This window comes from Agelaius tricolor, unplaced genomic scaffold, assembly GCF_023055355.1.
Source record: "Agelaius tricolor isolate 1412-34295 unplaced genomic scaffold, bAgeTri1.0.p SCAF_35, whole genome shotgun sequence".
In the NCBI taxonomy this organism is placed as follows: Eukaryota; Metazoa; Chordata; class Aves; order Passeriformes; family Icteridae; genus Agelaius; species Agelaius tricolor.
The window spans coordinates 4399009-4515944 of record NW_027269295.1 but is presented as its reverse complement, the minus strand read 5'-3'; the positions used below and the strand labels follow the sequence as shown (position 1 = coordinate 4515944).

General features: G+C 51.8%; 3 protein-coding genes, 1 long non-coding RNA gene and 1 other non-coding gene across 6 annotated transcripts; 2 read left to right on the top strand and 3 right to left on the bottom strand.

Annotated features, from left to right (window-relative positions):
- Positions 1 to 11659: 11659 nt before the first annotated feature.
- CYGB (cytoglobin) lies at positions 11660 to 28467 on the bottom strand. Its single transcript, XM_071452575.1, has 3 exons — positions 27912 to 28467; positions 17287 to 17518; positions 11660 to 16232 (listed from the first exon to the last, which is right to left on the bottom strand). The coding sequence occupies exons 1-3, from the start codon at positions 28052 to 28054 to the stop codon at positions 16068 to 16070; spliced, it is 540 nt and encodes a 179-aa protein (XP_071308676.1). The 5' UTR covers positions 28055 to 28467; the 3' UTR covers positions 11660 to 16067.
- A 31487-nt stretch (positions 28468 to 59954) lies between these two features.
- Positions 59955 to 63296, top strand: LOC139602642 (uncharacterized). The gene is made up of 5 exons (XR_011683335.1): positions 59955 to 60033; positions 60653 to 60732; positions 61778 to 61864; positions 62915 to 63048; positions 63214 to 63296. It is a non-coding gene; the product is annotated as an uncharacterized lncRNA (long non-coding RNA).
- Positions 60506 to 60582, top strand: LOC139602797 (small nucleolar RNA R38). Its single transcript, XR_011683434.1, has one exon. It is a non-coding gene; the product is annotated as a small nucleolar RNA R38 (small nucleolar RNA).
- Positions 63297 to 64372: 1076 nt separating the features above from the next.
- On the bottom strand, positions 64373 to 76147 carry ST6GALNAC2 (ST6 N-acetylgalactosaminide alpha-2,6-sialyltransferase 2). The gene is made up of 10 exons (XM_071452648.1): positions 75595 to 76147; positions 70240 to 70332; positions 70064 to 70121; positions 69290 to 69464; positions 68413 to 68578; positions 67555 to 67693; positions 66612 to 66715; positions 66378 to 66461; positions 65734 to 65833; positions 64373 to 65563 (listed from the first exon to the last, which is right to left on the bottom strand). Exons 1-10 carry the CDS (start codon positions 75717 to 75719, stop codon positions 65396 to 65398), a joined length of 1212 nt encoding a protein of 403 aa, XP_071308749.1. The 5' UTR covers positions 75720 to 76147; the 3' UTR covers positions 64373 to 65395.
- Positions 76148 to 84012: 7865 nt separating this feature from the next.
- Positions 84013 to 99215, bottom strand: ST6GALNAC1 (ST6 N-acetylgalactosaminide alpha-2,6-sialyltransferase 1). 2 transcript variants are annotated; one of them, XM_071452537.1, is made up of 9 exons: positions 98444 to 99215; positions 92386 to 93019; positions 90204 to 90372; positions 89839 to 90010; positions 89334 to 89472; positions 88553 to 88656; positions 87270 to 87359; positions 85540 to 85639; positions 84013 to 85166 (listed from the first exon to the last, which is right to left on the bottom strand). In XM_071452537.1, the coding sequence occupies exons 2-9, from the start codon at positions 92824 to 92826 to the stop codon at positions 84996 to 84998; spliced, it is 1386 nt and encodes a 461-aa protein (XP_071308638.1). In that variant the 5' UTR covers positions 92827 to 93019; positions 98444 to 99215; the 3' UTR covers positions 84013 to 84995. The 2 variants fall into 2 exon arrangements, with proteins under 2 accessions (XP_071308638.1, XP_071308637.1); XM_071452536.1 differs by lacking the exon at positions 98444 to 99215 and adding an exon at positions 96652 to 96911.
- Positions 99216 to 116936: the final 17721 nt, after the last annotated feature.

The window sequence follows — 116936 nt, the reverse complement described above, 5'->3', positions numbered from 1 at the left end:
GGACCCGTTACTGTTAGGACTGGTAACCATTAGGAATGGTCACTATTAGGACTGGTCAGTATTAGAACTGGTCAGCATTAGGACTGGGCACTATTGGGACCAGCCACTATAAGAACTGGTCACTGTTAGGACCGGGCACTATTAGGACTGGTCACTAATAGAACCCATTACTATTAGGACTGGTAACCATTAGGAATGGTCATTACTAGGAACAGTTGCTATTAGGACTCCTCAGTATTAGAACTGGTCACTGTTAGGACTGGATGCTATTAGGACCAGGCATTATTAGGAGTGGTCACTATTAGAACTGGCTGCCATTAGGACTGGTAACCATTAGGAATGGTCACTATTAGGACTGCTCAGTATTAGAACTGGTCAACATTAGGACTGGGCATAATTTGGACCAGCCACCATAAGAACAGGGCACTATTAGAACTGGTCATTATTAGGACCTGTTACTATTAGGAACGGTCACTGTTAGGATGGGTCACCATTAGGACTGGTCACTATTAGGACTGGTCATTATTAGGACTGGTCACTGTTAGGATCAGCCACTTTTAGGACTGATCACTCTTACAAGCAGCCACCATCAGGACTGGTCACTATCAGAACTCTCAGTATTAGGACTGGTCATTATTAGGACAATCACTAGTAGAACTGGCCACCATTAGGGCTCTAAGGGATGCCCCCCTGACCCCACACCCCAGCGCTGGGCACTCTGGGGTGCAGGCAGGGGCGGCTGGCACAGCCCCGCGGGCTCGGCGGGCCCAGGCACGTCCCGCCCAGCCCGGCTGGGGCAGCGGGCAGCGGGGCCGGTCCTGTCGGCTTTCACAGCCTGACTCATCCGGGGCTGGGGTGCTCAGCCCCTCGGGAGCTGCACCTGCTCCATCACCATCAGCGCTGGGCTGTTCTTCTTCCACAACAGCCTCACTTCAGCTCCCTCCATCCCTGAGGGGGAGACTCGGTGCTGGCAGGATATGGGGGCTGAGGAGAGACCTTTGCAGATCGGGTTTGGCACGGTTTTGTTGCTGAGGGGTCTATACAGGACAATATGCTCTGGATTTTGCCACAAAATAAATTCTTGATTCACAACTAGCTACAGGTTCCAGGCTGAATTTACAGCTGGGACCAGGCAGGACGAGGAATTTTATGCCTTGCTGTCCAAAACTACAATTTCCTCTTATATTTCTTTTCCCTGCACACCCAGCCTGCATTCACTGGTGCCTGTTTGGGCACTGAGCTCGTGCTCTCATCAGCCCTCTCTGCCTTCCACGGCTTCACGCTCAGCAAATCTGCTCCTGGTTCCTGGTGGAAGGGAGGGGGGGGGAAGCTTTTGGTTCCTGCCGGCTCCTTTGAAGGCGTGGCTGGAAGCGGGTGGAGGAGGGAGGGCCGGGCAGGTGCCAGGGTGGGTGTCTGGGCACAGACAGCCCGACGCGGGCAGGGCCAGGGTGGGGGTGTTCCCTGCCCGTGACTCAGGGGTGAGCAAAGGGTGAGGTGCAGGTGGCAAGCAGGGACCTGTGCCAAGGTGCCAGGTCTTCTCCTGGCATTTGGGAAAGGACAGAGCAACCTTTGGGTGGGATAAACAACGGCTGTCACTGCCGTGCCCCTGCCTGCGTCCTGCTCCAAACTTGTGTCCTATGGGATGTGTCTTTCCACGGAGGAGCCAGGCAGGATGGCAAAGCCCACAGAGGGGAGGAGAGGAGGGTGACTGCCACCTGTGCCAGCCCTGCTGAGCATTGGGCAATAAGGAAGCAAAAGAAATGACTGAAAAACCCCAAGGCAGCAAGGACAGGGTGTTGCGTCAGGAGACGCTGTGCAGAGCACTTCCCTTCGTGGAGCAAACGGCTCCACAGCCTGGCCAGGAGGGCTCTGGCTGGTCTGTGCTCCAAGGAAAGCAGGGACAGGACACAGCACTCTGCATCCCAGGGCTGGGAGACCATCCTATGCAGGGTGGTGTGCTGGGCCCAGAGCTGGGATATCTCTGGGCAAGAGATTTTCCTCCCTCCTGTTCCATGAAACCCTCCAGCATGGGATCTGTCCCCACAGCCCGGAGCCACCAAGGTCCTGCTGCTCGCTGCCCACCCAAGGCTGGCAGGGGCTGCTGCTGGGGCAGGTTCTGTCCCTGGGTGTGGAGGAGCACTGCAGGAGATCTGAGCAGCATCAGGTTTCTCCAGAAACCACAGCAGGGAAGGTTTCAGGGGGTTTAAAAGAGGATTTTCAGGGGCAAACTGAGCCCAGCTTTCCTTGGCCGTGTACCCTGTAGCAGCAGATAAGATCTGTGGTCCGTTTCTACCCAAACAATCTTATGATTCTATTGCTGTTCAGGTATCTTGTAAGAAGGCATGGCAGCTAGTTTTTCTTCCCAAGGATGCTGCTGAACAAACCCAGGGGCCAGTGAGGCTGTGACATGTGGCATCAACCCCATGGTTGTGTTTTGGGAGAGCTGCTAGAGCCAAGAGGCTCCTGCTCCCTGTGGAAAAGGAGCTCTGCATCCTGTGGGTTTGATCTTCCCCCTCACCAGAAACCTCCAGCCCTGGCTGGGGGACACAGGTGGAAAGGGCCAGTATTATGGGATGAGCTGGAACTGGATGGAACTGGGGAATGGTGTTTTGGGTGGGCCTCCACCTGCAGAGGAGCTCCACGAGCTTGGCATCAGCTCCAGTGACTTTTCAAGAGGAAGTGTCACAGGGATGCTTGGAACAAAAGATCTCAGTTTCCACAGCCTCAGAGTTTTTGTGTTGTAAAAACTCCACACTCCCATCCCAAGGCTGCAGTCCAAGGTTTTCTAGTCTTTCCAACTTCTTCCTTAATCCTCCAGGTTCTCCAGGATTCTTTCCTCCATTATTGGCTCTTTATGTACCTCCATATGGATGTGAGACCCCTCTGCTTGTCTTGAGCTGCTCCCACACAAAGGCAGATGGGTTTGGTTTGGGTCCCCACAGCCCCTCCAGACACCTGGTGCCCCCCATCCCTTCATCCCCTGATCTCTGGGGACACAACCTGGGGGTGCAAACCTGCACACAGGGGACACACCTTGCTCCATCCCTCCCCCTGGTTCAGACCCTCTGTGTCCCACCCCCACCATGTCCCACGGTAGCCACATTCACAGAGAAAAGCAAGGCACAACTTCCCAAGGATGTTTCTAGCATTCACATTCTCTGAACCTCAGAGAAAGAAAAAACAATTCTTATCTCATTTACTGGTCCTGTGTTTTAGAACAAGTAGAATGCATTGAGGAAGATTATTTACCTGAAGGAATTTGCTTAATTAGATTCTAATGTGAGTGTTTTAATTCGTTAACCAATTGAATCCACGTGTGTGTGTGTGGGGGGGGACTGTCAGCAAACAGTCACAAAATTCTGTCCAATTGAGTCGAGTGCTTGTACAAATTCAGTTTAGATGTAACGTGATATAGTTTAGAATATAATTTAGAATATAATTTGGAATATATATAATTTAGAATAATATAATAATTTTTATATATATTATTATATATAATTTAGAATAATATTGTATAGCATATTCTATAGTATAGAATAATATAGTATAGCATATATTTAGAATAATATTGTATAGCATAATATAATATACTATAGTATATAGTATATTATATTATACTATAATATAGTGTAATAAAGATATAATATAATATAATATAATATAATATAATATAATATAATATAATATAATATAGATTGTATATATAATATAATATATTATATTGTTTATTATTTATTATATATAATATATCATAAATAATATAATATAGTATAATAAAGTAATTAATTACCCTTCTGATATCAATAGAGTCAGACACATCATTTCTCCCCGTGGTCGGGGTTGCCCTGCTTTACTCCCTCAGGGTCACAAAACGCGTGTCCCTGCTGCCACCGCCCCCGGGCTGCTGTGGCAGTGCCAGCCGCTGGATGAGCCGCGCTGCTGTTCCCGCTGCGGACGGCAGAGGCCAGCCCGTGGCCGCGCTCCGAGCGGGATGGAAGGGATGGAATGGATGGGAGCTGCTCCAGCAGCAGCAGGGGATGCTCAGCCTCTGCCATCGCTCCCTGCCCTCTCGCCTCCTTCCCTCCAGTGCCACGCCGCGTGTCGCAGCTGTCACCCCTGCCCGGCTCCTGATGGCACCAGGAGCCCTGGGGATAGCGTGGCTCTCGGTGCTTCAGGCAGGGACAGGAGAAGTTTTTCCTGTCGGGCAAACTGGGAGCTCAGGTCAGGTTCTGGGAGGGCAGAGCACAAGAAAAGCCCCTCCAAGGTCTCCCCACGGGCACCACAGGGGTGGTGGCAGTGGTGCCACCCGGCTGTGTGGCAGATGGAGCTGGTGGTGTCATTCTCACCTGCCTCAGCCATCGAGGGGCTGGGGCATGGGGACCAGCACCCACTGCCCACCCCGAGCCGTGCTCTGCAGCTGTGCCCATGCCCTGGCACCCAGCAGGGATGGGGATGCTCCTGCTCACCCCAAGTTCACAGCCTGGGCAACTGGGGGACCCTGACACCCATCCTGAGAGCCACTGTTACCCTCAGATCCTCACTGAGCCACCCTAAGCCACAGATATCAGTGGGAAAATCTGTATATTTACTCCTTTCAAGCACTGCCTCCTCCTGCCCTCTGGGCCACCCTCCCTCCCTCCTCGGCCAGCCTGCAGTGGGAAAGCATTAAGAAATAAAACAATATCAAATGTAATCAAAGGCAGGCTGGTGGGAGTTTGTCTTCTGGGGTTTCCTCCTCTCTTATTGCTTTCTCAAAGAATAAACTCTTGGGAGGACTCTGGAGTGATTTAGTGGAGCAGGAAAGGTCAGGAGGCTGGGAGCTGCCTGCTCCCTCAACTCAGCAAATTCTGTGACTCTGTGAAATAACCTAGCATAGTCCAGCCTTGGGAATTTTCCTTCTAGTGACTGTTCAGTCAGAGTCAAAGCTGGGAACAGCTTGGCTGGTGGGGAGCTGTTTGTGCCCCCGGCTGTGGGGCTGGGCCAGCGGGAGCTGCTGGGAGCGGGGCTGGGGCAGAGGATGCTCCAAGGATGGCCTGGAGAGGAGGAGGAGGAGGAGGAGGAGGAGGAGGAGGAGGGATGCAAGTGGGCGAGTTCACAGCGGCGCGGAGGAAGCGCTGACCTTTGAGAAGCGATCCTCCTCGCCCACTGCTATTTATCCAGCATTCCCAGGGCTCTCCTGCCGGCGTGCGGGGCTAGGCGGGTCCGGGCTGGCTGGGCAGAGGCTGCAGCGCCGTGTTCGCCTGCATTCACCTCCCGAGAGCCTCCCCGCTTCGAGCCCAGCAGCTGGGCCGGGCAGGAGGCAGAGATCCAGCAGCCCCAGCCCCTCCTGCCTGGGGACCAGGGGGGTTTGGCATCCCAGGGGAGATGGGGCTTGGTAGAGAGCAAGGCTGGGCTGCCGAGACCTGCACTTGCCCTGTGCATTGTTAGCAGCCCCGTGTGTCTGCTGGAACCCCCTCTCTCCACAGGAACCTGTAGGCACAACACCTCTGCAGACACCCCAAGGTGTTGGGGAAGATGAAACAGGAAAGCCTCATAAATGTGATTGCCTGGCAAAAGATTTTGAGAATATGGAAACTATAATTGAGATTGAAATGAAAGCAAGCTTTGAGACACCTTAGTTACTGAACAACAGGAAAACAATGGTGTGGCCAGCTGAAGGTAATCCCCTTTTGATGGAACAACACCCTCTGCTTGCAGGCAGGCCCAAGGGTCAGAGCAGACCCTGCCAGCTTGGCAGAAGGGCCCAAAGAGGAGTTTTTAGGGTTTAAAATGTAACACAGTATGGTAATGTGGTGATTCTTATAGGGTGTATGTAAATGCTGTAGGATTTGTATCCTGTACTAGATTGGTTAGTGAGAATTAGAATATTCAGCACAGAAGAAGATTTATGGTATTGTAACGGGAACTTGGCCCTCTTGCCTTTTACTCTCTTGCCCCTCTTAGCTCTTACCCCTTTTACTCTCTTCTGCTTTTACTCTCTCACCCTCTCATCCTCTCTCCCCCTCTCTTCTCTCAGTCCTGCTCTGAGCTGTGGCTGGCAGCTCCCAGCAGGGCCCTGCACCCAGGCCCTTTGCAATGAACCCTGAGTTCCAGTCCTGGCTGCAGAGATCTCTCATCTCCATCCGTCCCGACCGTGCTACCCCCAACGCTCCTACACCAAACCCTCTGCCAGCCCCTGATCCAAAAGGGAACCATGGCACAGGGAGGTTTGCATGGAGCAGGGAACAACCACTGTCTCACTGATCTCCTCCTCAGCCACCACCATGAGGGTTATTTTTAAATCAGGTTCCCCAAACTGACAGTATCTTTTCCAGGATCTGCTTCCTGCATTTTGCAACCTCTCTTCACCTCTCCACCTGGTGTGGATGTCAGCCAGTGCCCTGACAGATGCAGGCCAGGGACTACATTTTATGTAGGTACATATGAAATTAAAAAAAAAAAAAAATTATTAAACCCTGCGTATAATCATAATTTGCTGGCTGCAGAGCCCTGAGTGGTGTGCAGCTCTTGGCAGACAGATGGGGCATGGGTTTCCTAAGTTCAAAATAAATCAATTTATCTTCCTGTGCACTGCCTGGCTTTTAGTCCAGCCAATCCTCTACCAAAAAAACAATGAAAGTAAGTGAAAGTATTTGTGATTATTTACTTAAATATCCAAAGAAAGTAAATGAAAACCACACTATTCCTTAGAAAAGTATCCTCAAACCAAATCCCTCTGCTGTATAAATATAAACTACAGCAATGTGGCAGAGCCCGATGGTTATTTTAATTCAGGACCTGTTTGGAACATCAACAGGGCAGTTTTCCAAAGCTTCCCCTTAAAGAAAAAACATTTGTCAATTAATAAAAAGGATTTGTAATAAACAGCAGTGACAGTCCCACCTATTTTGGGCTGGGAATCTCCCCAGCAGCAAAGTCCTTGGGTGATCTCTTGGTGAGGGATGGGGAGATGTTGGGAAGGATGAAAGTTTGACAAGAAAGTCTCACAGATATGGATGCTTAGCAGAAAGATTTTTAAATGCAGAATCTGATGAAGGAATAGAGATGGAAGCAAGTTTTGATATAGAAGAAAAGAATTGCTGAGCCAGTCTGACTGGATAACCAAGGAGGCAAAGGTTGATTGGAAGGGGTTTTTATAACTTAGAGCAAAGGATAAACCCACCCCAAACAAGAAGATGTTTTCACCAAGCAGAAAGAGAGCACAGGCAAACAAGGCAGCAAATGTGGCAAGTAGAAAAAAGGTCTCAGAATTTTCCACTGCAAGAAAACTGAGAAACAACTTCTAGCTTAAACTGTAATGTACTAACTTTTACTGATTGGACAACAGTAACATGAATGTGGTAATTATAGTAGTTATGATAGGCTATAGATAAAAGTTAAGGGATAGATGTATATATACTAATACATAGCATCTTATGTATTAAGATGCTCAGCAAAGAAAAGTCTATAATGCACTGTAACCAAAACCAAAGGGTGTTCAGGCCTGCCTGCAGCTGGAGCTGACAGCTGTGGGCACAGCGCTGTCACCCACAGCCCTGGACTGCTGTGACACCTTGGATACAATAAACTGCATTTTGGATGGAATAAACTGCATTTTGGAGAGCAGCCTGGAGCCCCACATCTCTCATCTCAGCTCTTGCAGTGGCGCCCAACGTGGGGCACCATTAGTAAGAGCCTGAGTGAGGGATGCAGGACTCCAGGCCTGCCTGCAGCTGGAGCTGACAGCTGTAGGCACAGCTCTGTCACCCATGACCCTGGACTGCTGTAACATCTTGGGTACAATAAACTGCATTTTGGAGTCCCACATCTCTCATTTAGGCTCTTACAGGGATATTCAGCCAGAATGTGTTTTTTGGTGGTTTTTTCCCCAAGGAGAGGGCAGTGAGTGCTCGTCAGAGCAGGGCTGGCAGTGGCCCCTGGGCCAGGGGGAGCAGAGGGGGCTCCTGTCTGGGCATGGTGCCACCTCTCGAGGTTCAGGCATCCGGAGCATCCTGGTGTCCGGAGCATCCCGGTGCCCTCGGCGCTGCTTCCTCCAGCAGCACCCAGCGGTCCTGGGGGTGACTGGGCTGGGCAGGGGGCTGTGGGCCATGGCCTCACCCCACCGTGTCCCTGGCACTGTGGGGACAGCTCCTGAGCGTGGGGAAAGCGTGGTTTCCCAGTCCTCCCCCTCCCTGCAACACTCTTGCTGCTGCTGCTGGTCTTGCTTTCTCTCACGAGTGCCTGGGAGAAGAGAAACCCGGCTGTAAATTAACCAGGAGGATTTTTCAGTCTGAGATGTGCACTTCCCCCCTTTCTCCCCCCCTTGCAGCGCTGTTGTTTCATCTCGGCTGCCAAACTGCCGGGAATTAATCCCGGCCGGCGCTGACAGCGTTTACATCCAGCGCCGCTCAGATAAACCATATCAGCCGGCGCAGCTGAAGAGGAGCCGGCCGCGGAAGGAAGGGCTGGCTCCTGCTCAGTGTCAGCCTCTCTGGCCTGCCAGGGTGTTTTCCTGCCTTTTTTCTTCTCCCCAAGGGCTTTGCTCAGAGCGAGGAGCCACCAAAACGTGAGGGTGGCTGTGGTGGGGTTCATACAGGGAAACCTGGAGCTCCTGGCTCTTATCCTGGTGCAGATAACACTGAGGAAGAAGGGACATGTCCTTCAAGCTGGTGGGAATCTGCAAGCTCTGTCTCCCAAGGCTTCTCACCCTGTGCCACCCCCACACCCACTTCTCCTTGCTGCCAGCTTCCATGGGATGGGGTTTCCTAGGAATTTCAATTTTAACATGTAAAAACTGCAGTGCAGTTATTGCAGGTTCTCTTTCCTAATCTCCCCCCTGCAGCTGCATTCCTGCCTGTCCCTCACAGTGACCTCCCAGCCCTCCCCTCAGCTGTCCCCAGGTGCCAGCAGGACACAGACACACGGTACAGATGTGTCACCTCTGATCCCAGCCAGCACCAGCATGGTGGAGCCACCATTCCCAGCTTGTGACAGGCCTTGGGCAGGAGCACTGGGCCCTGTGGCCACTGGTGTGGATGGAGAGGCTTCCCTGGAGCTGGAGCAGGGCACATGGATCAGGAGCACACCCTGGGCCATGCCTTAGCTATCAAATTCCTCCTTCCCTCCATCTCCCAGCCCACAGAACATCACTGGGGCCACCAAGGTGCTTTCTCAGAGCTGGATCTCCACCAGCTCCCTTGGGTGAAGGGCAGCTCCTGGAGAGCAGCATCCCCAGGCTGGGACACTTGGGAACGAGGTGGGTTTGGCACTCCATGAGCACAGGGCAGTGAGGGTGTGAGCCCATTGTCCCAGCCCCTGGGCCAATTTTCTGGTGTGGTGTGAGCCTCAGCCTCCTTTTCCAGCAGCACTTGCAGAGCTCTGGTGAGGCCACAGGCTCTGGGTCAGGGTGTGATCGTCACAGGCACCCTGACGTGACAGGATCTGGGGGTAAATATTAGTATGAAGTGAAGGGCTGTGTACATATTTTCTCCCTGCAAGGTAATGCTGAAATTCCCTGCTCCTTTTCAACAAACTGTTTGAAAAAACAGCCCCATTGTAGCACCCTCTGGCCACTGCTGGTCCTGGCTACTCTCAGCTCGGTGTGCAGAGGTCTGGGAGCTCTGGGTGCCCACTGCAGCCTCCCCACTGCAGAGCTGAGTCCTTTTGCTCGTGCTTTCCCAGCTGATGGTTCCCATCTGGAGCAGAGCAGTGTGCAGGCTTTGCTGACTGCTCACTTCTGTCTGGAAGCGTGTACAGGATGTGGCAGAGACTCCAAGGATGGCTTATTAATCACATTAACAGCACCAAGTGGTTTTTGCCCCACAAGAAAAGACACAGCAGGAGAAGACAGACTGAACCAGGCACTTATTCCCCCCACATGAGTAGGCCTCTGGATCCCTTCTCTGTGGCCACGGCTGGGCTCAGTTTTTGTGAAGCTGTGGGGAAAGAAAAAGGTTCCTCTTGCAAAGCCACACTTCTAATTGTGGCCTGGGGACTCCAGAGTAGCTCAAGTGCCTGCCCACGCAAAACTACACCACTCAAGTGCTGTTTTTTCCAACATGTGGGGCTGGAGAACAGCACTGTTGCCCTCAGCCCAGCAGGAGAAGTTGGCACCAGGCTCCCCAAGACTCTGAGCAGCCTCCAAGGCATCAATCTCTGCTCTCTTCCCTCTCAGAACAGTGTCCCCCCAGCCTCAGTCCAAAACTGGGATTGCTCCCCTTGAAATTGTTTGTGGTAAGGTGCTGCTATTTTCTACCACCCTGGGGGGATGAGTTTTCCCACCCCTGGAAGATGCTTCTGGATTCGGGGTAAAGAGGAGCACATTAAACAGGATTGCTGGAATTTGTTTTCCAAGCCTTGGATCCCACGGCAACGGAGCTTATGGGACCACAGCATGAGTCTGTCTGTCTGTCTGTCTGTCTGTCTATCCTCTGCCAACAACTTTGGAAAGGCTGGCCAGTGTCAGCTGAACTTGAGAGGGGCTGTTTTGTGAACGAGGGAGCTGGAGAGACCCACAGGGGCAAACCACAAAGTGACCCAGCCCCTCTGGGACCCATCCCCTGAACGTGATCCAGCCTCAGAGAGGGGCAGGGGGAGCCACCAGGGACTGAGACGTGGAAAACTGGGCTGCTGCTGCTGCTCAGGGAGCTGTTTGTTATTTTTACAGGCTGGGAACAGGCTCACAGCCCTCGGTGGTCGTGGCTGCTGCACGTTGTGGCCATCAGTGAGAACTTTGGACTGGCTGGGCTGCCAAAGGCACAGGAACAGCTCCTGATCCAGGGGTGACCCTGCTGGTTTGTACCTGGAAACCCAGTGAAGAGCCTGGAGGGGGGCAAACCCTTCCCTGCCTGCTGGGGAAGATGAAACAGGAAAGCCTCATAAATATGATTGCCTGGCAAAAGATTTTGAGAATATAGAAACGATGAGTGAGATTGAAATGAAAGCAAGCTTTGAGATACCTCAGTTACTGAACAAGTAGAAAACAATGGTGTGGCCAGCTGAAGGTGATCCCCTTTTGATGGAACAACACCCTCTGCTTGCAGACAGGCCCAAGGGTCAGAGCAGACCCCACTAGCTTGGCAGAAGGGGCCCAAAGAGGAGTTTTTAGGGTTTAAAATGTAACACAGTATGGTAATGTAATGATTCTTATAGGCTGTATGTAAATGCTGTAGGATTTGTATCTTGTACTAGATTGGTTAGTGAGAATCAGAATATTCAACACAGAAGAAGATTTATGGTATTGTAACAGGAACTTTGCTCTATTACCCCATTTATTCTCTTACCCCTTTTACTCTCTTATGCTTTTACTCTCTCACCCTCTCATCCTCTCTCCCCCTCTCTCCTCTCAGGCCTGCTCTGAGCTGTGGCTGGCAGCTCCCAGCAGGGCCCTGCACCCAGGCCCTTTGCAATGAACCCCAAGTTCCAGTCCTGGCTGCAGAGATCTCTCATCTCCGTCCGTCCCGACCGTGCTACCCCTGATGCTCCTACACCTCCCCACAGGAGTGCACTGCTGAGATGCCTCCAGCCTCCTCTACCACCCTTGCTGGGCACATCCACTCCCTTTGCTGCTTTTTTCCTGCCAAAAACTCCCTCAGAGCGAGCAGGAACCCTCAGACCCACACAGCCATGGGACAGCCCCCAACACCCCTCACCTTCCCATCAGAAAGAAACCAAGCAGAGCTGGAGAGGGGTTTGATTGATTTATCCACTGAAGATACAAGTTTCAGTTTAATAACACCATTTTGTCTGGTTACAAACATACTAAAAACCTACAAAAAGAAAAAAACCAAGTTACACCCATAAACACGGAAGGCAGGTATAAAACCAGCACGGAAGCGCCGAGGAACACGAACATGAACAGGATCTGCAGCAGGAACAGGAGAGACACAGGGTTACATCAGACCACACTCATGGCTGTGGGGCACGCTGGGGCTGGGTCAGACACACCAACACTTAGAGACAACTTCAGCTATGAAAAATAACTGGCAGCCTGGCACAGAGGTCAGACCAGGCGGGTGGTTTTGGCCCTTCCTTTCCCTCAGCTGGTCCAAGGTCAGTGTGGGTTTCCCTTTGATCCCTCTGCCTGGCATTGGTGGTGCTGGCCCCCACATCCCCACAGCAGGGCAGCTTCCCTATGGCCAGGGGCAGGGAAGGCTGAGTGCTGGCACCAGAGTCCAGCCAGGTGAAATCTGGTCCCCCCTGAAGTCTCTGAGCATCCCCTCAGGCACTGGGGGGACACTGTGACCTCTCTCCTGGGACAAAGGGCAGAGATGTGAGAATCGGCTGCCCTGGGGATTTGTCACCCCCCAAGAGAAGATGAGGTTGGTGGCACAAGGCCCATAAGGGTTCTGGTGGTTTTGGGGGGTGTTTCTGGGTGTCCAGAGCTAAACCTGCCAGGAATGTTGGCCATGGAGGGGGAGACACGGTGGGTGGGATCTGTGCCCCATCCCAGCTCAGTGCCCCCATTGCCCCAGGGCTCTGACCAAACACTGAGCTGCAGGGGGGAACGAGAGCTGGCTGATGTGAGCAGGTGCTGCCAAAGAGAGCCAGGACGAGGGGCTCAAGGGGGACACCAAATCCCCCCTCACTCAGCATTTCCCCACCTCTGCCAGGGGGCACAAAGGCCTTCCCACCTGGATCACAGCTCCAAGCCCAGCCCTGATGATAATGCCAAGGTGCTGGCAGAGCCAGGGGCTGGCTGGGTGTGGGGGGCACAGGGTCCTCCACAGGCAGGGGAGAGACCAGCTGGGCCCAGCATGTGCTGGCAGTGATGCCCTGAGCCTCAGCCCTCACCTGTGAGCCCTGGGGAAAGGACTCTGAGAGCTGGTCCCCAAGTGCCACCCCCAAGGAGAGCAAAGCTCAGCCTAAGTGTGCCCTTAGCTCAGCCTAAATGTGCCAGGAAGTGAAAGGCCAAGCCCCAGAGAGCCAGACCTGAACAAAACGGGGATAAAGGGGCCCCCAGTCAGCTGTGGTGGGACTGGGGGGAGCAGTGGGCTGGCAGTGACAGGGAATGGCTGTGCATGGGGGGTGTGTGTGCCAGAGAGCCACGCACAGAGCCAGGACATGCCCCCCTTTCTGCTCTCCCGCACGGCATTATCAGCCCTGTCACTCTGGAATGGTGCTTTTCCCTCGCTCTGTTGATCTTCATCTCTCCCCAGATGAGGACGGTGCTGGGTTTCAGCAGTGCAGAGAGGGGGCGTTCGTTTCATCTCCATCTCCTCCCCTCCCGGGCCCTGCCCCGCCGCCCTCCTGCTTCGTGTCACTTCCTAGCAAGCTGATAAAAATAAAAATAAACGTGGTTTTGTTTGCATCTATTGGAGTGGGCTGCGATTTGGCTGATGGGGGAGCGCTCCTCGAGGGACAGCAGCTGCACACATCTGGATCTGCTTTAGGAAAAAGTGCCTGGAAAAAACCCCAAGCCCAGCACGCACACACGTGGTGCAGGAGGCTGTGGGTCAGCTTTTCTGGGGATGTAAAAAAAGAAAGGAGAAACCAAAGCACTGTTTAATGGGGAGGTGGGGGGACCTCCCTGCTGCTGCCCCCCAAAAGCCAAGGCACAAGGGTAGGTTGGGTATGAACATGGAGAATTTCCAGACATTCCAAAGTGGCTTCTCTGCAGACTGGGAGCCCAGTTTTGGTTGTGGGAAGGGAGGGGAAGGGTTTGAGCTGCAAAAATAAAATTCCCACCTGGAGATTATTAACCTCAGAGGTCAATGTGCAAATTTTGTCTAAAGATGAAACATCCCTGTACAGAAACACCCCTGGCCCAGCATGTGCAGAGCACAGGGAGTGCATGAACTGCTCAGAAATGTGTGCTGCTGGCCCCAAGGCCTTGGCAGGAGTCAGCAAAGCTCGTGAGTCCCGTGGTGTGCACACACACAGACATCACCTAACAGTCTTGATCCAAGGGATCCCTCCCAGCCCTGCACTGGAGGGAAGTCAATGGCTGAACAGGCTTTTCCCATTCACCCCCACCCAGGCAGCAGCAGCTGTTTGAGGGATGAGCAGCCTCTGTGACACCCCAGTGTGAGCTGGGGCTGCAGCCATTGGCACCTTCACCAGTGCAGGCTGCTGGGCTGGATTTTGGGGATGCTGACTCTGGCTGACAGCCCCCCCATGAGCAAAGCAGCATCACTTGTCACCCTGTGCCTGTCCCTTCCTTTTACAGCCCCCTGGACCCTGCAGGCTGCCATGCCCAGGACAGCTGTGCCCAGCTGTTGTTGCCACCCAGCTCTCCGTGGGTGCCCAGGAGGTGCCATTGCCCCAGGCCCCATTGCTCCTCTCCATCAGTGGAACTGTGGGATGCAGGAAGGAAAGGACTGCAAGGCCAGAGAGGCTGCAGTGACATTATTGGTGTCCTGGGGCTGTTATGAGACATAATGAACCTGTTCTGTTCCTGGGGATGGTGAAAAGCACAGGTGAGCAAAGCAGGGGTTTCTGTCTGTCTGTCTGCTCTGGAGGAGGGAGGGCAGCCTGGGGGAGTCACCACGGCCCCCACAGTGGAGGGATGTCCCCAGGGTGGCTGTGGGGATCCCAGCTGGAGCTCTGGGCTTGCTGCCTGTCCAGCTGGCACCCAGGAGAGGAGCTGGTCTCTCTCAGGAAGCTGCCAGCTCTCCAGGACAGCGGTGGAGCGAGGCCAGAGGAAATCTCAGAGGGGAACCCTCCTCCCACTTCCACAGATAACATTGCCCTTAATGCCTGAGCTCTAAAAATAGCAGAGGCCTTCAGGGAAATATTGGGTGCCAAGGATTCCAAAGCTTCCCAGCACATCTGACATTTCATCCTCAATCCTTTGCCATTCAGTTCCCAGAAATGTTATGAATCCAACCACATGTGGGCAGGAGGCAACGAGGCTGCTCCTCCTCCTCCTCCCTTTTTCATATCTGCAGGGGAAACTGAGGCACAAACCAGGCAGACTGACCCAGAGGTTCAGGAGGAGTTGGTGTTGGAGGAGGGATGAGTGCTCCAAGCCCTGCAGCCACGTTTGGGGGTGTGGGAGAAGCCTTTGTCAGGCACAGGCAGGAGCACTGCTGTCCCCAGGAGGGACACAGCTCCTGCATGGGCTGATTTCTACCAGGCACTTGATTTGGAGGAGCCCAGTCTCACCACGAGGGCAGGAATATGCTCTGTACAAGGTATTTATTAATGTTAACAGAAAAGGGACCTTTCCTCATGACCAGAAATCCCTCCTGATATGTCTGTGCCATCTTTCCTCCTCCTAGTCACAGCCTGACCCCCCCTGTCACCGAGAGGACAGACAGACCTGCACACAGCAGCTCCCAGGACACACCGTGCTCCATCCAAGCCCCTCCTCAGGGAGCTGCAGGGCAGTGGGTGGACTCACCAGCTCCCCACCTATGGCACAGGGATCCCACCCACACACCATGCTCTGAGCCATGAGGGATCCCCCCAGGGGCATCCCCCTCCTTCCCCTCTCTGGTGCTGTGGGGGAGCTTCTCTCCCACCCCAGGAGGGGCTGCAGCAGCCAGCCAAGGACAGGGACCGTGGGTGACAGGGCAGGTGAGCTCTGCTGCCCACCTGGAGCACGGGGTAATGGGCACCCAGGGAGGCTCTGCCTGTCAGCCCTGCCAGGTGACACACAAAGTGCAAAGCAAAGCAAAGTTCTCGGTGCAGTCAGGGGCTCCAGGTGTGTCCCCACAGCCAAGTTTAGCCAGGGGCCTCACATGGAAAATGAGGGTTGTGTTGTTCATCAGTGAACGGGGCAGCAGCACTTGTGCAAGGGACTTTGAGATGGTGCAAGTGAGGTGCAGGATTTGGGAGGTGGTGATGGACAGGCCAGGACAGGAAGATGGACCAACAACCAAAGCTCTCCCCTCACCCTCTGCATCCCCTTCCAGCGTCCCCTGCAACTGCTTCACCCCGACCCACCCACGCCCTTCATGGTTCTGTGGTTTTTTTGGCTTATTTAGTTTGTTTTTAAACCCCATGGAGATCAAATTGTGACTTGGCAGCTGACAGAACTGGCCCTACCGGGCTCCCCAAACCGAGCAAAGATCTTGAGAAGAGACCAGAGCGAAGTCCTGGGGTGAGCAAAGCCCTCCCTGCCCCTCTGGTGGCCCCCTGGGCGCTCACAGGGTGGCAGTGGGGTACTGAGCCCAGCCCACCTCCTTGTAGGCTGCTGTCACATGGGTGTAGATGAGGGTCTTCATCTTGGTCCAGGCTCCGTGTGCCTCCGGGGTGAAGTCGTTGGGGTATTCCTCAGCAATCACCTCCAGCATCACACCAGTGAGTTTCTGAGGGAGGCAGACAGCAAGGAAGGGGTTAATAACTCTCCAGACAGCTGCTCACAGCAAATTTAGCTTTTTCCTACAAAACCACTTGAATCCTGCTGCTGTCTGTAGGACACAGATGCCCTGGAGGTCTGTTGACACCCCTGGGAGCAGACAGGACAGGCAGCAGAGGAGGGAGGTGCTGGCAGGCTGAGGCATCTCCCCAGTCTGGGCACTCCAAATTATTTCCAGAATCACAGAATATTCCAAGTTGGAAGGGACCCATGAGCATCATCAAATCCAACTCTTGAGTGAATGGCCACGTGGGGATCAAACCTGTGATCTTGGGGTTATTGTTCCCGTCAGAAAGAAACCAAGCAGAGCTGGAGGGGGGGCTAATTAGCCAACTAATTGAGTCCCTGCTGTCATGCTTAATTTCCAGAAGAAGAGGGACACAGCCACAAACATGGGCACAGCCATGTGGGCTTCCTTGGGCAGGGGGAGGCACTGGGTACTCTGGCAGTGGCTGTGTGTGGGCAGGGTGGGACAGTGCCACAGTGGGACACTGCAGCTGTGTGGGGAGCAGCCCCCACACCCAGCCAAGGCCAGGCAGCACCAGCTCACACAGCTCCTGCTCACCACAGCTCCTGCTCCCCTGCCCTGTTCCTGCAGCAGCCCCAAGGTTATTTTGCTCCTATCTGTCACAGACATCTTGTATGAAAAATCCTTTCCTTAGGATTTTTTCGCCTGAGAAGCTGAGAGGCCCCAGGAAAAAAATGTAACCAATGGTTATCTGCTGCTGTGGAATGCAACAGGTGCATCTGGGATTGGCCCATGTTGGATGTTTCTAATTAATGGCCAATCACAGTCAGCTGGCTCAGAGTCCAAGCCACAAACCTTTGTTATCATTCCTTCTTATTCTATTCTTAGCCAACCTTCTGAGGAAATCCTTTCTTCTATTCTCTTAGTATAGTTTTAATGTAATATATATCATAAAATAATAAATCAAGCCTTCTGAAACATGGAGTCAGATCCTCAGCCTGAGACGTGTGTGAACACGGTCACACCTATTCTTTACCTTAAAGTAGATGGGCTCCACTTTGTGCTTGAGGGCATGGGCCTTGCCCACCAGGGCCAGGACAGAGGAGACCTTTTCAGAGTCGTTGAGGTTCTCCACCACGGTGTTGATGGCCCCCATGACCCTCCGGGCGTGCTTGCGCAGCTGCAGGCTCCTCTCCATCTCCAGAGGGTCCTCCATGTGCTTGAACTGGCTGAAATACTGCTTGGCCGAGGGGAAGTTCACAAAAAACCTTCCAGAAAGAGCAGACATGAAGTGCCATCAGCAGGGGGAGAGCAGGCTGAGGGGTTAAAGCAAAGTACAGGGGATGGAGATGGTGGAATCCATCCCCTGTGTCTCACACAGCCAGGGCTGATTTTCCTATCAAATTCCCCAGGAGCTGCAGCATTCAGCTGTCTGAAAACCAGCAGGTGGATGCCTTTTTCCCAAACCCCATCTGCTACAAGGTCATCACAGCTGGATATTCATTCTCAAAGCAGAAGCAAGACTGAGTTCTTGATGCCCAGAGCTGCCACCCAGGCGTGCCAGATGCTGGATATGTGCCCACATATATCAAAACATCACATCCTGCCTCAGAGAGCTGGAGATGAGCAGGAAAACCTCTCTTTATCCCATCCAGCCTCTCCTTGCCCCTCTTCCTTGCTCCCATGGGCTTCATTTCTGCATTGCCACCCAGAACTTGTCCAAGCTGCCCCACCTTTCATGGATCAGCCCCACCAGAGTCTCCAGCAGGACCTAAGGCCTGAGCTGATGTCACTGCTCATTTGGGACATTTTTCCCAGCACAAAAATTCTCCAAAAACTCACTAGCCCCTCTGTAGGGAGGCCTGGGTACTCTCTTTTCTGCAGGATTAAATCAACCCCAATGAAATGCAGCTGAAAGAAATGAAGTTGGGGTCACAGCTGATATGCTGAGCTCCCCAGGGAGGTGGAGGGCTGGAGAGGACAGGGAATTGAAGGGCTCAAGGTAACAGGGACCAGGGCTGGAGCCACCAATGTCAACACCACCCATGCCAGGATTGCAGCTGGGGCTGACACCTGAGTCACATTAACCACCCCCTTCCACCGAATTTCTGCAGGGAGAACCACACCAGTGCTGGTTCCCCGCTGCCACCCAGCTCCCTCCCTCCTACGGGGCTCTCCCTGCCTCACGGGCTGCTGAAGGATGCTCAGGAGGCAGCAGAGTCCTCCCATCACTCTGATGGGCTGTCCCCCATCACTCCTGGCTCCAGGCAGACTCCCTGCTCCCCTCCCTAACCCCCTTCCCAAGCACCATCCCAAACCACAGGAGCCTGAACCCATCCCACCTCTCTCTCCAACCATCACTCCTTCTCTCCAGAACCAGGTGGGATCCCACTCACCACTCAGTGAATAATCACAATATTGAGTACCAGGCTCCTTTACCAGTTTGTTATCCTCCTTTTCCCCCTCCCTCCCTTCCTTCCCCCGCTCCCTTGGCTTGTGAAAGCTTGGGGGCATTGCCAAGGAAGCTGTGCCTGGAGTGCACCACGGCTCCTGCTGCTTCCCCAGGCAGCTGGGATTCATCAGATGGCCCAAAATAGGTTTTGGAGGTGTGAAGAATGTGTGGCAGAAAGGGTGGGGGAGGAAGGAAGGTGGAAGGGGGAGCTGAGGTGTTGCTTTTGAAACCCAGAGGGGACCCATGACAAAAGTCCTCTTGTTGTTGTGCAGCCTCCTCCCCCCAGCACAGCTCCTCCTGACACATCTGGTCCCTGTCGGGAGAAATCACTCCCAGGCCTGGCTGTCTCCAGCTCCTGCTGCCACAGAGATGCTCAGTCCTTCAGCCCAGAGCTGTCAGAGAGGTGCTGGGGGATGGAGCTGGTCAGGGCTTCACAGAGAACATCATTCCCAGCATCTCAGACTTCTGCCCTGGGCATTTCCCCACAGAAGGGCAAGTGTTCCACTCTGGTTTAATGGAACCATTTTTTCCAGCTGGACTCAGCATCCCTCAGCCCCCATCCCATCCCTCCCCACCTCTATTCAAGCTGTTGCAGCTCCAGCTCCAGTAGGGATCATCCTGCTGGGGTCAGAGCTGTGGGTTTGACCATCCCACAGTGGATCTTTCCCTTTAACAGGCTCCCCCCAGGCACTGGGAGCCAGGGATGGCCCTGGAAATGGGACCTGCTGCCCCAGCCAGGGAATGGAGGCTGCCAGCTGCTCCCTCATGCCTCAGCCTCTGAGCCCCAAACCATGGGAAGCTCCCTGAAAAGCTGTATTTGGTCTCAGCTGAAGGGCAGCATGTTCTCAAGGCATGGGAAACGAGTTGAGAAAAATTCCTGGTTTGAACCACGAAGGGAATAGCAAGGGGGGACTGACCTCTGCATCCTGAGGATTCACAGTGTGTCCCCAACAAGAGAAGGGCCAAAAAGAGACCCTGGGACCATCACCTCCACCTCTCCCCACTTTGGCCAGATATGCCAGGAGCAAAGCCTGGTTAAACCCTCCAAATACCCCAACCTGCATGAGACCAGACCAATGAAGGATCCAATACTTGGTTTTCAACCTTTCCCTGCTTTGCAGACCCTCAGGCTGATGCCCCTACGGGAGCTGAGCCCAGCAGCTTTCCCAGGGGACGCAAAACCAGCAAACCCTCAGCTCATGTGTTCAATCCTGTGTCTGCTGGATTTCTTTGGTGGAGAACTGAAACAGAGGAGCCCAAAACATCTTCAGGAGCAAACCTATGGATGGCCAGAGACCTGCAGCCACCTCTCCTTGGAGAGCAGCAGGCGCCTGCAGCAAGAACTTCAGCCTGGAGCAAATATTTGAGCTGTCCAAGCACAAAGAAGAGGGAAGGAGGCTCACTCAGTGGTAGTTGTTAATAAACAGAGAAGATTCATTTAACACAAAGGTTAAATATAACCAGAGGAAAGGAGAAAAAAAAAAAAAGAAATAAAATAATCCAACAATAGTGAGTTAGAAGAGGTGTCTGTTGGGGTTTTTCCATCTACAGAAAATTTGGAGAGTTCAAACCTCTTGGGCTCTGGAAGGTTTTTGGATCATTATGTGTGTGTGTGTGGTTTGGGCTTTTTTTCTCCATCAGAGTCATTAAAAGATGATATTTGCCATTGCATATCACACAAAATGATGATTGATAGGAACCAGATGCCTGCATACCGATCTCATTAAATTTCTTTTTAAGCGATTCCATTCTCCACCCGCTAATTTGTACTCTGCCAGCTACATCTGGACCCAGAGGACAGGATGTCAGGATTGCTTTTCCTCTCCCTTTTGCCCTTGTAACAACTTTAAGGACACAACCATTCCCAGTAGCAGAGCCAAAGGAAATAATTAAGGTGCAAACCCACTGCAGTTACTGGAAACCTGTTTTCTGTTAGGAGAGGCATCTCCTCCATCTCCCCCAGCTTCCTCCCTCTCCCCAGAGCATACAGAACAAATCCTGCATGGAGGAAACCTCCAAGCCCAGCTGGAAAGAGGACACCTGGGTGCTGCCTGGTTCCCCCAAGCACCTAAATCCTTGCTGCTTCACTTTCCCTGTTTGCAAACTGTGGGGTGAAAATGCTCACAAACCCTCAGATCTGCTGGGAGGCTTCAGCTGAACCCCCAGCCAGCACTTGGAGACGGCTTTTTTTCCTAGATTTCCACAGAATCATTTAGGTTGGTCGAGGCCTTCAGGATCACCAAGTCCAACTCTTAACCCAGCACTGCCAAGCCCACCAATAAAACACATCCCCAAGTGCCACATCTACACATCTCTTGAATCCCTCCAGGGTTGGTGACTCAACCTACCAATGCTTTCATGTTTTCTCTCGCCTCATCCCTCTACGTGGGAGAAACTCTAAGGCAGCCTGGAGCCTCTGTGTCCCTTTCAAACCTCTCCTTCCAACTCCTCTCTGGGGTGCCTACAAAGCAGCTGATAATGGGTAGGCAGGTGCTGTGTGCTGCTGCTATTTATTATTATGCTGAGGGCTGGCTCACTGCTTTGCCTGCATGTTCCCCCTGCTCCTCCCAGCCACCTGTAGCCCATCATCCCCCTTTCAGGCTAGGGAAAGGCTGCTGGGTGCTGCCTGGGGGTTTACCCAGCCCAGGGTGAGGGAGGTCTCAGCCATGTTGATGCTAGAGCTCAGCAAGACAGAAAAAGGCAAATCCAGTGAGTAGGAAGAGGATGGTGCTTGCCTGCTCCTGTGTCCTCTCTCTGAAAGCTCCTGGACAGGTGGAGATGGTGGTGGGAAACATCTCCAGCTCTGCTATGGGAGGGCTGGAGGAAAAGGGCCAAGCCCCCCATCCACACACTAATGCTAAATTCAACTTCTTCTCCAGCTGACAGAAAGGTGTAGCTGGCCTTCCTCCAGGTGAAGCCCACATCCCCCTGCAGAGCCTTGGGAGCAGAATCCAGCACAACACTGAACCTTGCTCAGAGGCTGTGATGCCCCTGGGCCCAAGGCAGAGGGACCAGGACACCCCAGGGAGGCTGGGAGCAGATTCCTCAGCAAAGATTCCACCAAATACATTTGGACATGAGCTAGAAACCCCTGGGGCAGGTCCTGCTCACTTCTGTGTGCACCACTCGCACCTCCAAGTCCTCATTGCTGTTGTTTTTCCCTACCACACGTGGATTCAGCCCAAGCACGGATGAACCTTTAGGGCAGGAGTAAGGACAACTTTCACAGGAGAAGAGAATGAACAGCACCAAAGTGGCTTCCCCACGTGTCTCTGGAGACCTACCTCCCTTGGAGCTGGAACAACACCCCTGGCTGGGTACAGAGGTGGGTAAGACCCCTCCACAAGGACGTGTCCATGTTCCACTCACACTGTGAACCTGTGTGTGGCTGGTGCCCATCACCACCTCTCCCCTCCAACACCCCCTTGGTGATTTCCAGCCGGCTCAGCTCGGGCAGGATCACCAGCCAGCCGGCACTCAGCGTTCCCCAGGCGCCCTGCCAGCCTGGCCGGGGCTGTCCTGGCATTTCCATTGCCCCTCATGAGCCCCAAAGCTCCTCCGAGCCGCTCCGGGCGCGGCCCCGCTCCGCCGCAGCCTCATTAGCGGGGCCGCCGGCACCGCCGGGCTTGGCCCTCCCCGCCTGCCCTGCAGGGGAATTGGCACGGCTGGGACCGACCCATCCTTAGCCACAGCCAGGGAAACTGCCCGGGCACGCTGCTCACCCTCTGTGCCTTTGCTTGCCTTGGTCATGGATGTCCTTGTGGGATGCTGAGTGGGGGTTTTTACCCCCACGTGGCTTGGAAGTGATGCAGGGGCAGCACGGGGACAGGGGACATGGGGAAAGCTCTGGATATCCCAAGAGCTGCTGGCAGCCCCCAGGTTGTGCCACATTTCTCTTTAATTATCCAACCCAAACTTCTGTCATTTGTATCAATAAATCCCCCCTCTAGCAAACCACCCATCGCTCCAAGCACTACCCCCTGAACCTGACCATGAACTTAAGCTTCTTTGACCAATTTTCAAGCCCATCCCTCCTAGGAATCTCACTAATCCTCATCTCAATAACATTCTCAGCTCACCTACTACCATCCTTGGCCATGGGGAAGGCTCTGGATATCCCAAGAGCTGCTGGCAGCCCCCAGGTTGTGCCACAGGGATCCCCACACAGCTGCCTTGGCCATGGGGAAGCCAGCAGGGCTGGTCCTAGGAGCTGTGATCAGAGACAATGCAGCCATAGGAGAAGGGGCTGTTTTGAGACTGAGCTTGTTAAACCCTCACTTGCCCCCTCAGTGCTCATGGAGTGGTTGTTAGGTTGGGAAATGTCCCTTATGCGTGCCTGTGTCCCTCTCTGGCTCTCCTTGTCCCCACAAAAACATCTCCCAAAACATCTCTCACAGCCATTCACGAGGGTGGGACAGGGACACTGCTGCTGGTCTTCCCTGGGCCCTTTTCAAGGAGAGATATTGCATCTCTCTGAGCCACTTTGCCCTGAAATGTGTCCTTCATCAGCCAGGAACAGAGCCTTTCCCTATGGACTCCTCCACAAAACACATGTTGGCTTTGGGGGTAGCTGCAAAATCACTTCTTTAAATGCCATTTTTGGGTAGATTCAACCCATACTTTTTTGATTCAGCTGGAAAAAAAAAAAAAAAAAGGTTTTTCTGCATTGCCAGACTCATTAGTCAGATTTTTTGCTATTTTAACCTAGAACTCACAATAACGTCTGGCATCCAAGGAGTGCTTTCATATTTTAAAGCTCTTTGCAAAGTGTCTGAATCCAGGTGTGTTTGCTCAGACTAAGCAGCAACCAAAATCCAGGGGCCTGATCCTGCGTTGGCAAACCTTTTGCTTCCCCTCCTACACCTCTTGAGGGGGAAAGAGCACATCAGGAGTGATGGAGAAGGTGGAAATTTGGAAAGCTGATGGCTCTGAAGTGCAGACAGAGGGAACAGCGATGGAGAAGCCCTGTGGAGGTGGCACAGCCTGTGGTGGCTGAGCAAGGTCGCATTGCCTGCACTTGGCATGGCATCACCATTTGGTCCAGATTCTCCTGGGGTCTATAGAAACTATCCCTGGGTTTTGTCCCCTCTGGAATCCATGAAGTTCTGTGCTCTCACATCTGTGCCTGTGGTACGTGTGTGTGGGTGTGGGAGCGAGCGCGTGAGCCGGGACAGGCTGAGCTTTCAGCCCTGGGGTGCTGGGCCTGGCTGGGGTCTGCAAGGACAGAGGGTCCCAAACCCCCTCTGACGTTCACCCCAGGGTGCTCTCAGCTCCTTTGTGCTGCAGAAGGCTGAGCCACCCCTGGGTGTTTGCATTTCCCAGCCCTGTGTCACAGTATTGGCAATAAACTATTGGAAGGAGAAACAGGGGGACCCTGGGGAGGGACAGCCACAGTCTGGAGGGCTCCTGCATTGCACAGCAGGCTCTGAAGGCTGCCCTGGGAGCTCTGTGCTGAGGGAGGGGTCAAAAAGGAATGATTCCTGAGTAACAGATAGGGAAACTGAGGCACAGCAACGAGCCCGGGGCTGTGGGGAGGCTGTGGAGGAGCTTCAGCCCAGGGCTCCCAGCCAGCCCACTTGGGAACCTCTCAGAAAGAGGGACAGCCCCAGGTGAGCAGCTCCAGTTCCAGCCCCAGCCCCAGTTCCAGCCCCAGCAAGGGTTAAGGCAGCTGTGAGATGGAGCCTGCAGAGGCCCCAGAGCTCCCGGGGAGGAGGAAGATGAGCGTGGCGAGGAGACTCTGCTTCCTCCGGGGCGAGGCTCCCCACCGAGGAAATTGTCAATTAGCGACAGCGTTTGAACCGCAGAGCACAGATTCCCAGGATCCGGTGGCTGCTCAGCCACAGTCCCCATTATTCTTGTTTGTGTCCCCCGGGGTCCCAGAGCTCTGGGAGATCAGGGACTCATCGTGCTAGGGCAGGACCCCGGGGGTTTGCTGTGGGTTCAAGCACCAGCAGCAGCCACGAGGGATGGGAACATGATGCCCAGCTCTGTGCCTCAGTTTCCCCACCAGCAAAGCATGGAAAGGCTGGGGATGGAGGGGTGGGATGCTGGTTAGGGACAAAGGGAGCTGGGCTGGGTTCCTGCAGGATGGCAGCACTGCAGACCCCCCATCACTGCCTTTTGGTGGGTATTGCCCCCCTGCCTCCAGCCTTGGAGCACAGATTCATTTCAGAAGTGCTGCAACCCCCTGCCCTTCCCAACGGGAAAATGCAATTCCCTGCCCTCAGCAGCTCTGAAGGGATGGAGAGGGGATGGAGCAGGTAAGCAGGGCCAGACCCTCTGCCACCAGGCACAGCCAAGTCCCTGGTCACAACCCCAACCAGAAGTGCTGACAGATTTGCCTGCTCTCACCACTCTGCCCGTGGGGGCTGCACCAAAGGGGGGTCCACAGGCACACACAGCCCTTCCTTCTCCCTGGCCACACCTTTGCCAACCCCTTCTGCCTCAGTTTCCCTCGCAAGGTGAGCAGGAGCACCAGGCTGGTTCTGGTGAAGCAGAGGCTGACTGGGGCAGCTCCCAGCCCCCGGGGCGTTGTGTGAGCACCCACCCAAAATGTTCTGGGCGGGTCACCTCGCACCGACCCCTCCAGCGGCCGCCCGCTGCCCCCTCCCCAGCCCCGACCTCTGGAGCTGCTGAATCACGGCCCGGGCTCCCGGCGGCCCCCACGCGTGACCCACTTCCACCGCGGCTCTGCCAGCTGCGAGCACAGCTGGGGCAGCGGCAGCGCGGGGCTCCCGGCCCCGGCCAGGGCTGCCCTGCTTCCCCATCCCTGCTCTCCCACCCCCGGCCAGGGCTGTCCTGCTCTCCCAGCCCTGCTCTCCCATCTCCGGCCAGGGCTGCCCTGCTTCCCCATCCCTGCTTTCCCAGCCCCGGCCAGGGCTGCCCTGCTCTCCCATCCCCGGCCAGGGCTGCCCTGTTTTCCCATCCCCGGCCAGGGCTGCCCTGCTCTCCCAGCCCTGCTCTCCCATCTCCGGCCAGGGCTGCCCTGCTCTCCCAGCCCTGCTCTCCCAGCCCCAGCCAGGGCTGCCCTGCTTTCGGCCTCCACGTGCTTCTTTCCCAGGGAGCTCAGGTGCGGCTCAGAGCTCACGTCGGGCTCAGAGCAGCAGTGCAAAGAGCTCTCTGGGGACAGGGTTTGTGACCGTGGGGACACAAACTGGCTGTGCCATGCGGATCTGCTGCTCCAGCCGGCGCTGCTGGAGGGGATGGCTCCTCTCCCAAATGGCATCACTATCCCCAGGGATATGCACAAGGCCAGACCTCACTTTAAGCATCCCAGGGAAGCTCTGGCTGAGGGAGCAGGTGGTGGGTTTAGCTGGGGTGTGTCAGGGCACGTGCCATGACTAAGGATGTAAAGGCTCCCAAAGAGCCAGGGTTCACCCTAGCAGGCAGTTCTGTCCTGCCTTGTTGTCACAGCAGGAGAAAACCTTCACCACAGTGCACAACTCTGCCTGCATTAAAAAAACCCCCAAGCTGCACCAAAAACTTCTGCTGGGAAAGTTTGACTTGGGACCAGAGCTCAGCCAGCCACACTTCGATTCTCCTCATGCCCAACCCTGCTCCAAGCACCATGGAGACTCCAAAAGCCATGAGCTGCCCTGGGTGAATCCCCCATGGCAATTCCACGAGTCCCTCGGTGCCAGCCATGGGCACAGAGCCACCCTCCCTGTGTCTGTGGGCAGTGGGCACCTGGAAGGGCTGGCAGATGGGGCCATGGCATGACCCAGCTGCTGGGCAAGGGCCATGCGTGGCTGGTGGCCAAGCCATGAGCTGAACCTTGAGAGATGGGGCTGAGGGGAATCTTATAACCCCCAGGTCTCTGCCATTTCTGCTTCAGACCCAGCCTAGGTAGGTTTGGTGTCCCAGCCATGGAGCTGTCACACCTCCTGACTGCCCTGGCTGCCTACACAGACTGGGGGCCATGGGAGAATGGGCTCAGCCATCAGCTGGCTCTGAGAGAAGGAAATGTTTGTGGAGGAGGTGGAGAGGGGGCTCCAATGTAATTTTGGAATCTGCAGAGGGGTCTTGGTAAGAAAATCCCATTGCAGTGCTGGCATGAGCCTGGAGGGGACTGGCTCTGCTCATTGTGATGTCCAGGGAGGCTCTGCTCCCTGCAGTCCCTGTGGGCTCAGAGCTTTAGCTCAGTCAATTGGAAAACTTTCAGATGATTATTAGTGAACAGCACATCCTTCCAAGGGGTTCCCTGCACACCCACAGTCCCCTGGTGCAGGAGGAAATGGGAAGGACACAACCCATACCTGGGGTGCCTGGTTTTGGTCCAGGTGGGGTCTGACCAGGGACATCCCAGCATTCCTGACCCCAGGGATGAGCGGTGTGGCTCTGGACAGGATCTTTGCTGTTTGCCATTTGGCCATTGCAGGCATCTCACCTGCCCCTCTCCTTGCCCTCCTCAATAAGGGAAACAGCCTGTTGGTGCCATTCCCCACTGATACCCCAAACTCCCAGTGCCAGTGGGACACTGTGGGATTCCCACTTGGCTCTTTCCCGGTGTACCTGGATATGGCTTTACTCCCAGACAACACAAAACCCCCACCTCCAGAGCATCTCCCCTGCTCTGGCTGCAGGTGCAGAGCTTTGAGCTGCTCTCTGTGCCCCACTGCCATCGGGAGATGCTCCACACCCCCCTCGGGGGCTGCTGTCCCCCCCTGCCCCCTCTCCTGCCCGTGCCCCCCTCAGCCCCTTCCAACTTCACTGCTCTCCTTCCCACCGACGCTGCCGCCGGAGGGACAGATGGTGCCCTGGGAGACACACCTGCTTGGCTTTTATCTTGGCTCCCAACTCGCATTATTTCACCCGCCAGCCTGCTCCGGACCCGTGCCATCCGCACGCCCTCCCTGGGGGGGCCAACAACCGCGGAGCCCCGACCCGCCCGCACCGGGGCTGAGCTCCCCCCGCCTCCGCCGCCCCCCGGCCCCGGGTTAAGGTGACCTTAGCATGGAGCAGCTCCCCCCAAAGTCCCCGGCAAGGCTCCCCTCGCTGCCCCCGCCGCTGCCACCCGGCTCAAAGGTGTGGGAATCCGAGGAGCGCTGTGAATCCCTCCCTGCTCCCAGGCAGCAAATACACCCAGCCAGCTCCCCACTCGCTGTCATTCATCTCCACTCAGTTCTATATATTGTACTGCCTCTTTCTGAGCTATATAGAGATTCAGTTGGATTTGCTGCTTCCTTTTTTTCGGTTTGTTTTTTAAATACCTGATGAGTATGGAGACCCCAACGTCCTCGCAGTTTGCATATACTCTGCTCCATATCTCTTGAATAACCTTTTTTTCTGCGTCTGAAATTTCTTCACTTCTTTCCCATCTCTCAATCTCCATTTCTCCCTGGACTTTCTCCATGAAAAACAGCCGGCAGGATCCTCCGGGAAGCCAGGAGGAGATAAAGAGAGATGTGTGTGAGCGGGTATATCCTGTGAGAGGAGAGACAAGGTGTTTGCTCGGCGGCTCTGCGACGTGTGGATGTGTGTGTGTGCGTGTGAGTGTGTGTGTGAGTGTGTGTGTGAGTGCAGCTGCCTGTCAGCGTGTTTGGGTATGGAATTTAAAGAATATCCCGGAGGAATGATGCGTGCGATTAGATGTGAGATCTCCTAGTGCTGTCCATGGCTGTAGTTAGCTTCAGCTCGCCTCGGATGTGTGTGGCTGACTGATGAGGAACTGCCTAAAAGTAAAATATTCAAAGGCATTGCAAGACCAGCCTCTTCACCAATGTGTGAACGTGAGCTCACTTTCTCCCTCTCTCCTCCTCTCTCCCACTCCTCCCTCCTTTCCTTTTTTTTTTTTCCTCCCTGAAAGGGAGGGATGAGAGAGATGTTCTGGGCAACATCAGGACGGGGCTGGCGGGGGGGGGGGGGGGGGAGGTAGTGCTTGAAGTTTTTTTTCCAGCCCTTTGTAAACAGCTCAGAGGAAATTCAGAATCCAGAGTGCTGAGTTAAAGTTAGCCCAACCGCTGGCTGCGCTGAGTTCTGCCCCGGCTCTGCTCTTTGCACTCCCTGATTTTGCAGGAGGTGATGTTTGGAAGGACAGACCCCTCACCTCCAGTTCCTGGGCTGAGAAGAGATTTGGGTCGAGTGGGGATCTCTCTGCCCCCCAAAAGAGATCACGGTCTGTCCCATGGGGACTTTTTTCATACTGAGAATTTGCTCTCCCTTCTCGTGGCACGACTCAGCTGAAAGGGATCCAGAGTTCAGGCACTGGTGAAATGAAGGTATTATTGTGGATTGCATCGCTCCTGGCAGCGCCTTGGCAGGGAACACCTCCACTCCAGGCTTCCCGCCGCCTCCGTGGGTGTGCTTTTGGGGCCGGTTTTTACCCAAATGCCATTCCCAGCTCGCTGACAATCCGGTATGTTAAACCCACAGCACAGTCCATTAGCACAGAGAGCAGGAGAATCCTACGGAGCCTTGTAATAACCGCGAGTGCCCCCGGGGGATCCGAGACGAGCGGAGCTGCGGGTGTGCGCTGCCAGGGCAGACGGGCAGACAGACGGACAGACGGGCTGCGGGTGCTGCTCTGCCAGCCTGGGGGGTGGCTGAGCCCCTTGAGGAGCTGGAGCTTTGTTATTGCAGAGCTGTCGAGGCTTTTTGCTGTATTTCTCCTCCAAACCAGCCTTGGCCACCTCCCCATTAGCAGCCGCCAGAGCGGTGGTGTCAGCAGATTTGCTCTTGCAGAGCTGATGAGAGCTGCTGGAGAACATGCTGCCCACAGATCCCCCACTGTGGGTCCCCCAGGGAACACGTGCTGGGACAGACTGGGAGCTCCACGCAGCCTTGAACCCCTTGGCTGGAGAGCAAAGCTCAGCTGGGAGCTGCTGATAGGGTGACAACAGAGCACTGTGACCAACCCAACCCTGCCAGAGGTCAGGAATTGTTCGATAACTCTACCAGCAGCTGCTGAATCATCAGATTTTCAGCACGTTTGCATTTGCCTTTTGCCCATTAGCCACTGGGATGAACAGCCATGAGCCCCAGCTCAAATAATGTCCCCAGGTGGTCACCAGGCAGCAGAGAAATCCCTCTGGACAGGGGATGCCACAGCTGAGCTTGTCACCTTCCCTTGAGGTGCAGGGGAAGAGGTGCTTTAGACTTGGCTTAAACCCCGAGAGACCCAGCTTAAACCCTGAGCAAAACTGCAGGGCAGTGAAAGGGGAAAAATCCCCTTTCAAAAAGGGGAAAAATCAAATACTGACCAATGTGAACACTGGGGGGATGATCTGAGTCAAGCTGTGGTTATCATTTGCTGTGTGTTTAAAGAAAAGAAATCTTCAAGCTTTTGTACCTGGTGTCCACCTTGGGCTCAGAGCCTGGCACGTGGTGCCTGGGTGCAGCAGGAGCTTTTCCTCACTCCCTGGCACCAGGAGTCATGGTGCTCAGAAGTCTGGGCTCAGAAGTCTCAATTTAGAAATATTAGAAAACATTAGAAAAGTAAGTGAGAAATCCCCCAGCCTTTTCCAGGTTCCTGCCTCCTTCCCTGGGCTCATCATGTCTGGCCCTGGCAGGAGCCCAGCCCTGCCATCCTGCTCCACAAAGGAGGTGGGGAGTGAAGCAGTGATGATTCTCCACTGCCTCAAAATCCCAAACATCCCAAGAGCCCTGCATTCGTGCCTCTGGTCCCAGAGATGGGACATAAATCAAGGGCAGGAGTGCAGCACACGCTGTCACGTGCCTGCCATGGTTTCCATGGTTTCCCATGACTGTTGCTCTCCAGGGCTTGGGGTTAGGAGGCGACTCGTTCCAGATGGAGGGAGATGCTGCCTTGACACCATTGCTGCCTGCTGGCCCCAGGGGGAGCTCAGCACGGTGCCTGCTGCTCAGACAGGGCACTCCAGGCCCGTGGGGCTCAGGGAGGGGGACAGAGAACTCTGTCCCCATGGCCAGTGCAGACACTGAGATGGGGTCAGCCTGCATGATCCATGCTGAAGAAATCAAGGTGATTCAACACCCTGATCTCTCTCCCCTCACCAGCTGAGCATCACAGCCCTCCTACTTTCCATCTCCTTCCTGTGGTCCTGTTCCCTTGATGGGGTGACACTGAGGTGCCCTGTCCCTGCTGAGCCTGAACCTGCTTCTCCCAGAGCTTCTGCACAGCAGGAAGAGATCAATTGCTTGTCCAAGCCATCCTCCATGCTAGCTGCAGAGGGTGAGGATGGGTTTCCAGGCCCTCCAAGCCTCTGCTTGTAGCATGCCATATTCCTGAGGGGTCTGTACCCACCTGCCAATGGCTTCTCCCACTCCTCCCCTGCCCTCCCACGTTGCCTCTCCTCCTCTCATGTGCTGGGTGCAATGAGAAATGTACTTGGCTCCTAATCCTTGAGTGGGAGGTAAAGGCAAAAAAACCCAAGACTTCAGCTCCACAGCGTGTGGGATGTGGATGATGGCAGATCCCCACCTTTGACTTCTCCACTGTCTCAGGGGTAAAGGCAGACACCTCAAATCCAGACCTTTGGGTCTGAGTCCACCCTTCCTGGTGCTTGGGGACAGCCTTGTCATTTGTTTCCTGGAGAATAACAGGCCATTTCTTGTGTCCCTTGCAGTGTCAGCTCCCTGGGGCCTTCTGACAGATGCCATTTCTTGGGCTGGTCCCAGGAGACACCACATGAGATCCACCAGGGAGTGCTTTGGGAAGGAGCTGCAGGAGCTGCCCCAAGGCCTTGGTGCTGGTGGGATTCCAGGGCTGCAGTGGGAATCCCTTCTCCAGACCCTCAAGACACCAACCTGGCCAGAACAGGAGCAGTCCTGGGATTCTGAGTGGAATAAGGCTGAAGGCACCAGTTCCTCCTTCATTCTCCTCCCAGAGCCATTCTGGGCTACTGACCTGGAGATATTGGATTGTCACCCTGACCTTTGCTGAAGCAAAGCCTCTGGTTGCCAGCATAGCTCACCCAGCTCAGCAGGCCAGGCTTCTCTCTCCCCTTTCCTAATCCAGCTCTGCTGCCAGCTGCAGTGTCCCAGCCTGAAAAGGAATAACAAGACTTCAGGAAACAGCTTTGCAGTGCTGCTACCCAGGGAGGGAAGGATTTAGCCTAAAGCCTGTACAAATGCTCTGTGCTTATTGCAGGTTTCCTTCCCCCAGCTTCTCTGATCCCAGGAGATCCATGTGCAATACTGATGCTCCAGCTCTGTGCTGGCAGTACCTGTGGCCTGAGCATCTCTGCAGGGCTGGGATGGAGGGCAAAAGGGGCTGCAGGCAGCAGGACCCCCCCCCCCCCCAGATCCAGCTGGGGTTGGATTGCTGCCTGAATCTCCATCCCAAGGTGGGGGTGATCCCAGTTTGATCACGCAGTCATTGTCCCCATTGCTGGAAGGCTTGGTCACCAATTTACTCAGAAAGACCTGAAATACTGAGAAACTGGGATTTGCCCAGTTTCCTGTCTTCAGCTTGGCTGGGAGATGTGCCAGGAAAGTGACAATGAGGGAGCTGCTGTCCCCTCCCAGCTCTGTGACACCTGGGCTGTGGTGAGGGGCAAAGCCCAGAGCAGACATTCCTAACTGATGGAATCCAGACTGCAGGAGGTGCTGCTGGAGCTGTGGGGAATGTGCTTAAACCAAACCAGCCCAGATGCTCCTTCTTACCTGGGAACAGAGCTCCTCTGCTCTGGGCTCCCAGTGCAGCAAATGTGGCTTTGTGCAGACTGAGGTGCCACCAGAGCAAACCTTCCTTGGGACCCTGCCCCAAGCCCCCAGCTCCCAGAGGGACCCTGTGGCCACTCCAGCCTCAGTTCACACCCCATGTGTGGGAGCAGGAAGGTGTGGGATGCTGGGGACGGGGACAGCAGCGGCACTGAGGTGATGCCTGGGAAGGGAGAATGGGCTGGAGACCCTTGGCAGCAGCAGGCGGGGGGGGGCACTGGGTGTGATGGGGACAGCGCAGCCTCCCCACGACCTTAAACCTTGTGACAGTTTTCTGGTTTCCTCCCCCAAAAATCCCTACCAACCCACACAACCTAAAACCCCCACGGATTAGGAAATCCAGGGCAATAGGAAGAAATGAGCCCTGGGAGAGGGGCTGGTGCTGCCCAGGGCTCTGTCAGGGCAGGGCAGGGCAGGGCAGGGCAGGGCAGGGTGAGACAACCCTGGACAACACTTCCAACCCAGATTAACCTGTTCCTGGACTGGGAATGTTGCAAAAACTCCCAGTTCCATACTGGGATTTGGAAGAAACTGAAACCTTGTGATGCAACTGGGAGAGATGAAGCAAGAGACACTCAGGAAGCAGATGATAGAGCCAGCACCACAGGGCTTCATGAGCAAGGCTTTAGCCAACTGGTAAATTTCCCCAGATCCTGAACAGCCCCCAGTGTCACCCCCTGTGCCCAGCTCTTCCCCCTTGGAGCACAGCCCCTGTCACAGCCAGAGCCTTCAGGGGTAAGCAAAAGTGACAGGGTTATTGGCAAACAAGTTGACATTTCCAAACTGATTCTCTTTGCTGCTCTTTTCCTTCCTGAAGCTGGTCTGAGCATGGCAGGGGTTGCTCAGGAAAGCCAATAAGCTAATATATTCATATCATCTCACATTTGGTGCCAGGACATGAAGTAAACACCATCAGGGACTTCGCTCTGGTTCAAAGACAAGCCGTGATTCTTATTCCGATCACATCATCCCTGCTCCTCGTACAGCTCCATTGATTCATATCTTAACAAGAAAAGCCTTCAAAACCCATTGTCTGCCCCGTCATTCCAGCCCTGCTCTCAAGGGCCAGGCCAAGAAGCATTAACTAATCTGCTCACATTACCTTGCCTTTGAACCAAGCACCTCTCAGCATCAATCAAGAGTGTTTGGAGGTGATACAATCCCGCTCAGGGGGCGAGTGTTGGCTGCCAAGGTCACCCAATGACCTCAGTGCCAGAGTTAATTGATTCTAGAAGATGTGTTTGGCATTGCAGAGGTCACCCAAGTGAGTGCAGGGGCCAGCACTCAGGCATTGCCCCCTGCACCAGGCTGCCTTTCACACTTGGGGGGCACCCAGGGCTCGAGCAGCCCAGTGAAGATGCCCTGTTTGGTTAGGGAGGGCTGTGGGCTTATAAACAAGTCCCTGAAGGAGAAAGCTCAGGGCCTCAGGCAGCATCTGTGGTGCCAGAATAGGGACTTTGCTGGTGTCAGCCTGGCTGGGTCTCGGCGAGGAGAGAAGAGTTTACAAGCAGCAATGGATTCTTCCATGGAGTCCTCCCAGGGATTACAAAAGCCCGGCTGCCGATTGCCAGGGAAAAGCAGGTCCTTCAGCCTCTTGGGCCTCAGCTCAGCCAGAAGCCGCTGTTTGTTTGGCTCCAGTGAGTTCCCAGCATAGCAGAACGTGCTCCTGGGGGCTCAGTGTGCTCAGGGGTGGCTGGCAGGGACTCGGGGCTCGGCCACCCCCCGCGCTCCCCGGTGCCTTGCGCAAGGCAGCTCCGCTCCTCCGGCCTGACTTACACTCAGGAAGGAATTAGTCACTCCTGTCTCCATCTGGCTGCAGGACACACTTGGGATGTTTCTTCCACCGCTCTCATAAAGGTTTCCCATCCTGCTGGTGCCAGTAACGAGGCCAGATCCGTCCCCTTTGCTCCCGCCGATCCCAGGTTCAGGAATGGGGGCTGTTTACTGGATTGCCTTAGAGGAATTTGGTTTTCCTGACATTTCAAGAACTGCTTGAGACTGTTGTTTTCAGGGCTTGGAGTACTTTGAGAGGACATGTCCACCAGGAGAGAATTAACCACAGCTGTCCCAGGCCCCTACCATGGGGCAGGGACAGGGCTCAGGGGGCATCTCTGGCCCTGGCTGGATGGGGAAGGAAAGCCAGGCTCCTTGGAAAGCTCAGTTTTGCTTTCTTTCAGACTCAAGCACTCAATGAACCCAGGCTGAACTTCTAGGTTGCTTGGATTTGGTTCTGGTTTCAAAACCCTTTTGGAGAAGGAAGCTGTTTTCTGTCTGAGTTATGGGAATGCCCAGACTGGGGCGTTTCTCAGCTGCCCTGCTGAGGCCAATGTCCATCCCATGTCAGCCCCTGTCATTGGGATGGATGGACATGCCCCAAATCATTGAGATGGATGGACATGTCCCAGAATGTCCCTGGATGGACATTTGGCCCTGGGGCCAAAATGGAACTGGGCATGGGGAGAACCTTCAGGGTTGTGTGCACAGCCCCAAAGGGAGACACATCTCAACTTTGATGAGCACCAGTGTTGGACTCCATGGATCAGAGCCCATGCCACGGTGTCCCTGTGGGACAGGCAGTGCTGGGGGTGGGGGCAGAGAGTGTTCACTGCAGGACCCTCATGGCAAAACCCCACTGGGGGCAAAACCCCACAGCCAGTGTCTGCAGCTCCCTGCCTGCTCTGGGGCTGTTCTCCAGGTCAGCACCATCACCTCCATCAAACCCCATCCACAGATCTGCATGGCACACCACACATCTGTCTTCCCCCTGCCCCTCCTGCAGAGGGGCTTGCCAGTTGTGCTCTTTAACCTAAACCCACAAAGTCACTCCAGAACATGTTTTGCAAAGGGCTGAGCTGGGACAAGATGTTAGAAGGAAATTCACTGCCCGTGGAGCTTAGAGTGTAGGGAAAGGCTTCCCTGGCAGGAGAATGGGATGGGCAAGGAGATCTGGGGGAGAGCACAGGGCCAGAGCAGCTCTGTGAAGAAAGGTGAATGTGCTGCTGAGCTATGGGAGAGCAGGGAGGAGGAGGCAAACCCAGTCTGGGTGAGGAAAGGATGCAGACAAGGTCTTGGGATCAGCTGGCTGAGATGAGTCCACAGGGAATTACAGCAGGTCTGAGCCTGTCAGATTACTGGAGCCGGGAAGGGGGGGAGCGGGTTGAGGCAGGTCTGGCAGGAGGAGGGATGGAGGAGCTGGAGGGAAAGAGAGGAGCAGGGCAAGGTGGGCGCAGATGGGAAGATGAAACAGGAAAGCCTCATAAATATGATTGCCTGGCAAAAGATTTTGAGAATATGGAAACTATAAGCGAGATTGAAATGAAAGCAAGCTTTGAGATCCCTCAGTTACTGAACAACTGGAAAACAATGATATGGCTGGCTGAAGGTAATCCCCTTTTGATGAAACAACACCCTCTGCTTGCAGGCAGGCCCAAGGGTCAGAGCAGACCCTGCCAGCTTGGCAGAAGGGCCCAAAGAGGAGTTTTTAGGGTTTAAAATGTAACACAGTATGGTAATGTGGTGATTCTTATAGGGTGTATGTAAATGCTGTAGGATTTGTATCCTGTACTAGATTGGTTAGTGAGAATCAGAATATTCAGCACAGAAGAAGATTTATGGTATTGTAATGGGAACTTTGCTCTCTTTCCCTCTTGCTTTTATTCTTTGCTCTCTCACTCTCTCTCTTTGGGGCTCCTCTTTGGGGGTCCTGTTTGGGGCCTGCTCTGAGCTGTGGCTGGCAGCTCCCAGCAGGCCCTGCACCCAGGCCCTTTGCAATGAACCCCAAGTTCCAGTCCTGGCTGCAGAGATCTCTCGTCTCCATCTGTCCTGACCGTGCTACCCCCTGACACTCCTACAGGGCACAGAGGGGAGGGAGGCACACGGGAAAGGGGGGAGAAGAGGGGAATACCCAGCCCTGGTGCTGTGGGGCTGCTGGGGGCAGGAAGACAGACTGGGGGTGCCATGGGGTGGATGAGGTGGGAACTGGCCTGGTCCATGACACGTCACCCCCAGCACCCACCTGGGCAAGGTGCAGGGCTGGGACCAACCAGGACAGGAGCACTACACACCAAAACCAATTAAATGCTCAAGGGGTCACAGACCAGCTCGAGGGCTCCCTCCCATCCAGAGGTCAGAGGAGAGCGTCCTCATTTGCTGCCTCTTAAATACATCTGATCCTGCCTTAATTCCTCCTAAAACCCTCCCTGAGAGCTTTCAGGTGGCTGCTGGGGAGAGGTGCCCATGAGCTGGGGTGGCAGGCCAGCCAGGCACGGTGACAGCCCTGGGCTGAGCAGTGCCTCCAGAGGGATTGAAGGGCTGTGGTGGTGATGGAGGAAGCACCATGTGCACCACCATCCTGATCCTGGGTCCACTGGTCCTCATGCTGCGGCGCCGCTTCTGCAACAAAGTCGAACCGTACGTGCTCTCCTGTCCCCCTCCTGTCCCCTCAGGGCTCTGGGGCTGGGGGTGGAAGGGTGAGGGGGGCCCTGGGGGGGAGGATCTCACTCCTCAACCTATGGAGATATTTGGGTTCCTGCTGGTTTTGGTTCTCTGGATGACACCAGGAGACATTCGCTCGAGCTGGGTAGAGAGGAGCCTTCTGTGATATGCTATCACCTCCTCTCTGATGCACCAGTGCCAGTAAGGAGGAAATGCAGGACTGGTCCTCCTGTTTGGTGTGAAGGGTCAGGGATAAACCACTGGGATGCTTTTACATGCACTGATCAAGGTGTTTCCCAAAAGGAGCAGTCCTGCAGCCTGGCTGCCTCACTGTCTTCATGCCTCAGCTTGGGAGGAGATTGAGCAGTGACTTCAGCTGTAGGGACATCACCAGGCTGACATTGACACTCAACCGGTGTTACACAGCCCTGGGGAGGTCCCACTCCACCCTTGATGTTCTGGGAGCTTGGATGAGTGTCTGGCTGTGTGGAATGCTTGAGAGCACCAGCTGAATGTGGGCTCTGAGGACAGCCAGCAGCCACCACCCCACACCCTGTTGCGCTGTGTTCACACACGCTCACACTCCTTCTGGCTTCGAGGCGAAGGCAGGGAGCAGATGGGAAGGGACTTGCTGCAGTCCCACACCAAGGCAGTGACAAAGCTGCGACAGGAGGGCAGGGTCACCTCCTGCTCGGTGCATCCCCGCTGCGCCACGGGCACGGTGCCGGCGGCTGCGGCTCCCGCTACCTGCAGCTCCCGAGCCTTTTGGGAGGAGCTCCTGCTCCGTCCTGCTCCTCTCAGCACTCGCTTGGCTTCAGCTCGGTGGCAGCAGGGCCGTGCTCAGGGAGAGCCCGAGCATCGCTCCCTGTGCCTGCTCCAACGCCGGGTTCAGCTCGGGAGGTTTCTGCTGGAGACACACAAATCTATTTACCGGTGGAGACTGGAGACATCTGAAAGTAGGGAGGTCAAATTGACACTTAATGAGCCGATTAAGTCAGGGGAGGGAGAAACAAGCCTCAAAACAGGGAAGGCATCTCCTGGCCTCTCTACCCCCGGGTTTCCCTGTGCTACCTGCAGCCCTGGCTGAATGAAACGCTCATTAAATGTCTGAGCAAATGAGCTGCGGAGGTGGGGGCTGTCTCTGGGCAGAGGGGGCAGGGATGACTGGCAAGGCTGGCAGACTGCAGGTCCATCCCTTGGGAAGCTGCAGGAGGAATGGGCAGGTACATGGCTGGGGACAAGCCACCTGGAATGATGGCACAGAGCTGGCAGTATGCAGACAGACCAGTGCCCCAGCCCTGGACAGACAGATCCAGCTGCAGCACAAGCCCTGCCCTGGGAGCTGTGTGCAGGGTCAGCTTCTTAGGAGCAAGCAGTGAATAAAACACAAATCCGTGCACAAGGAGATAGGAAGGAGCCTGGAGCTGAAAAGGCTGGGGCTGGGACAGATATGGTCCTGCCCTGGTTACTTCCACTCAAGGCAGGATCAGCACTCCTTCCACCACATTTAAACTGCAGGCCTGTAACCTGGTGAGTCCTTTCACCCAACTGACCTCATCACCACCACCACCATCATTATCATCGTCATCAGCAGCAGCAGAGCACAGAGAGAGAATGTGCCTGGTGCCAGCACCAGCAGCAAAAAGCTGGAATGAGTTCAAGGGATCCATCATGGCATGAACCTGGGAGCACGAGGGAGACTCAGAGCTGGATGGCCAGGAAAAACTTCCTCCAAGCCCTGCTGCAGTCTTCAGACAGGCACCTGGTCTGGATGCAGCCCATAGAAAAGCTGTAAACTCCTAGATTAGTTCTTTTGGTGATTAATTGCTCTCACCATTAAAGACCAGTGGCTATTAACAGCTTTTCTACTTGATCTATTTTGGACATTCATCTACTCGCCTTGCTTGGTGTTGGCATAAATCAGAGCTGTTCCACTGACAGCTTTACACCAAGAGAGATTCTGTTTCCAGACTCTCATGTCCTGGAAAAGAAAAGCAGCAGAAGCAAGAGAAAAATGTGCTGCTGGGTAGGGCCTGTGGAGAAGTGGTGCAGGAGACCAAGGCACAGTGAACCTCATGAAAGGCAGGCAGCATCCTCAAGACCAGGAACAGACCTGAGGCACCAGAGCCCCACTATTGTGTTGATCCAACTGGAGTTTGGCCAGCTAGATGACCAAGCTTAGGCTGCTTGGACACCAGGACCCCATAGAGCAACAAAGACCAGGATTTTCCATGTTTGCACTGTTCTGGATGACTGCTGGATTAAAGACATCCCTGAGAAACAGCACATGTGAAGAAGAAGTCAGGAGCCCACATGTTCCCTGGGATAAACCTGGCTCGGTGAAGGATCAACCCTCTGCCTCTGACGTCCCCGTGTGCGAAGCAGGGCGGGCACCCTGAGCAAAGGACACAAATGAACAGCACAGGCAAGATCAGATTATGTGAAATCCCCTGCTCACTTGACCTCCTTCACGTCCCTGTCTTCTATTTATATACCTTGGGGCTGCCAGGAATGGCACAGGTTGTCCTTGGCCCACCCTCACAGAGCTGGGGGGCTCAGCCATGGATTAGTGTTGGCCACTGGAGCTGGCTGCCAGCATCTCAAAGGAGAGGCTTGAAGGGATTCCTCCCAGCATCCCAGCTCTGGGGCCTGCTATCCCCACCCCTTGCTGCAGCTGAAAAACAAACTGGAACACTATCCTGGACTAACCTGCTGTCAAGAGACAGGAAGGTCAAGAGGGACTCCTTGTGCTTGGATTTCCTCACAAGCAGTGATTTATTCTTTGTTTTGTGTGATATTTAAGGAGAAGATCCTGGCTGGGGGCCAGAGCTGGCTATGGATGTCTGCTCTGTTTGCCTTTCTCATGTTCTTCCCCTCCAAGCCTCTTCCTGGCAGGAGCTGCTCATGGCCTTCTCCTGTGTTTGAGGAGGTAGAGATGCTGCTGATGTGGAACATGGGGTTTGGTCTTGGTGCTGGTCTAGCTGGGGTGATGCAGGGGACTGAGCACCCAAAGGGGCACAGGTCACACAAAGGAGCCAGCTGGAAAGAGCCAGGTCTGTGAGATGTCCTCCATGGAGAGCTCTTGGAGAGGTCTCAGGTTTGGAGGGGTAGTGCTGGACTATGGCAAAGCAAAGGAGGTGCTTTGGGAAGTGAAATGTGGTTTGCCTTACTGCTGTTTTTTAAGACCCCTCCCAAAAGGCTGGACATGAATCCTCTGGGTCCCAGAGGGGTTGTTTTCCTGGGACTAGGAGCCAGGGCCATGGAGAGAGGGACTGTTTAGCCCCTGTGCTGATCTGCTCCCAGAACACCCTTGTTGTATCCCACACATTGTGCTGCAAGACAAGAACTGACCCTGTGCACTCCAGGCTGGGGAAAGCAGAGCTGGTAGCCTGGCATCACCTAGATCAACCTTCAGCTTATTTCCCTCTGGGAAGCAGGACATGACCTCCTCATTTCCACTGGCCAGGCACAGCTGGCAGCTGGCAGTGGTGGCACACAGCTCTGCTTCTCCAGGCTGGAGCAATCAGAGCATAGCAGGCAGGCACAGCCAAGTGCCAGCCAAATTTCTGTACACTTTAAATACATTAGCAAGGCCACAGACACAGCCCCAAAGTGCTGCAGGAGCAGGAGAGCCAATAAATAACCCCCAAACCCACCAGCAAGGGAACACCCCTCTTCTTTCCACAGGAGATAGGGCTCAGCATTGCTTTCCCTCCATATCTGCACAGCAGCTGAGCAGATCCACTCTCTCCCTGGCTGTTTTCAATCCAGTACCAGAAGGGTCAATTCTGTGCCACTTCTGCGGAGTCATTATCCTGTCGGTTATATAAATGTCTGGGCATGCACAAAAGGCAGTGCTGATACAGTGGCTCTGACACCAACTCTCTCCAACACCTGCTTTTCAGCTGGGGAGAGAGCTGAGCACAAGAACATCTCGAGAGCTGTCACACAGAAGGCTGCTGTCTTTCAAGCTGAATGGAGGTCTAAATAGCTCTCACTTCTGCTTTAGAATCTCATTTCTAAATGCAATTAATACTGGCACATGCATAATGAGAGACTGACGAGTGAATACAGACTCCAGCAATAAAGAAGCCAGCCCCAAGTGCTATGTAAATATTACAAATCCTCACAGGGAGCTGACCTGGGGAAGACAGCTCTCTGATGATTAAACCCCAGTGACAATACGACTGCATTCCTACATCTGTCACAATACTACCTGCTGATACATAATGAGCCACGCTAAAAGAACTTGCTCTTGCTGCTCTTCAGTGCAGATAAAATGTCTATTTGTAGAATGTAATTAATCTCTTCTTCAAAATCAGGAACCTTAGTGTCCTTGGTAACAACATGCCAGTGACTCAGAGAGCGTCTCTGGCTTTTCCTTCTGATTTTGGAGCGAGTTACTGAAAGTGACCCCAAATTCTAGCACTGCAAAGGAGCACAAGTGGAGAAGCCAACAGTATCTGGAGGTAGGGATAGGTTTTACCCACCTTTCTGGTCTCTGCAGGGCTGCTTTGGGAGCTTAAGGAGATCCCTGGACTTGTTTCAGCCACGTTCCCTGTGATGAGACAAGCTCTGTCCCAAGATCTGCTCCCCAACCACTGAGAACAGATTCCCTTTTACCATGGGGTATAACAGGGCAGAGAATAAATTATCAGGAGAGCAGGGGCACAATCACAGGATGAAGCTGCTCCCTCTTTTGCCTGGTTTCCCCAGCAGTAAGTGCCTCTGCTCTGTGTGTGTGTGTGTGTCCATGCCTGCTCCCCTGATGGCTTTCAAGCCTGCTGGCTTATTTCAGCCAAGTTTGGTGGGGATGGAAGTTCAAAGACATCCATTCCCCACCAGGTAGCAAACATGCAAAGCCATGAGCACCAGCGTGGCAGAGGGATGCAGGGAAGTGCTGCTGGCAGATCCCCTGGTCCCTCTGAGGGTTGTGCTTGGGCATTTCCTGCTCCTCCAGCCCACCCCAGGCTGGATGAAATTGTGCTAAAAAGGCAAAGTTGCTCCAAAGCAGCCAGGGGCTATATCTGCTTTCTATGAATTTCAGTGGGAAGAAGCAGTGCTGGATGTTGCTCACTGACCCAGTTCCAAAGCCCAGGGGAAGCATGGGCCGTGGTACGGGGACAGCTGCGTGGAGAGGGGGGTGATGGAAGACTTGCATGATTTATTTATTTCCTGGGAAATAAAAAGGAAGAAGAAAAGAATTGTTGGATAAAATCAGCATATTTCAGGCTAAACTGTGCTGCAGCAATTCCATGTGGGACTGGAGTTGAGCTGCTTGGTCCCCTGTAAGGGAGATTCATCCCTGCTGCTGCAGGATGCTCTGCAGAGCCAGGGGGACATGGGGAAAAGGAGGGTTTGATGTTACTCTGCTCTTCAGTGCAAAAATGTCCTTTACTGGAGCGAGTTCTCACTTCCCTTTAGAGAGGGGCTTCAATCAGCACCACTGCCCACAGCTCACCCCATCTCCTCTGTCCCCAGGCACTCGGAGGGAGAGGAGGAGATCAGGAGAGAGGCTGGCTCTGACCCTCACGCCACTTAACAGCGCCCCGGAGCAAAGGCAGGTGGGATGCAGCATTTATCTGGGATGATGCAGCTCTGAGGAAATTGTGGGAAGGACATACTAAAAGCCTGGATCTAACCTTCAAGTATTTTAATGGTGATTTTTTTTGTGTTTTACCAGGATTTATTGCTTTTCCTGCCTATTGGTGAGGCTGTGAAGTCTCAAGAAAAGTGTCTTGCTCTGGAGAAAGGAAATTAAACCTGGAATGGCTGGATTGGAAGGGAAAACCCCATTTTCCCATTACTTTCAATAGCATTTCAGTTCCCAGGTGAGGGCTCACACAGACATTTCTCTCTGGCTGCCTGGATGCCAGGAGCATCTCGTAGGGACAGAAAATGCTGCAGAGTCAGGGTGATCCAGCTGGGATGGGATGCAAGGGGTGGGTGCAGGTTGCCCAGAGAGGATGTGGATGCCACACCCCTGCAAGTGTTGATGGATGGTTTGGATGGGGCTTTGAGGAACCTGAAGAAGAGGGTTGGAACAAGATGGTCTTTAAGGTGCCTCAGCCATACTGTGATTCTGTGTGGGATTTGGGACTGATGTGGCTTTGTGTCCTGCTCAGTGACCCCAGGGCTTGAGGGCTGGCTCAGGGGTGTCCATGTGCAGCTCCCAGCAAAGGTTGGGTCACTCACACACCACTGCCTTGGCTCTGGGAGGGAATCTTCACATCAAGGGTGAGGGGACACTGGGCTATGGGGAGAAACTGGGGCCAGAGCTGTCTTTCCTAATTCCTGCCCTGGGCACTGCTGAATGCCCAGAGCAGCTCAGGGACTCACTGTCCCCTGCAGGCAGCTCCCCCAAGGCTTCTAACCTCAGCTCTCAACAAACAATTAACCACAATTCACCAATTAACCACGACTCCTTGTCCTGCAGCTCCCCTGCGCTCTGCAGCCGGCACCGAGCACATCCCAGCCTTGGCACCTGCTGAAAGCCTCACAAAACAACCCGTGACAGCAACAAACCCACACCACCCAGCTGTCCTCCCACAGCTCAGGGAGGGCCAGGCTCTGGGCTAAATGCTGGGCCAGGAAGGAGATTTGTCTGTCTGAGCCCTGGGTGGGGTCAGCAGCCCCAGCTGTGGGCACAGAGCGATCGGGGATCCTGCTCTCAGCCATGGGGTTCTCACGTGCCCTGCAGCTTTCCCATGGATGTAAATCCATTAATAAAAGATCAGTGTGCACACAGCTCACTGTAGATGACAGCATTAGAGGCACATCAGCTTCTCCTAAGCACCAGTCTCGTGCTGGGTTTATTTGGTCCATTTGTGGCAGGGGAAGAGTTGCTTTCGGCATTCAGAGATGACTTGTGCCTGGGAGAAGTAGCAGGGTGAGTTATATTTTTGGCTCTATTTAGCCACAAAAATTTGGGTTTAGAATAAAGAGAAATATTCCTGTTTGCTGCCAAACTGAGGCAGACGATTTCTTGTGCAAGCCTTCGTTTGTTTGAGGACTCAGTGTCCTGCTGTAAAAATAAATGCTCTGATGGGAAAAGTCTATCAGGGTGTGCTGCTCAGTCATTGGGAGTGTGGGCTCGCAAACATCAGCTTCAACCTAACTGGAAAGCAGCTCCCAAAGTTTCTGCAAATAAATATTAGACAGAAGGTCTTTGTTTTTTTGGTGAGTGAAGTAGTCGCAAGCTGAATCTTTTCCATGGGCACCGTTGTGCTGGCCTCACCACAGCTGGCATGAATTTTCAGTGCCAAATACACCCAGTTTGCCCCCAAACTAGGTTGTTGGCTCCTTCTGAGAGCCAGCCACAGGAATGGGGGAAGGAGAGAGGCTGATGGTGGGGAAGAAACCTGGGATGTGTCTCCTGCCCAGGATGTTCTGGTTGATGTCAGCACCCTCTCCCCATCCTGAGGCTGTAGGGTCACCTCCCTGCCTCAGAGGTAAGGCCAGACACACAGACAAGAGCTCCCAGCAGCTTGGTTCTCCATACTGAGAATTTCACAAATGTCTATAGAATTTTCCTAATATATTTTTTCTCTGTAAGATTTTAAATTAAGCTTCTTCATCCTCAACTCATGTTAAACATTTTTCTTCCTTCTTTTTGGCAAAAGAAGTATTATGATCAGGAGGAATGAAACTGGTTTTACCTGGCATTACCTTCATTTTATAGCAGATTAAAAGCAAGATACACAGTCAACAATGCCAGGAAGGGGGGGCAGGGGATGAATACAATGATGTGCTGAAGGCAGCACAGAAAAGATTGGAATCTGAAAAGACAAAGGCTTGCCAGGATTGAGCCTCAAAAGCAGAATCAGCTCTTCGGTGATATGAATCACCTGGGTTCCCCTGACATGCTGGTATTGCTGTAGAATGGCTTTTATGTATTGATTTAAGGGAGAATAAAGGTCAAGGGCTTAACTCAGAGGTGCTGTTCAGCCTGGGTGGGCAGAAATGAACAACAAAGAAAATCTGCAAGATCAGAACAGGATGGAGAGGAGCCCCAAGAGCGATGGGTGCATGCTGGGGCTATGAGACCCCCAAACAATGGAGCACAGCCTCATTGAGGGGAGCCCACTGGATCCCTGATCTGCAGGGTTAGCCCAGGCACAGTTATTCTGGGCTTAGTGAAAATCCAGATTTCAGTCTGGACCTTTCCATCAATAACTCTGACCTCTCTCCCCATCTGGAGTAGCACTCAAAAACTTCCAGAAAGGACAACATGGGGCCAGATGGAAATGGTGCCTACAAATGTCACAGTGCTGCTGGGACAGGGTCACTGCCCTGCAAACCTGGGTGTGCAACCAGCGCTTGCTAAATCAGCTGCAGGCAGTGTGGTAGATTTGGGGGATAAAGGTCTCCTGAGCCATGGAAAGGCCAACCCTCTGCCTGGGGACCTCTGAGAGGGTGGATTTTGTGAGAAATGTTCTTTATTTACTCAGGCAGCCAGAGCCAGCAGCTGAGCTCAGAGCTGGTGAGTGCCTGTAGCCAGCGGCTGCACAAGGCTCGCTGGCCATGGCGAGCTGTTTGCTGTTTGCGCCGAGATTTGGGATGTCCCACAAGGCCTTTGGTGGGTGGGAGTGGGAATTTGATTAATTTGTTCATTGTGTCCTCTCTGCTGGCCAAAATCACCCTCCACTTCATGAGAAACACAGAAGAGGTGGTGGCAGCCCTCACAGGTCAGGAATGGTGTCACCAGTGTTTTGCTGAGGGATGCTGATGGACATGATCCCCCCATCGTGGTCCCACGGAGGAAAAGCTGTTTGTTTGAGGAGGAAGGAAGGAAGGATTGTGACATCTCTGCTCTTCTTCTTTCCATCTCTGTCCCCACTAAAACACAGTTTGGGAAAAACTAAAAGGGGAAATGAAATGTTGAGTGGACTACCCCCAGCTGTGGGACCAGCAGTCCCACACAGCCTGGAGGAAGGGGTGACGCTGTGGGGCCTTGCTGGGCCCCATTCCCCAGGGTTTATCAGACTGTCTGTTTTCATCATTTCTCTCTGAGAAGGGAAGTGGACCACACAGCAGCAGAAAGTCCTGGAAATCTGCTAGGGAGGCTGTTCCCAGCACTCTTTTCTCTGCTGTTGCCCCTGTATACAGCTGAGGATGTATGGCTCTGTATTGCTCCAACTCAGTGAGATAATGCCTCAGAATTCAATTCCTTCCCAATTAAATTCCTAATCACAGCCAGCATGTGCACTTTCCCAGCTCTGGCCCTCTTGTCTCAGTTGCACACGTGGTCTCTCTGATAAACCAAGTGGACCAGGACTGGGGTCACCTCATCTCAACTGTCCTGTCTGCTCCATCCCCTCCACATCAGACCCTGCTGTGTCTCCTCTGCTCCCACTCCTGAGGCATCCTAAAGGCTGTGTGTGGCCTGTAACTTTTCATTTTCTCAAAAGAAAAAAAAATCAACCAAAAAACGACAGTGGAAGCAAGTAGAGGAAATTGGTTCAAGTTTCTTAACTATCTCATGGAACAAAAATGCTTCATGAGGCTGTTCAGGGAAAGAGAGGGTCAAATGTCCCTCATTAACGCTGATTTACTAAGAGGGCTGGGAAGTGGAAGGGGGAGACAGTCCAGCTGCCTGTCTCAGTGCACAGGGGTCCTGCTCTGGGATCCAGGCTGGGATGGGTGGGCTGGACCCCCAGCATAAGATTGGAGTGGTGGGTTTACCAGCAGAAGGTACAGTGGGGTGCAGGCTGCTGTGCACCCACACCCAGAGAGGACCCAGCCTGCACTTGCATGGCAGAGAAGCAGCACAGCTCCCTTAGCTCATGAGCAGTTCAGAAATTTCATGGCTTTCTGAGGAAAAGAGCAGAAGTTGAGTCCATTCAACCCAATTAAAACTCCAGAGGAAGTGCAGAGAGGCAGGATGTAATTACCCGTGCTGGAATCCCAGTTTGGAACAGGAGGCAGAGCTCTCCGGATCAAATTAATCCCTGGTGTAACTCTGCCGAAGTTACACCAGGGCTATAATTGGCCTGAAACATTTTAACTATCTCATTTAATGTTATTCATGCTCTGCTGGAGATGAGAATGTTTATCCTAAATGAGGGATTCTAATGCTCTAAAGCAATAATAGAGTGTGAGGCTTATGTGGCTTCTCATTTACAAGGATGCTGGGGAGGCCAGATTGCCACAGAAGATGCAGTAAATCTGGATTCCCCAAATCTTTAGCAATTTCTACAGCTCCTGTGGTGGCTGGCTGTGCCATTGTCCTTCCTGCAGTGTGTTCACCCTCTCTACACCCAAGATACTTTTCCATCTCTTGGAGACACTGGGGGCTTGTACCCCACACCCAGCCAGAGGCAGGAATAGCAGGAGATGTAAAGTGATATGAGAGGGAATGGAAAGCGCTGAGAGAGGCCTTCCAAGATGAAAGCTTCTATAAATCAGCAGCAGTGAGATTTCCCAGGGACAGACTGATTCCTGTGATGCTAAAAGAGGGGATTTCCATCAATGAGGGCTGGCTCCCTGAGTCACTCCAGGGAAGCAGCCTCCAGGCTCCTGCAGGAGGAGCAGGGTCAGAGCTGCAGGTAGAGCTGGACACCCCATGGACACTGTTTCCAGCTGCCAGCCCTGGCTTATCCACCAGGATGGTCCCAGGATTGTTTGAGCTCCATGCCAGAACAGATCTGAGCATGTCCCCTGCAGTGAGAGACAGCAAACACAGCCCTGCCACCCTCCATGAAGGACATCCCCCAGGAACCACAACCTGTGGTGGTGATGCCATCAGTCAGCCAAGCACACATCCTGCCACTGGCAAAGCAAAGCCTGCAGGTTGCATTCCTCCTTTTGCCAGCTGTACTCTGGCTGGTGCACCCCTGCCAGGGATGCCTCTGGGCCCCAAATCTCTGCTGTGTGCCCTGAGTCCCCCCTGACCCAGCCCTGGCACTTGCTGTGGGCTCTGCACCAGCATTACCAGGCTTTTGGAGATTGCATTTATCTGTCTTTAAATCACACTTACAATCCCCAAGCTGCTTTTAAGCCTGACCATTGGTCTTTCCCTCTGCTCTCATGGCAGTGGAAACCACAGGAAAGGCAGATCTGTTTGTTCTGAAGCAATTTTTTAATGCCCTGTAGCTTAGAAGCTCAAGCATTACAATTCATTCCGGCTCCTTTCTGCTCCACAGAGAATATTAGATCCTTCTTTTGATACTTCCTCACTCTTTGTAGATGTTACCCTAGTTTTAATTTTCAGGGCTTCCAGATTGTTTTTAACAGTGCTGAGCTTTCAAGTTGCTTCCTTCAAACTTTCTCCAGCCATGCCTTCTCAGAGCCTAAATAGCTTTGATTATTCCCAGATGTTTTTGGTTTGTTAACCCCAGAATAGTATTGTGTAACAGCTTGGAAAGAAGACTGGCAGCAGGGGTCCTGGGCTCTCTTTCCTTGTTCACCAAATCACTTCCCAAGCAGGACATCTATGAGATTTCACCTACAGAAGAAATGTCATTAACAGGACTGAAGGTGGCTGAAATCTTCCTGTTGATAAAGATAACCCTCTGAAGCCATGGCTCATTTTCTTCACCCAGTTTCTCCTTACCCTCTGTGCTGAGATTTCCAAGCAGGATGACATGTTGGGCAGCAAATCTGCAGGGAACAGGCATTCCTGAGGCTGCCAGGCTGCACTAAATGGGAATTGCTCATCTCCAGGCCAGGCTGGGCCCAGGCTGTGGCCACCCCTCCTCGCCAGCCACCGGCTCTGCTCTGCTGGGGCCAAGTTTTCCTTGGCCCGGGAGGGTGCGTGCGTATGTCCTGACAAGCCAGAGAGTGGGGAGTGAGGAGTTTTACACAACTGGCTGTGCTCCTAACAAACCTCTGCAGCCCTCCTGACCCCAGCAACTCTACCACTCCCATGTTTGAGCCATTGCATTGCTAAACACTCATAAAAAACATCCCCATTCCCACTAGAAGGGAGCCAGGGTGTATCCGATCTGGCAGGAGATTCTTCTCAACCATCCATAAATCTTCCCAAGGTCACCCCAAATTTCCCACATTTCTGGTGCCTCCACCCACTCTGCTGGATCCTTGCACTTCCCTTTCTCGGCCCTGTGGTCATCTTGGTGAAGCCCAAGGTTCCTGGGATGGATGTGAATACATCTCATGGCATCTGCATCACATATGCTGAGGACCACACCTAGGCAGGGCAAGGAGCAACAAAAGAAAGAGGAAGACCAGGGCTGCACCCAGAGCTGCTCAGGAGATCAGGGAGGAGGCAGAGGGAGGAGGATCAGCAAGACAAGCTGTGAGTGAAGAGTGTCAGTGCTTGGAAAGCGCAACCAATTTGCTTTTAGTACAGTTCATGCCTCTCCAACAGTGCCTAGAATAACAAATTCCTTCCACCCTCCAAGCCTGAATGCTGGAGGAAGCTGCTGAGAAACTTAATTGATTAGCTGGATGCGTGCACAGAAAAAAATTGCTCAGCATCAAGGAAATCACTGTCTTGACAGTTAATGCAGATGCTGGTGGAAGATTAGAAAGACCAGCTGCAGCTTTTTATCACAAAACCCCTTCTTTTAGTCTGGGAACAAGGCAAGATGTGTTTTGATGGGACGACCATTTTGCAGTGGTGCTGAGGGGCTGGAGCATCAGGGCTGTGCCCCACACTGCACCCACTCAGGGCTCACTGGCCCCATTACCAGTCCTGGCATCATCAGCTGCTGGAGGGCAAGGATACAAGTTTTGGGCTCCTCTCACCCCCCCCTCTCCAGCCCCAGAGGTTCCTATGAACCCTGGCAGCCTCTGAGCAGCAGGAAGAGATGCCCTGAGAGCAATTTCAGCATCCAGGGTGCAGAGGGATATAGAGCTGAGCACACTGGAGGAGCTGAGTTTCCAGATGCCTCAGGGCATCCTCTGTAGCCCTTGCAGAACATCTCCCCATCCCAGTCCCTGCCCAGGCTTGCTGCTTTGCTCTCAGCATCTCCAGCTCTGCCCTGCCTGCCACAAGGTCACCACACAGGATTGCTTTCTCCATTTGGCAAAAGAAAACAGGAAGCCAAAGGCCTGCAGGGGCTGTGAACTTGCCTGTCATGTTCTCTGACAGTACCAAAACCTTTTGCTGCTTGTGTTTTTCCCAAACTGTCGCTGCTTGTCACACCCCTCGTTTAAACCTCTGATCTTGAAAGCTTTCCTGAGCCCTCAGCAAAACAAATGGAGAGAGCATGGTCTGTTCTCCACAGGGATCAGACACCACCTCAAAAGCAATGAGACTGACAGTGTCAAAGCTTCCCAGAGCAGCAACAGGCAGAGCCAAGCGTGCATGCCTGTGCTCCAGGGCTGCCAGAGGTGGGAGGAAGCAGCCTGCTAACCCCAGCTTCCTCCTCTCCCTCAAGCTACTCAGCTCCTGAGGTATTTGGCTGAGGGAAGAAAGAAAGGGGAATGAAAGGGCTCAGCCCTCCTGTTTGCTCTCTGCTGAGCAGAACTGCTCTCCTGTCCCCCGTTTCCCCCGTTGCTGCTATTTGACCTGAGCAGCCCAGAGGCATCTTAGTCATGGTGCATTCCTAGCACAGCATTGGTTTTCTGGAGCAAAACGGGAACAGCTGCCAAGAAACAAATCTTCCCCTGACGCCTGGCACTTTTCATGGGTGGAACAAAACTTCTTGAAACCCCAGGGGAAAAAAACACCAGATCTCAGCCACAGCAAACCTCATCCCACTCCAGCCCATCCCCTTCAGGGATTTTGCAGCATGAGGGGGCTCAGACAGAGACTAATGAACATTGTGATCACATCCATACGGCACCACTTTGAGAGCTTTGAGTCAAAGAGGAGGTGAAGAGAGATCTGATCTTTAGCTGAAAGCAGTGCTGTGGGGAACAGTGCACTCTGGCTGACCCCCCCAGCATTCCAATCCAGCTGTGTCCCGTGTCCTCCTACCTGCCCAAGCCTGTTGTCACTATTGTAACTAGGCAGGCTAGAGGCAGGTAGGTGGTGCTGATATGGAGCGCATGAAGTTCACACCTGGCTTGCTGTGAAAGGGTTTTTGAGGCTTGTCAGGGCTAAAAGAAATCTGTCCCCAAGTGCTGTGAGGAAATCTGGTGCAATCAGAGTCAGACTGGCAAGGAGGGAAGCACACAAGGGGTAGCATGGGCTGAGTTTGGATTGCATGGGGAGGTATCTGTGTCCATGGGATTTCTGTGTGCTCAAATAGCAGAGCTCCCAGATGAACATAACCCTTTCCCCATGAAGGTTAGCATCTCTCCCAGGTATTAACCACATGTGAGATAGAGCCTGCAATAATCTCCCTGTCATGCTCACCAATTTCTTCATAGATTGCTGTGGTTTAGCAGGGTTGGGAGCAGGGAGATAGTCAGAAGAAAATTGAGAAGTGTTTCTGGAGGCCTGGAACCTGCTGAGACACACAAGCAGCCTCAAAGTACATGGCTTCTTGCCCCTTTCAGCTGAAGGAACAACACTTGCTCTGTGTTCACTCACATGTTGAATGTGATAGATGGAATAAGGACAGAAATACTGGCAAGCCAGTTTCTTGGAGGGCTTATGCCAGCTGACACCTGCTCCTTGCTGATAACAGAGTTCCACCCTCAGTCATGGTGCAGAAGGCAGCCTTCAGACAATATGAAGGCAATATGTTTTTCTTATTCACCCTGATTGAGACTCAGGCTTATCTTGAAATCATCCACTGCAGTTAGTGCTCAGCAGTCTCAGTCTGACAGAAATGGGTCTGATGGAGGTTCAGCTTCACCTTCACAGTGATAATTTTAGCAGGATATGCAGGAACAGGCTCTGTCAGCAACACCTCTGGTTCACTCAAGTCAGGGCAGTTTCTCTGACCATGAGGATTTTTAGGCATGAAGCATGTAGAGTTCACAGCTAGGACAGGTGCAGTGCTGATCTGCTAAAGCCTAAGGCAGCAACACCAGGTTAGGCCCACTTAAGATGCATTAAGTGTTTCTGTGAAGGTAACATGAAGTTCACATTGCAGCACGCATCACCTCCCTGCTCACTGAGATTCCCAGGAGATTGCCAGGAGTGCTTCAGAGAGACTGGAGCTGCTGGCTGCAGGTAAGTCAAGACAGTGCTTTAGCTTGTAAGCTGGAGATGGCAGAGAAACCCAATCCTTGAAAAATCAAGAATTCCTTTGTGATCCAGGCTTTCAGGCCAGGTTTACACAACAAGCCAGTTCCAGCAAGCCTAGACTGCAGCTTCTCTTTCTGTTTCTTGGCTAGCCCAGGCCGTTCTGCTACAACACAAGCAAAGTCCACTGTCACAAACACCATCTGCTGAAGAGGAGGAAGGTTTCACACTGTGTCAGTCTCTTTTATCTCAGTGTAGGCTCTGCACAGGAGCTGGCTGAAGTTAGAAAAGCAAAGGAGACCCCAGCAACAGCTTTTCCTGGTGCTGTCTGTGGGCAGTTACTGATTTGAGTAGAAGAGGACTCCAGGGAGGCAGGACAGCACACAAGCAGCTGGTCCATCACATCACTCTTCAGGCTTTGGTTGAAAATAGCATCAGAGTTTTCCCCCCCAAACTATATGAAGTCCCAGGCAACAGGAGCAGCCCTGCTCAAGAGCTAAGCCAGCACAGCTGAGCTCAGTCTTTCTGTTTTGGATCAGGTCACTCCAGAAACAGAAGCAGCAAGAGCCAGGCTGGGACTGGCTGTATGAGGAACCATCACTTACATCCTCCTCCCATATCTACAGAGGAACAGCCACCCACACCTCAGCAGCAGCAAGGCTTTTTTAGCCACCCAACAGGTACTTGAGCTTCTCTGGAAACAGCATCTTCAGATCACAGCCCAGCACCATTGTCAGAATGAACAGCTGAGGCAGGAGTGTCATTCTAGAGGCTTTAGAGCAAATACAGGAGAGCAGAGCACATCTCTGTAGCACTGCAGGTTGCACACACTGGAAAAAGCAACTCAGAGCAGAGAGCAGCCACCCAGCCCTGGGTGCTGAGGGGATCTACACCCACAGCTGGGCATGGGCTGAGCAGGATTGGGCCAGAAGGACACCAGGGCAACACAAGAGTGACCAGGAGCACAAAGTCCTTCCCTGGTTGGACAGGAGCAGAGCAGGTAGGACTGGGCAGAAGCAAGCCCTGACTGGGTGCTGGGGACAAGCTGAGACCTCAGGCAAGTTGGTGGGGAGTGCACTCCTCCTCTGCTCCCCAGAGACCTCTTTCTCATGTGTCTTCCTCATGGATGAACCTTTTTTTCCCCAGTCCAAAGTGTCCCTCATGCTGAGCCCTCCTTTCCCTGAGAGCCCACACAGATGATGGTCCTGCTCCAGGACTGATGCTCCAGGGTTTGGGATCTGGGACCCAGGGCATCAGATCTGCAGGGAGGCTGCAGAGCAGCCATGGATCTCCAGCAGCCCACAATGCCCAGTGCTTCAGATCAATTCCCTTTCAGCCTGGAGCCAAACCAGGATGCAGCTCCAGCTCTTCAACAGCAAAAAGCTGAATTAGTTGAAGTCATGGTGCCAGCTGTGTATTTAAACAGGAATTACATAGGGATTCTGCTGTGGTAATGCAGCAGGTGCTGGCAGTGCTGCTGAGACAGATGAGGAAGGAAGGGCAGTGGGCTGGACCTAGGAGAGGTCAGGGAACAGGGGGGCTCCTGATTCCTGTCCTGCTCAGATGTGGGAAAGGTACCCCAGCAGTCAGCCAGCCCATAGCACCTTGCTACTTTGAGCTCCCTGGCTTCTGCTGAGCTTTGGCCACCATAAATCTTCGGTCTGGGAAAGCAAAACATCACAGGGAGTGAGTACTCACAGCCACTGACTCCTGCCTGACATGCCCTGGCCATGAGCTGGGATCCTTTGGCATAAGGCCCTGACCAAACACAGGCATCAAAGGTGGTGCCCATGCCAAACTGCAGCCTCTGGAAAGAAGATATTTGAGAAGTGATTGTGAATTTGCAGTCTCCCAAAGCAGGCTAGCAGCTGGATCTTCTGGATGAATAAAATCCTGCCAAAAATTAAGATCTGCCTCTGCAAAGCTGAAACAGCAAACTTGTTTGTCTTTCCTCCTTCCCCTCACAACCACGTTGTTTTAAACATTTACAGAGACCTTTAGACTGTTTAAATAATGATTGGGGTGGAAGGGGGTTGTTTCCAGTTTTTTTGCCAGCTGCTCCAAGTCAGCAGCACTTCACATGCAACTTCTGGAAAACCAGGTGCTGTGGTTTGTGACAGTGCCACCCATGCTATCCTGGCTCCCCCTGCCTCACCTTGCCTGCCCCACAGCTGCTCCAGCAGAAGGGACCCCCATGACCCCCCTAAACCAGAAGAAGAGGTTACCCTGAGACCTGCTGCAGCAGTTCCCTCCTCTGCAGCGTGCTGGGTTTGTGGGATAAAGGGGGTGCGTGTCCAGCTCCCCACACACCCCCCGAGCCCCCAGCAGCGCTTCCCAGGCAGCCGCGGTGGGGCTGACCTTGGGAGGAGAGGTGGAGGAGGATGCCGGAGCAGCTGAGCGCTCCCATCGCCGAGCACAGGCGCTACGGAAGATTAGCGTCTCCCGCGGAGCGTGTTCGCCCGCCCACCTCCTTCAGCAGCGAGGAGATGACAGCTGAGCAAGGAGAGGAGAGCACTCGAGAGGTGCAGGGGGAGACGGCTAAAGACGCACCGACCTTGCAGCAACAGCACCGCAGCGGTGTGGTGGTGGTGGCTCGATCAGAGGGAAAGGCGTGTGAGCCGCTCTCCCCTGCAGGCAGGTCTCCAGGAATCCGGGGGCTGTGCTGGGCTGACTGAGCTTTATTTGCAACCTGTGGGGAAAGGGAGTGAGGGAGGCTGTCCAGGAGAGCTGGAGGCTTTCTGCAGGATGTTTGGATTGAGTGAAAGGACAGAGAAGTGAATATGAGACATGCTGTGGAAGCAGGATGTGGGATAGAGAAAATGTTTATACAGTCAAACTCAGGCTAATCCATGGGAGGCTTTAGAGACCATAAAAGCCATCTGCAAGTGGATGGATCACATTCTGGAGGAAAACAATGGTTTAAAACAACACTAGCCTCTTTGATCTACTCTGAAGAAATCACACTTGTGAGCCTGAAGACAGGGCTAGGATAAGTAGATCCATGAGTTCTGCCCTTGCAGTGAGGGTTGACAGCAAAGGCCATTTATGGTCTCTGCCTGTACAGGAACTTGGGGCCACCAAACAAAACCACCAGGAGCCAGACGTGGAGCAAACAAAAGGAAGCTGGTCCCTGTCCTCCCCACAGGAGGGAATGGTTGTTACAGATTCACTGAGCAAGTTCATGGAAAACAAAGTTACTGAAATCTCTGTTCCAGGGCAGACTCTTCAGCAGGTGCTGACCTCCAGCTCTCAGAACCTGCACCCCTCAAGTGGCTGGTGGCTGCAAAGGTGCTGGGAGATGTACTGTGAGTAATCACTGCTCCTGCATTCCCTAGGCATTCATTTTGGACATGAATTGGAAAAATGACATGAGTCTGGGTGGCCCTTGGTCTGATGCCCTGCAGCAGGGCTCCTTCAAGCAGATGTCACTGGGAAACTTCTCAAGAAACCTTTTTACAGGCAGCAGGAGGAATAACCATTGTCCTTTAACCAGCTGTCCTCTGTCATCTTGAAAATCCTCAGCTTACCTTCAGACTTGGTCAAATTAGGCATTTGGCCTGCTTTCCCTGCACAAGGGCAAGAAAAATTAACCAAAAGGTCTGAAATAATGTGACCTTTCATCATTTAAACATGTTTTTTCCCATTAAGCAATGAAAGCAGCAGAGATGCTGTTCTCAAAAGTACCTCAAAACAATTATCTCCTTCCTCTGGAATAAATGGTGGGAAGCAAGAGGTGAGCTGGAGATATGTCATTTGCAATTCTCCATTTTCCATCTGCAGCAGGAAGAAATGTTGATTTGCATTGTGCTCTGACACAACTACTTGACCTCAGTGCAGCTTATGCTAATTACTTGCAAGAAAATGTTGTTTGCTCTGTGTGTGCCCAGCATATTTCTGGTATCTGAGCCTGATAGATGAAATATTGCTTAGAGCACAGTGCAGATGGGGAGGGCTGAACCAATGGCCAAGTAATCCAAGCAAACAGAAATACTGATAAAGAAGGCCTGAGAAGTTTCTCATTAATATTACCTGGGTATTTTTGTACCAACTCACTCCCTTTCTGCTTACTAAGCAGTAATTGCTCATGCTGACACAGAAAATAGAGAGAGGATCCATCTCTTTGCCCAAAGCAAGGACAACTCTCCTTTCCTTGCTCCTCTAACTTGGCCTAAAAGGAAATCTCTCTCCTGGTCTCAGCAGCTTTACAATGTTAAAGTTTTCCTGCTGCCTTTGGGAGCATTTGTGTAGCTGTACACATCTCCTATCTCTGGGTATGCTCAGAGGGTGTATATTTCAATTAAACATGCTCATCCATGAAGAAGCTGGATTCCTCCTGCTACTGTTCAACAAACGCATCAGTCTGGCCCCAGGATTTATCTGTGCATGCACTGCTATTGGAACATTTTGTGTGTGTTCTCTGCTCTGGTTGCTCCTCCAAGGAGCTGGGAACAGAATCTGGCTGGCTCTGACAAGATGGTCACTTTGCCTGGCTAGGACACAGACCTGAAGGATCAAAAGTGTTGATTGGCTTGACTCCACCCCGCTGACACAATCTCTTCAAGATCCATTCTGTGTTGCACTCAAAAAACAGTACCTTGAGACTGGCTTTATTGCACTGTGCCCAAAAGTCAGGTGAGAAACAGGGGGAGAAGCAGGAGGAACAGCTGAGTGGCCAGAGCTGCAGTTTCTTCTGCATCATCAGGAGAAAGGGCAACATTTTCTCTTCTCAACCTGCAGAATCCATCCCAGAGAAGCCATCCCTTGTTTGCACAGATATTCTGTAGGCATAAAGCTCTTGTTATTCAGTGCACAGGCCTCCAGTTACAGCAGAGCCTTCCTGAGCCTGCTGAAGTTCTACATAAGCACACGAGACATGCTGAGAAATGGGCTTAGGTTTAAACGTGTATTTAATATTAAATGAAGGCTTAAGAGCTTTGCTGCCAGGAGCAGGGAAGGATGTTTTGTTTGCAGTGTGCCTTGTCCTGTGTGGGTAGACATTGCTTGTCTGCTGCTGAGCTCCAAAGAGCCTTTCTGCCATTTCAGGGGGCTGATTTGAAGCAACTGACACCAGGATTTAGGACCTTGTGGCAGGCTTTTTTTTTTTTTTTTTTAATAGTGTAGATCTTTTCTATTGGAAATCTGGCACCTGAAATACCAGCAAGCAATCTCCAGCCTTACCCAAAGGGACTGCATTTTGTTGGGCACCCAGCATTTCTGACAGAAACAAGCATCCATCCCTGCACTCAGCATCTCCTTGTGCTCTGTGCACTGCAGCCTGGTGGGGGGCTGGGGTCTGCCAGGGGGGAACTGCCTTCAATGGGTTCAAACACCCTGGCCAGATGTCAAAGATAACCACAGCAAAGCATCTCTGAAGCCCCAGATGTTTTGTTTCTCCAGGCTTTGTGGAGCCCTGTCTGCAGGGTGGGACCAGGGCAGGCAGAGGGGAAATCAGGAGGAAATCAAATTACTGTCAATAAGCATGGAGAGTTTCTCCCTCGAGGGATTTACAGGCAGCTAAGAGAAGAAATGGGTGGAAAACTGAGTGATGACCTTGTCCTTCAATCTGAGCACGGGATCAAAGCCCAGCCAAAGATGGAGTGGCTCTGTCATTGATTTCCATTTGTTTTTCCATCCTTCCCTCCTCTGTCAGATACTGATCTCCCATATGATTTATGGGAGGAAACAATCCCCTCCAAATCCTCTGCAGGGAAATAGAGAGCAGCCCCCAAAAGTTCATGTGTAGAAGATCCACGTGCCCTTTTCATAGCTTTCCTTACTTGTTCAACATTTCAGAGACTGAAGCAAGAAAATACCATAACTGATGGGGATTGGCCAGGGAAAATCTATCAAATTATGTCCAAACTGCCCTTGGGAGCAGCACTGCAGCTGCCTGAGGAAGGACAGTGTGTTCAAACAAACCCTCAGACCAGGCTGTAACTTCCTCCACATCTCAGAAGGTTCTCAGAGCCTCAGAGAAGCCACCACATCCTGGTGACCTCGGGGAGGCTCTGCCTTATCCTGCAGCTCCCGGTGAAGGTTCCATGCCGGAGATCTGTGGGTCATGGTCGCCCTCTAAAGGGAAGAGCTGAGAAAATTCCATTAATTCCCACCCAGGCAAAGCTGCAGAGAATTAGGAAAGCGTGGGCATGGGCAAGGCAAGGGCTATCCCTCTTCACTCAGAGTCTTTGTTCTGACTCCAAGATATCCTTGGAAACATTATCTGTGCACTGCAAACATGAATTATTGCATCCAATCGATGGCTCACTTAGCTCATGCTGTTCTCCTGAGTTTTAATTGTTGAGTCCATTCATTATTTGGTACCTGGCAGAGCTTATCCTTTTATAGGCACACACGGGCTCTGTGGGCTGAGCAGCTTCCACCCAAAAATCAAGATAGTGGCAAATCCCTCAGCACATCCAAGTTACATCTTCTCTCCTTCTGAGATCTGAACTCTGCTTAAGGGGGATTTTAGTTGTTTTATTTTTTAAAACTTGCCTCCCTTGGGGCCTTGAAGGGCTAATTCTAATTGAATTAGATGGGTTATATTTGCTTATTTAGGAAGCTGAAAGCAGACAGGCAGATTGCCAGCCAAATCTTCATGGAGCAAAGGCTGCTTCATCAAAGGCTGTGTTAATTACTGCTGTTCTCTACCATCATCTGCCTTCCTGCCAGGCCAAACACTCAATCCACAGGCTCCTGTGGGGCAGGGAGACTCCTGTGTGCTCATGTCAGAGCCCAGGACTCTCTGCAGGCTGCTCTTCCCAGCCAGGACAGCCTTTGGGGTTTCATTTTTTGGGGGCACAGAGGGCTGGGGAACACCACAGCCAGCTGCTGGTGTTGGGAGCAGCTTATTTATTTACAACAGCACATTGGTATCTCCCTACAGCCTTGCAATTTTTTTAAAGCCTCCTGCAACCTGTTGACTGTTGCCACATTTCTCCTCACGGAGAAAAGCAAAGCACAATTGTTCTCAAGGATTTCTGAGATTCACATTCTCTGAACCCAACAGAAAGGGAAAACACAATTCTTATCACGTGCTGTGCCTGTGTTGTGCCAAAGTAGAATGCAATATGGAGATTGTTTATCCAAAGTGAGGATGTTTTGTTTCCTTGGCCTATCAGGGCCAGGAGTGTGTTTGTGTGTGTGTGTGTGTGTGTGTGGATTGTCGGGTGAGAATCACAAGATTCAGTGCAGTGTGAGCAGGTGTGTGCAGAGTGAGTGCTTGGCAGATTCAGTTTAGATGAAATACACATAGTATAGTATAATAAAGTAATTCATTATCTTTCTGATATCAATAGAATCAGATGTATCATTCTCTCCCCTTCATTGGAGTTGCCTTTGATTTACAATAGTAGACTTTTAAATGAAACTTTAAGGAACAGCATGGGCCATTTTGGAGAGCAAAGGCAATGTGGGAATTTAGCAACTGTCCGTGAGCCCACCTCTGATCCAAACACCCCAGGGGACCAGGAATCCTGCGATTCCCAGACATTTCAGGGGTGGCACTGGGGTTGGATTCTGTACTCACACTTGGCTGCTTTCAGATTCTGGTTTGTTGTCTCTCCATTCCCATTCAATCGAGCTCTGTATCACAAGGATGGATAAGCCTTTGGGGCAAGAATGTAGATATTATTTTTATGTTTCTTCTCCTCGGTTCTGTTTGCACTTTGTTAATGTTCACACAGACTTCATATACAAGCTAAATAGAGTCATCCATAGTTTCATGTATAATTTCATGTATAGTTTCATGTATAAGCTAAATAGGATCCTGTCAGGTTTTAACAGCAAAGGACAATCAAAGCACATCCTGGAATCATTGCACATTCAAAGCGTGGCACACACATTTACTAACTAATCTCTGACTAATCCCTGATGTCCAGCTAATTAGCCCTTCCTCCATGAGCTAATGCATGTTCAGCCTTTTGAAGCATTTGGCCGACTAAGAACAATTATACGTGTCTCCCTAATGAACAGGAGACATGAAGAATTAATAAATAATTAGTAAATACCATTAAGGAGTGGGATAAGGGGGGGCAGGAGCGCTCTTTACTCCTGAGGGACGGGACTACACTTCCCGTCAGCCCCCGCGCTCCTCAGGGGGCCGGGCTACAGTTCCCATGCGCCCTCACGGCCCAGGACTACAGTTCCCATGAGCCCCCGCGGCCGCTCCTCTTCCCCGCGGGTTCTGAGCCAGCATGGCGGCGGAGCTGCGTGTGGTGAGTGGGCCCGGCCACCATCGGCCGTCATCCGCGGGCACGGCGGCCTCGAGGGGCGCGGGGACGGCCGGACGGTGTGCGGGGAACTCCCGTACGCTGCCGGAACCGCCCGTAGCGCTGCGGCGAGGGCTTGAGGGCTGCATGGGGGGGGCGGGATAGTGGCCCCTCTCCCCGCCATGGTGGACGGAGAGAGCAAGGCCAGGGGGCTCTGGGCCCGGCGGGCTCCGGCCCTGCCGTGACGGGGCTGCACCAGGAACCGCGGGCTGGCCCGAGCCATGCTCAGCGTTTTATGGGCAGCGGGTTCGGCTCAGCCGGGGCTGTCTCCCAGCGCCCGAGGCGGGGGTTCAGCGGGCCGGGGAGCCGCGTGTACCCGCAGACATCGGTGCTACCCGGGTGAGGAGCGTGACAGCCACGAGGGCAAGAACAGATCTGCGATTTGGATGGTCCTCTACTCTTTAGCTGTTCTGGAAGCTGAGCTAGTGATGATGATAAAAGTTATCCCTGTCTGAATTTGATATTTCTTCTGTGGAAGTGTAACTCTGAGGCTCAGTGTTAGAGACACAAAGGTAAAGGAGTGATTTGGTACCTGAACTAATTCTGTCCCCATTCTCGGTTTCAGAGCATGACACCGTGTCAAGAAGGGGTGAAATCACTCCGCTGGCTGGGGAACTGATTTACCCACAGTGCACCTTCACAATGGTGAGAAACAGTAGCATCTGTCTTGGCATAGTCTGGTTTTCTTTTTCTCCTCGAGGGGGGTTATGGAAGAAAGACTGGCACTGCTGTCTCAAATTATACCCTCCTGAATTCCTGGGGCTCCTGGGAGGGGATATAAAAGCCCAACGGCTTGATGAATGTAATTAAGCCATTAAAGGCTGTAGCTTTGTCACAGCTGCCACCTGAGTGTGCTGCCCTTTGCTGGCACAGAGCACAAGCTGAAAAGCAGCATAGATTGAATGGGAATTCTACTGGTGTTGGTGCCCAGCAGAGCACCTGCTTGTCAGCGTGGTCAGAGATGAGCCAGAGTAGAAGGGTGGGAGGTAGGAGGGATTGGATGACAGCCCATTATGGAGACACTTGACACAGCTCATCTCATAACTGTATCTGTCACAAAAATAGACCTAGTGACAGAATAATTGCTCTGTTTGGCTGCCTGGAGGTGCTCTGGGACAGTTTCAAACTTGCATCAGGTTGCTGGGGGTGGGGAGGTGCAGCTCACCTGCCCCAAAGGGTCACCCTGTGAAGGACACACCCTGAGGAATCTTTCACCTGAGGGGATGTGGCTGTCCTAGGTCTGATGAATGCATTTCTTAAGATAAACCCATAGGCAAATTACACCTTGGATGGATGGAATATTCTTGTGTGCAGGGAAGAAATTAGACTGGGAAGTTTCTGGAAGATGAGGAGAATGTCAGATTGAAACAGCTTAAAAGGGTTCAAACCACCAATATCTCAGAGCTTCCCTAAGCAAGGCTTTAAATAGCATCCACCTCCCAAAGTTTCTTGTCTGTGAATGAGACAGCCCCCTGGAAAACATGCTCCTCTGTGTCTTGAGGGACAGGTTTCTGCTCTCTTAAGTTTGTGAGACAAAAGTTGCCTATCTTTGAATGGAGAATTTCTGTCTAATTCCTGCTCTGTCATCCAGGGCTGGGTTGTTTTTTTTCTCAGGAAAGGTGAGGAAAAGAAAATCGACTTTATTTATAAAGTACTTTTGCTAACAGTGTTCATTGCAACTTGTATTTAGGAGGAAATGGTCCTGCAGACTCCTGGGGCTGCTGTTACCCAAGGACAGCTTTGGCAGAGGGCATCTGCTGTGTTTGGCTTCAGGCTGGTAAGAGAATTGAATTCTTCAGTGTTGTGTGTTGTTTGGTTTTAATTCATTAATTACATGCCAGGCCTGCAGAGCCTAATCTCTGAAGGTTTACCAGGAAAAATCCCAGGGAGAACAGCTGTGGATCTGTACTGTGTGTGGTTTTGGGGAGCACAAGGGGTTTGTGTAGCCAGGGACAGACACTGAGCCTGTGATGTGCTGTTATCCCTGTCTGATACTCACCTTGAGGAGGAAAATGTCCACTGAGGCTCAGATGCTTCCCTCAGTGGGTCCCCTGCCCCTTGCAAAGAGTCCACAGGTGTGAGTGGCACCAGTGTGACAGAATCTGTCCCCTTAGGTGTGAGTGGCACCAGTGTGACAGAATCTGTCCCCTTAGGTGTGAGTGGCACCAGTGTGACAGAATCTGTCCCCTGTCCTGCCACCCTGGGCCGTGTGACAGCAGCCAGGTGCAGTCCCAGGCACAGCTGCAGCGCTGCTGTTGTCATAGCACAGTTTAGAGCTGCAAAGAGCTTTCAAGTTCCTTGTGCAAACATTGACAAGTTGAAGGGCAGATAAGAAATGCATTTTTTATCTTCCCTGATGTACAGTCACTGAACACACAGGCTGGAACAGCACTTTGTCTTGGGCAGCTGACAGCTGCCTTCTGCTAAATGATTTTACGCTTTATTGAACAGAATTTGGTTTTTGTTTGCAGAAGGTCAATAACAGCTTCTGACAGGCCAGCAGAGCTGGTGACAGGGACTGTCATCAGGACTGTGAAAGGGGAGGGAATGGCACCACAAATCAGGCATCTGGGTGCTCTGACAGCACAAATCAGACATTGGGGTGCTCTGACAGCACAGCTGTCTCCCAGACAGCATCAGGCACTGGGACAAGCACCTGGAGCTTTTGACTTCCAAGGGAAAAGAAAGTGGAGAGGCAGCCTGATGATAAATGGGAGTGTAAACAAGTAAAAGCTACTCAGTGCTTTGAGATCAGAAGGGCAGGGATTGTTTCAGAATGGACTTTTTTAGGAAAACAGTTACAGCCTTGGTTTGTGGTTTCTCACAGATCTAGAAGGAAGATTGTTCTGGACTGGATGTCACAAATGACTGCTGATATCTGATATGTCATGTGAAATGGCCACTTGTGTGTAGCCACAAGCTCCTCCTCACTGCTCAGTGGTTGCTGCAGCCACACCAAGGGTAAGGGACCACTAAAACCAAAAAGGATTTGGGTACCAGTGCCATTGGCCTGGGTGGGAGCAAGGTTTTGTCTGCTGAGACCTGTAGTCCAGATTAAATAGTGCAAATCAGGACCTTTTCAGCTGTTCTGATACTGTTGTTTTTTGTTTGTTTTTTTTCCACCAGGACCTGATCTACAGTTGGCTGGAGGAAAAAGTGGTTCCCTGCTTTCTCCTGTTCCAGAATAAAATAAGTTGTGGAAAATCTTATGAGGCGAAGTTGCATTTTATTTGGTTATTTCTATAAAGGTTGGAGTCCATGCTCTTAAAGGTGTTTTCTAGCTGTAATGATTCTGATTCTTCTTAGACAGAAATGGTTTTGTGCAGGTATGAAGGATTTTGGATTAAAACCCTTCCTGCAATGGCACTTGTGAGCTTACCCTTCATAGCAAACCTGATAACACAAAGACTTCAATGTCTGCACTTTCTGTCCCAGAAATAATTCATGGGAACAGTGTGACAAAACCAGCTTATGGCTCAGGTCTGGTGCCAAGTGGTTCTTGTGGTGTGCTTGGGAATACAGTCATGATTAAGTCCTTAAAATGGAGTTAACTCCAGCTCCACCCTTGGCTGGGAATGTCCCTTTTTGAGAGAGGAAAGGAAGGTTGTGGTTCCCAGTGTTTGGTTCCTGGTGTGCCTGTGAGCTGGATGATTCCAGGCAGGATTGCAGCACCATGGCAGCACCATCCTGCTCGTCCTACCCTGAGTGTCACAGTGCTGCTGATGTCACCTGAGGCTTGGCCAGAGCTGGTTTGAGGAGGTTTCAGGGTGTCTTGGGCAGGAGATGTGAGGATCAGGCTCATTCGTGTCACCTGAGGTTTTGCTGAGTGTTTGGGAACACAAAACAGGCCTGACAGGCTGCTGTGGTACCAGCCTAGGGTGGCTCTGATGGGAACAAAGGTTTATTTGAGACGTGGGAACACAAGATGGGCCCCAGGCTAGAGATTACATCTGGAACAGGCTTGGAGCCTAACCTGAGTCTGAACCAGCTGGAAGCAGCCTGCTGGAGCTTCAGGGGGTTTGGAGGTTCCCTGGCTCAGGGCCAGGGTATCTTTTGCCATCTCTGTGCACCAACCTTGTACAGTAAACAGCATTCCAAGTGGAAAAGGGCTGTGCTAAGAGCTAAAAGTCTTGAGTCTCCATGATTTAAACTGGTTTCAATCCCTGTCTGCCTCTGGAGCTGCTCCCCAGTTGAAATCTCTACTCCCTATTACTGGTCCTCTGCTGTGGGAGTTAAAGGGGGGGGTCTCACCCCACCCAGTTCATCAAAAGAACAGAAACAGGTGTTAGGGAAAACAATCATTCAACATTTATGTAATTACACGAAGTGGGAAAGTGTCTTGGATTACACTGCTCTGTCTCCAGCCCCCACCAGCTGGAGAAGCCTCCCCAGGTGGGTCTCCCTGAGCAGTGCTGGTGTTTGAGGGACAGCTGAAGGGTTCAGGACCCTCCTCTCCCTTGGGGTTTGGGGAAGGAAATTAGGAGTGACCATCACTTTGACCCACCTGGTGTGGGGCTGCCTCTCAGAGGCACCACAGAGTTCCTGTGCAAGAAAAGGCTGACAAAGCCAGTGCCACACACACATGGCTGAGGCCAGTGTCACCTCTGGGCTGCTCAGAGCCTGGATGTGTTCCTGGTGTCCTGGCTGAGCTGCTGTGACCCTCCTTGGAGCTGATGGCTTTTGAGCCCTTTCCTTGTCAGAAAACACCAGACCTCAAGAAGGGGAAGTGACAGGGCCCACTGTATCTGTCCTGCTCTCTGTGCCACTGACCAGGGAGGCAAACAGATCCTTCTGGAACGTGGCACACATCCACACACAGCTGGGACTTTGCAGTCTTTCTGGAGAGAGGTGTTCTCCAGACATGTCACCTCTTGTCACCTGAGCTCCAGTGCAAGGATTTATCCTGCCTGCTGTGGTCCCACCATGGTGATGAGCATTTAAAGTGAAGGGCATTTTCCAGCATCCTCTTCCAGCATCACCCTGCCCCTCCTGTGCTCCACAGGGGCCACTGCTGCCCCAAAGCCACATTCATGGGGCTGGCAGGGCACAGCCACGTGCTGTGGTGCTTCTGGCTGCCCCAAAGGCCACGTTCCATCACACTGATCCCTGAGGAGATGCAACATTCCTCCACCAGCACCAGCCTCCCCGTTATCCTCACATCACTGCTGGCTGTGGTGCAGCAAGCCTGCTCCGTGGGCTGGCTGGCCAGCTGGGGAGAGCCCTCAGGAGGGAGAAGGTGACCCTCAGGAGAAAGGAGAAGAGCCACACAAGAGTCCTTGGACTTGGCCCTGTGGGCAACCTCCCAGCCTCAGCGCTGGTAGAGGGTGATGATCCCTGCACGGTGCAGGCTCCTCCACAGTGCTGCCTCCAGCATCATGTCATGGTTGGCATAAAACACCAGAGGTTTCTTCTCCACCTCGTAGTAGTGGTCTGAGAACTGCTCGTAGTTGGCTGTGATGAACCCATAGGCACTGACCTGTGGGGAAGGAGGTGGGGCAGACAGAGGAAGGGTCAAGGCTTCACCTTGGGTGGTCCCTCACCACCAGCACTCCCTTCAGGGACAGGGGATATGTAGGACAGCCACCACAGCAGCCAAGGGGGGGAGTCCCTTCTCCCCAGGGGAACAGTGGCCCTGTGGCCCCTTACCTGGTCGCAGGTGTGGAGCGCGGTGAGGAGCATGAGGGCGCCGGTGCTGGGCATGTACAGGGAGCTGTACTGCGTGTTGAGGAGCTCTGAGCGCAGGAACCTGACACGGGGGGACACGGTGGCTGTGGGGATGGCACAGCCCTGCAGCCCCCAGCCCCACACCCAGCCAGCCCTCTCCAGTGACACCAGTGCCCAGTGAAACAAGGGCTCAGGTGGGCTCTCTGATGGCTGCTCCCATTTGCTCAGAGGCTGGTAAAAGGCACCTCTCTGCTGTTTGGAGCCACCCCAACCTGGGCACCTGCTTTCATGAAAGGCAGGAAAAGACCATCCCGTTGGGACCTACCTTTGCTCCTGCTAGACTGGGACAAGATGTAATTTGTTTTGGGGAATGGGACCAAGGTGAGCACGGGGAGGCGTAGGAGGGGATGTGAGCTGTGCTGCAATGAACAGGAATGGCAGGGAAGAGATGCCTCTGCCTTGTGTGCAAACTGCAGGGCAGGGGTGGTTCCAGTGTCTAGGAGAGACTGGGACTGCACTTTGATGCTGGGCAACTACTGGTCTGTACTGGAATGAGCAGAGGGGGAAGCAGATGGTCTGACCCCAGAGCAGAGCCAGACAGCAGCCACAGTGCTCATCACCCTCACCTTGCTGTCAGGTACTGCAGAAAATCAGGATGCAGCAGCTTGAACTTCTCTGCAGATGCCTCCAGTCCAAAATACTTCTGTGGGCTGCAGCAAAGCAAGGAGAAGGGCAGAACTTTGTCATGGGAGTCCTGGAGCTCCTTGGGGTTTATCCCAGGAGGGACAGATGTGGGGTGAGGACAGGCCAGTCATGCCTGCATCACTGGAGGTGCTCAGGGATCTTGGGAAGCTACTCACTCATCCCCCTTGTCCGAGCCCTCGGGCACTGGGCTGCCCTGGATGGCTGATTTCAGCATGAGGTAGTCCCGGATATCCGAGGGGATGAAGATGTACTTCAGGTCCTGCAGCAGGGACACGCACAGGGCACTTGGAGGGGGGGTTAGAGACACGGCCCATGCTTGCAGGTGAGGACTGAGGGCTCCCGAGACTGGGAGAAAGTGTTCCAGATTTCAAGGCAAGATGTATTCTATCACCATCTGTATGGCAGTTGGCTTTTGTCAAGTGGGCAGTTTGCCTTATCTCTCTCTGAGTGACCACACCCACTCCTCCCTCGGCAGAGGGCATCTGCTGATAACAGCTACTGAATGTCCCTGCATGGCTGATAAGAACTACAGCATCCCACTGGGAGATGTGAGCCCAGAGGGAGGAGCCAAGCATTCCTGCCTGGATATAATCTGAGATTCTGGAACACCAGCACAGCTTCTGCACTGCATTTCCCAGAGGAACAGCAGCTGCCTCTTGCACTGGATCTTCAGAGGAAGAGACTGCACCTTTCTACAGGACCCCTGCTCCAGCAGAGCCACCCCTGACACTGCAGGAGGGCTGAGCCACAATTCCAATGGGACTGCTGCCAGCACCCTGACCCACAGGGTGTCAGGCTGGGTTCTGACTCTGGCAGTGTTGTTTTGGTTTACTGCATTGATTATTTTATGCTTTTATTTTCTTCCCTATTAAAGAACTGTTACTTCCTGCTACCATAATTTTTGTTGCCTGAGAGCCCCTTAATTTAAAATTTATAGCAATTCAGAGCGGGGGCGGTTTACATTTTCCATTTCAGGGGAGGCTCCCGCCTTCCTTAGCAGACACCTTTCTTTCCAAACCAAGACAGAAGGTCTCAGAAGCAAGCCTAGCCTGAAGGGACAACTTGATTCAAGTCCCCAACAAGCCCTCAGGGTCTCACCTTTCCCTGGGGGACCTGGGTGAAGCCATACTCCTCGTAGGAGATGAGGGCGTTCTTCATGGTGTTCACCGTGAAGCCGTAGAAGGAGACCTTGGTGCCGACGTCCTCCTCGAAGCCCTTGATCACGGCACCATTGAGCCTGCCAGAAAAGCAGAGTACACTTGGCCAGGGCTGGCATCTCCCAGCACCCATTGTTATGAGTAGAAAAGTTGCCCATTTTTTCTAAAGGTTGCAGAGTTCACAGGTTGGGCCGGTTGCTGCCAGGGTGGAGTTCAAACTGTTTGTTGTTGTAATCACCTGTCATTTTTGTTAACTACCTGTCCTTGATGGTTAAGAATTCCCCCTTTTGTCGAGTGGTACCCTGCTGCTTCCTGGAGGATGGCACCCAGAGTTAGCATGCAAATGACCTCAGAACCAGCATGCAACAGGAGAAGTCCCCCACAAAACCTAGCCAAAAACCCCTAAAAACAACATGAAATAGACAAATCAAAGTGATGCCTCGATGTGAGGAACAGAATCTAGTATCTGCTAAAACCCTTTTACCCCTCATCCTAACCTCAAAGGATGTCAGCTAGACAGAGGACCTCAAATGTTAAACCAGAAAATTAAGAGAATCTCCTGATGCTCTCATGAGGATGAAACCCCCAGCTCTGCCCACAACCCAGTGGACAAAGCTGCACTCTTTCTTCTCCTCTGAGTCACTCCTGGCAGCAGTGGTGGTGGGAGTGTGGATCTGCCAGTTCTCCCCACTGACTCCTGAGCTGATCACCTTTAATAAAGGCATTAAAAAGGACGTGGGTTTCCTTCCCCCGTGTTTATTTCACCCATGGCCCCACCCTGGCTGGGATTCACCCTCACCTGAAGACCAGGTCGTGGCTGTCGATGGCCTTGCCCTGCCGCGAGCCGTTGAGGATGCCCCCGTTGCCCACCACGGCGCAGCGGACGCAGCCCCCGGGGAAGGCGGCCCTGTCGAAGAGCTGCCGGTTGGCCGAGGCGTTGAGGAGCTGCAGGGTGCTGCCCACCACTGCAATGGAGCAGGATGGGACCAGTCAGCAGGGAAAAGGTGTGTGCCAACCCCTGGAAGCACGTGCAAGAGCTGGCACAGCACAGCCAGGAGCAGCAATAAGGAAACTCACACTGCCCCTGTGCAGGAGAGAGGTCTGCAGGTGGGGTATGGGGGCACCAGATAGACCCTCCTCTCCCAGCTTGGTGTCATCTCCCCATGCTCCTAACCCTGCTACAAACAGTGGCCACCCATCCAAGGCTGTGCAAAGCACAGGGATGCATCCAGATATCTCCTGCCCCAGCCCTACAGATGCTGCTGCCTGTGCTGGCCACATCCCCTCCTGACAATGTCTCTGCAAATGCCACTGGTTCTCTCCTGCTCACTGTTCCCAGCACTTCCCAGCCCAGGGATTGAAGCTGGCAGCTGCCAGGGAAAACAGAGAGTGGGTTTGGTGTGGGAAGGGAAACAATCTCCATGCACAACAATGGAGCTGGTTGTCTGAGCTCCTCTGGCCCCAGTTAATAATCATGGACAACACTGGAGCTTTTATTCAGGGAAAATGTCACAAGATGCAGCAAGAGCCGCACCCTGTGCCCCGGGAGGTGGGGTGGGAAGAGATCAACGTTCCGGGCTCCTCTGCAGGGCTCCTTGCCTGTCCCACATCTCCAGTCCCTTCTTCTGGGCTCCCCAGTCCCCTCAAGCTGCCCCACACCCCAGCTGGGTCTGTACCTGCGAGGGACAAGCCCTGCCAGCCATAGGGGACATGTCGTGTCTTCAGCCTGTTCCAGGTCTCCAGGGTGAAGTGCTGGTCCCACATCAGCACGGGGGTGTTGAAGTGGAAGATCTCCCGAAACTTGGGGTCTGCCTTTGCTCTGGCCATTACAGAGTGGAGGCAGGGGCTGGGCTGGGAGGGAGGAAGGAGGATCCCTGCTCAATCTCCAGCCTGGGTCTGCCTTCCCTGTGACACCTCCACCCCTCAGCAAGGTGAGAACAAACCCAGGGACAGCAATGCTCCTTGTTCATCACATGTTCTGCTGGGTCACCCAGGCAGGGCATTGCCTCCTGCCTTGGTTTTGTGCTGCAAAACTGCCTTTGGCAGCCAGCTCAGTGGGGCTGGCAGAACCAGGGCTTACAGAGTCACCTGAGGGTGTGAAAGATTCAGCACCTTCAGGTGTGGGCAACCCGTGAAAGGGCTCTGCTCTGTGAGAACAGAACAGTAACAGCTCCCCTCAGGGCCTGGGTCCATCCCTATGAGTCTCCAGCCTGCACTGCTGGCCCAGGAGTCACGGGGCTGGAGGGGGGTGGTGATGCTGGCTCCAGCCTCCACACTGGGCAGTGGCAGCAGGGAGGCCTGGGGACAATCACTTGTGTGGATGGACAAGGCTGCTCCTCTGTGAACCCCTTCCAGGGGATGCTGCTCCTCCTCAGCCTCCCCAAACAGCCCTTCAAGCAACAAAACCCAGCACGGAGGGGCACCATGGACATTACTGTGCTGATGATTACCTGCTTTCTGCTGGGCTCTGGCTCCTCCAGCTCTGCAGAGGGCTTGAAGGAATTCCCACTGGGATGGGGGAAACATATGGCAGAGTTAAAAATCCATTGCTTGGACACTGGGGAAGCCCACAGCGGGCAGGGCCTCCCAGTTCCTGCCAGGATGGCTGAGCATCTTCCCCCCTTACCTCTCCAAGCTGCCTCCAAGAGCCCACCTGTGGCTGCCAGCTCCCTGTGGTGTCCCTGAGGGAGCCAGGACCAGCTGCCCTGGCTGCAGCAAGCTGGGAGAAGACAAGTGAAAGCTCAGCTGAGGAGGTGACACTGAGCACCCTGACATCCCCCCCCTGTGAGAGCCACAGGGCAGCACCAGGACCCCTCCATTTATCTCCTCTTCACCACTGCCTGTGCCCACCCACACCCATCTGCAGGTGGAGAGATGAGGATCTGCAAAATACAGCGTTTGTGCAGCCACCATCTCCTGGTGGGTCCCACCTGCAGGGACCAAAACCAACACCCAGCCCAGCCTGCAGCCTTGGGGGAACCCTGCTGAGACCTCCCTGGCTCTTGCCACCATCCCACCACTCCTGAGTCCGAAGAGGAGCGGGCTGGAATAACCTGGACAGGCCAGCAGGACACGTTTAGTTGTTCTACCCCAGTAACCGGGGTCTGGAGGTTCTCAGGGAGCATGGGACACCCTCTGCCATAGGAGTGGCTGGGGCATGCCCTGATCCTTCATTAGCAGCAGGGGCTGCCCACCCCAAGCACCTTGGGGTGCCCTGAGCCCCACGGGGCCAGGCTGAGCCGCCCCAGCCCCTGGGGGGGCACTGGGGGTGGGCAGGGGAGCAGGGGGTGGGAGCCCACGGGAGGGGAACAGGCTCCCATTGATCCCCACACAGAAAGGCCCTTCAGAGCCCCCAGCAGCAGGTGCTGCAGCCAGAAGGGGGCTATTGTGGAGGAGACAAGGGCTCCTTGTTACAGGATCTCTGCTGCAGCCTGGGGACAGGTAAAGGCAGGTGGGGAGTGGAGCTCACCCCCCTCAGCCCTGCTGGCATGACGTGTCCTGGCACAGGGGCACAGCAGGCATTGAGTTTCTGTCCCTGCCACGGCCCCTGTCAACACCAGCAGCACCCACAGCCCTGCCCAGCAGCAGATCCAAACCCATCTGCCACCCAAACCCTGCTCTGTGCTACTCTGGGGGCATGGCATGACATGGGGGGACAGCCCAGCACCCTGCCTGGGGTCTGGAACCGGGGGCTGGAGCATCTCCCCAGGCGTGGATGGAAGGGCAGCACCAAGCAGGTTTCATTCCCAGCACCTTCCTTGCACCATCCCAGTGCTGCCAGGGCATGCTGAGGGTGCTGAGCCCCAACAGTGGAGCAGGGCAGCTTTTAAATCAAGCCTGTGTCTCTTGCCTTGGTGTCTCATGGGAAGTCAGGATCCCAGCAGGAGCAGGGCCCTGCAAAGCCCCCACCTCTCCAAACAGCCCAGGGGTCAGCACAGCAGGGCCCCACCAGCTCACTCTGAGGCTCCTCCTGAGACCACCTGAGCAGGCAGAGAGAGGAGGGAGGGAAAATCCTCAAGAGGGTCCACCAAGATGGGACTGAGCCATCCCAGAGAGATGCAGAGCTGCAGCTTTCTGCAGGGCCTTTCTGCTCTTATCCTGCATCATCCAGCTCATCCCAGCCCGAGCAAACGTGTCTATTCCCTTGGCTTGCAGGGGGCAGTGCAGGGTCTGCTCACAGCAAGGACAAGGCCATCAGAGGCTGTACCAGACCTGGTGGTGACACTGGGAGCTGCTCTTTCAGCCCTGGTCCTGACAGCACATCCCCCAGGGCAAAGCTGTCCACACAAGGGTCCCACAGCTCTGCACCCTGAGTGGGCTCAGCCCCAAGAACTGCCCTGGAGTGCAGAGGACTGCCCTGGGGTGCAGGGAACTGCCCTGGAGTGCAGGGAACTGCTCTGGGGTTCAGGGAACTGCCCTGGGGTGCAGGGAACTGCCCTGAGGTGCAGGGAACTGCCCTGGGGTGCAGGGAACTGCTCTGAGGTGCAGGGAACTGCCCTGGGGTGCAGGGAGCTGCCCTGGGGTGCAGGGAACTGCCCTGGGGTGCAGAGAACTGCTCTGGGGTGCAGGGAGCTGCCCTGGGGTGCAGGGAACTGCCCTGGGGTGCAGGGAGCTGCCCTGGGGTGCAGGGAGCTGCCCTGGGGTGCAGGGAACTGCCCTGGGGGTGCAGGGAGCTGCCCTGGGGTGCAGGGAGCTGCCCAGCCCCACTTGCTGCCTTTTATCTCCCAGTGCAGGCGATCCCCAGCCCATGTGCTCAACAGCAGAGTTCACCAACACCTCCACCACCCAACAGATGGACCAGGGACTGGGGAAACCTCCCTGCTCCAACCCTGAGCTGGCTCCTCTGAAGCACTGAAGTCCCTGGGTGCAAAGCCCCTGGGCTGGCCACCCACCCATTTTCTGGCCACAGAGGTGCAGCCCCCACCAAACCCCGAGGCTGTAACCCTCACCCACCATGTCCAGGCTTGAGCTGCACCCAAGCATCCTCTCCCAGCCCTTCCCACCAGGCTTACAAGCCCCAGCTGCACATCTGTGCCCACCCAGCCCCTCCCCAGCTCTCCTGCTCCTGTTTCTTCCCTTTCCCTTCCCTGGCTCACCCAGTGCCTGCAGCACAAGGCAGAGCCCTGGGCAGTGGCAGTGCGAGGGTGCTGCACTAATTTCTGAGCTGCCAGGGGGCTCAGCCTGGCTGTGCCCAGGATGGAGGGAGGTGGGCACAGGCAGCCTGGCAGCTTGGCTCCTGCTGACCTTCCATGGGAGCTGGGCCCCAGCCCCACCCATGGCCGGACACAGTGGGTGGCACCTGCTCATCGTTTCTTCCTGGCTTTGTGCTGAACTGATAAATGAGTGCCAGCACCTCCCTGCACTTGCTTGCCAGCTGTGGGTGCTGGGGCCAGCTCTCCAGCATTGCTGCTGCCCAAACCCTGCTGGGAGAAGGGCGTGGGGCAGCCGGCCCCCCATCACTCAGCATCTCGGCGCTGTGACGGCGAGCCCGGCGCTTTGACGTCACCTGCAGGATGTGGTGAAGCACCTCGTGCTGCTTGGTTGACTCAGAAGATGACAATCCTGCCCAGGACCGACAGATGCACAATGGGGCTGTGGGAAGGAGTTGCTGTGGCTGCTCGGGCACCGGTGGTGGCAGCAGAGCCAGCCAGGGCTGGGTGCTCCCTCACCACGGTGACATTCACAAATATGACGTTTCTGGTCCAGGGCCATCCCTCATTTCCGGAAGATAACGCTGTGTGTGAATGCTGTGAGCACACACTCCAGCCTTACCTTCAGCAAATACTCCCAGGGCCCCACAGAAACATTTGAGGGAGCCAAAACAGCAACAAGAACCCGCTCTTGCTCCATCTCCCCATGAAGGGCTGAGCTCCAGAAGCATCTCTGCCTGGTGCAGAGCAGGAGTGGCACAGCCAGGCTGGGCAGAGCTCCGTGCTCATCCCATCTGCCCTGAGAATAAAGCCAAAAGTGCAGCCAGCAGCTCCCCAGTGGGTTTGGGAGAGATGGATGGACAGGGAGTGGGACAGGGCTGTGCCCAGCTGAACCCCAGGGGATTTGGTTCTCTCCATCCCAGCTCTGCATTTGCCCACGTCCATGGGGCCACCAGTTTTGTGTGGAACTGCAGGGGGATTTGGCATTGCTGTGGAGGTCCTGGGGTGACCTGGTGCTGGCAGCAGCCACCATCCATTAGAGATCAGCTTCCTCCTGATCCCCTTCATCCCCCTGTATCTCTGCATGGAGACACTGCTCACAGAAACCTGCTGAAACCAAACCACCTGCACCCCCAGGTGAGGACTCTGACCCTCCTGTCCCCACTGGCAGAGGAATGAGTGCTCTGTGATGGCACCTCAGCCTTGTGAAGTGGCCAGCCCAGTTCCAGCTCTGGACTCAGCTGGCAGGGCAGCACCAGTTCCTCCAGGGACACAGCTCTGTTGGGATGAGCAGCACTCATGCAGTGCCACGTTTCCCAAAGACAGGGAATTGAAGCAAACAGGCAGCACTCTGGTTTGGGTTTAGCTTTAGGGGTTGAATTAAAGCCAAGAGGAGAGTCCAGGAGGGCTTTGGAGCACAGGTCAGCTCTGTGTTACCTCCCCCCTGGACAAGCTGACCCTTGGTCCCATCAGTCAGGGGCTGGAGCCTGGGCTGGCTTTCCAAGGAAGGTGACCTGGGGCTGTGGCAGGTCCAGGCAGGGTTAGCCTGGCATGTGGTGGGGGGATCCTGCTCCCTGCTTCCATCCCATGGGTTTTCTCCACACCCACAGACCCTGTGTCAGGGCACAGCTGGTTTCCACTCCCAGCTCCAGCATGGACCATGGGAACGTTCTGCTGCCCTCATGGGCCTCAGTTTCCCCTTTGTGGACATCAAGGTCTTTGTGGGGAGCTGCTCACACCCCAGCTGTGACTGCCCTGGGCAGTTTTTGGTAACGCTGGCACCCTGCACACCATGAGGGTGGAAAGAGCCAACAGCCAACCCGGGCTGCTGCAGGTTCTCCAGCCTGGCAGGAGAGGGGACCTCTGCCTTTGGCACGGTGGCATCGGGCAAGGAGAGCTCCCAGCTGGGGAAGAGAGAAGGTCTGGAGCCCAGGGCAGCTCATCCTGCTGCACCCTCAGCAAATCTCACCCTGTGCAGGACCGGCTCCGGTCCCACGGCATCCCCCGTTCCGGCTGGGCTCTGTCACACCGATGGCACCCAAAAGCGCCCAGGAGGAGGTGGGGGACACGCACAGCGCCCTCCTGGCCCAGCACCTGATGCTGGCAGGGGCAGGGCAGCTGGTCCCGCATCCCGAGAGCTGTGCGGGCTCCTTCCCCCGCACCCGCCAGGGCTGCCCTGGGCTCCCCGGCACCCCCAGCGCTGCTCAGAAGGGGCTCCGGGAGGTTTGGAGGATGCAGGGGAGGCAGACAAAGGGGGAATTGCAAATCGCCGGAGTTAGGGAAACGCTGCAGCCCCGAGTTCGCCAGCGGTGCGGGCAGTGCGGGCGATCCGAGACGGGGCAGCCGTGCCCTGCCTCTGCAAGGGGGGCTCGGCGCAGCTCCCTGGGGGCCATGGGAACTTCTTCCTTAGGATTGTTCTGCTCGCCCGGGACAATCAGCGGGCTCCGGTCCCGCCCCAGCGCGGCGGGAACACGCGGCGGCTCCGGGAGCGGCTGGATCCCCACGCTCGGCCGTCCCTGCACTCAGCAGGGGCTGCTCTGCACCGTGATGCGCTGAGCCCTTGGAGGGGCTCAGCCCAGCGCGGGGACCCTTGGACACCCTCCATGGCCTTGGGGTGCCGCTCCGGGCAGCGCTGGGCGCCGCGGGCAGGAGCCGGTGCCCAGGACTCCTCAGAGCTCGCTGCCAGCCCATTTTCCAACCCGGCCGGGGACAGAGCTGCGATCACCAGCCCTAAGGGACCCGCACCGGCACCCCGATTCCCCCTCCCCATCCCACACACGGCATTTTCAGATCCCTGCCTCCCAGCCCTCTCCCATCCCCGTCCCCCTTACCTGGCTATGATCCTCGGGCTGCTGGGCGCCTCCACCGTAGCGTGGTAGTGGCTGTAGAGGAGCAGGGAGGATGTTAAACCCGCCAGGAGCAGAAGGCAGAGCCTTTTCCAGTGCGGGGACCCCATCCTGGGTAATTCAGGCACTGGAGCCGTGCGGGGGAGCGGGAGCTGGCAGCCAGCCCCGGGCACACAAACTTCCCGGCCCCTCTGCTCCTCCGTCCTGCCCCGGGCGCTCGGCTGCGCTTTGGAGCAGGCTGGGATATTCCTCCGGAGCGCGGCGAGGGAGGGTGCAAGCCGGAGGGAGGAGGCACCAGGCTGACTGGTTCAGACTTGCTGAAAAAAAAAGCACTTTTGAGCTGCATTTTCTTCTAGCATTAAACATTTACCCAGACCAGAAGGGAACTTTTTTTCTTTTTTTTTTTTTCTTTTCTTTTTTTTTTTTTTTCCCACCTCTTCATGTCACCCACCCACGTCTCACTAGCTGGGTTCCCCTTTTTGTAACTTTCTTGTCCGACTCAAACACGGGCGTGTTTGGGCTGCACTCACACGGACACCCGGCGGCCCCGCGGTGCCACCCCCGAGCATGTGCTCGGACATTATTATTATTATTATTATTATTATTATTATTATTATTATTACTATTACTATTACTATTACTATTATTATTACTACTACTATTTTATGCTCCTCAGAAACTGCAGGCTCTGAAGTCGGCACCCCGACAGCAGCGTCCTGTCACAGCCACCCGCTAAACCCGCCAGGATGTGGGGGAACCCCACAAATGTGGGGGAGAAGGGGGGGCACTGATGGGGTGCTGGCCACTAAAGAGGAGGGGGACACGGTTGGGGTGGTGCCCCCGGGTCCCCGGCCACGTCCTGGCTGAATGGATCGTCTGCATTTGCAGCAAACAAAACCTTTCAGGGCTTTGTGGGAAGCTCGACAAAGAGTTTGGGTTGGAGAAAAGGAGGAAAAGGGTTTGGGGGAAATTTTGCATGAATTATTTTGGTATTTTTGGAGAGGATGTGCTCCAGTTTCTTTTTCGAAAGAATATCTTGGTGTTATTTTAGTTCAACTCTGAAAGAACCAGCCTGTGAACTGAAGGATATGCATACCAAAATGTTTGTTGCAGTGGGGGAAGGGACTCAGCAGGCAAACAAGCCTTTTCAGTTGAGCTGTAGGAATTTTGGGGGGTTGGATTTTTAGGAAGTCACCAGACTCGGGGAGCAGCACTTGGTGAGCCCTGCTCCATCCAAACCCTTTGCCCATGGCTCCCTGAGCACTCGTCTTGTTCCAGGCTCTCACACACCTCCAGCCCCTCCACAAATACCCTCTTGCATTATTCTGCCCCAAAACCTGGGTCTGACCCCTGTCCCTGTCCCTGAGCCCCACCGTGCCTGCATTTTCCCCAACACTCCTTTATCCCCTCAGATCAAACCACTCCCCACTTCCTTTCCAGCCTGCCCAGACAGGTTCAAAGGGAGATAAAAGCAAAGCACATTTTAACAGGAGTTGGCTTCAATCTCCACTTGCTTCCATTACTGCAGATCCCTCCACTGCCAGCCCTGGTCCTCTGGGAATTTTGGCTGTGTGGGGGTGGCACCACATTGGCATCCACAAAGTGCCCAGGCTGTGGTTGAACACAGGAGCAGCTCAGTGCCTGAGGCTGGCAGTGCTGTCACTGCTGGCCTTGTCCCACTGGGAGAGAGGACCCTGGACCAGGGACACCACAAAGGGATCCTGACCAGACTGAATTTAAAGCAAACTTGCAGGGAACCCCCTGATTTTAAAGCAACCTTGCAGGGACCCCTCCCTGCTGCTGTGCAGGGGAGCTGTGGCAGGAAGGCTGGCTGGGTAGGAATTGTCTCAGGGAAGGAGAGAACAGCTGGAAGGACAGAACACACCATGAGCACTTGGACACACAGAGATGAGATTGAGCTAAAAGCCCAGCTGGAGCTAAAGCTGAGGAAGAACAGGAGGGAACAGGGGGTCACACATACCCCAGTAGCAAAAGGCAGCTCAGGGAAATGGGGTGCATCGATGGAGGGTTTGATGCTTTTTCCCTCTATCACTAAAAACTGCTCCCAGCCCTCAGGGTAAAGGCATTTTGTTGAAAACTCAGAGCCAGCAGAGCATGGTTGAGTCTGGGGTACTGCTCAGGGTCCCCCAGGCTGGAGCTGTCCCCACCCTGTGTGAGCCAGGGTCTGCCTTGCTCTGCCTTGCACGGTGTTGGATGTGCTCCCTGCGATCCAGTGCTTGGCTCACGTGCTCCTGACTCTGGCCCTTCGTTAACCACAGCTAATTACTACCAACTGCTCGAGTCAGTCACAAGGGACACAGCAAGGCTTGGCTCCAGATGGATGACCAATGGTCCAGGGGAAATGACCTGGGGAAAGTCAGGAATTTGCCATTTGGAAACATTTATGGCCCAATCATGCAAATGCTGGTGGAGTGGCAGCTTCAAGGGCTGGAGGAGCTGGTTTCTTCACATCTCACTGTTTCCATGATAGATGGTTTTCTACTGTTGGTTTTATTTTCAGCGGGGTGAAAATGAGATGCACAGTTCTTCATCTGCTCTACTTGTTTTGCGCTACAATGCATTTTGGACTATGCCCCAAAATTAAGTGGTGCTTAATTTAGAAGTTAAATAAGTGTGAAAAACCTTTTAGGATGGTAGTTGCCAAATAAAGATTAGGAAAAGAACATAAAAGAAATTACAATGGAAACCAGCAAGTATCATTTTTAGCCTGGGCTTTTTATTCCAGTGATTACTTCTTGGAAACAGAACCCAATCCCTCCCCGTGGCTAGAGAGCACAAGAGGAGAATAAACATATTTTGCACCAGCTGGCTGCCAGCCACAGGTTGGTGGAGGAAAATCTCGTGGTCTTTGCCATGATGAACTGTGCAGGTGGGAGAATGAGATCTCCAAAAATCTCCTGGAGGATTTATACATCCAAATTCATTCAGCACGGGTCAGAGGCACATTTAAGAAAGTGCCAAAAACCTGCTCACAGAGCAGGTCCCTGAAAGGCAGAGCTGTGTCTCCCCCCGAGAACGAGAACGGGGGCCATATGGCTGCTGTGGAGTGGCAGCATGAAAAATTCATCAGCAGATGTCCCTGGAGGTGACCAACAGATGTCCCTGGAGGTGACACCCGGCCCCTGCCTGCGGGGCAGGGAGGGCACGGGAGCGGCTCGGCCACAGCTCCCCCTGCCCGGGGGGAAATGGGTCAGGCACAGCTCCCTGACACTCCCTGCTCAGCTTTGGGGTGGATTTGTAGGTGTTACTACAACCAAAGGCAGGAGAAGTGACGACACAGAGGGTGCCTGGAGATGGGGGTGGCAGCAGGGTGGCAGCAGGGTGACAGCAGGGCACTGGCTGCAGGACCAGAGATGCTCAGGGCTGAGCTCTGCCCTCCTGCCCACATCCCCAGGCTGCAGGGGCGTGAAAGGGGCTCAGGGGTGCAGCAAAACTGCTCAGAGAAGGGCAACAAAGCTGGTAAAGGAACACAAATGCTGTGAGGAGAAGCTGAGGGAGCTGGAGTTGTTGAGCCTGGAGAAGAGGAGGCTCTATCAGTCTCTACAAGGCCCTGACAGGGGGGTGTAGGTCTGTGACCGTGTTCACAGGGGTCTGAAGATGAGGGAAGAGATGAGGATCTGACTCCACGTTTCAGAAGGCTTGATTTATTATTTAAGATATATATTATATTAAAACTATACTAAAAGAATAGAAGAAAGGATTTCATCACAAGGCTGGCTAAGAATAGAAAAAGAAGGAATGATAACAAAGGCTTGTGGCTCAGCTCTCTGTCCAAGCCAGCTGGCTGTGATTGGCCATTAATTAGAAACAACCACATGAGCCAAATCCCAGATGCACCTGTTGCATTCCACAGCAGCAGATAACCATTGTTTCCATTTTGTTCCTGAGGCCTCTCAGCTTCTCAGGAGAAAAAATCCAAAGGAAAGGATTTTTATAAAAGATGTCTGTGACACCTCTCCAGTGGCATGGGGCAACCTGGGAGGCTCTGAGCTGTGCCAGGAGGGGTGCAGAGCTGGGAAACACCTCTGAGAAATTAGGGTGATGATGCAAACCATTGCCTTCTCCCTTCCTGGGGGACCAAGAAGATATCTTGGACCAAGATGTCATCTCTGGACCAAGCAGAGCAGATAGCAGCTGATCCTGCCCTGCTCTTAGCAGAGCAACCAGTCCCCGGGGTCTGCTCAAAGCCACACATCCCTGGGGTCAGGCCAGGCTCTGTCCCCAAAGCTGGGGAGAGGGGACACCATGTGTGAGTGTGGGTGGGTGAGCCAGCCCCTTGTCCAGCCACCTGTGTGGTCCCATCTGACACTGCAGGGATGGAGGGAGACTTGGGATGTCCCCAGGATCAGGAAGTGTCTTTGCAACCCCAAGGGCTGGCCAGGCCAAGCTGGGAAAGCCCTGCAGCACCCAAGGTGCTGCTGCTCAGCCTGGCAGAGGAGCCCTGCTGCACCCCTGGAGCTGTTTACCTGCAGGGCCCTGCTCCAGCACCTGGCGGTGAGGGCTCCTGGCAGGTCAGCCGGTGCTTTTGCACAACAAAGCCATGGGCTGCTCCTTTATCTTGTTCTCCCTCCCCTATTATCAATAGTTTTTCTGGTCCAACTGGATTTACCTGCTACCACATCCCCAGGAAAGGGAGAAGGTCCACACAGAGGAGAGGAGGGGAAACCTCCCACCCTCTGCCCCCAGGCCTGCCCCAAAACTCTGAGCAACCGAGGAGCATTAACAGCACCTGCACAGAGCTTTTTGTGCTGACCTGGAGCAGGCACACAGCTCTGCCACACTCCCACAGCATCCCAGCAGCCACAGAGGCTGGAGAGTAACACATCCAGAGGGAGCAAGTCCATGCTGGAACGCTGGCTGCTGGTATCCAGCTCTGGCTGCTCTGCTCCCTCCCTGAGACAGGAGTGACAATGTGGATGTGCCACCATGGCACGAGCCTGCCTTGGAGCTGTGTGTGGCTCACACAGGGGCTCCCTCCAGCACCTGCTTGGGTTTGGGGTTGGCTGCCACCTTCAGAGGGTACCTCAAACCCCAGGACATGGTGCCCACCCTATCCCTGCTCCTGGCAAGGCCAAACTCAGAGAGAAGCCAGAGAGCAGGGCTGCACTGACAGGAGCAGGGACCTGATGGGCTCTGCACCACTCACTTGTCCCCAGAATGCATCTCTGTCCCCTCAGCAAGCCCATGTCTGCTTCCTCCTGCTTCATCCTGAGTCAAGGAGCTGTGAACACTCAGCAGGACAGGGTGGTCTCCGCTCCTGCCCTGCAGGTGAGCAGTCACGCTGAAAGAGGGAAGAGGTGGAAATGAAGCAATAAATTTGAAGCCCTGCCAGGAAGGTGACACCATGAGAGCTTCTGGGTGACAACTGGTTTTGGTTTCTACAGTCTGGTGGGGAATATTTAAATGCTGTTAACTCTTGAGGAACCCCAGGAGGAGTCTGGCACAGCTGTAATAATGTTCATGGTACTCACCAGGAGCTTTTGAAAAAAGCAGGGCTGACAAAACAGCAACTTCTGGACATGCTGAGGCACATGGTTTATTTATCCCCAAAATCAAATATCTCTGTTTAAACCCTGCAGAGCTCCTGGCTGGCAGTGGGGAATCCACTGGTCGCTGGTGGGATCATGTTCACAGGGGTCTCAGGTTGAGGGAAGAGAGGAGGATCTGACTCCATGTTTCAGAAGGCTTGATTTATTATTTTATGATATATATTACATTAAAACTATACTAAAAGAATAGAAGAAAGGATTTCATCAGAAGGCTGGCTAAGAATAGAATAAGAAGGAATGATAACAAAGGCTTGTGGACAGAGAGTCCGAGCCAGCTGACTGTGATTGGCCATTAATTAGAAACATCCAACATGGGCCAATCCCAGATTCACCTGTTGCATTCCATAGCAGCAGATAATCAATATTTACATTTTGTTCCTGAGGCCTCTCAGCTTCTCAGGAGGAAAAATCCTAAGGAAAGGATTTTTCATAAAAGATGTCTGCAACAGGACAGGATGCCTTGGTGCAGGGGGACAGGAGCAGAGTGAGGAGCTGAGGGGGGACCATCAGCTCAGAGTCACTTTCCTGAGATCAGGAAGGATGTGGCTTTGAGCTCGTTGGAAAACTTCAGGCCACAGCAAATCCTCTTCTCCAGCCAAGGTTATCCCTGATAACATCAAACTCAGCTGTGCTGAGGGAAAAGCCTGGAGGGAACAGGCTCTGGGGAAAGCCTCCTGGGAAGTTTCCTTCCCTTGCCTCTGGGAAGCCTCAACACCAGGGAGAAGCTGGGCTGGGGGCTGCCAGCCCATCCCAAAGCCCCCTCAGCCACTGGGGAACCCTTGCTCAGTGGGACTCAGCCCCTTCCTGCTTCCCAAAGGACAGAGGAACAAAAGAGGAGGAGGGGGGAGGGAAAGGTCTAAGAGAAACTTCTTCCAACTTGTCGGGAAGAGAAAAGCCCTATTCAGGCAGGAAGAATGCTCGGTGGAGCTGGTCACTAAGCAACCCACAGCAATGTGGTGTGGCCTGAGGGACAGGCAAGGGACAGAACTGCCTCACTGCCCACCCACAGCCCATCAGGGAGAGCCTGCGGGGCCTGGGGACAGGGGACACCACCAGGGCCACCTGGGGACAGAGCGCACAGCCACCGCGAGGGGCTGAGGCACCCAGCAGGTCCAGAGCTCCTGGTGCAGGAGTGTCCCCCTCAGGCAGCTCTGGATGGTGCCCAGCCTCACTCAGGCTTCCCTGTTTGCTGCTCAGGAAGGATTTCTGGCCTGCAGCAAAACCCATGGCTTCCTCTGGGTCTGACATTCCCACAGAGCTGCATCATTCCCAAGAGAGGCATTTGGAGACAGCTCCTGCTCCCACAGGCATTGGGGACAGCTCCTGCTCCCACAGACATTTGGGGACAGCTCCCTGCTCCCACAGACATTGGGGACAGCTCCCTGCTCCCATAGGCATGTGGGGACAGCTGCTGCTCCCACAGACATTTGGGGACAGCTCCCTGCTCCCATAGGCATGTGGGGACAGCTCCCTGGTCCCACAGACATTGGGGACAGCTCCTGCTCCCACAGACACCGTGGGCTCCTATGGCCACAGCAGCCAGGCACATGATACACCCTCTCCAGAGAGGCTGAATTCTGCATTTAGATCCTCAGTGTGGGTGGTTGTCCTCCACAAACAAGCTCAGTGAGACATGAGGAACTGCCCAGCCTCTCTGCAGCACAAAGAAAAAGGGGGAAAGGAAATCAAGCCTGACCAACCCTGCTGACAATCCCGGCTGAAATTCCTTCCTTGGAGCCCAGAGAGTCCCTGGAGACACTGCTGCCCCCAACAAAAGTGCTGCAGAAATGGAAAAACGCTCCCAACCACAGCAGGTCTGGTGAGTGTGCAGCTGGTTAGCCCAGGGACATGCCCTGGACCTGTGGGACACTGGAGGTGGCTTTTTGCCTGCACAGTGCCATGGGGGAAACACCCAGCCCAGCCCTTCATACATTTTTCTTGAATATCTGATACTCTTGGAGAGCAGCTGCTCAGACAAGGGCACATTTGCCAGGTGTTCACCCACTTCCTCAGGGAGGTGTTGGGCTGGTGCTGATCCCTGCCCTGGAAGGTGAACAGGTGGGGGATTGTGAAAAATGCATATTTTCACAAATATGAAAATGAATATTATATGTGTTGTGTTAGAAAGTAATGCTGTATTAATTCTCTTAAGTGCTGTGTTGAATATAGTTTTAGGTTATAAAAAATGTTAAAATAGAAACTATACTGTGTAGGATACTTTTTTTAAAGAAAGGACTCGCACTGAGATAGCAGCCACAGGACACCTGAATCTTTCAGAGAAAAAGAATTTATGGCCCTCTTATCAGCAGAAATGAACTTCTTCCTGCCTTGAAGGCGCTGGCAGGATTCAGAGGAAGAAGTTGATGATGACCAGACAGAATCCTGTGTTTGAATGGAATTTATGCATCATGTATGAAGTGTATGAATATGCAACAGGCTGAAGTTTTTAAGGATTAATACTTTGTTAACGTGGGTCCTTTTTTCGGCTCGTGCTGCCTAGAAAAAGGTACCCAGACGTCCATAACTCTTTGTATTTATTGTCTCATATCGTCCTAATTCAATTTGTCCAAATTATTATTACTCTAATTGTATCACTGTTTTTATAACCATTTTATTACTATTAAACTTTTAAAAATTTAAAAACAAGTGATTGGCGTTTTTCACAGGGATGCTCAGGTGTGTCCACAGAAGCTGCAGAGGTTCTCCAGGTGGAGGTAATCTCATTATCCCTCAGTCCTGTACTTGCCTGGCTTTGCCATCTGCTGTATTTCAGCCCTTAAAGCATAAATTCTGGGTGCACTAAATAACCACAAGCCACAGGGCTGCTGAAAGATCAGCTTGGTCAAAGCAATGCCATTTATTTTGCTTACAAAAACCCCTTCCAGGAGGCCAACACACCCCAGGTGTGCTGGCAGCAGCTGGGCCCCTCTCAGCACCGTGGGGACAGGCACTTCAGCCAGCAGCAAGGACACATGGCATCCATCCCCGGACTTGGAGAGCTTCCACCTCTCCTCCAACAGGACAAACACAGCTGGGAGCCAAGCATGACCAAGTCCAGCTGTGCAAGTCCTTGGCACATCCGGTCCATGCCAAAAAATTCACATTTTGTGCAGCCAGGGGAGCCCTGGGGCAAGAGGCAGCAGGTACAGGAGGTCTGCTGCACCATGGAGAGCAGCCTTGGAGTTGATGGCAGTGCTCCTCTGGAAGTGTCAGAGCAAGGCCACATGGGGTAGCAAAAGTGAAACTCATTCTCTCTCAAATTGGTCACCTGGACGTGTCCAGTCCATCCTTTTTATCTCCAGGGAGCAGAGTGAGTGCAGCCCCCTCCTGCCAAGAAATTAAGTCAGCCTGGAGCAGAATCTGTGTTTCCACCTCCATCCATTCCAGCTCCTCAGGGAGTTTGTTTAGACAATACCCAGCTCCTAAATGAGCATAGCTAATGGAGAGGATCCACCCAGAAGAGAAGTGGCCCCAACCTGAGGAATATCTCCTTGCAAAGAGAGAAATTACACACAGGACCATATCCATCCTGGGTTCTGCTCTGATAACACCCATGCCTACAACAACCAGCAAGAGCCCTGCAGCACAGCCAGGTGGGACTTGGTTTGCAGGCTGCATTTTCCTGTTGGTCTTTGGGCCTGCAGCATTCACACATTTGTTGAAGTGTTGTGAAATAACAGAGGTGCTGAAGGAGGGAAATGTCTTTGAGGGGATGAAATGTGCCTGGCAGTGCAGAGATGACCTTGGCTCTGGTGATCCTCTTCTGTTCCCACTGAGGTGTTGTTGAGATTTCCCAGGCAATGGCCCTTGCTGCAGTCAGCTTCTCAGGTAAAGTTTAATTATATTCTCATCGTGAAGCCTTTTCCACAGCTGCTTCTCCAGGTTGAAGTCATGGTTAATGTAGAAAATCAGCTTTTTCCAGTCCTTGTCATAGTAGTGATCTGAGTACTTCTCATGCCCCTCTGTGATGTAGCCATAGGCACTGACCTGGGAAAGATGCAGGGCTCACTGGGGAGGGCTACCAGGGATGGAGGGAGCAGGGGAAATACAGGACAGAGATGCCAGCTGGGGCTTCTCTGGTGACCCTGTGTGGGGTCCAGAGGGACCAGGCTGTGAGCACTGGCTCCAGAGATCTGCTGTGCCCTCACTGCCTCCCTAGGAGATGATGTGCCCCAGGTCACAGCAGGCTTCACCACCTCTGTGGGGGCTATTTTGGGGCTGTTTCTCATCTTCAGTCTGCTCCTCCACAGCTGACATGAGCCCATATACACTCCAGGCACACAGCAGCCACCCCTGCTCTCCTGTGTCCCCTGTTCCCACTTCCAGACAGTTCTGGGTGCAAGAATCACTGTGCCCTTACCTGGTCACAGAGATGGAGGGCAGTCAGCAGCACAAAGGCCCCTGTTGTGGGTCTGTACAGCCTCCAGTAGGGCTTTTCCAAATTTTTAGACTTTAAAAACCTGCAGCAGGAGAGAGGAAAGCACTGAGGAGTTGCTGGCTGTGGTGTTTCAAGCAGGGCACATCTTGTGGCTCATGTGGCATCTCCCCTCCTTGCAGCAGCCGGGGGCCACATGAGGCATTTCAGAGAAGCCACAAATGTGCCCAGACCTCTCCACCACCTGCACTGCAACCTAAGCCCAGCTCTCCCCAGCTTTGTGGAAGTGGAAGGTCTTGAGGCAGTGGGGGTAAAGAGGGGATGGATTAAAGGATCTCAGAGGTAAAGCCCACTACTCTTAAATCTGCCCTTTGCTTTGCAGTGCAGAGGTGGCTTTGGGGCTCCCTGGTATATCCTGCTCCCCACCCACATCTAGGAGTGAAAGGAGCCATAGGGAAGATGCAGAGGAGTCACAAAACCTGCCAGGAGCTGCACTGTGTCATGCCAGGAGTTGTTAGGAAAGCAGGAGTAAACACTGGCAAAAAATAGCATGGAGTTCTCTTGGTGTTGGAAAGGCCCCAAGTTAGAGGGGGCCCCAAGGCAGAGCAGGCAGGGAGTGCTGGCCCTCTGGCTCCAGGGAAGGCAGCAGGTCCCAAGGACACTGAAGGGTACAGGCAGCCATGGCAGGGCCTACAGGAGCCCCTGTGCTCCAGGGAAGGCAGCAGGTCCCAAGGACACTGAAGGGCAAAGGCAGCCATGGCAGGGCCTACAGGAGCCCCTGTGCTCCAGGGAAGGCAGCAGGTCCCAAGGACACTGAAGGGTACAGGCAGCCAAAGCAGGGCCCTACAGGAGCTCCTGTGCCTCCATCTCAGCCATGTGTGGCCCAGGATGGGCAGATCTCATGGTGACAGTGGCCAGCAGGCTGTGGAAAGGGGTGGAGAGGCACAGAAGAGCAGCAGCCAGGCCAGGCAAAGGGGATGCTGAAGAAGAGCCTGTCATGCTTGAGGGCACAACCAACCTCCTGAGTCTAGAAGGAATCTCTGGAGAGAAAATCTGTCACAGAGCCTTCCTCCAAGGTGCCAAGCAATGGGGAACATGAAAGGCTGGTCCTGAACTAGAGATCAACTCTTCTGGCACTTCAGCAACATTATTCCTACCTAAAGCTGCAATTGGCCCTGGGTCTCTTTTGGATGCAGAAAACCAAACAGTTTCATGGCTGTTGCTTCTCCAGCTCACAGGTTCTGGATGTTCACCCACCACAAGCCTCCCACTGCAGCACCACAGAGAGTTTCAGCTTGAGGGACTGGCATTTCATGAAAGGAGGAGTAAAGAAAGTTCTGGGAAGGGGTATGGATAGGAGGGGTGTAGAACTTGGCAGGGAACAGCTAGGTAACAAACAAAAACCCAACACTTAACTAAACTAAATAATGATAAAGGAACAAGTCTAGTTTTAAAAACAGAAAATACAAAATGGGCAACCTGTGCTACTCTAAAGGCAGGGAAAAGGACAGCATAAGGAAATTACAAAATTACAAATTAAATAGCAAGCATATTAATAAAACTAAAAAGCACACTACAACATCAGCAGAGCTCAGGCTGCTGGTGTGGCTGAGCTGAGGTTACAGGGAGGGAGCTGGGAGGAGAGGCCAGAGACAGAGAGAGATGGTGCTGACCAGGAAAAATGAGCCTGTTAGAGCACACAACCTGCAGCTCACCTGTTTTTCATGTATCTGAGGAAATCAGGGTGAGTCACCAGGTATTTGTCCATTGTGAAATCTTCATCGAATTTCTGCCGGGGCTTCTGCCTAAGGACAGGAATGGGGAGACTCAAAACAAGCTCCTAGACCTCATCACAGCTGGAAAGGATCAGCCCTGATGCACTTGGTGGTAAGAGAAGAACCACAAGCACTGTGAAGATATTCTGTAGCATTTCCCACATTATGACAAAGCCTCCCTACCTGTGTGCATTGCAGAGGAAGAGATCAGGGAGGAAAGGCAACAAAAGGAGACAGGAATATCAAAAGTAAGTGTTTGTATAGGCAAAAATTAGTGAAACCAGGCCTTCATCCATGAGCAGGCCACACCAGACCAGCCAGAAGCAAGTGTTCATCCCCAAAAGTCACAAAACTTTCTCTAAGCTCTGGCCACACATCATTGAAATCAGCTGATGTTGGGGAAGATGAAACAGGAAAGCCTTACAAATATGATTGCCTGGCAAAAGATTTTGAGAATATAGAAACTATAAGCGAGATTGAAATGAAAGCAAGCTTTGAGATACCTCAGTTACTGAACAACAGGAAAACAATGGTGTGGCCAGCTGAAGGTGATCCCCTTTTGATGGAACAACACCCTCTGCTTGCAGACAGGTCCAAGGGTCAGAGCAGACCCTACAGCTTGGCAGAAGGGCCCAAAGAGGAGTTTTTAGGGTTTAAAATGTAACACAGTATGGTAATGTAATGATTCTTATAGGCTGTATGGAAATGTTATAGGATTTGTATCTTGTACTAGATTGGTTAGTGAGAATTAGAATATTCAGCACAGAAAAAGATTTATGGTATTGTAACGGGAACTTCGCTCTCTTACCCCTTTTACTCTCTTACCCTTTTACGCTCCTACCCTGTTACTCTCTCACCCTCCCATCCTCTCTCCCCCTCTCTTCTCTCAGTCCTGCTCTGAGCTGTGGCTGGCAGCTCCCAGCAGGGCCCTGCACCCAGGCCCTTTGCAATAAACCCCAAGTTCCAGTCCTGGCTTCAGAGATCTCTCATCTCCATCAGTCCTACCCCCCGATGCTCCTGCAAGCTACCTCTGCAAAGGAGGTGTATTGACTGCAGCAGGGCTCAGAGCTGTGCAGGAAATGGGAGATTCCTGCCTGCAAGTCTGCCAGGGGAGGGAGGCTTTACCCTGGCCTGGTCCTCCACAGGGCTGAGCACTGGAAGAGGAAAAGAGCCCAACAGAGAGCTCATCACTGCAGGGCAGAGGGGGCTGGAGTTGGCTTTACCCGCTGAGGTTCAGGAATCCTTTCCTGATGTCCTTGTTGAACAGCAGAGCCTCCAGCCACTCATAGTCCCTTGCTCCCTCCATGAAGTGAATGTATCTGACATGCTAAGAAAATAAATTAGCATTAGTGAGCAGCACTTCCAAAACAATGCAAGCAAACATCTTGGCTCACTGAGTTTCTTGGGCACACATCTTCAGTCTGTAGCTCTCAACCAGCAGTAGCAGAATGGAGAAAACATCTGATGTGCAGCTCCTTCTACATGCCACAAGGCTGTGGATGTGACAGAGACAGCCAGATAAACTTTCCCAGGAATTGTTCTGGGGAGTTTTGTTTTAATTTTTTCTCTCAGCCTTCTCAATCTTGCAGCTGGTGTTTTGAACAGTTGTTTTCTCATAAGATGTTTACCAAAGGGTGTCTGCTTAATTAGCCAATGGTGTGAAGGGGTGTTAATTAAGTGACCAATCAAGTCCACCTGTATCAGAACGTTGTACACAAAGGAATGGGTTTCTAATAAACTCAAATTAGCCTGCTGAAGAGAATTCATGTGTTGCCTTCACTCCCGTTCCTGACTCAAAGCTGACACAAGGCTGGGGAGGCATTGACATGACTTGGCCCTGCAAACACTCACTCTGAGCAAAGGCAGAGCAGGTTCCCTCCCTGAGGGTAATGCTGAAGGGCTGCCTCAGCCCCTCTGCTCCTCGTGGCAGGAGCAGAACTGAAGCACACAGACAAACAGCATCCTGTGAAAGCTGTGCATGCACACAGCAGGGACCTCACTCACTTTATCCCGTGGGATGTTGCTGAACCCTCTGTGTCCCAAGATCTGAAGAGAGGAAACCAGGGAGTAGGCTGTGAATCCATAAAAGGAAGTTTTTGTTCCCACATCTTTTTCATAACCCTTGATTAAAGCTCCGCTGAGCCTGGCAAAGGAAATCAAAGAGAGGAGCAGAGTTAGGTGACCACTGAAACCCCTCCCATGCACATTCCTGACAGGAAAAGACAGTGTTAGCCTGGAGGAAGGGTGGACTAGATCCATTCTGATTGACACCCTGATCTGCAGGAGAGCCCCAGCTGTGGACATGGCTCTTTATGGCTCATTTGTGACCACAGGCTTTGGAGTGTTGAGTAACTTTCCAATTATTTTTGGACTTTTTATCTCCTGCCATCCATTATTTTGGCACTTGGGAATGAGTGGAATACAGGAAGAGATGAAGTGATCCAGCCACAGTCAGGGGCTAGCCACAGTGAGCTAGCTGTGCATCTTCTGAGAAGGAAGGCAGCCTTACCTGAAGACATAGTCATGGGAGTCAATCTCCTGGCCCATCCCAGAGTTATTCAGAATTCCTCCATTCCCCACGACAGCACAGCTGATGCACGTGGGCATGCTGCTGTCATGGTTGGCCAGGAGCAGCTGCTGGTGGGGCTTTGGGGGCAGCAGGGATATGACCTCCTTTACCACTGTGAAGCAAACACAGTGGTGAGTTATCAAGAGCCTTTGGGATGGACACAGTGAAACCACCAGAGTTTCCACCATGAGATCCTCCTAGACTGATGCCTTTGATGGGGAGATGCTGCAAACCTCCAGCTACTCAGCATAAGGTTTCTGTTGGGAGTCTGAAAGTCCCATCCTGACAAGCCCTGAGGGACTCACGTGAATAATTCAGGTCCATGAAGCCAAAGGGGGGTATAAAATGCTCCAGGCGGTTCCATTCACTGTCACTGAAGTATCTCCTGTCCATGAAGAGTGTGATGTTGGGCAGGAAAAGATCCCTCAGCCAGGCAGACTTGGCAGCTCTGGCCCTCACTGATTCAGAGCAGGTCTTGGAAAACAAAAAAGGAAACAGTAATGACCGATGATGAGCAGAGGTGACAAACCTGACTGAGTGCCAGTGCTTGTGTGCCTGTCTGTGGCAGGACCAAAGGGAAACACAGAAACTCCAGTGGCACCATTTCCCTCATGATCCCCATCAGCAGGAACATGAAGCACAATTTTAGCACTACATCCATAACCAGCTGGTGAAAAGTCACCTACAAGGGAGCCAGGATGACTCCAAGTCTCTGAGGGTAAGTCTCTTACTGTTTTAAATATTTTAAATGTTTCACTGTTTTAAATGTTTTACTGTTTAAAATGTTTTACTGGCTTTGGGCCTCATTAGCTGATGCAAATTAACATTTGTAATAGGTCTAACCTAAATGCATCAAATAAGGCTGTAAGCACTAAGAATATGCTGCAATAATAGATGCATGCTAAAATGAGCAGTCCCTGTTGGCAATGCACCCCACAAGGTCCTCAGAATCCACCCAAGGAAACACTGATGAATGAATGAAATCAGATCAACATTGCCACTCCTATTAAGGGTAAGAAAAAATGGACAACAACTTGTTCAATGTCATAAATGAATCAGTGAAATGTGCAGCTGAGAAGGGAATCCAAGCCAGCTTATCCTACAAGGGAGGTCTCACTGCAGCTGGCAGGAGTGAGGCTGTGTGTGCAGATGGAAAGCAAACAGCTCCACTACACTGAATTTTCTGCTGAGTCAATTTGGGCTCTACTTTCTTAGACACCTTCCCCAAACACCTACTGAAAGACAAAAGAGAGACCAAATGGACCCTCATGGGCAGCTCAAATCCCCTGCATTGCCAAAGCCTTGCTGAGTGCTCCATGGCTGGGCTGGGCTCTCTGCAGAGGATGAGGATGACAGCCCTGCCACAGCCTGAGGAGACAGCCCTCATCCTGCCTGTCACCACAGGAACACTCTGAGGACAACGTTGTCAGGGGTTTCATGGTGGCATCATTTCACTCACAGCATATTTCATGTCCAGAAACAGGGACATTCCCATCCTGCTCAAGCAGGTACTGTCCAAGGCTTAGTACTTCTTGTTCCTCCAGAGCCAGACTGGATCAGTACCAGAGGAACAAGGGAAAACTCTGATCATGCAGGAAATTAAGGAGGGGAGAGTGTTCCTAATGACTCCCTTTCTCTGCAGAATTACAGATCAGGTTTGGGATCAGGGAGTGAGACACAACATGTGAGAAGGTGACCCACCTGTTCCAAGCCTTCCAGAAACAGGGGTGCCAGGGAAAACTGCTCTGGGTAAGCTTTACAAAGACATAGTAGCATAGGATGGGGGACAGAGACAGCTTGAGACACCACAACCTGTCCCAGCTGCTTGCTGAGAACTTTGCTGGAGTTTACTACTTTCCTAAAGGTCCTGTTCCTGGACATTAGTAATTAAGAGATGCTCAAATTTAATTAACCTGAGTCTTCATGTGAATGCAGATGTTGTATATAGAGGTCTTCCTGTCCCACCAGCATCTGCATATACCAGTGAGTGACCTACCAGCTCTGAAATCATCCCCAGCTGTCACAGACATCTTTTATCCTTTCTTTAGGATTTTTTCTCCTGAGAAGCTGAGAGGCCTCAGGAACAAATTGTGAACATTGGTTATCTGCTGCTGTGGAATGCAACAGGTGCATCTGGGATTGGCCCATGTGGTTGTTTCTCATTAATGGCCAATCACAGCCCAGCTGGCTCAGACTCTCTGACCGAGCCACAAGCCTTTGTTATCATTCCTTCTTATTCTATTCTTAGCTAGTCTTGTGATGAAATCCTTTCTTCTATTCTTTTAGTGTGGTTTTAATATAATATATATAATAATAAATCAAGCCTTCTGAAACATGGAGTCAGATCCTCATCTCTTCCCTCATCCTCAGACCCCTGTGAACACTGTCACCCCCAGCTGCAAAGGGCTCACCCACCCAGGGGCCAGCAGACAAGGAGGTCAGTGGGGAGGCACCATTCTTGGTGCCCATCTGCACCATCCCACCTACCGAGGCTGGGGATGAGCTATCCAGCAGGTACTCGTCCTCAAAATCCCACTGTGGCTCAGATGTGAAGTTAGCAGAGCTCAGTTTCCTCTTCTGTGTCACAGCAGCAGCCTGAGGAGTAGGTCTGGCAGTTTTCATTGATGCAGGAGGAGCTTTGGGGTTTGCTTGCTCTGGGGATGTGTTGTTCTCATGTGCTCCCTTCACCCCAGGGGATGGTTTCACTGTTGCTTTCTCCTTGCCTCCCTTCTCCCAGGGAAGTGGTTTCACTGTTGTCTTTTCCTTGGCTTCTTCCACCCATGGAGTTGGCCTCACTGTTGTTTTCCCCTTGTTTTCCTGCACCACAGGGGTTGTTTTCACTGTTGTCTCCTTGATTCCCTCCAACTGGTGTGGTGGTTTCACAGCCATGTTCCCCTTTTCTTCCTTAACACTCATAACTGGTTTCATTCTTTCCTTCTGCTCCTCCTTTCCTTTCCATCTTGGTGTCTTCTCCACCACATCATTGCGTCTTGTGATGTGTCCTCCCAAAGTCACCTTTAAAATGCTCCTGGAGTTCCCATTATCAGAACAGTTTAAACCCTGTTGCTCTTGGGGGTCCACTTGTTGTGTCTCTGGGGCATGCTGGAAAATGTTCAATTTCCTGAATGCAATCAAAGGAAAAGCAGATACATCATACACACTTAACACTGAACACCCTTCAGCTCATTTCTAGTGCTCTTGACTCTGAGCCTCTCTCTGTGCTTTAGAGCAATTTCATTTTAAGCTTTGCCAAAATGTTATTCAACTTCCTGCACCATTCTAGCCTGAATATTGCTTATCTCCCCACTAGGCAAATCCCAGAGGCACACATTCTCTCCTCAGCTCTTGGCACATGAAACATTCGCTCTGGCAGTAGCAGCCAACCAGTACAGCCCAGCTCTGCCACGCACCGGGCACTGGGCAGGTCCCCTGGCACTGTCCCCGTGGCACTGCGGGGTTGGTTTGGAGATCCTGGGCTCAGGACATGGCCCCACCATGGAGGCAGCCATCTGCCTGTCCCCTCTGCCAGCAGAGCCCTGTGCCTCAGCAGCAGAGCATGAAGATCTTCCAGAATTCAGGAAGGAAAGTCTGAGAAGAAGTGAAATATTATAAATTCAGGCAACCCCGATGAGGGGAGAGATGATGCATCTGACTCCATTGATATCAGAAGGATAATGTATTACTTTATTATATTATATTAAAGAATACTAAACTATACTAAAGAATACAGAAAAGATACTTACTGAATGCTAAAAAGATAATAATGAAAACTGGTGACTCTCTCCAGAGTCCTGACACAGCTTGGCCCTGATTGGCCAAAGAGTGAAAACAACTCACAGCAGAATCCAATGGAACAATCGCCTGTGGGTAAACAATCTCCAAACACATTCCACATGAGCACAACACAGGAGAAGCAAATGAGATCAGAATTGTTTTCCTTTTCTCTGAGGCTGCTTGCTGCCTTTCAGCTTCCCAGGAGAAAAACCCTGGGCGAAGGAATCACGTTCACAGAATGTGAATGCCACAGTGAAACTCCCTTCTTTACCCTACATCACCTCTTGAGCTTTTGGGGCCACAGGACACTTCTTTCTCTCCTCCTCTGCCTTGGTCAGGTAGTGCAAGGGCATCACACAGCACTCACCAGGCACATGTATCTGAAGGCAGACACTGTGAAGCTATTAAAATGCAAAATCTCTACATTTTTAGCACTTGCCTCTAATATTGCAGCTGCCCTGTTGCCTGATTCAGAGGCACAGGCAGGTACAAGGTTGTCACAGGAGGACATATCTGCTGACAGCAGAAGAGCCACCTGCAACAAGACTGTGCTGAAACCCAGAAAAAAAAATCAAGGCAGAAGTGGTGAAGTTTTGTCCTAAACATTCCCCCTTCTCTGTGCACGTCTGGAGGGCAGAACAGGAAAAGGGAGGGTGAACAATTTCCACAGCTGAGCTTTTGTGTGCAGCAAAGCTGTTCAGGATAAGCCATGGCTGTGGCAGTCTGATCCCACCCTCATGTTCAGCCTTTGCATGACACCCTCGTTTGGGAAGGCTGTGGATTGCTTCCGAAGTGAAAAATGGGAGAGAAAGCACTTCTGCAGATAACAGGCTGCAGATAGCAGCTCAGTTGCTGCTGAAATTTGATGGGTGTTATACCACTCTGAAAGTGCTCAGGAAATTATCAACTAAGGAGGCTTTAAAAAAATCATTTTGTATCAGATAAATGGGTGAACATTTACAAGGCTATAAAAGAGAGCTTGTAGTAAATGGCCTATCAGCCCTTCCTCTCCCATAATCATTAGCCAGTTTCAACCCAGTATGCAACGTGTGTTTTCTGTCACGGGCTGTCATGTATAAACTTACTGTCACTGTTTACTGCCCAATAGGAGGAAAGATTTTATATGGACACTCTAAATAAAGAGATAATAAAGAATAAAAAGATTTTATATGGACACTCTAAATAAAGAGCTTGTAGCAAATGGCCTATCAGCCCTGCCTCTCCCATAATCATTAGCCAGTTTCAACCCAGTATGCAACGTGTGTTTTCTGTCACGGGCTGTCATGTATAAACTTACTGTCACTGTTTACTGCCCAATAGGAGGAAAGATTTTATATGGACACTCTAAATAAAGAGAAATTTGGTAAGATAGCTCAGGCAGATTTTAAATCCCTTGGTGAATTTCTGTTGTATTTTTAAGATGATGTTTAAAACTTTGAAATTAAGTGCAGAGAACAAATGAAAAGGAGTTTCAATATGAGAAACCATCCCCTACTCCAGGCTTTCCCTATGTGCTGTCTTGCAGGGCAGATTCCACCTCGGTCTGTTACACTTCAAATCCTGTGCCAGAGACCAAAATGTAAAAGCAAGGGCTCTTCACATCCCCAACTTGCTCCCTGCAGTCAGGCCCACATGGCCAGGCACTGGTGCTTACACAGGACCCTGCTCTCCTGACCAGCATTTTAAATCCAGACAAATTGTCAAAGCAGCACGGTGAATTTCAGGCTCTAGAGTCCAGCTGGCAAACAACTGCAGAAGCTCAATGACATTTACTGTCATTTTCCTCCCCTTTTACAAAGCCCAAGGACAAATAGAGGATAAAGCCATGAAAATGCTGCTTTGTGTATTCTGCGTGACATGCAAGGTACAGAAATAGAACTGCCACACAGACAACCACACACAGTTCATATCTTGTTGTGTTTTACTTAAGTTGTATAAATACAGGCATTTCCATTCTCTGAAACTACAGGAGAAGGAAATGGCTTCAAGCAGCTAAATATGGAGAGCCACTTCTTGTTCCAGCTCTGCCACTGATGGGCTCTGGGATCAAGGAGAACTCACTTCTCTATGCCTCCTCCTTCCCTCCTTTCCCTCCCACCTCCTTTGTGCAGGTTCCAACCTCTCCAAATTTGACAGCTGTCCTCAAAGCATGGTGTCAAGCTGCTAGAGCTGAGCTGAACTCAAGTCACCTCCAGAAGAGCTGCAGATGTTCCCAGCCTCACTCCTCCTGCCTGCCCCATAGCACCAGCCCAGACATTCAGCTGAGAACCAGCCCAAACCAGCCAAGCCATTTGAGCTTACGGGAGAGCTGGGACCAGCTGGGGGTGGTGGGGAGATTGGGGAGTGGTGCTTGCTGTACGCAGCACCAACACATCCACGAGCCATACCTGTACTGGGAAAGGCTCAGGTGTCTGCAAGGGCTCATGCAAGGAGCAGTGCTCCCTGCCAGTGATGCTGGAGACATTTCACTGCAGTTCCCTCCACACTCATCCCTGTAGGATTTACTTGACCATTTACATAAAATAGATATCAAGATATCATGTCTAGATGACATTGGTGTGCCAGTATGGAGAATATTTTATATTAGGAATCAGCTGCTGAATTTGCCATAAATTCAAAGCCATCCCACTAAATTCACTGTCCACCAATGCAATCTAGATTAGGGCTGAATAAAGTCCTTCTGGAAGCCAACAGGAAAGGCAAATACTATGTAGTGCCAAAGTATGAAAAAACGTGGCATTAGTGAAGCAAAAGCTGCTTTAGACAGCTACAAAAGGAAGCCCTGGAAAATAGTGAGCCAAGAGAGGCAGGGTTTTGACTGTGGATCTTCCAACATCATGCTCTGCTAAAGTAACGTGGTCACCTAACTCAGATCAGAAGTGCAAGTTTCAGGGTAAAAAAGACAGAGAGACAGAAACAGAAAGTGAGCACAAGCACCCACACCAGGCAGCGCACGCCACGAAGGAACAGGTCCCTTACCTGAACATCTTTGTCTTTGCCAAGTCAAACAAGGAGCTGGAATTGCCAAGGAACAGGCAGAACTGTATTACAACAATGAGGCAAACCAGGGCTTTGGCAATTTTGGGGAGCCTTATCCTGGAGCAGCGCATGGTGAGGAACCCGCGAGTGGCAGAGTGCTCGCCAGGCACTGCCTCACCAAGGGTGTGGAAGGACTGGGCTGGTTTTCTCTCTGGATTTCCTCACATAATGTGCACACCCTGTCTCCCAGCATTCTCAGATACTGCACACAGTTCCAGTTTCTCAGGAAGGCATCAGTTTTGTACTGTTCCTGTTTATCACCAGAAGCTTAATGACAAAGAGCAGGGAACGGAAAGCGTTTTACTGCGAACAGTGGAAGTTTCCTGTGTTTTTCTTAATGACATTGTTCTGCCCTAAAAGGGAAACCTTATATCTCTAACCTGGAAAAGGCATCACTGGGAATGCATGCAAAGTGTGGAAGTGACCATAGTTACAATCCAGGAAGCTTTCAGAGCACCACCTGCCCAAGGTTTTAGACATGGCCATAAACAAATATTCTTCATGCAGTAATTGCTTGCAGCCCCAATCCAGAAGCAATCCCTGCCCCACAAATGCTGATGGCTAGATACACATCCATTTTACCTTGTGGTTGGGAAGCAACCCAGCAAATCAAAGTAAGACTTGGTGCAAATCCACCGCAGAAAAAGAGTTTGTGCTATGAAAATCGCCAGTCAGTGTGAAATCAATCTTTGGCAGTCCAGGGTACATCACCCCACCAGCAGAGGAAAAGATTTGCAAAGATGGACACCAAGACCAGAGAAATGTTTACTTCTACCAGGGATGTAGTTTTACAGCAAAGGGCTATTTTAACTTTTTAAGTTGTAAACATTAACCCTGAAATTTCAAGGGGACATAGCCATATTGCTTCTTATGCATAGACTGCTTTTGCACAGCTCTTATAAAAAAAATGAAGCTCAGATATAAAAGTAGCTTTTGCTGACAGTATCTCAAATCTCAGAAGCACTCACACTGTTACTGAATACCCAGAGAACTGAAGGTGCCTGTTTTATATCACAGCAAAGCCAGTCAACAGGTTTCACAACTACAAGACTTTTTTTGTTAACAGGGGTCCCAAAGGGAAATTCTGGAGGCAGGATACATTTTCCTTCAATCTCCTCCATGTAACATTACTGCAAAAGCAAGAGCCACAAGGGATAGAAAAATTCCTACAAGCAGAAAAATACAGATTTCTTTGCTTTTAAGGATCTGTGCTGGTGATTGTGCAGAACTTGTCTGTAGCACTGTCTGTTCAGGAGGGATTGTGCTTGTGCTTAAGGGAATATCCAAATCTCTGGCAAGCACATTAGCCAAAAGCAGCCTTGGTAGATGCAAAACAGGGCTTTTCAGCTTCTTGGTGTAAGAAAAGAAAACCTAACCCCCCCTTGTCAGAGTACAGACTTTCACTTCCTTGGAGCATCATTTCCTCACCATCCACCCCCACTGCTGACATCAGCCTGTCAGAACTGAGGCACCAGGCTGGTTTGCTCAAACATGAGGTCAGATTGGGAAATGGGGATGTGCTGGAACTCTCCAGGGATGACCTGGTGAAAACTGAGGTCAAGAGCAGAGCTGGTCTCTTAAATAGCTCTGTAAGAAGTGAGATTCTTGGGACACACAGGGCTCCCAGCCCAGGGGAAGGAAGGTACAAAGCAAAGACTGCACAATGCACAGGGCCTGGCCTCTCAAGGGCCACAGCATCCTTTTCCAAATGTGTGTTTCTCTGCAGTCCTACCTGCAATCCCACCTGCAATCTCAGGAGATGCTGCTTCATTTATGGTGTGGAGACTCCAAGCCCAGCACTGCTGGGATGTCCAGTCTCAGCATCAATGCCCCCACATCAATGCCCCCAGCAGAAGTTCTTCCATTCTTCAGTACTGTAAAAACAAGATGACTTTTTATTTTTAAACAAACTGCACCTGGGATCATTGAGTGAAGATGGTTTTCTGTCAGCCCTTTTGATCTCCAATAGCCATTCAATTCCACGTGCACTTCACTAATCCTTAATTACATCCTGGACATATAAAAGGCAGATTTGTCTGGAGTGTTGTTTGGGGTTTTTTTTTTTTTTTTTTTTTTGGTTTTTATTGGGGTTTTTTTTTAATTCATAAACAAACTTGATTGTCATTAAATCCTACACTGTGTGTGTTGAGGGTGTCAGCTGGCAAGCTGGCATTTGAACTGTGCCATAAACTTTTCTGTGTGCACGTTCTTCACTGGGCTGTGCACCAAATCTTATTTACTTGCCTGTGCCTTGTGTGCTTTCCACTCTCCCATGTCTCTGGTCCACAGAACAGAACATCACAAGATGTGCTCAAGAACAGAACTGCTCTACAGATCAATGAATCTTAGCTGCAGGATAAACTTGTCTTTCAGTGATGTCTACAACCTACCAAAACCAATGTTTGATTGGAAGCCAGTGGAATAAAGCTGCTAAAGAAGCTGGGGGTGCTTGGATATGTTCACATATTATTTGATGATGTAAGAACTGAGTTATAATAGGGGGAGAAAAAGAATGACATTGTCTGCAGCATGCAGCTGCTCAGTGGTCAGGCCTTGGGGCTAGCAAAGGCTTGGCAACCTTAGGTTCTTGTTTTTCCTCCCCTATTCAGCAGTCATCTTCAGAAGCAAATGCTTTCAGGCTGGGAATCTGGAGGGGAAGAAATTACAAGAGCAAACTCTCCACAGCTGTTTGTCTTGCTTTTACCAATTGAAACTGATAGCCCAGAAACTCCCAAGCTTGCCATAATTCCACACTCACTGGCCATTTTCCAACCAGTTTCTTCCCTTCTGCACCAAACCTTCTCTCAAAAACTAAACAAGCAGCCAGAGACAACAGCATTTGTTGAAGCAAAGCCCCCACATCTCATACAGTGGCACTTTCAAGAAGTGAGTGCCCAGAGTTCTGTCACAGAGCAAAGCCCCAGTAAAATGTGCCAGGAGTGAGGGAACAGCTTTGTGAGCCAACTGGTCTGTTCTCTCCATGGGGTGAAATGCTCCAGGAGGGAAAAACACAGTGGTTTTGATGGTGGAATGAGCAAGTGGCTGCTCAGTGCCCACATGGATTGCAAACCCCATCAGCTTTTCATTAGTGCTGATTTGTGTGCTTGGTGTCCAGCCCAGCCAGCTCAGGCCCCTATAAAGAAACTGCCTTGGATGTGTGTAGGGCCAGCAGATGACATGGGTCCAGCCTAGATTATTTTCCCCTCTCCCACTTGGTAATGGGACCAGGGGCAGGTTCCTCCAGCAGTGCCACACCCCATGGAATGTCCTTGCCTGGAGCAATCACTGGGAGGTGGGGGGAAAGTGCTCTGAATCTGGCCCTGTTACAGGCTCTGGATGCTGGAACCTGTTTTAGTTCTTTCTGTAAGCATAGTGAGGACTTGGCTTTTGAGCTGTTCCCTATGGCCACAGCTCTGGGTGATAATTAACCTCCCTGAACAGAGAGGAGCAGACCAAGTCTGCCATCACACAGCCTTTTCTGCTCTTTGAGCTCCTCACATTCACCCCATCCCACTGAAATGCTCTGCTCCCAGCACTCCTTCCTCAGACACACAATGCTGAGAAGACTGATGAGCCTCTTCATTTGTGAGAATTTAAAAAACCACAGAAAAATACACTCCCAGCAACAATGGCTGGAAACATCATCTGGAGTTACACAGGCTGGAAAGAACCAGGGATCCTTTATCCAAATGCCTCCCTCAGCAGCCTTTTGTCTGTGCCATCCCAGCAGGAAGCCCAGCACATCACCCCAGAGCTGACAGACAGAGAGACAAACTGACACCGCTTCTGGGCTAAGATGGGTTGTGGAATTTTTTCCCCCCTTTTAAAGTCTGTTCGATGGAAAGGAAGAAAAAATTCTGTTCCTTGACTAGGAATCTCTCAGAGAGCTGGTCCTCCAAGGAGCAGGACAGCACTGCAGACAGGTGAAGAGGTAATTTATTAAACTCGTGGCTAGTTGGCCTCCCATCAGAAAAGCAGCTCCTCCAGCTCCTGTCCCTGACAGCTGCCAGGAATAGGAGTATTCAAGGACTCTCCACTGCTCCAGAGAAAGAAACACAAGAATCACAAAGCCCAAATTCCTCTCCATACCCCTGGCAAAAAAAAATTTGCAGGCATATTATCTCAGCACGTCACATCTGGCAGCAAAACTCAGGCCCTGCAGAGTAATGAATTACAGAATCACATCTCCATGGGGATCCACTAATTTTAGGGCCAGAAATGAAATATTTCTTGGTAAAGGTCTTTCCCATACTCTTCCCACTGCCTTAACATCAGAAACCATTGCTCTTGACATCTCTGGCAGGACAAATGTGCCATTTGGCATCCTTTGGGGTGAAAAGTGCTGCAGGGAACGCAAGACATAAACCTGCTTCTTGATTGGTATAAATCATCCTGTTCCCGTCTTACACTTGGGAAAATGTGGCCTCATAGTGCTTTCCTCTCTGCTCCTGACTGACTGGAGAGTGAAGTCAGAGAAGATCAGAAAAGTGCAGTGCCATTTTTAGCTGCAGGAGTGGGACAACCACAGGGTCCTGTGAGGAGCTGCTGAAAATCAGATGCTTCTCTTCCCTTCTCTCCCTTTTGTGTATTTTCTCCTCTGTAACAGTTCTTCTCCTGCTTTATTTAGGTACATACCTGGTGCTACTTCTCTCCATCCTTCTGTTAACTTGACAGAGCCTTTTGTTAGCCATGGAGAAAAGGGAAACCTTTGCCATAGCAGATACACAGCACCTACCAACCTCCTACTTGGAAATGCCCAGGCAAAGGAATTGCTGGGCAGGAGAGCAGCACTATGCTGTCGTAGTGCAAATGTGAGATCCTGGTGCTCAGGAAGGGCCACACATTCTCTCCTGACTCCCTGGGAGCTCTTTAGTAATTGTACAATCCAGGTTTGTCTCAGAGATTCCAGGAAAGACACTTCTGTGGCAGTCTCAGCCAGAGCCAAGAGGATGAGCCAGCCTGTTTTACTGATGATGTGCAGTGACATTCATCATCTCCTCCAGGAGCTGTACTTCCAAAACCTGCCACAGAGAACTCAGGCAGGACACACTGAGTGAGGTTTTTCCCAGCTCTGCAGCTGGCACCTCAAGCCTTGGGTCTCCATGTGCAGTTATCAACTGAGAATGATCAGGCCTACAACAGAAATATTGTTGTTTACACACCATGGCAAATGTGGGTGCTGTCCAGCCCTGGTGTTAATCTCTGTTCACCTGCCATTACCAACCCCACGATTCCAAGCAGATGTCAGCTGGGTCCTATCTATCCTTCAGTGCCTGAGCTTTCCCTCCCTCTCCCTGAGCAATCTCCACCACTGCATCACACTCTGCTGATCCCCTTTGGAGCCCACATGGAAGCTTGCTCAATATCTAAGTTCATATTCACCCCCTGATATTGTAACCATCAGTAAAAACAAGCTCAGTTAACTAAAATAACATCTTAAATGCATAAAACAATCGAGATCAAGAAGACACATTGTTCTATATTAAAATGAGAACTATAAAAAGTTATTTTGCTGGTTGTTTAACTGTGTGTTCTGTCTGTGAAACCATATGGTAAAGTGCTCTGAGAATCACTGAGAAATAACAAGTCCTTGGGTTGACAAACTTTGTGTAATTTACCCTAAAGCATTTGCAAATTACCTTCCTGTGGGTGCTTCACTTGATGTTGAAAGGCACTCCTGGCTAGCAGGAGGATGAGGAGCCATCCCACAGCACCCCACACTTCTCCAGACAGAAGATCTCTGAAACAAATAGAAAGGAGACAGAGCAGTAGAGGCAGTTAATCACATCAGAATTTAACCAGGGTGGTGCCAACAGTTCTGTTTTGCCCAAAACTACGTGGGTATCTTTTTACTTTCAGCTTTATCTGTCAACTTTTATCTTTCACGGCTCCACCACAACATCCTTGGAGCCCTGATAGCTGAAGGCACCAGGCTCAGCAGCAGCCCACAAGCAGGCCACAAGTCAAAGTTTGGTTATTTATTTTGCCACAGTCAAAACATTTCACCATTGTTCAGGAGACCAATCTATTAAAAACATGTTGATATGTCAAGTACCCCACAAACACATTAAAATAACTGCACTGTTTGATGGATGGAAGTTCATATACAATTTGATTCGAGAATTAGCTTTACTTGACATCTACAAAATGCACATTTGCCTCTTCCTCTTTGAGGATAATAGGTGGCATCTTATTTGTGGAATTTCACGTGGGTTGCTATCTCATCTAACCAGGAATAAAAACTTCCTGTCCTGTCACGTGGTAAGTCTTTGGGTTTTGTGTTATCCTGTGAAACAATTCCTTGTCTGGGGATTGCAGCTGAATTGAAGGTCAGTTTTCCTAGGAGGCCACTTTCTTGAGTTGTTTACTGTTCCCTGTACAATACTGTATTCAAGCCAGCTTTGTGCTTCTGTTAATACCAGAATTTGATTAGGTCTGGCCTTACAACTTCAAGTAAACCAGAAGCCTGCAGTTCCATTTATCCATTTATTATGAATGGATCCATGAATCCATTTATCCATGCACCTACACTGCCAGGGCTGCCTGCAGGCCAAACTGAGACACATTCATGCCTGCAGACACCTGGTCACCAGTTTTATTAACCTGGTTTGACTTGGAGCAGAGCCAAGGTGATCAAATTTTGTTTCAACACAGCAGCTGGCAGGTGGAATCCATACCTGGAGAAGGGAAGGGAAGGGAAGGGAAGGGAAGGGAAGAGAAGAGAAGAGAAGAGAAGAGAAGAGAAGAGAAGAGAAGAGAAGAGAAGAGAAGAGAAGAGAAGAGAAGAGAAGAGAAGAGAAGAGAAGAGAAGAGAAGAGATGACCCTTACACCATCCCTTCCTACATGCACCTAAACATGACTGTGAATAACCATGGTAAGTGACTGTGGACACTCAGCACCCCAGCCAACTTTTTCTCCACAAGTAGGTACATATGGATGATTTTGTCCTGTTTTGCACTCACAAAGAAAGAAGAAGATCTCCTGTCCTCTGGTAGGTTTGTTTGTACAAGGGGTCTTGGCTAGCTCCACCTGCTGATGACCCCAGGGTTGCTGGGACAGAGCCCTGCCATTCCATCACCACACCCTCTCCTTCCTTGTTGGCCTTTTTTAGCTTTTACAGAGATGGGGCAACTGAGAGGTATTTTAAAATATTTTATTCCATTATCAGTCTTGATGAAGGCTGAGACATAAGAGACGTAAAACTCAGTGTCATTCCATCAGAAGTCAACCTATTTCCTGCTTACAATACCTTAGAAATGTTTTTCATCCCATTAACTTTTGCCCCACAATGCTGCTATTATTTCTAACACTAATCATCTCTATTTTTTCCCCACATGGTCCTGGTACAATGCATCTTTCACAGTTCTAATTCTCTAAAATATCTGGTCTTTTTGCAAAGCCATATTTTGAAATTATTAAAACATTTCTAGTTCAATCCCTCTCTCAACAATCTCTATTCCATGTCCTTCCTAAGTCAGCACACCTTATCTCAGAGTTTGCATACAGATGTACAAGACTGTGTGAGCTTTCTGTCAAGTTTTGAGAATTCCTTACAAATCCATTTCTCACCCTACCTCACAACAACATGCTGGCCGAGTCCTGGGCCCCCAGATCCCAGCCCCAAGGGTCTGCATGTCTGTACCCCCAAAGACATTGCAACAACCACTTTTACTCAGCTGAATCAGCTACAGTGAGTGCAGAGAGCAGGATAAAGCTCACACCATTTTGAGGCTGTCTGCCTCATTTCTTCTTGCAGTAAGGTGAGCAGGGACATCAGCCCCACCTCACAGGCTTGTCAGTACAAATATCACCAAACTGTCATGCACGATGGAGATCACTCCTGGGTGCAGTATATCCATGTACAAACAAGGGTAATCCACCCTCTGGAAGAAACTATTTGCCACAAAAGGCCACAGGAGGAGCTGGCTGGCTGGCAAGGACAGACTTTTGTTATGAAACAGGCTGAGAATGGAGGGGCCAGCCAAGACAGCACTGCTGCTGGACACCTGCATAAAGAATACAGGCGCTGGATGCAGGCCCAACATCTCTGCCTGGGTACTCAAACATTTTCTGAACAGGCTGCTCTAGTGTGGATCCCCCACAAGGTCACCCCATGGGCTCCTCTCCTGCCCGGACCTGCTCCAGCTCAGCCTTGCCAGGAGTTCACAGCCTCTTCCAGGCATCCCCCTGCTCCAGCATGGGCTCCTGCAGGAGCTGCAGGTGGATCTGCACCCACAGGAGCCTCCATGGGCTGGTGGATCTGTACACATATGAACATCCATGGGCTGGTGGATCTGTACACATATGAACATCCATGGGCTGGTGGATCTGCACTCACAGGAACCTCCATGGGCTGGTGGATCTGCACCCACAGGAACCTCCATGGGCTGGTGGATCTGCACCCACAGGAACCTCCCTGGGCTGGTGGATCTGCACCCACAGGAACCTCCCTGGGCTGGTGGATCTGCACCCACAGGAACCTCCCTGGGCTGGTGGATCTGCACCCACATGAACATCCATGGGCTGGTGGATCTGCACCCACAGGAACCTCCCTGGGCTGGTGGATCTGCACCCACAGGAACCTCCCTGGGCTGGTGGATCTGCACCCACATGAACATCCATGGGCTGGTGGATCTGCACCCATAGGAACCTCCCTGGGCTGGTGGATCTGCACCCATAGGAACTTTCAAGGGCTGTGGATTTGCACCCACATGAACCTCCCGGGGCTGGTGGATCTGCACCCATATGAACATCCATGGGCTGGTGGATCTGCACCCACATGAACATCCATGGGCTGGTGGATCTGCACCCACATGAAACTCCATGGGCTGCAGGGGCACAGCTGCTTCACCATGCTCTGCACCACAGGCTGCAGGGGAACCTCAGCCTGGTGCCTGGAGTACATCCTCCCCCTCCTTCTCCACTGACCTTGCTGTCTGCAGGCTTGTTTCTCTCACATATTCTGACTCCTCTCTTCTCTGAGTGCAATTACTTTTTATTCCTTCTTAAAGATGTCATCACAGAGGTGTAACTGCCATCACTGACTGGCTGGCACTGGACAGTGGCAGGTCCACCCTGGAGCCAGCTGGTGCTGGCTCTGCTGGACATGGAAGAAACTTCTGGCAGCTCCTCACAGAAGCCATCCCTGTAGCCACCCTGCTACCAAAACCTGGCCATGCAAACCCAAAAGGATCATCAAGTGCAACTGGACAGGACAGCTCCAGAAACCCCACCCTGTGCCTGAAATCATTGCCCAAACACTGCTTGAGCTCTGGCAGCCTTGGGGCTGTGACCACTTCCCTGAGGAGCCATTTCCCCCCTCAGCTGTGCTGCCAGCAGTTTTTAAAGAGCAAAGGAGGTGTGTAGGATAGAGTGCCATTTCCTCAGGAAATTTAGGGAACCATCCCATCAACCCACTCAGAGCCCTGCCAATTTAAGGGTGCCACTGTAGGGCTATTGAAACTGTCATGGTCTACACACAAAATGAGGCCCAACACTCTTGGCTGTTCATAGGCAGCTTGAAAATAGGGAGAAGATAACCTTCCCCCTAAAACAAGTTTTCAGAATGCCTCTGCTCCTATCTCAAGGTCACTGGGTTCAGACACAGTGGCACTCCCCTTCTTCACTAAGGTCATACAGCACAAGGACAGCAGATGAGGCACAGGAATCCTTTACTACAGGACAAAAACACAGCCCACAGAGGAGGAAGAACTGGCAAACCCAACCTAAAATTTTCATGTTGTGCTGCCTGAAATAGAAGTTTTCTTGCTCATGCCAAAAGTCAAACTTCACCACTACAAAGTTGATTTAAGTGTGTGGGTGTGAAAATTTCAGCGTAGTCTGTACAGAGGAAAGCTGGGGTTTCTATTTTCTCCATTTGGTTTCTTCTGGTGCTTCTACTGCTGCCATGCAGTAACTCATCCACAGGCTTCACATCCCAGTGGGAAAACAAACAGGACAAAGAGCATGGAAGAGGAAAGGACAATATCTGGTCAGACCCTTCAAAACTGAAGTACATAAGCACACAGAGAGGAGAGCTTCTGACAAAACCCCAAAACAAACAGACATTTCAGAAATCAGCAGGTGTGAGTCTCCCTCCCAGCCATTCTGACCACATCCTGGAAGCATCCAGAAACTATAAGTCTTCCATTTTAGCTCTAACTTTTGGTGAAGAGTCAGATGCTGGGACAAGCCTGAGCAGTCAGTCATTCCATCTCCTTGCAAATCTGTTTTTCCAGGCAGATTCTGGTTTATCCCTCCACTCCCATCTTCACTGCCTGCCTCTTCCCACCAAAGGTCACAGCCATCTCCATTAGCTGCTGGGCTGTTTCTCCTCCAAAGTTAAACTGCTGGATTTTTCACTGGTCCTTGCTGACATGAAAGAACATGCTCCACATGAACAGAGTGGCAGCTAAAGGGAATTCAGGGTGACAGGAGGGATTTAAAAGATCATGTTCTTCAGTGGGGAACCACTACTGTGTTCAAACAGGTTACAGTAAGATGAGAATTTAAAATATGAATCTGATATTCTGTTTTTCATCTGAAGTCAGGACTTTCTTCAGGTATGAAGCACTGGCATCTCAGAGTCAGGCACTTCCTCTGCTGACCTCTGCTTTGCCAGTCTCTGGTTAGGCACACCCTGCACACACCCTGGACACCAGCTCTTGCCCAGCTCACACAGCTGCTGCAGGGACCCAGCACAAGCCTGGCCAGGGACACAGACACAGCTCTGAGCTGTCACACTGGGGGTTCTCCCTGTACCCATGGATTTGCAGTGGTCATCAGAAACAGCTACAGCCAGCAGACTGCAGCTTTCTCTGCAATGCTCTGCTACCACAATTTGGGGTAGAAGGGAAGAAGCTGACAGGCAGTTCTCTGGTGCTGGAAGGCTCTACAAAGTCAAAGCACCTCTTTTCAGGGGAGTCACTGAACCAGTGAGACCTTCCTTACTCACTACAACCTAAACACTTTCACCACTCCTTTACCACCCTCCCATTTCCATAAAAAAAGCATTTTAAGTTAATTTCTACCTCCATCAGTTATCAGTAGTAGAAGTGAGTCACAGGCAGTCACAAAACAATATCTTACACCACACAGGCTGCTGGTTTTCTCTCTGATAAAAGGGTTATAGCAGCGTTGACAAGGAAGATAAATGACAGAGGCAACGATCCGCAACGTCCTCTCCTCCAAAAGGATTGCAGTTATATCTTTATGACACAGTTATAAAACAAAACAATAAAGCTCCAAGACCATTAGAAAAAGGTCACACACATTACAGTAGGAAATACCTATTTCAGATCTTATCTGGAGCTATGAAGACAAACAACATTCAAACATCAGAGTTCTGGCCTCTGGAACTTTGGCTTCCTCACAGGTATGTGCCTTCCCTACCCCCACTGTGAAGTTTAATCAAGACTGAAAGCTTTTTTTCCCCAGTGAATCCAAGCCAGCTCACTGCACTTCCTCAAGCCAACAAATACTCATCCCACAGGTGAAACAAAGCTTAAATTTTGGTGGCTGGGGGACTGGGGGAAATTTTAAATAAGATGCTAAAAAAACCTCCTGGTCCTGACCAGGAGGAATTGCTCAGAAAATATGAGTTTTCTCATCAGTAGTCATTAGCTAAGTTTAGCCAGTCTCAGGAATGCTGGAGTACAGGTGGATCACAACATAAGGGATTTGTGAATAGAAAAGGACTGAGCACATCCTTAACCCTCCCCGGAGCAAACAGCACCTGAAATGTTCAGCTGGAGCTCTGCGGGCCCTCTCTGCTGTTTGTACAACACAACAGCACCATCCAGAGGATAAACACTGCTGGCTGCACCTTCCCTTTGCCCACACTTGCAGGATAGGAGCTTTGTTCCGACTGGGAGCACTGCAGGGCTGCCTTCAAGTTACCCCTGGCTAAGCAAACGTGAGCCATTGCAGCAGGGCAGTAATGGGGATCTCCAGAAAAATACCCCACTTTTCATGGCCAGGCAGTCCCCTCTCTCCAAGTGTTCCTTCCTGCAGGCTGCAATCTCTTCACCAGTGTAGAGAAGGGAAAAGTGCCTGCCCTGTGAGGACTCATCATCCCTCACCTTGATTTCTCACAGGCACAGCCCGTGGTGGAGCAGTGAGGCCCAGGGGAATTTCCCTGCGTCATTAAATTAGACACAGGAGGTCATGTACATAGAGCCAAGGATCTCTGATTCCTGAGGTTCAGAAAATGCCTTGGGGGGGTGAGGAGCCCGGTGTTCTCCTGCATCCATTGGGGACAATCCCATAAACGTGTGCAGGGTGCACCTTTGTGTGTCCCCAGGGTGCACTGGGGGAGCCTCACAGCCTCCCTGCCACCCTGGCCCGGTCCCAGTGCCGATTTTGGACATGTGTCACATAAATGTGTCCCCAGGGTGCACTGGGGGAGCCTCACAGCCTCCCTGCCACCCTGGCCCGGTCCCACTGCCGATTTTGGACATGTGTCACATAAATGTGTCCCCAGGGTGCACTGGGGGAGCCTCACAGCCTCCCTGCCACCCTGGCCCGGTCCCAGTGCCGATTTTGGACATGTGCTGGGGCTGTCTGTGCCTCCCCAGGGTGATATCAGCTGCCTGGCTCATCTCTCCCTGCAGCAGCATCCCTAACGACCTGCTTCCAGCCTGAAAAATCACAATCCCCACAGCAGCTCTGGCAGCAGCTTTTCATGGAAAACAAAATCAATTATCCCCTTCCTTTGAGACAAATTAAGATGAAACAAACTATAAAAGACTTCCACTTTGTGTTTATTGTTCCCTGTGTAGTTCAGCATTCCCAACAGCTGAGCACACCGCGACTCAGGACAGCACAAACCTCAGTGGCTGCATTCCTGACCTACTCTGGGAATTAAGTAAGAATTTCAGACAGGAGAATTTCCCCTTTAGGTTAAAAAAAAAAAAGTGTCTTACAGCTATTCCAGAAGTGTTGGCTGGGATCCAGTGACTGGATGAGCTGAATAAGATTTATTCAAAATTTAAAAAAAAGAAACAACAAAACAAACCAGAGAGTCTTCCATGTTTTGCTCTGTCCCTGTCCTAGCACAAAGTCAGATTTAAATCCATGGCACTGGCACTGCATCCCCATCTCCTGAGCCTATCTTTAGGAATTCTTATCATCTACTGCTGCTTCCAGAACTTGTAACCTCTGCTGCTTCATTTGATATTTAGAGAGGACTCACAAGAAAAATGATTCCTATGAACACTCACTTTTATGAGAAAAACTTTAGTTATATTATAGAGAAATAATTAAAAACCCAAAATACCACTCAGTTGCCACAAGCAGAAGGTAGAAGACACCACTGTACATTTTTCACCACCTCTGAGGTTGTGTTGGTCAGAAAACTTCCAGAGAAATGCATGCAGAAAAGGTTTCAGTGCTGAGGGGGTTACTTTTTATACAGCCCTTATATCAAAATGTGATTCACCAACAAAAGCAAAGGCAGTAAAGGTGAAGCTGCTTTATTAAAACAGGAGCTGCTTGTGCCCTGCACTTACTGAATTACTGCCCAAATTCCCCATAGGCACCAGGTAAAAAAACTTTCAGAACAATTTATTTCACCTTCCAGGGGGAATGATATCATCTAAACCAGATTGTTACCCACATGATTTTTGAACTTTGTTCCTTTGTTCTTATGGGGATAAATCTTGACTATTTTAAATTAATTCCCTGCCTGGCCACATTGGTTAAGAGATGTGAGGGACTGGAAGGGTGAGGCAGGAAGGAAGTAGTGGGGTTTTTGTTAGTGTTCTAACTTCAAAGCTGCTCTGGAAGCTCCTGCTTGCTCTCCTCTGGCAGGTATTAGTAAAGAATTTTGCCTTTGGTTCATTCTGAGAAATACCCCTGAGGAATTTATTTGAAATATTTGACATAGTTCACAAAAAATCCCAGAATGCCCCGGAACAGCACAGGAGGCAATACAAGGTGGAAAATAACTTTATAGATGGAAAAAGCACAGGGTTCATGGTGTGAGGGAGGGCAGACTCTTTCCCATCTGTAACTATTCTCATTTTTTTTCCATGAAAAGGACAGAGCAAACCCAACTCTTCTTTTGCAGAGACTTTAACAGCAAGGATGTGCTGGGACAAGCCCAACTCCCTGACCTGACACCAGCTCCAGAGGGGGAAACACCTGCAGTCACATCATGGAGCACAGGGTTCACCAATTCCAGCAAAAAACCTAATTTTAACAATCTGTAAAGAAATCTCAGATCTCCATCAAAGCTACCTGCACAGCCAGAAGGGAATTCCGCTCATTTTTATCTTCCCCTGCCTTCACCTCCCCCACCTATTAAAGTTCCTTTATCAGCTCATTCTAGATTAAAAAAAAAAAACTGGATCTCTGATGGATGTGGATGATGTCTTCAAGCTGAATTATCTGTCCCCAGGCTGAATTTTCCATTTGGGTGGTTGATCATGGAACACAAAAGTTCTTTTGTTCATTCTGTTGTAGAAGTTGTCTGATGGCTTCAGTTAGATTTACAAAAAGTGAGACAATCCAGCCCAGGCACAGATAATCCAACCTGGATATCAAGGAGACACTGTTTGTTGTGCACAGGGTGTGAGGTAGGGGTCTCCACAAATTGAGGGGCAAAAAGTTCCCTCTTTGCAGTAAAATTCATGTGAACCCACCCACCTTATTCATATTTGCTGCCTACCTAATGCATGTTTATTTGGGTGATGTAATTTCACTCAATGCTTGATTTCTTTGGGTGAATCTCTGAGGACAAGAAGCCAAAGTTTGCCTTTCCTTCACTGAGCATCTTCTGTTGTAGAAGTTACCAGAGGTTACCTGATGACATCAGTTATGTTTACAAAAGGTGAGAAAATTCAGCCTGGGGACAGATAATTCAGCTTGAAGACATCATCCACATCCATCAGAGATCCAGTTTTTTTTTCAAAAAATCTGGAATGAGCTGATAAAGGAACTTTAATAGGTGAGGGAGGTGAAGGCAGGGGAAGATAAAAATGAGCAGAATTCCTTTCTGGCTGTGCAGGTAGCTTTGATGGAGATCTGAGATTTCTTTACAGATTGTTAAAATGAGGTGGCTGCTGGAATTGGTGAACCCTGTGCTCCATGATGTGACCGCAGGTGTTTCCCCCTCTGGAGCTGGTGTCAGTTCAGGGAGTTAAATATGTATTACACAGTGAATTCATGTGAATTTTACTGTATAAAAGAGGTGACTTTTCACCTGTTTGATTTGTGGAAACCTCCCCTGTGCACAGAATGAACAATGCAGAATAAACAATGTGTCTCTGCTCAGGCAGACTCAGTGTCTGTGATCAGAGTGATGCTTTGTGAAGTCTGAGCTAGAACAGAGGCTGGACAGAGTTACAGAATAAAGCAGGGGTTTATTGAAAGGATCTCCTCCATGGATCCACCTTGGGCAGCACAAGAGCCCAGCCAGGGCTGCACCCAAGATGAACCAAAATGGCCCCAAAATGCACGGCCAGGCACGGGGTCTCTCCCTGGGATCAGTTCTGCTCCATTTGCATCCTGCAGTTCATTGTCCCATTCCAGCTTTAGCCCATCCAGTCCCATCCTTGTTTTTCTCTCTTCAGCCCACGTTGTTTGTGCTCTTGGGCTGAGATTTGGATCATTTGTCCTTGGTGCCCAGCTGGAGCAGGAATTGTTTTGTCTCCCTGCTCTGTGCACAGAGCTCACCATCCCCTCAAATGAAGCTCAGACCCACACAGAAAAGCAACACAGAATCTGAAAAGTAGAAAAGCCAAAACCTGAGGCATCAAAAGAGCTCCAAAGATGGGAGCCCTCAGAGCCCTCACAGGAGCCACAGTTCTGGCGATTTTTGAAGGAGTTTTGAAAGAGCTCAAGACAGAACCTCTGAGCTGGTTTTGATGATGGGGTTCATTTTCTTATCTCCTACATAGGCAGGAAGGGTGAGTTTGGCTCACATCTTCACAGCATGGTCAGAAGGTCGTAAGACCCTCAGTTGCAAGACCTTTCAAGGATTTATTATCCAATAAAACATTGACAACAGGGATATTGATATTTTTGACCCAATCCTTAAATATTTTGTCTTATGGACTCATGCTACAGTGTGAGCTTTCTTAGCTAATCATGTTATGGCACACAAACCTATAGTACTGCAGTTTAAACTCCTTGTTTACCTCTGTAACTACTTTTATTTTTAAATCTTAAACTCCAAAACTCTAAACTTTCTTCCACTTAACATGGCTCTGCTTTAGACTACAAATCCACATTCGAGCACCTAAATTTGAAGCCTTTTCCAAGCTCTCAAATCGAATCCTGTGTGTAATTCTGTCAGGAAAATTAATCCACAAACATCAGAGGTTTATGTGCAAAAAGGAGACAGAGGAGTCCTTTTACCTTATTCAATTAAAGGCAGAGGCCATGGGGCATTCCCCTGGGGTCTCAAGTTTTTGGAGGATGCAGCCTCCTTTTTATCCCAATTTCCCTCTCTCTTTCCCCATTTCTGAGATACTTGAGAGGTACAGACTTTCTGAAATTCCTGATACCAGAGACTCCCCTCTAATGTACATCCCTCCCTTTTAGTTTTTAATTCTTATGGAATTTAGGATTTTTCCCCATTGCTTCTTTCATCTTTCAATATCCAATTCCATTTATCAGCAAACCTACAATTTGTTTGTATGAAAAATGTGTATTTTATGATTGACTTTTCACAAATATTAAAATGAATATTATATGTGTTGTGTTAGAAAGTAATGCTGTATTAATTCTCTTAAGTACTGTGTTAAATATAGTTTTAGGTTATAAAAAATGTTAAAATAGAAACGATGCTATGTAAGATACTTTTTTAAAGAGAGGACTTACACAAGATAGCAGCCACAAGACACCTGAATCTTTCAGAGAAAAAGAATTTATTGCTCCATTATCAGAAGAAACGAACTTCTGAACTTCTTCCCGCCTTGAAGGCGCTGTTAGGATTCAGAGGAAGAAGTTGACGATGACCAGACAGAATCCTGTGTTTGAATGGAATTTATGCATCATGTATGAGGTGTATGAATATGCAACAGCCTATTGTTTTTAAGGGTTAATCCTCTGTTAACGTGGGTCCTTTTCCAGGCTTATTTTGCCCAGAAAGCAGTACCTGGACGTCCATAACTCTTTGATTGTTTCATATTGTTCGATTTCAAATTGTCCAAATTATTATTACTCTAATTGTATTACTATTTTTAGAATAATTTTATTACTATTAAACTTTTAAAAATTTAAAAACAAGTGATTGGCATTTTTCACATTTGTAAAAGCAAATATCTTTTTCCATCCATCACTCAGTGCAATCCTCCCCATTATTTCTTTTATCTCTCAGTGCTGGTTTTGTGTACCAGCAGACCCACAGCTGTTTGTGAGGACAAACCCGTCACTGCTCTCAGTTCTGAGCTTTAGCTCACAGGCCCAAAGTTCTGAGACTTCCGAGAGTTTCCGGTCTACGCCACCATCGCCGTGAGGCCGGAGGGGCCTCGCCTCAGGCAGCACAGCGTGACGTCACCCGCAGCGCCTGACGTCTCAGCGGCGCCTGACGTCACTCACCGCGCACGCGCGCTGCCGGTGACGGCCGTCCCGGTGCGTCTCCAGCCAGCCCCGCCCCCGCCGCGGCGCGGTACGGATGCCGCACAGGGACAATCCGAGCCCGTTCCGCGTGGCCGTACGGGAGCCCAGTGGGGACAAGTCAGCCCAAAGGCGATCGTCGCTCGTTGCCATGGCAGCGCGGCCCGCGGCCGTAGGGAGCCCGCAGTGTCACTGTCCCCTCACGGGCACTCCCTCACCCCTCTCAAGGGGACCCCGCAGTACTGTTGGAAATCACACCAGTTTAAAATTTTATGTATAATTTTAATCAAAGGGTTTTGTTTGCTTTTGCCCCGGGAAAAAGAATTTTAAGTTTCTTTCTAGGGCATTGTTCCTAGGTGGGGTCTGATGAACTCAGCACACCAACAGCCTGGGAGTACCCAAAAGATAAAGGGACATAAGCGCCATCTACAACATCTACCCCAGACCTGGCAGAGTTGGAGACGTCTCCAGAAAGACTGGTAAGAAAACCAAGGAATGAAGATCTAATTAATATTGGAATTGAAGAAATCCAGATCCAATAGGAGACCAAATACTAAGAACTACTTGGGACCAATGAACACTGACCCAATTCATTTCTATGAGTTTTGACTGCATAAAAGATCTGAAAAATCTAGTTAAAGCCATGTGCCATGAAATGATTCTCTGTACACCCGGGCTATGTGAGGATGAGATGATTTCTGTGGTACATCCTGGCCAGAACAACATCCTGGCCAGAAAATAAAGCAATGCCTTGACTGTCTAACTTAAAAAACATTGTTGGAGGGTTTTTGTTTTTCCTGCAGTTCCGGTGACAGTGCTGTCGTCCCCTCATGGGGACACTGAGTGCAGACACTGTATCATGGGGACCCCCAGTGTCACTGTCTCCTCATGAGGGACCCCTCACTGCCATTATCCTGTCATCGAGACCCCCCCAGTGTCACTGTCCCCTCATGAGGACCCCTTGCTGCCATTATCCTGTCATGGGCACCCCCAGTGTCGCTGTACCCTCACTGCCATTATCCTGTCATAGGGACCCCCCCCAGTACTGCCATCCCCTCATGAGGGACCCCCAGTGTCACTGTCCCCTCATGAGGGACCCCTCACTGCTATTATCCTGTCATGGGGGACCCCAGTACCACCATTCCCTCATGAGGGACCCCCAGTGTCACTGTCCCCTTATGAGAGACCCCAAGTGTTGCTGTCCTCGCATGGGGACCCCTCACTGCCATTATCCTGTCATGGGGACCCCCAGTGTCCCTGTCTCCTCTTGAGGGACCCCCCACTGCCATAAACCTGTCATGGGGACCCACCCAGCACAGCCATCCCCTCATGAGGACCCCTCACTGCCATTATCCTGTCATGGGGACCCCCAGTGATGCTGTCCCCTCATGGGGACCCCAAGTGCAGCCACTGCATCATGGGGACACCCAGTGTCAGTGTCCCCTCATGAGGGACCCCTCACTGCCATTATCCTGGCATGGGGACCCCCCAGTACTGCCATCCCCTCATGAGGGACCCCCAGTGCTGCCATCGTGTCGTGGGGACTCCCAGTGCCTTTGCCCCTGACAAGGAATCCCCCAGTGCCACCATCCCCTTTTGGGGTGGAATTAGGTGACCTCTAAGGTCACTTCAAAACAAATGAGTCCGCAATGGGTTCTGTGATTCTGCAGTTATTTAGAGGATGATCCCAGAAGGGGAGATGCTGCAGCAGCAGCTGGTGGCATTTCCTCTATGAAGGGAAACCCCACCACAGCCACTGGTGACATTTCCTGCACGAAGGGAAACCCCACCACAGCCACTGGTGGCATTTCCTGTATGAAGGGAAACCTCACCACAGCCACTGGTGACATTTCCTGCACGAAGGGAAACCCCACCACAGCCACTGGTGGCATTTCCTGTATGAAGGGAAACCTCACCACAGCCACTGGTGACATTTCCTCTATGAAGGGAAACCTCACCACAGCCACTGGTGACATTTCCTCTATGAAGGGAAAGCCCACCACAGCCACTGGTGACATTTCCTGTATAAATATTGATGAGTCCAGGAGGAGAAGCACCTCAGAAGCTGCCCAGCCAAATCAGGACATACCCCATGGCTGCAGGTCACCTCCACAAGGATGTGTCCAGCAGGATGCTCTTCATTACAGCCTTGCCAATGCACATGGAGGAATGCCCTGCTCAAAACCTATGGGTTTTACATCTTGACACCCCTTCCTTTCATGTCTTGGGCAAAGATAGGCTTTTTATTTCTCTTTTTCTATTTATCTTCATTTCTTTCTTAAATCTTAAATAGCAGGTTTTTCACCACTGTCCTGTTATCAGCAGCATCTGAACATTTTGGTGATGATGCTGGGAGCTGGTGTGGACAGGACAGGGTTAATCCCAGCTGCTGTCCCTTGCACAGTGTTATCATTGCTGCCATTCTCTGAAGCTGAAGGGTTTGAGGATATTTTTTTTGTGCCCCAGAAGTGTTTCTATTCAGAGAAGAAGCAAGCATAACATAAGAAATATAAAAATATTTTGGAAATAAACTGTGAAGTATGCAAGACAAAGACTAAAAATCAACTATACTTTATCTCTGCTTGCTTTCATGAAGAGTTTTGGAAGATCCTGATTTTTTTTTAAATTAGGGACAAGCCCCATATAGGTTTTCTACATTTCT

Bases quoted from the DNA above. Each gene is read 5' to 3' on its own strand.
- ST6GALNAC1 (XM_071452536.1), bottom strand. From the start codon at position 96,782: ATGCGCTGCTCCAGGATAAGGCTCCCCAAAATTGCCAAAGCCCTGGTT. The intron at 90,011-90,203 runs GTGAGTCCCTCA...TTTGCTTCACAG, and splicing joins CATGGACCTGAATTATTCAC to TGGTAAAGGAGGTCATATCC. The intron at 87,360-88,552 runs GTAAAGCCAACT...TCCTGTCCTTAG, and splicing joins GGATTCCTGAACCTCAGCGG to GCAGAAGCCCCGGCAGAAAT.
- ST6GALNAC2 (XM_071452648.1), bottom strand. From the start codon at position 75,719: ATGGGGTCCCCGCACTGGAAAAGGCTCTGCCTTCTGCTCCTGGCGGGT. The intron at 67,694-68,412 runs GTGAGGGTGAAT...CTTTTCTGGCAG, and splicing joins AGCCACGACCTGGTCTTCAG to GCTCAATGGTGCCGTGATCA. The intron at 65,834-66,377 runs GTGAGGGTGATG...CCCCCGTGTCAG, and splicing joins CTGCAGTACCTGACAGCAAG to GTTCCTGCGCTCAGAGCTCC.
- CYGB (XM_071452575.1), bottom strand. From the start codon at position 28,054: ATGGAGAAAGTCCAGGGAGAAATGGAGATTGAGAGATGGGAAAGAAGT. The intron at 17,519-27,911 runs GTATTTAAAAAA...TCTTTCTGGAAG, and splicing joins GGGGTCTCCATACTCATCAG to GTTTTTTGTGAACTTCCCCT. The intron at 16,233-17,286 runs GTAAAGAATAGG...TGCCTCCCTCAG, and splicing joins TGGAGCCCATCTACTTTAAG to AAACTCACTGGTGTGATGCT.